This window comes from Lycium barbarum, chromosome 11 (genome assembly GCF_019175385.1).
Source record: "Lycium barbarum isolate Lr01 chromosome 11, ASM1917538v2, whole genome shotgun sequence".
Lineage (NCBI taxonomy): Eukaryota > Viridiplantae > Streptophyta > Magnoliopsida > Solanales > Solanaceae > Lycium > Lycium barbarum.
The window spans coordinates 117,672,424-117,816,602 of record NC_083347.1 but is presented as its reverse complement, the minus strand read 5'-3'; the positions used below and the strand labels follow the sequence as shown (position 1 = coordinate 117,816,602).

The following is a 144,179-nucleotide window of genomic DNA, read 5'->3' as shown; positions in this document are numbered from 1 at the left end:
GTGGAACCCATTAAAGAGAAAAAAAACAAAAATCAAATGTGGGAAGATGTGTGGAGCATGTGAAAAAAAAAGGTGAAAAAGATAGGAAAGGGTGCAAAATAAAATAAAATGTAGAAAAAAGAGGAAGAGAGAGTGCGGCTCAAGATGATGAAAGAGGAGTGCAAAGTTTTCTTTCTTTCTTTTTTTTTTTTCTTTTTTTTTTCTTTTGGGGGTAGATAGCTATTATCAAGAATTTACCCCTTGTAAAATAATATTTTGATGAAATAAAAATTATAATACGTTGTTTTAAAATACGAGCTTCAAAATGAGTCCAACATTGATATACTTCCGAGCAATTGCTTATGAGGTGAAAATTGTTGATTCTTCCTCCTCTATTTAATTATTCTTGGGTTTCTAATTTAGTAACTAGTACAATACATACTATGTGAAGACAATTAATAATTAATATGTAGAAAATAAGGATTTAACAAAGTGTTGTCTTGTAATTAATTTAACGAGTTTCAAACCCAAAAAATGAAACGATGACTAACTGTTTAAAATCTGTAATAAAGTAATGCTCATACTGTTGAAAATAAAAGTAGTGATATTAATAGTAGTGGCAATAAAATATTGTGAAAAATAAAGTATTTAGCTCGTTAAAAAATTTAGAAACCCGAGTAAATTAAATAAAAGAGGGACAAAATTGGGTGTCAACAGATGCCCCTCTTCGACCGGAGATGATGTAAGAATCTTCGGGCGAAGAAGTTGACGTAGTAGCCAATTTTCTTTGGACCAACGAATATGAATTTGTAAGAAAGTACGGTTTAGGAAAATTGATGGAAAATATTACGAGGACCGAAGGAATTATGGAAAATTATGGCCGAATCTCAGTTGTGAGTTGCCTACATATCTCGGGCTGCACGAGAATCAGGCCATGTGTAGTTCGAAAGTTTTGTGGATTCATACTCTTGCGGGGTTGTGGACAAGTGACGAGAGCGTTCAAGAATGGAACGCATGCTTATAGCCTCCTAATTATAAATGTGGCGCGCAACACACCTTTAAGTAGGACTCTACAAGGCACGATGTGAATTCTTCAAAGATGCCCCAGTGTTGAGTTATGGAGACACTAGGGTGTAGAAAGGAATATGAGATTGTGAAAAGAGTAGATTTAGTAGAGTTTTAGCGGAGGATGTGAAAGAGAATTTTAACCTAGGTATCACGTGCTTGTGGACATAGGCGGAATTGAGTTCGAGAGTAGATTCGTGACCTTTGCTTGTGAGTTTGGTATTCCTCTTTAGCAAATTTGCCCCAGTTCACTGCGTAAGATAAAGTTCCACGTTGTGTTGTGTCCCTGCAGGTTGTATTTTCTGCCAAAACTGAAATTCATGTCAAAATTAGTAATAAAGTTAAAAAAATGTAAAACTATAAAGAGTGTAAATGATAGTAAATATGATTGGGGGAATGAAAAATGAAGCCGTGTGGCCAATGTTCTCTCTGGTTGTCTTCAGGGACTTGAATGAATGCGTGATGCGTATGCTGAGGATGTGATAATATCTCTAGTTGCATTTGAAGATGATAGTGATAAGGTCTCCGGCTGTCTTCCGGGACTCGATGATAACTGATATCTGCGAATTTTAAGGTAAATTCATTAAAGTGGTAAAGTAGATGATGAAATAAAGGAATGAAGTAAGGAGTAAAATAAGTGTATAGCCGTTCGGCTTATGCAGGTGAGGCCGTGTAGCCATGCGATGTCTCCGGTTGTTTTCGGGGACTTGATGCTATGTCTCCGGTTGTTTTCGTAGGCTTAATGATACGTCTCCGGTTGTCTTCGGGGACTTGATGTTGTGTCTCCGGTTGTCTTCGGGGACTTGATGCTACGTCTCCGGTTGTTTTCGGGGACTTGATGCTACGTCTCCGGTTGTTTTCGGGGACTTGATGCTACGTCTCCGGTTGTTTTCGGGGACTTGATGCTACGTCTCCGGTTGTTTTCGGGGACTTGATGCTACGTCTCCGGTTGTTTTCGGGGACTTGATGCTACGTCTCCGGTTGTTTTCGGGGACTTGATGATAATTCCTGTAAAGTTCAGGATAAAGTTGTCAAAAATGGGTAAAATAAATAATAAAGTAGAGGGTAATGTCATAGTGTAGCCGTCTGGCTTATGCATATGAGACTGTATAGCCGAATGATGCCCCAGGTTGTCTTCAGAGACTCGACGCCAATCCTGTAAAATTCAAGATAAATATGTGAATTCTTATTTTAGGGTAGAATGACCCAATATGTCCTATTTTAGGGTGGACGAACCCAAGTATCCTATTTTAGGGTGGAAGAACCCGATATCCTATTTTAGGGTGGAAGAACCCAATATGTCCTATTTTAGGGTGGACGAACCCAATGCATCCTATTTTAGGGTGGACGAACCCAAGTATCCTATTTTAGGGTGGAAGAACCCGATATGTCCTATTTTAGGGTGGAAGAACCCAATACGTCCTATTTTAGGGTGGAAGAACCCAATATGTCCTATTTTAGGGTGGACGAACCCAATGTATCCTATTTTAGGGTGGAAGAACCCGATATCCTATTTTAGGGTGGAAGAACCCAATATGTCCTATTTTAGGGCGGACGAACCCAATGTATCCTATTTTAGGGTGGACGAACCCAAGTATCCTTTTTTAGGGTGGAAGAACCCGATATGTCCTATTTTAGGGTGGACGAACCCAAGTATCCTATTTTAGGGTGGAAGAACCCGATATGTCCTATTTTAGGGTGGACGAACCCAAGTATGTCTCCGGTTGTTTTCGAGGACATGATGCATATGCCGTGTGAGGCATTTAAAGAAATGATATCCTATTAAAGGCGGACGAGCCTAAAATGTCCTATTTTAGGGTGGACGAACCCAAGCATGTCTCCGGTTGTTTTCGAGGACATGATGCATATGCCGTGTGAGGCATTTAAATAAATGATATCCTATTAAAGGCGGACGAGCCTAAAATGTCCTATTTTAGGGTGGACGAACCCAAGCATGTCTCCGGTTGTTTTCGAGGACATGATGTATATGCCGTGTGAGGCATTTAAAGAAATGATATCCTATTAAAGGCGGACGAGCCTAAAATGTCTAATTTTAGGGTGGACGAACCCAAGCATGTCTCCGGTTGTTTTCGAGGATGCCTCCAGCTGTCTTCGGAGATGCCTCCAGCTGTCTTAGAGACTTAACAATGACTCAGCCGTCTGGCTTATGATGTTGATGGTATCGTGACAGGCCAAATTCAGGACACGTAATCCTGATTTAATTCGCCTTCAATCTCGTCAACCTACAAAACAGGTATATAAAGTCATAAAATTATTGTGATAAAAATAAAATAAATTAAAAGATAAAGTTGGAAGTAAAGCCGTATGGATTTTGAGGCGAGGCCATAATGAGCCAAATGATGCTTTTTGGCCCTGATTGATAGACTTGACTGTTGATCTCGCGATTTTAAGTTCCTGCACTCAAAGAAAAATTCTTAGTTTGGGAGGGGGAAGTTGATTTGTGTCGACTCGAAGCTTGACGTTGTTGGTTGCTCCATTCGTCTTATTTGTTTGGATCTTGTGACCTCCGTTCAAACCTCGGTAGATGAACAGTAGTGAAAATGATTGAAAGAAAGTGTTTCATTTAAAAAGTGTATATGTAAGTGTATATATAAGGAAAGATATATATGTAAGTATATGTATATAAGGAAATATATATGTGTAAATATATGTATGTAAGTTGTAAAATATTTCTGCCAACTTCAGATTGTGACACTTCTAAAGTAATTGGTCTATAATACTTCCTATCTGATAGCCTCAATCTTGTCGATGTCCAACCGTTCTTTTTTCTATATATATTTTCAAAATATGCCCCAGTTTTGGGTTCAGAAGGGTATGTTAAATTTATGCTGTGGTGTGACCGAACCTTGTATAGGTTGCCTACGCATCCCTCCAAGGGAATCAGGTCGGAACGTAGTTCGTAAGGTTCATAAAATATGGTTTGAGAATTTAATAAAGGGACCGAATCCGATGTGGATTGCCTACGTATCTCACCAAGGGAATCAGGTCAGCGTAGTTCTGTTGTGTAAATGGTAAAAGGTTTGTTGGTTTTCTATCTAAATATGACTAACCCGTATGTTGAAAGTCTACGAATCCCGCCAAAGGAATCAAGTCATGTGTAATTCTCCTTACATAAGGATTTATGTTATAATGCAACCGAACCCTATGTGGGCTGCCTACGTATCCCGCCACGGGAATCAGGTCAGCGTAGTTCGTACCGATTGTTAAAGGAAAGGTTGCAAATTAGGCTGTCTAACCTAATGTCGTCCTTTGATTTCTTCTTGAATTGCTAGCTTTCAGGCTTATGTCATCACCTATCAGCTATTTCAATTTCTTCCGAGTGTAATCTTGTCTTGTCCTCAAATGTCTTTATTACTCTTTCGGGATGTATGTTTCATCTTATGTCACAATCATAGAGTTGGCAGATTTGATAAATAAAGTAGAAAATAATAATAGATGATTAAGGAAAATCAGAAATGCATAGATTTTGCGATTAAGTTTTCAAAAGATGAGGCAAAGCAACAAAAGTCTTGAGCATGATTCAAACCTCAATTTTAAAATTGTGCTATTTCAAAAGTTTTCTACATGTTCAAACTACCAAGACTCGTGGAGTAAGAATCCAATTCTTCAAAGTCTATCCTGGTTCGGCATCCTGGATGGTCGGTGTCTCGGTGTCGACCCGAATCAACTTTTTTTAGGGATATAAGAACATAAAAATGCAAAATGATGTCAATCTCACAACATAGAGTCATGTAGCAAATAATTCGTCAAATAAAGTCAAACAAATTGTCAAACAAATGTAAACGATTATATCAAAAAAAAAAAAAAAAAACGCATCCTAATATGCATGTGACCTCTTTATGCCAGAGGTAGGCCTAACGTTTGTTTGAAGGGTAAAGTGTGCCATAATACGTCATCCCGTTGCTTTGATTAATTAAACAAATTCTATTTTCCCAAAATAAAGTACAAAAGTAGTGTAATAATTATTACATGTCAAATGGATACAACATAAAGTGTTTCCTAATCTAAGTAAAAAAAAAAAAGAATACAATTTCCTATGTCTAAATTCCAACTCCGTTTTGTGATGTCATTGATCTTCGTCATTCATTGTACTCCAATGCAAATCCATACCTGTCATGGAAACGTTAGTCATTCCCTCCCTCCTAAAGTTTAATTAATTAGAGCAAATAGTCAATATTTAGGCACAATTATCCTTCAAACATGCATATAAAGTATGATTATGGTCGCTTGGGGTCGTGAACCCGCTTGGACGTTTGGCAAAGTCATCTAACGGGCTTAATACACCAAGGGTATTAAACCTCCTAGGTCATGAAATGTATGTTCTTAATAAAGGGTGTTGGTTTAGCTCTATCCTAGGTTGACTAGGAGTGGGTTTACTAGACTCAAGGTTCCCGAGCGGACAACTCGAGTGAGAAGGCTACGCGGTCCCCGTTATTCGAGCACCCCGCGCATACGCCAACTCTCCTAAAATTTGGATTCTACGAAAGAAATTTGCGGGTGCGCAAAACACACCTCGCGTGTACGTGTGATAGTGTGAATTTTCCAGAAGTGGAATAAATATGAACGGAATGACAATTTATCAAAGCAGTAACACATAAACAGTTTATATCGAACAAACAGTTTATATCAAACAAACAATTAATAGCATGTAAAAACAGTTAACAAATAAAGTAATTTCCAATAAGCACACAAAGCCTATTTAAACTAAGTCCGTTATGGTTAGAACCTACGTAAACTCCCCAGCAGAGTCGCCAAGCTGTCATACCCCTTTTTAACCCGGGTTAAATTAGAAGTACGGCATATTGGGGATTCCTATTTTTTGTTTGTGTTTGTTTTAAGGAGTCGCCACCTAATTATTTATGGTGAATTAGGACACCTAAATTTATTAAAGTTATTTTAAAGTTAACTCTGTTTAAGGTCTGCGAAACTTAAGATTCTAGGTAAGGGTTCAATTAGTCTAAAGGGAAGGTATTAGGCATCCTTTAAGACCCATTAACAATGGTTAACCGACCGGACTTGCAATTGATTAGGCTAAGTGTAAATATAGTATTATAAAAAGAAAATAGTTTTATAAATATGACTAAAGTTATAGATAGATATATAGGATTATTGTTTGAAAAACAGGATTTGTAGAAGGTAATAAATTTATATAAAAAAAGTATTTCCGATGCCATTTAAAAATATGACTTATACATGTTATTAAAGCTTTAAATGAAAGTATAATAGTATTGTTTAAAATAATACTTGTAGAGGAGATTCAACAAACGCGAATTTTAAGTAAACATGATATTGCATGAGTAGTGTGATATAAAAATCTAGACTTGTTTTTTTTTTTTTTGTAAAATGGGATGTAAAATAAAAGGAGTGAATTTCTTTCTCTTTTTATTAATTCTTACTTAACCATATTCAACTAAAAAAATGTGTAATTGAATAAATCTTGCAAATGTTTATAAAGTCTAATCGGATTCTTATTTTGTATGTTAGTGACGTTTTGGAATTATGAGATAGTAAGAATGAAAAATGATTCCTTTAACCCAAAATATGTAGTCATATTATTTGAAAATCAATTACTCGAATAAATGTTATAGATACTATAAATAGTTTAAAAAATAGAAGTGAATGCAATTTGTGGAATTAACTACCCATTACTAAACTAAAACCCTTAATGTCACTAAGGTTTATCTAAATTAACAAACAAAAATGTTAGTCATACATTAAATGCACACAAAAATAAAAATAGAGGAGTAGATATAATGTAAATGGGCTCAGCCCATTTTCTTGGACTGCTGTGGTCTGTTGACTGTTGGGCTTCGGCCCAACAAATTTCTTCATATATTGCTGCAGATTAGCCGCTACTGTATGAGGGCTGACTCGAGAGAAGTTGTGTTGGGCCTTTAGTCCAACACTGAATGTGGAAGATGATGAATCCGAGGGACTCATATGCGATAGTCATGCATAAAAACGAAAGAAAAAGGATTAGTATGTGACCAATAGATAAGGTTTAAAGATATGAAATGTAGATTTAAAACAGACCAGTGGATTATGTATGCTAGGTATATTTGAGTATATTCAATGTATATTTTAAATGTACCTTATGCATACACAATTCAGCCACCACACACTACACATAAATAAGGCATCAACCAAAATACCATAACGTTGAGCAAAGATAAGTAGCAACAGATATCAAACATGGCTTTTTGTTAAAAGGATGAAGAACTAAAAGAAGCCGATCCCATTAATTTTTGAGCAGATTGAAACTTATACGAAATAGAATTAAACTCCTAATTCGTACTAAATTCAAACAAATGGAAAACCGAAGAGGAAAAAGGATTAAAATGCTAGGTGTATACAACACTTGAGAACAAATGTCATTTTGATCCTAAACACCTATCTTTGTAAAAAAAATGAAATCATAAAGGAAGATAACATACCCGACATATGGAACACAATCTTAACAGCATAAGGATTTAAACAAAATTCAATATAAATGTACAAGGACATGTTGAGAGAAACCATAAACAAAGCATGCTTTGTGACAGCCAATAGTACGGCTGATGAACATACCAAAGCCTGGATTCATCCAGATTTCAAAAGGTAAGAAGGAAGTGAACAAAAGAAAGAAAGAAAAAAAAAATAGAAGTATGCAACATATATATTTTGTGACATGCTATTCAAAATTTACACCAGAAAACAACTAGTAAACATAAAAATATTCCATAATACAAACATCCTAAAACATGATTTCTAAAACGCGGTATTTTAACAAAAAATAAAAAAACAATGAACGGAGCCGGGTCTGATTTACCTTTTGTGGGTGCAGTGAACAAGGGATTTGAGTCTCGATCTACTCTTTTACACCCGAACAAATTCGAAGCTAGAGTTGTGAATCGACTACACTCGTTGCGGCTAAAGTTCACCGGAAAAAGGAAAAATCAAGCTTGGAATATAGTTGGATCTCTGAAAATGTTGAGTAATTTCCGGCTAAAGTTCACCGAAAAAAGGAAAAATCAAGCTTGGAATATAGTTGGATCTCTGAAAATGTTGAGTAATTTCCGGCTAAAGTTCTCCGGAAAGGAGAAATCGATTTTTTTTTATTCTGTTCACTGAAAATCCCTTTAAAAAAAAACCTGAAAAGTCCCCCTTATTTGAGTCAAAATCCACCTCTTATAGAAAAATATGAGAGAGAGGAGCGTATGAGAGAGGGACGAAGGAGCGGGGGGAAGGGAGGAGTAGAATGGAGCGTGAGAGATGATGATGAAAAGAAAGAGATGTAGTCAAAAAGAGAGCAAACATGTGGAACCCATTAAAGAGAAAAAAAAATCAAATGTGGGAAGATGTGTGGAGCATGTGAAAAAAAAAAGGTGAAAAAGATAGGAAAGGGTGCAAAATAAAATAAAATGTAGAAAAAAGAGGAAGAGAGAGTGCGGCTCAAGATGATGAAAGAGGAGTGCAAAGTTTTCTTTCTTTCTTTTTTTTTTTTCTTTTTTTTTTCTTTTGGGGGTAGATAGCTATTATCAAGAATTTACCCCTTGTAAAATAATATTTTGATGAAATAAAAATTATAATACGTTGTTTTAAAATACGAGCTTCAAAATGAGTCCAACATTGATATACTTCCGAGCAATTGCTTATGAGGTGAAAATTGTTGATTCTTCCTCCTCTATTTAATTATTCTTGGGTTTCTAATTTAGTAACTAGTACAATACATACTATGTGAAGACAATTAATAATTAATATGTAGAAAATAAGGATTTAACAAAGTGTTGTCTTGTAATTAATTTAACGAGTTTCAAACCCAAAAAATGAAACGATGACTAACTGTTTAAAATCTGTAATAAAGTAATGCTCATACTGTTGAAAATAAAAGTAGCGATATTAATAGTAGTGGCAATAAAATATTGTGAAAAATAAAGTATTTAGCTCGTCAGAAAATTTAGAAACCCGAGTAAATTAAATAAAAGAGGGGCAAAATTGGGTGTCAACAGTTAGAATAGCACGAGAAGTAATAAAAGAAACATTAGAATGAGATGTAAATAAATCAGGATAAGTAACTCTAAACAAAAGATTCAAAGAATCCTTTTTAGTCGTAAAAGGAATAATCAAAGAATGGGGAATTTCAATTTTTCCTTGGCTATTTCTCCTTTCTTTTCCATTACCAATACTCATTTAATAATCACAAAAGGCCGGGTCTGTTTTCGCTCGCATATTCTTTGATAATTGCAATCTTTCAAGTTAATTCCAAATTTCAGAGCACAATAAGCTTTCACGGATAAAATCTTCTCTTTTTCCACTGCGGACGACATGTAGAGTTTGTCTAAAATCACCACTGAATACAAATACTTTTCCACCAAAGAGCATATTTGTCTCCATTAAATCTTTTAGAAGCAAATCTAAAGCGTCAACCATTTTCTTTTTTGCCATTGAGATTTCATCCCACACTATTAGTTTTGCATCACGAATCAAAGATGCCATTGAACTTTGTTTACTTATATTGCACCTGAAATTTCCATCAATATCTATAGGTAATTTAAAGCGGGAGTGGGTAGTTCGACCTCCAGGAAGAAGTGATGCTGCAACGCTAGAACTTGCAGTTGCCAAAGCAATAAACCCTCTATGTCTCACAACAGCTACTAATATGCGGTATAAAAAAACTTTATCCAGTTCCACCAGGACCATCTATGAAGAAGGCTCCTGATTTATCTGAAAATACTCTATCGAGGATCATATTGTAGGCTCTTCGTTGTTCCTTGTTTAATTTGTTGTGTAACCATAAATATTCCTCACTAATAGTGATATTTCTTTCAAAATGAACATCTTTAGCTTCTTTTGCTGTTGTAGATGCTTTGATTATTTCCATAATTAGTTCATATTCGTTGATATCACGGCCCATTGAGCGAAGAATATCAGTAATATGATTTAATACTCTGTAACAGAGTTCTCTTGAAGATAGATTTAGATATTTTTTGAAATCTTCGGACATTGGGCTTTCAAATTTTTCCCACAACTCTCTGGGGTTATTTGGATTACAGTAGACCAATAATACGGCAAATTAAGTGTCTGAAACTGGATGGCATTTGGAAACTCACTGCCTCAGACATGCATTCTACTAAATTATTATCACAAAGTAATAATCCTCTTTTTTCTACGGATTCTCTAAATGTATTACAAGGCTCTCCATTTACAGTTAGCAAATCCTGATATGATTTTGGTCCTATTACATTCATTAGGAGAAATCTAAGGTAAGATCTTTCTCCTTCAGTTGTATGACACATCATAACGCGATCAATCGCATTTCCTTGTTGACGACGTGCCCACATTTTTTATGATCTTGACCATACAAAATATTCTGGAAACTATCGATATAATAAATTTAAATTGATAGCATCTTTGTTTAGCTTATTCATCTCAAAAAATTCAGTTAACATGGTCTTATTAATCATAGGATTGTTCACAATTCTAGTGATATTGTTAGTACTTTTGAAGGAAACAAGTTGTTCTCCATCGAGGTGTAGCTGAAGATGGTATACAAAGGGATTCATTTCACTGATCGAAAATATACGCCATGCGGATTCAGGGCCGATACCCATCTAGTGGATTGATATTCCTTTATTTCAACTATTTCTACATTTTTTGTTATTATCATGTAGATGAAACGCAATTTTATCATGTCCCTTGCATATATACTTATAGATATATTTGACTATCTTGATATCAGAACAAATCTCCACATTCACATGAAAATTGAATTTACAAAGTAAAAAAGGAGTGTAAGGAACAACCCATGAATTATCAAGAAGATGTCCTCCAAGTTTTATATATTTTCCTGTATTTCGTCTTCTATAAATTGGGTAAGAATTTTTGCCTTTAGTTGTTTGTTCAGAGTATTCTTTCAGATAGTTGAACTTACAATAACCTTTTTTTTTATACAAGGACAAGTCAGATCTAATTGACCACAAGGGCCATGTAACGACCCTCTCGGTCATTATGGAAAATATAGGATCACCCCACCAAATAGAACCTTCCCAAGGGTAGAACGAGCTAATAGAAACTCGATTGTGTAAGTCTAAGAACTGAAAGCCTGACTTGTTTGTGATTACTGTTGATTGTGTTGAGTCCATCGGGCGAGGGGGGGGGGGGGTGATGTAGGAAATTAGAACTCCGTTGGGAATTCCGAGGCCATGGGTGGATTCGTATCGTGTTTTTTGTCTATGTGCACATTTGTTTGTGTTTGTGAGGCCTTGGATGAAATAATAGATGGTGGAGTTGAAAAACTGTGAAATTAGCGAGCTTACTGGTCCAGCGGTACCGCTGCGGCTAAATTAGTATCGCTATGGCGGGACCACTGTAGCGGCCAGCTTCCAGCCGCAAGCCGTCGGTCGGTGTCCTAGTGTCCGCTATGGCGGGCAAAGAACCACTATAGCGATGCCGCTATAGCGATGCCGCTATAGCGATATCAAGCCCGCCATAGCGGAGGTCAATTCTCTTTTGGTCCACTATAGCGGGCATTTGGCTGCTATAGCAAGACCATTGCAGAGGTGAGTTGACTGCCACAGCGGTCGACGAGAGCAGAATTCCGGGTTTTAAACGCTTAGTTCCGAGTTCTTTATTCATAAAACTCCAAAATAGTTCCCCACAAGCACCTAGGGCGAATTTCCAAGCTAGGGCAAGAATATTCTTGAGAGGTAAGTCTCAACCATCCCCTTCACCATTACGTTACCATCTTCATGATTATCACCCCTTTTTTGGGTCTCCAACGGTGAATTTGTAATAGTAACCCTAGAACCTAATAGACCTTGTATAATTGATGGGTTATGATTGTTATCATTTGTTTATCATCTAATGGCTTGGGTTAACTCCTATTAATCAAGAATTGAACCATTAGAGTCATGAACTAAGTGAATTGAGACTTAGGTCATAAAAATGGTAGATTGACCATGGAAACTGCTTGTAATTGATGTTTTGATTAAATAGCCTTATAAATTGATGGTTGGTGGTTACTAAGGCCATGGTTAGGTTATTTTACACCTAGAAATCGTTCACCTATGAGAATGGGGCTAAAGGGAAGGGTATTCTTGAATTGATTTGCACATTCTAATTTCTAGACTTTGAGCATTCCGAGGCTTTACGGAAGGGAAAAGTTGTAGCGGAGTGATTGGCATTATTCCAGCTCTATGTTTGAGGTAGGTTACGGTCTACTTGAGTTAGACTTTGATTAGTTGATTGTATGTGTTTTGAAATCGATTAGAGAAAGCATGTCTAGTATTCAAACATATGTGTGTGTAGTTGAACTCCTATATGTAATTGATTGAGTGATTGTGTAGGTTTCGTGCCACAATTCATTGTGTTGAACCTACAGTTTGATGTTGTTGTGGCGAGAAGTTAATATGATCTTCTCGGTGAAATTGTGATACAAATGATGATTCAAGTGTTGAAAACAAGAGGACAGGAAATACTAATGTATATATACATGAAAAGGCACATTTGATCGGGATTGAGGATGTTACCTACATTATAGGCTTGTGGTTCGAGATTCATTCCGGAAACGAGTGGTACACGATGTGGATCAGCGTCCAAGGTTCTTTTCGGAGCGGAGGATTTATGGCTCAGGTCCGATGAGTATCTGGAACGAATGGTACATGAACACCATGGGTCCCCTGCAGGTCATGACTACTGAGTAATGACATCAGTTAGCATGTGTGTACAACGAGTATATGGTTATGGTTGGTAAACTTGTTTCCGTTTGATGTTTCTGTTGATTTGATTCTTGATATCTTTGGGTGACTTGATTTGTAACATCCCTGGTTGACTTATTGTTGGATTATTGATTTCGTTTTGTTGGCTGACTTGTCTATTTTATTGATTTTATGATATATGCATGATGCTAATCTTAGTCGGCCTATGATATGTACCGGTACATATTGTTTGTACTGATACTACCTTGCTGCATTCTTTTGAGTGCAAATTGTGATCCAGAGACTACTATCCGACCTCATATCTAGCGTTGAGGCCGTTGCTGACAGATTTAGGGTGAGCTTCTATCCATGCCAGGCCGCCCGAAGATCTTCTTTTATGATGTCTATTTCTATTCCGGACATTGCTGGTAATTTATTTAGACAGATTACATCCCTTAGACATGTTTTAGATTAGAGTCCTTGTATGGTGACTTTCGGATTTTGGGATTTGTAATAGTTGGGACTTCTGCATTTAATTCATTATTTTATGGCATGACTTATTTTGATCATCTTATGCTTAAATGGATAATAACTGATTGAATTGGTTAATATAAAAATGGAGTTGAAGTTAGGAGTTAGTATGGGTGTCAGTCATGGGAGGTTAGGTCGTGACAGGCCATGTATCATATGTAGATTCACAAGCTCGAACAAATGGGGGTTTGTCGTAGGATCTGGCAACTCAGCACAAACAAATTAATCATATGCTTCAGGAGATAACAGTTTGTATTTCTCTTCAAGTATAATTAGAAAATGAGCATGAGGAAGACCTCGTTTTTGAAATTCTATTTTATACATATATGAAACTGCTTTACCAAATATATCTGTTCTTAGTATATCTTTCTTTAATTCCTCTAATTTTGCTCGGAAACTCGACAAACCAAATCTGGTCTGTTTTGCACTTCATCGGTTGATAGTAGATTTTCTTTAATTTCAGGCCAAGAAGGTTTACAAGTCATAATAAAAAATATATCACGCTTCCCAAAACGTTGCACCTAGGCCATAGCATCCATGTATCGCCGACGCATATCTCTTGGACCTCATGTGAAACTAAGGGGAATTATTCTATGCCACGTCGCAAAATATCTAAAAGTCCTCCTAACATCTGTTCTGAATAGGTCTTGATTCAAAAAAGCGAAATCTAGTCTTTGGGTTTCAATTTTTTTCCACTCATCTGTGTGATGCTGGAGTAATCTCCCTGAATGCAAAATTATATCTTCATCATCTCTCATTTGAAGCTTGTAGTAGTAATATTCATGACAAGAGCAGTAATAGTCATGACAAGAAACAGTTTCTCTTTTTCGTTTACCTTTTTGCATCACTTCATCTTCTATACTAAGTAATCCATCAATTGAGGTCATCCTTGCTACACTCGGTATTTGCTCGTGTTCACAATATATTTGTGTTGTAGAAGAACCAATCGTAGATTTAATTTTTTTAATACTACAGTGCCATCCATTTTGACCGTAAGGGAATAACAATGGATATTGGAATGGGTCATAACAACCGTAATAGTATTTTACTAATTCATTCCTATCATTTTTAGTATATATTCGGATATGGGGGGTAGAAATACAGTTGTTTGTATCTTGTTCAACCCATATTCCTGCAACTTCTGATGTAGTTGCAAATTATATACTCGCTGATTTAGACTAGCATCACACTTAGGTGCAATGTAGAAATCAGACAGTTGCGGAATATTTATTAAAGATTTTAAAAATATTTTATATGGATTAATTTTTAATATTTCCATCAAGCTCCTCACAATATATTCATTCAATTTGTTTGAACATGCCATCCGATTCCTCAACTCATTTTCCCTGTCAAAGTAATATAACTGAAGTTTTCTCCTCCTTTCACCACTTGGTATCAAATCATTTATGAAATGATACACTTTCCCTTGAACTCGAAATGTATAGATACCATTTTTCCTTTTCGCTAATTCTTTATCATAAGTTACTCCAAGAGAGGTGAATGGGAACATGTTATTGTATGTTCTTATGTAAGTTCAAAAATGTTTTGATTCTTCAGTATTCCCTAGATAAAGATTTCTCAATTCTGTTGGCACCTGGTGAGAAATTAGCTTAACTGTGCCTTTGCCACGACAAAAAGCAGGCGTCTCGTATTCAAATCTTTTTGCTCCATAGAAGCCACATTTCGGTACAGATTTTAACATAGCATAGTTTGTAGGAGCTTGTGCCATTATTAATTCTTCATTATAATGCTCATTACTACGTGATGTTGATCCTGTCATGTAAATACAATTAGTATAAGTGCATTATACTAATGCTAATCAAGGCATATATATATATGTATAGCTGCAACTGTCCAGAAAGTGTCAGTGTAACTTTCTGACTTGTTTCGAACAGAGGCGATGAATTTCCTGAGAAAATAGGGCGCTGCTCAATTGAACTGAGCTGCTCAGTTGAAACATCAGTGACCCCAGATGATGATGCATTGGCTGATTCAATAATAACTGAGTTGGTAGCAAGATACCGCCTACTCGATTCATCTTTGTTTGTTCGTGCTCGCGCTAAGAAAACCTCTTTCTTATCAGCTTGCATCATTTTATATAGTTCACGACGTCTAGCTTTTTATCAGCTTGTGTTTTTTCAAAGCTTAGCTTTTTTATCAGCTTGTGTTTTTTCAAAGCTTTGATCGATTTCTTGTTTTTTATTTGACATTACAGTATCACTTTTCTTCCACTCTTCTACCATTGAGGAATATGCACACACATACTAAACATTTCAGTAAAATACTGAAAGAATATTTTCCGTAGTTTCCTTTCATTCCTTGAATTGGTTAATATACAAAAATATCCTACTCAAAATAGGAGAGTCCAAAATATTACAAAATATTCTAACCTAAATAAGAGATTACAAAATATTTACATAATCTATCACACCCCCGCAGTCGAAACGGGAGGTTTACGAACGCTGAGACTGTCACGAAAATCTTCAAAAAGGACCTGAGGAAGACCTTTAGTGAAAATATCTGCAATCTGATATCGGGACGGGACATGAAGGGCTCGAACTTGTCCCCGCGCAACCTTCTCATAAACAAAATGAATGTCCATCTCAATATGTTTGGTGCGTTGATGTTGCGCCGGATTACCAAACAGATATATGGCACTCACATTGTCATAATATACCAACGTAGCTTTGCGAACTGGACAATGTAGTTCCAATAAAAGATTGTGAATCCAGCAAGACTCAGAGACAACATTAGCAACACCCCGATACTCTGCTTCAGCGCTAGACCGAGAAAGAGTTGGTTGTCGCTTTGACGACCAAGAAATCAAGTTGTCACCCAAAAATACACAATACCCCGACGTAGAACGACGAGTGTCTGGACATCCACCCCAATCTGCATCGGTGTAGGAGACAAGGTCGGTGATCGATGATGGGTAGAGATGCAACCCGTGATCAAGAGTGCCCTGAACATACCGCACAATCCGCTTAAGAGCAACCACATGATCGAACCGCGGGTCATGCATATGTAAGCACACCTGTTGGACAGCATATGAAATATCTGGCCTCGTGAAAGTGAGATACTGAAGAGCACCTGCGAGACTACGATAATGAGTGGGATCTTCATAAGGAGCACCCGAAGTAGCACTGACCTTCGGTTTTGTGTCAACCGGAGTGAGAGAGGGCTTGCAAGATGACATACCCGCGTGATCAATGATTTCCTCAGCATACTTACGTTGAGAGAGGAATATCCCCCCTTGTGACGGGTCACAGCAATGCCAAGAAAATAATTCAAAGGACCTAAATCCTTCATAGCAAATTCGGAACCAAGCCTATCCATGATGGAATGACGGAGAGCGTCTGAGAATGCAGTGAGTATAATATCATCAACATAGAGTAATATGTATGCCATTTCAGTCCCCGCATGGTAGATGAACAACGAATTATCAGACCTGCTATTAGAGAAGCCAAGGGAAAACACAAAATCTGTAAAACGTCTATACCAAGCACGTGGACCCTGCTTAAGCCCATAGAGAGACTTACACAATAGGCAAACATAATCAGGATGTGTGCGATCCCGAAAACCCATAGGCTGATGCATATACACAGTTTCCTTGAGCTCACCGTGAAGAAAAGCATTATTCACATCCAGTTGATGTATAGGCCAATGCTTTGACAACGAAAGACTAAGAATAGTGCAGATTGTTGCCGATTTCACCACCGGACTGAACGTCTCACCACAGTCAATGCCAACTTACTGAGTTTTGCCATCACCTACAAGTCGGGCTTTATGCCTCTCAAAATCACCATTAGACTTTTCTTTATGAGTAAAAATCCACATAGAACGAATAACATTAACATTAGGTGGACGGGGGACCAAATCCCACGTCTTATTCCTAACAAGAGCATCAAATTCATCATTCATAGCCATTTTCCAATTCGGGTCACGAAGAACGGCCAATGGGTTACGAGGTAGAGGAGATTTCGTAACCGTGGTATGTAAATTAAACAGACGTTTAGGCTTGAAAATACCCCGTTGGCTGCGGGTGACCATGGTGGGACGGGGAGTGGGGATGGGCGGCTCGACAGGAGCAAGTGTACGGGGGTTGGCAGGCGGGCTAGCTGGGGCTGGCAGTCGGTCCAGCTGGGGCTGCCTCACCGTGGGACCAGCAGCGGTGACGGGAGGCAGCGGAAGAGTAGTGGGCAGCGGGCGGGGAGGCAGTGGGGGGGGGGGGGGGGGGGGAGGTCGCGATTTTTGGAGGTGATGAAAAATATAAGAGGAGATCCGTTCATCCAAAAACGCGTATGTATGGGGTGGAGGAGTAGACAAGTTAGCAAAGGGAAACCGAGTCTTATCGAAAACAACATGACGACTAAGGATGATCTTATGTGGCGATAAGTCATAGCATTTGTAGCCTCTATGGTTCGATGGGTACCCCAAAAATACACAAGGTGTAGACCAGGCCTGCAACTTATGAATCGTAGTTGACGGGAAAAGAGGGTAGCACAAACACCCAAAGACCCAAAGGTGTGAGTACGTCGGTTCCTTATGATATAGAGCATGGAGGGGAGATTTATGGTTCAATAACTTGCTTGGTAAAATATTAAGTAGGTAAGTTTCCATTTGCAATGCATGATGCCAAAAGGAAGGCGGGAGAGAAGCGTGGGCAAGAAGAGTGCGCACGACATTATTGATAGACCGAATTTTCCTTTCAGGCTTCCCATTTTGTGAGGACGTATGAGGACAAGAAAGACGGAAAGACATCCCATTCGACTCATAAAGACGCCAAAAATCATTATTTTCATATTCTTTCCCATTATCACATTGGACATTTTTTATTTCTCGTTCAAAATGCATTCGGACATGGGCCCGAAATTCTAAGTGTACCATGAGGCAGACATAGGGAGAAAGTATGGAAGATAACTCAAGAGAGCACTTTACGCCAAGATGAACTACGATATTTTTAGACAATGATTTGAATCCCTCGTATCGGGCAAAAATTGGGTCGTACCTAAGTATGCAGTGACATGCCCTAAAGGGTAATGAAAAGAGCAAGAAAGGTCTCCAAGATAAATTTACAAAGGTTGTTAGAGAGGATGACGAACCCAAAGAACACTTGGGATGACAATGACAATTGTAATAAAAGGAACAACGATTGGTAGCTTGAAAATTTTTGAAGGAAAGAAAGAACGCTGCTCCTATGAATGGAAATAAAAGAGTTCATCGGATATTAGAAAATAGTTCATGGACCACTAATTATACTGAATATGAGAGCATATGCTATGGAATTATATGAGCCGTCAACGTGAAGCTATGCCCAACCATAATTGTAAGAAGGCCACACCGGAAAGCCAACAAGGAAATCGAAGATAAGTATACTTGCGTTGCAAGAGAGTCATAATAGAAGAATTGTTGTAGCCCTATGCTTTGGGGTTGTATTGCGAGATTTGAGGGAAGAAGATTAAAGGAACAGTTGTGGCAGGAGCTCAAAGAGGTTGTGAGCTATGAAAATTAATTGAACTCGGATTATGAATTGCCATAAGTGTAACTGTACGGTAAAGGATAATAAATGGCGAAGAAACATTACGTAGATATCCAAGATCAACGGGTACAAAAAAAATATCCCGAGTTGGCACTGAAGGAGTAAACGCAAAGAGGGCGCCGTAGAGAGAGAAATGTAGCTTCCCACTAACAAGGAAACAAGGAGTGAGGAAAAAAATGAAAGAGTACTTACAGGACGATGAATAGTTATGGCACGGCAAGTCAAGACTACCATAATGGAGAAAAGACAAGAGCGGGATGCTAGTTAATTTCCGATCATGTACATAAGGACAAAAAAGTGAAAGGAGATGACTCAAGGCAATAAAAGAGTTAAGAAGGAATAAGAAGAGACTGACCCAAGTCATAGTTTAACCAAATGTTAATCGGACCCTAAAGGAAATATAATTGTTCTAACGAATCAAAGATGGTGTCGTGGGTTGGCGATACTGCAACATTCGAGGACGAATGTTTCTAAAGGGGGAAGGATGTTACACCCCGTATCTTCGAAGAACACTTATAAAATTTGAAACATAAGTACGTTGAGTTAGGGTTAAGTAAAACCACTTCGGAATATAAGGAGCAAACATTATTAAGTATATTTAATAAGTGGAGGATGTACATAAGGTATACCGGAAGGTTTTATAAGGAAATGAGTGGAAGAAATGGAGTAGTACGACTTTGGAGAAAGGATGGGTAATGTTTTGTGTGAAAATTTTGGTCCAACTTGGGGGCCGAATATCTCTTAGCATATGAAGTGGTTTAAGGTGAAACAAAATCCTAAAATAAAGTTCGTCGAGTCTAGTTTCCAATGCAACAAACCGCTCATCGATAGGACATCAGAGTAGATAATTATGGATGTTACAGGTTCAGCTGACAGAGCAGAAATGCGTGCTACAGTACTGATACAGTAACCCGACCCGAATTTGACCCAAATCTGACCCTTATAAAAAGGGTAATAACCCTCTTTTTTCACCAGATTTAGCCCAGAAATTTCCAGATTTTGAAGAGAGAGAGAGAGAGAGAGGGAAACAAAAAGTAAGCAATTTTCAAGCAACAGAGTATTAATCGAAGCTCGGATAAATGCATATATGTGATTCTAGTATTGTTATGCGGTGGATTCAAGGTGGATATTGAAGATATCGCTGTTTTAACAAGAATAAGGTATGAATCTCCTATTATTAATGTTAATTTTAGTTTATTTACGGAGATAAAGTCGTTAAATAATTGTATAGCGAGTTGGTTGGTTGTGGAAATTGGAAAACATCATGTGGGATGTTTTATGGTACATATTGGTGTTGGAAATGATGTTATTGTCATCGTTGTTGTTGTTGGTTGCTGAATTATAATTTCGGGCTAGGCATATAAACAGGGGAGATGCTGCCGAAATTTCGGCAGATTATAAAAGGATTTATTTAAACGACTAAGACAGGCGTATAACGATGAGTCTAACGATTGTGTAAATCCTCTTAAATGTAGACTTGCGAGCTTGGACAAATAAGCGTAGCTAATAGGAGGTGGAACAGGTATGTTAAGGCCCTTCCCTTTCTTTCAAAGGCATGATTCCTATGATTATAATTCCATATATGTTTCCATAACTTCTTTGTTTTCAAAAGTTAGACGTTTATGATTCTAAGGCACGATTCCTTTCCCGATAACCCGCAAATATTTTCCAAAATGTCCGTATTTTTCCAACCTAGAGGTTTGTGATTTTGTAAGCTCTTATGACAACAATGATGGACATATTTTTATCATGATGACAATGATGCCAAAGATGAGAATATTTTTCTATGATGACTGTGATGAGAACGATTTCATGTTTAAAGGTTCCAAGTTATGATTTCAATGACGATATAAGAATGTTGAGCTATTTCTTGATTTCTCAATTTTATTCATGGATGATGACTATTTTTAAAGATTCCAAAGTATATTAATTGATGCCCTATGAGATTTATGATCCTACTCTATGTTTTCCCTTGATGTTATTCTTCATTGATAGTCTCTCCTTATAATGCTAGTCCCTTCAAGGTGAGACACGACGATCATGATTATTCCATAATACAATCGGAGGTTACCGATTTTACGTCACTCCGATGGAGTCATAGCTTTTGATTGGGCTCCTATGCATGCTTATGTTGTGATGATTACACCGCGCCTATACGGTCGGGCAGCACCACTACACTTGGCATAGTGGGTGGCTTATGGATGATTACACCGTGCCTATACGGCCGGGCAGTACCACTACGTTGGGCGTAGTGGGCGGCTTATGGATGATGATAATAACACCGTGTCTATATAGCACGGGCAGCACCACTAGTGGGCGGCATGAGATGATTACCCCGGATGCGGGAGGCCCAGACGCGGGCTAATGATGTCATTTGATTCAGACAGCTTATGTATGTATGAAGGTAAAAGTGAGCATGCATGATTCCGCCTTAAGAGGCAAGCAGTTACATTCATACCTTTTTCTTATATCTTCCATATTGCCTTATTGTGTTGTTGTTCATGTTCTGTATATATTATCATGTTATCATTCATGCCTTACATACTCAGTACATTATTCGTACTGACGTCCCTTCTTGTGGACGCTGTGTTCATGCCCGCAGGACCAGGTAGCCAGTTAGATGATTCGCAACAGTAGGACCTCCCCTCAGCAGCAGTCAGTACGCTCCATTGATCCGGAGCTACACCCCTTTTGGTATGCTATTCCGTTGCGTACATATATGGGTACGGCAGGGCCGTCCTGTCATTTCTACAATTTGTATTCTATAAAGGTCTGTAGACAGTGATATGTAGCCATGGTATTATGCAGCCTCGTCGGCGTGTATTTTGTTGTACAGTATATATATGCGGCGGCCAAATCGGCTCACGCTGTTATTCTCAGTGTTTATGTTTATATGTATGCGTTGGCCGTGAGTTCCGGGTACGGTGTCTTTTATGTTGAATGTTCGGGAGACAGTATAGCACAGTTATAGATTGTATATGGGCCCAGGACAGTCAGTGAGCAGTAAATGCAAGCATAGGAGTGCTTGGCCAGTAGTGGTCGGGCACTTGTTACGGCCCATCAGTTTGGGTCGTGACAATAGCCCAGCGTCACTTGCTTCCCAGCTTGTTCCCGAGCACCTTGCGGAGGTATCTCAGCCAGGTCAGTAGTTTTTGCTTGCCATTCAAGTCAGACCTGCTTCCTTTTCCTCTTAGCCTTTTTTTTTTCTTAGGCATCTGCTCAGTCTCATCACCCTGTGCTTTGCATTCCTCTGCTAGATGCCCCAATTCATGACACTCGTGGCACAACTTAGGATGCCACTCATATTCAATCTCTTGCTCCCTCAGTTCCCCATCCTATTGCTCAATAACCAACACATCTGGTAAGACCTGGGTGATATCCATCTCTATCAACATTCTAGTGTCACGCCCCAAACCATGGCCTGGGCGTAACACGACACTTGGACCTTGCTTACATGTGTCCGAGCGAACCTCATGGCTTGCTTGTCAACATGGGCATCAAAACGATATAATCTATATGATGCAATTTAAATGAATCATGAAAATGTAATTGCGGAATAAAGTCTTGAAATTATCTCATAGCATGAAAAATCATGTGTCATACCCCATTTTAACCGGGTTAAAGCGGAGTACAACATATTGGAGATTCCTAAATTGCTTTATTTTAAGGAGTCGCCACCTAATTGATTTAAGGTGAATTAGGACACCTAATTATTAACTAAGGTAAAACTATCTAAACCTCCGTTAATAGTCTGCTTAATCAGTGTGATTCTAGGTAAGGGTTCTATATTATCCTAAAGGGAAGGGGTTAGGCATCCTTTAGAATCCGTTAACTACGGTTATCCGGTCAAACTTAGGTTAATTAATTAAGGCTAAAGATGCAAATATAATATCTAAAATTCAAAAATAGCTTGTAAATATTGCTAAAGGAAAAAAAATGTAATAATGCTGTTTAAAATGATACTTATGAATATTGCTAAGGTTTAAAGAAATTAAAAAAAAATGCTAATAAGACTTATAGGAAAGTATGATGATTTGCGTAAAAATAAAAATGTGATTTGCAGAAAATGTGATAATTTGCATGAAAAGGAAATTTCAAATGTCATTTAAAAAATAAATTTATAAATGTTGCTAAGGTTATAAATAATAATGCTATTTTAAAATAAAAAACTTACGAAAGATGATTTGCATATGAGTAAACGCAAACGCGGGTTTGTGCAATGCTTTAATAAATATTTGAAACAACTAAACGATGAGGTATTGATTGACTTTGCATTTTAGAAGTATAAACAAGATTATGTTTTATTAACTACATTTAGCTAAAAATATGCATAATTTGGATAAACCTTAAAAGATGTTTACAAAATATTCTTAGTTCCTATTTGCGTGTCAGTAGCGTTTTAAAATGCCTAATATAATAAGAATAAAGTATGATTCTGTTAACTCAAAATATATAGTCATGCTATTTTGAAAATTTATTATTTTAAAAGGAAGAATATATCACAGATGCTATAAATAATTTTAACATAAACATGAAACTTATAATACTAACTGTTGGTTATCCTTAAATTAACTACCCATTACTAAAACTAAACCCCACTAATTTCATTAAGGTTCATCTAATTCAAAAAAAAAATAATAATAAAGAGTTAGTCATGCAATACAAATTAAATGCAAAAATATGAAATAGAAGAGCTAATAAACTAAAGGGGCTCAGCCTATTTTTGAAGGACTGCTACTGCTGATGTTGCTGCCTATTGGGCTTTGGCCCAAAACCATTCTGTTTTTTTTATATAGGTCGCGGATGATTGTTGTTGTTGACTTGAGATAATTGCGTTGGGCTTTTAGCCCAATACCAAATGCGGAAGAAGATGAGTCTCTCGGACTCGTATGCGAGGTTCATGCAAAAAAAAAATAAAAAAATGACAGAAAAAGGATTAGTAAGTACGAATTTATAAAAAGGATAATTTGAATTTCTAATAAAGAAAGCAGTAGCTAAAAAAAGATATCACATAATCAATAAACGAAAACATCTTAACACATGTGTTTAGAGATTTAGCGAAATGCCACAGGAATTAAGGCGCAACACTTATACTGCATAAATAATAGGCAACACTTGTGTCACAAAAAAAGATTTGCAGCAGAACGAGGTAACAAAGCATGGCATATTTTATGAGAGCATACCAACTACTCATGACTATAGGAAAGCAAAACCAGCAGCAACTGGTGCTATCGAGCAGTGACGATGACAACCAGCTATTCTAAGAGGCATATGGAGACCAGCCCTTTAAAAAAAAAACAATAACCAATTCCTATCGAAAAGCAACAAACTTTCAATCGCGAAGTCTGCCCAAACAACAGCTATTCTACGGCCGAATGTATGCTCCATCCTTTTAAAATCCGGCAACCAAAACAGCCAGCCATGATAGTGAATTCGTCAAGACAGCAATAATTAAGACAGAAGTTTAAAGAAATTTAATATTTAGAGCTATTTTGTCTTCTGTTTTAAATCCTACAAGCAGCAGCTGGGTTCTTGAAGAAGGTATTGCCATATGACACTCTTGGAATCCTTTATCAGCCTATTTGAGGGTGTAAAAAAAAAAACCAGAGATTTCTGCATTCTAATTCTCAGACCATGTTTTTCAACCAATAAGATAGCTATCAAAAGCAGTGAAGATACAAGTAAGGAAATCACTCAAAGGGGCAGTTTTGTTATGCACATTTATCATACATGCTCGAAATGGGAACTTCACACAACTCAAACAGCGGCAAACACTTCCTAAGCTTCAAGATGAATACATATCTAATGATCACATTTAACTTGCCAGAAATAAGAGGAAACAGTTTATGATTAAGACCATGACTCAACTGATTTTTTGAAAGGAAATGATACCAAAGATGAGCACCACTGGCTACTGTCATTAACACTTAGAATTATGCATGATGTCTTTTGACCTCATACAAATCACAAAAAACTAAAATTATTTCATAATAGAAAGAAAGTACTGGTCACATATTCCTCACAAAGATATCCATTCTTTATCTTGTATGGCCATAGGAACACCCCTTTGCCTTCTTTTTAAGACAGACCAACATGCATATGAAATATCCTCTAGCTAACTAAAATAGTTTCTTGTAAAAAAAACATCACAGAGAATTAACATGGTCACCTGCTTATGAGGCAGTTTGGGAATGACACTAAGCCAAACAGAGAGAACTACATGATTTCTTCCATACCAATCATTCGACAAACTTTTCACACATAAATGTAATCAGCAGTTAAACTTGACAATTACTAACCCGTAATAAATAAAACAGTTAGGTAAGACATAGAGAACTAAATTAAGGTAGTCTATAGGGTTATTAAAACTAGACCAAACCAATGTATATAGACAGATTTCTTTACCAAACTAAAATCAAGGCAGCGACGAAGAGAAACTATTCATCGAATCTGTAACTGGCACGTAAACAGACCCACACACGTTAGATCAACACATGTAAGACCATTTGATACAAGCTTGAACTAAGTCAGGAAAACATAACTCACACATTTGGATTAACGAAAGCCAAGATATCACACCTAATATATGTAATTAGGTAAACAGAGCCAAACTCGATAATTAAACCATCATACAAGACTGATTAGGTCCGAACTAATATCAACATACAAACAGACTTATCCATTAAACTAAGCTAATCAACTCTAACTGAGCAGTATATAGATCATAACTAACCAGAATGAAAATTTATCTACAATACATGGTTAACATAAGAATATTAGGCCAAATAACACCCAAGGCATTTTCAGCTAAAACATGCTATATTAACGCCTAAACCATGCTTAACTGAGGACAGACATTGCTATAACAGCACATAAGACAGATTAAAACTAAACTCAGATAAACTAATGTAGCAAACAAAGTAAATCTAGCCAAAACTAATATATAAATAGGTTTAACTATTAAACTGGACTAACACAGAAAGAACATTATTTAGCGAACTAACTCATTATATAAATATTCTTAATCACAAAAATGATAAAACTAAGCTAACACATAGCAACTAAAGAAACAAAAAAAAATGCAAAAAAAATAAAAGAGAACAGGGGAATTGCTGACCTTCTTCAGGTGCAGCGAAATGGGTGCGGGGGTCTCCGATTCACACTCGAACACTATCAAATCTAAGCTTGCGATGCTCAGATTCGAACCAATACCCAAGGACGCAAGAGGGACAAAATATGATCTGGTATTTAAAGCACAATCGACGCAAACGAAAACAAAAATGACTGGATTTTGACTCGATATTCAGAAATAAAGCTGATGCACTAATATTGCTTAGGGGATTTTGGCCATTGGAAAAAACCTGTTTAGACGAACCCAGCCACGATTATTTATAGCATTCCTTTCGGTTTGAGCTAGGGTTTTCGTTTTTTGAAGAAGAGAGAGAAGAGCGGGAAGAGGAAAGGGATTGGGGGGACAAAGGGAAGTGGGGGTGGCAGAGGCGTGGGGAACAGGGGCAGAACGAACGTGGGAGAGAGGAAGGGCGTGGAAGAGAAGGAGAGAAGAGAGAGGAAGAGGGGAGGGAGCGGCGGTGATGATTGAAGAGTAGAAACCCTACTCTTCATTTGTTTTGAACGAGAATTGGGTCGGGTCGGTGTAAATTAAGCGGGTATGGGCTGTTGATTGTTCAGATAATGGGCTGGGTTTAACATTAAAATGTGGGCTAGGGTGAATAATGGGCTAATGAATTAAAACAGGGTTGAGTGAAAGAAACAGTTTGGCTTCTAAATTTGAATAAAAGACCCATTTTAATTAACTATATACTAAGTGTGCTATATAAAATATGTAATTATTAGTGCTCAGGTAATAAAATCATATGACGTTGTAATAGCCGTGCAATAATATTTTGAAAACAAATAAACGCTATCATTTAATTGTGCGAAATAAATGCAATGCGTATGCATAAGGTGGTAAAAATGTTGAAACGCAAATTATGATAATACTGGTAATAATAATAATAACAAACAATAATAATAATAATAATAATAATAATAATAATAATAATAATAATAGTAATAATAATAATGGTAGTAGTGATGGTAGTAAAAGATAATGACAAGATAATGAAATGCCGGTATTAATAAAAGCTAATAATTATAGTAAAATATGCAAATAATTATTTTTTAAAGTTGCCAAAATATTGGAAGCTAAAAATAGGTATTTCGGAGGAAAGGTGGGACAAAATTGGGTGTCAACATCATGAAAACGTAATAGTCTGCAAACATGAAAGCATAAATGACTCTGTGAACTAACATCTGTCTATGAAACCTCTAAAACATGTCTGAATACTAACTACTAGGACATGGCCCTGGACCACCACAAACTGAATACTAATGCAGACTCCATGTTGAACCCCGAGAGGAGTGGGGCTCACCAATAAGCTGATAACTGAGGTGATCCTACTGCGCAGGTGTATGCTCCTAAAAACCGATATCTGCACCGTGAAGTGTAGGCCCCGGGCAAAAGGGACGTTAGCCTTAGCCGCCGGTACACAACAACAAACCTAGCTTATCGTGTGCCTAGAGCTTTCAGCTTTTTTGGAAACTGTGTATTTCATAACATATTTTAAAACTTCTTCAAAAATTATGTTATGAACTCTTCCATTCAACTCTAGTATCATTTTATCAATCTCGACATCTTGCATTATTTTTGGGTTGGTTGGTTGGCAATTCACCATTGGCTCTTGAAAATCAATTTTGATCTCTTCTTCATTGGAAACAACCTCAAAACTACTATCCATAACTCTTTGATATTGAGCATCACATGCCTCAATTTTTACATTCAATTCGGCCTCCAATTCCCGAATAGCAATTTCAAGTCGCTCCACTTCTTGACTTTGCTCAACATGAGTTTTTAAAATTTCTTTCATCATCCATGAAATGCCTTCACAGTGATCACCATAGACTCCAAGTTGTTGAGCTTGATTCATAAGTCAATCTTAGCTCACAATTTTCACTTTGTCACGTTCTTCATCATGGTGGAAGTCGTTCAAAGCTTGTAAAAATCCACCCATTGAGAAATTCATGTTCTCGACACTTTCTTGACTACTTTCAACATCTTCAAGTTGGTGAGCATTATGAGCCTCAACCAAAATTTCATTTGATCCCCCAAGGCATGAATAGCTTTGTCGTTACAACTAATTGCTTGACGCAAGTCATTAAGTGGTTGCATCAACTCCTCGAGTGCTGAGTTCTGTTTTTCCACATTTTCAAGAATGGTCTCCAACATGAGCATTATCTTCTCATTTTGAGCATTTGAAACTTCTTCTACTTCCATATCCCTACCATTATCAAAATCAAAAGTAGAATCGTCATAGTAGGGGTTCGGGAAAGGGAAGAACAAATAAGCACAATTATCCCAATGACCATTTTGACCGCTACACCTATCACAAATACTCTACTCATAGGTTTGAGATTGTGCGTACAATCCGCCCCCGAGAGAATTCAAACAATTTTGTCATGAGTATGGTCCTCCATAATAAGGACAAGGATCATCAAAGTATGAACAAGTACCATCCGACCAATTTTCATTATATGATGCCATTTACAAAAACTAAGAAAATAACAAAGTCAAAGAAAATAACTACACAAATATTCTTAAGTTTGGACCAAAGCAAGTAAGCTTAAATCCCAAACTAACTCAAATACACCAAATTGTTCCCCGGCAACGGCCCCAAAATTGATAACGTCCAAATCCACTCCTCAAAGAGAAAGTGTACACGGTCGTCGCAATATAATTTACCTAACTATGAGTCGGGATCGAATCCACAAAGAACAATATAAAGGCGATTAATAAAGTAAAGCATTTATCACCGACTACACTAAGCCAAACACTTTTTTCATATTTGATTTTTTTATTTAAAAACTAACAAAAATAAGACTAACTAAGAAAGCATGTAAAATGATCAATGGCCACAAGCACGGATACAAGGAAAATTACTCTCAAGTAACGATCCAATGTATTTTATGATTTTACAACTAAGAGCGAGTTCTAGATGTAATTAAATATGGGCTACGTAGATTTATCAAAAGTATCTCGAACAAATTGATAAATGTCATTGCTAAGCTTTTGTCAAGCCTTAGAATGTAAAAAATGTGAACACCCATTTTATTTCAAGTTAGTTTTCCTAACTCTAGCTCAAGCTATTAGATGGGTTTAATAGAAGTAAACGACGTTAAATGCACTACTTTATCAATCAAACATAGCAAAAATCTAAAATTAAAGAAGAGATAAATTGGTAAAATACCAACTTATCAACGGTGGCTGAGGTCATCGTCATCTAAGTGTTTTTGACAATTCCTATGCAATTGGTAAAGAAAAAGAGAAATATACACAATTAAGAAATTTTTTACATTATCAAATCTTTTTTATATATATATATAAAATAGCTGGGAATGAAAACGGTGAGGTGGCACTCTCTAAGGCCAATAAATATATTTATTTTTTTCCCTCTGTTTTTTTGGCATTTTCTTCATTGTTTTCAAATTTGTTTAGTTTATGATTTTGAAGAAATAGGAGTATTTTGAAAGGCCACACTATTAATGTTATCCAATTAAACGGACAGTTAATACGTGTTAATGCCTATTCCATATTCAGCCGTTTTTTGCTCATTTCCTATTCATGTTCTATAATAATTAGTACATATTACACTATCATATTATTTGTATAAGTATCTAAAATGTGAGATTTCTAAGCATCAATCATCAATCATCGATCAATCAATCTATAATAAAGCTAGGAATGAGAAAGTGATGTGTCACCTCTTTTTTTTGGTAACTAAACTGATTGTATTAATCACCAAAGTGAACATTACAAAACTATAGCCCAATCATCACAAGTGACTATTTTCTAAATAAGTAACTACAACTATGAACAAAGCTAGTTGGTACTAATTACAGTTTAGAATAAAAGTTGATCTACATATCGTCTAATACCTAGCGGGGCTCTAACAGTACTAAAATAAACAATATCTCTCGCAATCTGCAGCCATTCTCTTCTCCTCTTCTCAAATGCCCGCTAGTTTCTTTCAATCCAAAAAGCATACACAGTTTCTGTATAGGCCAGTTTGAAAGTTGTGTTGCTTGTGTTCTTCCTTTAGCTGAAGTTATAACCCACTGATATTTTGTTGCCAATTAGTATCTTTAAAGTGAGACTGCCTTATCCACGTTATGATCTTGTGCCATACTTGCAAGGAAAAAGGTACGCTGGATATATAAATGATCTGTGCTTTCCTGCTGAGTTCCACACAGAACATAAGTCAAATCCACATCTATTCCCCAGCTATTCAGTCTATCTGCAGTGAGTAACCGACCCTGGATCTGTAACCACATGGTGAATTGAGCTTTTGGTCTTGTTGAGTTATGGAAAACCAGACACTTCCAAGGAATTTTTGGCCTGTCACCAAGGAGCTGCAAGTAGATTTGTTTGATAATACTGTGGGAGGTTACTGGTTGTATTTGGATCTGCTGCAATGTATCTCTCATTTCAAACAACTTTCTCACCATCCATAAAGCATGTTTTTGTACTAAAGCATGGAAGAATTCTTTCCCCTTAACATAAAAGGCATGTATCCATCTAATCCACAATTTATCTTGTTTATTTGCCAAATCCCAACAAGTTTTTATTAAAACAACTTTGTTCTGTAAGTAAATATCGATAAGTTTCAAACCACCTCCTGTTTTAGGAAGGGAAACTCTGTCCCAAACAACTAAGGCCTTCTTAGTTATAGCATTAGCACCAGACCACACATATGATCTACAATAAGCATCAATATGCTTAAGCACCTTGGAGGAAATCACAAAAAATTGAGCTCAGGAAGCCTGTACACCAAATAATACTGATTGTACTAGTTGAACCCTTCCTGCATATGATAGCTTTTTTACAATCCAAGAGGTAATTCTAGCAACAATTTTCTCTATTAAAGGAATCCATTGTACTAATGATAGCTTCCCAGTAGTTAATGGAATACCTAAATATTTAAAAGGCAGCTCTCCTTCACTGAAACCCAACTGTTGTAATTTATTTTGCCTATCCACAGAAGCAACTCCACCAAAATAAACACAGCTTTTGCTCATATTTTCCTGTAGACCAAAGGTACCAGAGAAGACCATAAAACATTGATAAAGGGCTTTAATATAAGACAGATCCCCTCTTGCAAATAAGAGCAAGTCATCAGCAAAGCACATATAAGTGACTCCCAATTTACTACATTTAGGATGATATTTAAACCCCTTATTACTCCTAAGACCACCCAACAATCTACTTAGATATTCCATGGCAATAGCAAACAAATAAGGAGATTTAGGATCTCCCTGTCTCAGCCCTTTCTTTGCATCAAAAGGAGGTGCTGGTTCTCCATGGACAAGTATAGAATAATTAACAGCGTGTACACACTCTATGAGCCAAGCAATAAACTATTGAGGAAAACCAAGACATACCATTACTTGTTCTAAGTAGGACCATTCCACAGAATCATAAGCTTTTTGGATATCTATTTTAAGCATACATCTTGGGGAAATATGATTTCTAGTATAACCTTTGACTAATTCTTTGGCAAGAAAGGTGTTATCAGCTATTTTCCTGCTTGGTATAAAACCTGATTGAGCTTGGCTTATGACAGAAGCCATAACATCCTGCATCCTAGCACCTAACACCTTAGTTGTCAACTTATACACCACAGTGCAACAGGCAATAGGCATATACTCCTTAACAATTATTTGATTGGTAACCTTAGGAATCAGAGTTACAGTAGTACAGTTAAAGGATTTAAGCAATTTACCAGATTGAAAAAACTGTTGCACAGCTTGGATAATATCTTCTTTGATCGCCCCCCAAGCTTTCTTGTAAAAACAGGCATTGTACCCATCTACTCCAGGTGCTTTGTCCTCCCCAATATCACACAGTCCTTTATATATTTCTTCCCCAGTTACTGCTTTACAGAGCTCAATCTTTTGTTCCTGAGTAAGAACTGGCCCTTGTCTCATAACATGCACATCAACAGCAGGTAGGTTGGACTTATAATCCCTAATCAACCCCTTATATAAGTCTATAATCTTCTCTTTAATGTCCTCTAGCTCAGTGATAGTGATACCTACACTTGTTTGCAATTCCAAAATCTGTTTCCTATGCATCCTTTCCTTGATAACGCTGAGAAATACTTGGAATTAGTATCCCCAAGCTTAACCCATTGTGCTCTTGATTTCTGCTTCAAAGCATTTTCTTCTAGAAATGACCATTTCTCCAGCTTAACCAAAGTATTTTTCTGTAGTTCTTGTAAAGCATTAATATACTGCACCCTCATCTGTTCTTGAATGGTCACTAGCTCTTGTCTAGTACTCTCAATTCTGTGTGATATCCCTTTAAATTCCCTGATTTTCAGTTCCTTAAGATCAGCCTTAATATGATGCAGCTTGTCTGATACTCTCAAATTACACCTATAAGTGACGTAAAGTGGACGTTGTCAAATATAATAACCCAAACAAGATTGGGTCGAATCCCACAGGGAATATGGAGAGAAAAGGGTACTAATTGTATGTGATACTAGTCTTTAAAGGCTTTAATCCTATTCTGAATAGTTTGAAATATTTGTTGTGTAATGTAAACGAATACTTTGACTTGAATTGTAATTAATACGAGAGAGAGACTAAGATTGTGTTCCCAGCTTTGATTAGATATTATGCTTCAGGTTTCAATGTGATATACTTCTAATTGTTGTTCTAAAGGTATGCACTCGATCTCTTAAGGACTTCCTAATGTTTCCTAACAGTTAGGTCGTATTTCCTCTTTATGATTTTTCCAAATGCGAAAGAGTTGAAATCGAAGAGCGACCAATAATGTCAATTAGACTTATTCTTATTCCTAAATTAGTCTATTAAACGAGGGTTAACGCCCCGAGTCATTGTTATTCAATCTTATCAATGCTAACTCTCTTTCCCAAGAAAAGTTAGTATAATGGCTTAGGCTAATGCTTGCAATCATTACCCAACGCTAAAACACAAAGATTGAATAAATACCAACAACCATTATGCATATATCAATAGTAGAAACCTATTCACATAATACCCATCATGGGGTCCACAACCTTAGAACTAAAATTAGCTACTCATCATTTTGTTTAACAAAGAAAGCTTAAAATATAACATAATGTACTTACAATAGTAATACAATGTTGAATGAGGGTGAAGTTGATGCCTTAACTGCCCTAACAACTTCACAAATATCAAAGGCTTAAAGTTAATGCTCTCAAGGAACTGAATAAATGCTAAAAAACCTAACTTTAAGTATTTATAGGGCCAAAAATCGCACCAAAGTTCTGGACAAAAACACCCTTCGCGGCATCGTTACGGACGGTAACACGGGTTACGGTTCGTCCTTCGTTCCGTCCTTTGTCAGCTTGATATTAGGTCAACCGTTACGACTTCTTTCGATGGACCGTAACACAGGTTACGGTCCGTATCTTTCAGCGGATCGTGGCGTCAGTCTTCAGTGGCCAATGCATTACGCCATGACGTTACACCCCGTAACCTGCGTTACAGACCGTCCTTCTGGGCGTAACATTTGACAATACTTGGGCTTCTTACTGGAAATTCCCTTCAAATTACGGTACACGTTACGGCCCGTAACACGAGTTATGGACCGTCCTTTTGAGCCGGCATGTATCTGGATCTTCCTCTCATGTTACGGATCACGTTACGGTCCGTAACTCGAGTTACGGACCGTCCTTTTGCTCCAAGTTGTCCGTTTTCCAGCAATTCTCATCATTTTCATTCCTTAGTCAACCAACCCTACAAAACATCAAAATAACATAAGAAACAATGTCAAAACACTTAAAAACAAGCAACACTTTTAGTGAAAAGACATAAAATATGCCGAAATTCACAGCACATCATTGTCCCAAACAACCTTTATGGCATTACCCTTATAACTTCTTTTCCAATTTTTAGATACCAATTCCTGAAACTGTGGATGCTCTCCAGATATTGAAGAATCTAAAAGGAATTTTAAGTTTCCACTGAACCCCTTCCACATCTAGTATCATAGGGGAGTGATCATAAATGTGTGAAAGTGTATAATCAGTATAAATGTGCCCCCACGTCATCATCCATTCATGATTTCCTTATGCCCTATCAATCCTACTACACACCTTATCCACCCCTAGTTGTCTATTGGTCCAGGTATAGTAGTCACCTTTCCACTTTAATTCTGAGAGATGGAGAGCATTAACATATTCCGCAAAATCTTTAAGTTCATTATAAGTGACTGGAGTACCAAATAATCTATCATGAAATGCAGCACAGCATTGAAATCACCACACAATAACCAAGGTGTAGTGATGCCTTGAGCTAGTATGTGAAGTGACTTCCATAATACTTTCCTTTGTTCCAGATTAGTATACCCATATATAACAGTCAATATACAAATGAATGATCCCTTTATGCTAGCCACAGAACAGCATACACAGTAGCATCCTATGTGACCCATATCCTCCCATTTGAAGCTTCCTGGTAGTTTGTGAGCAATTCTCATCTATTGGCAATATTTGTGTGAATCTTTTTGCAGCAATGTTCCTTAATTCTAGTCTCTAAGATACCAGCCAGCTTTATTTTATTTGTAACTATATAATTTCTCAACTCCTTTTGTTTCTACCTCTTATTTACACTTCTAATATTTCAAAATAACCAATGCATTATCTTTGTGAAGCCCCCCCCCCCCCCCCCCCCCCCTTTGTCTAGGGGCACAGACACATTAGTTTTATCCCTCTCCTGACTCTTTTGATGAGCACCCTTCTTATTCTTCCCGGATGTCACTGATAAAGCTGGAAAATTCTTTGCATTCAACACTGGGATCTACTGAACTGGAGTAGTAACTTGCTGATCAGTTCTTGATACCATAACCACCCCATCATGTTGTGCCTAACTCTGTTGAGAAACTTGAGGTGCTTGTACTTGTGGTACTGTCTATTTTTCTCCAGAAGGGCCCACTAATGTCATTTGTAACAGCTACTTGCCCTCCCAGACCTACAACCTCTTGCACCACACCTTTAGAGTGTCATTCCTGCACCTATTTTTTAGGTGGCTCTCTTGCCCTTCTTACAGGTAGAGTAGTAGGAACATGACACTTATGTCCCACTTGTTGACACTTCTCACAATACTTAGGCCTCCAATCATAGTCTACCACTTGTAAGAATTGTTCCCCTGTAGATCCTGCACCATAATCTCTTCTAGCAAGGGTTGTGTGATATTGATCTCTATTAGCATCCTTGCATAGGAAATTCTGGTCTGTTTTATGGTACATTCATCAGCATATACAGGCAGAGGCGGATCCAGGATTTGAAGGTTCCGGGTGCCACACCATCCAAATAGGATAAACGGGTCGGTTTGTTGGATTTTGGGTTACGGTTCAGGTTATTTATCTTTTTCGATTTATTTAATAGTGTTCTCTTCTAGATATTTTGAGATTAAAGAAATCTAAGCAGTCTAAAAAAATTGTAGGAACAGGATGCCTTATTCTCTAAAACTTAGAGAGAAACAGATTTTCCACGTTAAAATCCTTACCTGTATAAACCATCTAATATCGTTACTTCAATATCTTCATCCTCCAATGTCTTTGTGTGTTGTTGCAGATACAAAGTTGAGAAAGAATCAAGAATTGTAGCTTTAACTCAATCATCTTCACTTAGCGCAAACATCGGTGAAAGATCACAATATCCTTTAAATTTTATCATAATATTATTTATCCTTATTACTTAATATTTATGTGATATTTTAAAATTTAGTACTCATTGATATGGGATATGCACGCAACGTGTATATCAAGAGATTAATAATTGAGAAAGAGGGAGGAAAAAAAGGTCAAGAATTAATTAAAGCAAGTAAAGAAGAATTGAAGAAAAAAATAAAAAATGAAAAATGAAAAAGGATACAGCTGATGCGTGTAATTAGCAGCAAGCAAAAGAGCAAGCCAAAAAATATGTGCTAGATGAGATTCGAACTCAGGTCAATTGTGTGGTATGGTATGCCCTTCACCAGTGGCACCATTCCCTCCTTTGTTAGTATGGGTGGCAAGATCAATATATATTGAATTTTGTATACATATGCACATACATATACGAATTTCTACCGAAGTGTCCGGGTGGCGTGGCACCCCCAGCCCTCCACATAGATCCGCCCCTGTATACAGGTACACCAATTGTACTAGCTACCCTACTCAAGGAATCAATATCCCAACATGTCATAGGAAGTTTAGGGAAAGTGACCCACAGTGGTATCTCAATAGGGTATTCCTTAGAAAAATCAAAGTCACTAGTCCATGGTTTGAGGATGACAAGTCTATTGTTGATAGAATAGGGCCCTGAGTAGAAAACCTCATTCATATCATCTAGAGAATGGAATTTTATCACATAATAACCTTTATAATGCAAATATAAATCAGGAGCTGCAACCTTAGACCAGTTCTGAGCTATAAACTTCTTCATCACATTATATCCAGGAGTTTCCCCTATAAAATATGTTATCATTGCAATAAACTTCTTCATCACATTATATCCAGGAGTTTCCCCCATAAAATATGTTATCATTTCACTACTCCATTTTTTAACTTCTTTATCATAAGCCATTTTATCAATCCGAACCGGTTTACCATCAAATATCTGAAGAGGAATATAATTCAATTTCACACCGTTAGAAGCAGCTCTGTTCTTGGTGAATAAATTGATCCATGGTCTGTTTTCAACTTGCTCCTCCACAATAGCTTTTAGTTGAGTCACAACTGAAGGGATTATAGGCAACTCCACCGGAATCGGCTCCATCGATCGTTTCCCCAAATCCCTAGTTATTGTTCCGGTAGTGGATTGACTTTCCATCGATGACTGAGTCATGGTACGATTAGCTCCCATGTCCACCAGCATAGTCATACCTTGACCCACCGCATGCCCTTGTGCCACTGTTGAAGACATCTACAAACCATTACTCGATTTCCCTACTTGCACCGGAGTTTGAACCCCAGTCTCCACAACTGGGCATAACCTAGCTCCAACTGAGCTACCAAATGCAGCAATCCGTTCCTTACGAGGCCTTCCAAGACCTCGCCCTTGTCCGCGACCTTGTCCTTGTCCCTTCACCATGGCTATACACTTCCGGCGCAGTTTAACCTAACGTGCGTCGAGAGCTCATGAGGATGTGTCACCTCTCTTCGGCAAGGATTACAATTTATTTATTTTCTCAACTTTATGACATCTTTTCCTTTTTTTGTCTAAAAATCTGCAAAAAAAAAATTAATAATTAAGATACCTTAATTATTTCTCTCCTCACTATTACTACAATTTATTACTTTTCCTAAAGTCCCTCTCTCTTCTTTTAAAGAAAGACAATAAAAAATTATAAAGTAAAATGAATAGCCGCGTTTATTGCATTTATTTGTCTTAAGGAGCATTCATTATAGCCTATAACTAGATATTTTGAAGAAAATAAAACTGATACACTGGTAATTATTTGTCTTAAAGTCACATTAAAAGTGATAATTAATTGTCTTAAAGAAAAACTTCCTCATCGATGATCCCCAATCCCCTATATATATATATAATAAAGCTAGGTATGAGAAAGGTGATGTGGCACTTCTCTTTGACAAGGATTACAATTTATCATTTTTTTCTTAAATTTTTGACCCCCCCCCCCCCCCCTTTTTGGGTCTAAAAATCTGTAAAAAAAAAAAAACAATAATTAAAGATACCTTGATTATTTCTCTCCTCACTATTACTGCAATTTATTACTTTTCCTAAATTCCCTCTCTCTTCTTTTAAAGAAAACAATAAAAAAAATGAGAGTTGCTAAATTGCCACACCAATTTGACCCAAATTTGGCCACACTTATGTAAAAACTATCATAATCTCTATTGTACAATTTTAAATTAAGATAAACTTTGAGAAGAAAAGATAGAAATAACATTAAGTAAGCATAAATTATTAAATTTGACCTCAATAGTCATATGAATTTATCTCATTTGGGTCATTATAGCCAAAATAGTGTGGCAAAAAGACCTTATTGTAAAAAAATTATAAAGGAAATGAACAGTCACGTGAAAAGGAGTTTTATTGCATTTATTTGTCGTAGGGAGTATTGATTGTAGCCTATAACTATATAATTAGATATTTAAAAGAAAATAAAACTAATAGACTGATAATTATTTAGCTTAAAGTCCCATTAAAAGTGATAATTGGTTGTCTTAAAGAAAAACTTCCTCATCGATGGTCCCCAGTCCCCTGTAATTTATAAAGACCAAATACTGCATATGTTCAAATGCTAGCTAGAAGAAAATGAGTTCCCATTTCTTGCAAGTTCTTTCTTTCTTGTGGCTACCACAACTATTCATTGCAAGGTAAATTTCGACCGCAAGCATAATTTGGTCATTTACTTGCAAGTTCATAATTATTATTTCAATATTATCTTATACTACTTGCTATTATATATTTTTCCAGTTCCTCAAGATTGCTATATGAAGGCATGAGATTCATATCATGGCATCCAATCTTAAGGGGACAATATATAAGCTAAACTTAATCCAATCCCTTAGTGTTTTCTGGATTTGAATTACTATAAATTTGTCTTCTATTTTCTTTTTCCTTTTAATTTGCCGCCTCCTTTTGCAAACATAACCTCTTTGAAACAAGGATTCTTGCAGAGGGGATTAAGTGTCAAGGACCTTCTTGTATTATCAGGTATTATTGATTACTTGTTTATTAAGTTTAAGTTATACACACCATCCATCAATATGAGAATTTTTTTACACTATCAGGTCATTCCTTCCTTTATATGTGATATTTCTAATTTTGTAAATAACATAGCTTACGTACGTACAACAACAAACAAAGATGATCAAATGGTGTAATTAACGGTGTATATAACGTAGAAGTAACACCCATCGGCCACTTTTTGATCCTGGAATTGAAACATATATAGTCATTATATGGAGTTTCAAATTCCCCAGATAAAACTCCATGATAATGTCGTGGAGTTCTACAATGAATTTTAAAACTGCATAATAGTGGTTATTTTTTAATTACATAGACATAGAAGTAACTATTTTTAAACATATTTATGGGTAAGCCTCTTTAAACGTGAGATTTTGTAATCTTGAAAATAAGATAGGTTACCTGTTATAATAGGTAAGGAAGACCTAATGGTGCAAAAAGAAGACAAGTTACTTGCCAACATCATTCTCCAGGAAATATTAACCCTCTTCTTCACGGCTTCCAAATTTTCTACTCCCTCCGTCCCATAATAATTGTCACCTTAGCCAAAAACACGTATATTAAGAAATCAATAATGTAATGTGAAGTTTACCAAATACCCTTATAAAATAAAAATAAATTACTTTTACCTTTTGATTAGAGCATGCACAAGAAGTAAACCTTTTGACATTGAGAATCCAACAATACCAAGTTACTATGTGGTTTTTTCCAATCATCATTTAGATATTGCTTTATTGTCTAAGGATAGAATTGGAAAAAACTAGTCAATTTATGTCTTGGTTTCCTAAGGTGACACTTATTATGGAACAAAAAAATTTGGCTAAGGTGACACTTATTATGGGACGGAGGGAGTACTTACATTGAAATTCCCTTTCAAGGAGCAGGACATTGCTTCAGAGCGGCCAGGTATGCTGTTTTCCCCTTCAAAACCACAACTACTTACTTCAAACGCATCAATCTCTACCGTCTCGCTTTCCTTCTGCTTCTTCTGTTTAGTTATGATTCCGAAAAAAAAAAAAACAACTTCAAATAGTACAGGACAATAGATTGTATTTGATAGAATGCTACGTGTATTGTCGCACCTTTTTCATGAATCTTTTTGGGTTGGTTTTCACAATTTTCATGGGTTTATTTTTATAAACGAATTTAAGCCCAAATATTTACTTTAGCAATACCCACTTCTTGCTTAAGTTTATATGGAAGGCAAACATTTTTATTTTGTTATCATTTTATATGAAGAGCAACACTAGATATATAGAATGAACACGGTTATTAAGTTTAATTTCACATATGATCATCCAACTAAAGGTCATTATCGTCATAAAATTAAATTTTGTAACAGAAACGGAGAATACAATGATTACCCCCTTTAACTTGTCTCATTTTTTCAATTATACATCTTAAGTTTGCAGGGTTCTATGACCCCCCTCCCCCGACCCCACCCCCAACACACACACACACCAAGACTTGTTCAAATGGATAGATCTTGCTGATTTGGGTCTTTCAGGCAAAGATGTTGTTTGGCTAGAAAATATGGCGTTTTCCAGCAATAACATGTAACTTTTTGTCTTGCTTTTACTTCTCAAGCGCCTCATTTTGATTAGATGCACTCTTTGTGCCACATCAGCAAATAAGTTGGTGATAATTCAACTTAGAGCAACCGATACCACTGCCTTTGGTCTACCAGGAAATGCATAGTCTAGAAGGATCATAGGACTCTCGCAAACTTACTACAAGGTCATCCAATTTTTCCTATATCACATCTTAAGTCACTCAACTAATATTTGGGCAACAAAAAATGACATGACATTTAGTTTATTCCATATGGCATTAACTTATTCCAGATGACATTTAACTTTCTCCACATAACATTTTTTAAGTCCAAAGTATAGATAACAAAGTATACTTGCCCAGTTGCCCTTAACTTCAAGAATCCAATAACACTACCTCTCAAAAAAGTATATTAATTTTATACCAAGATCACATAACCAGTTCTTAACATTACTTTATACTCCAGCCACAATTTTTTTCCTAGGTGGTGGTAAAATGAAGAAAGGACAAGGCTTACAAATATCACCATTGCCAAAACAGAGATATTGAGAATGCGGATATGCACCACAAGGACAATTACTTTGTCCACATGGACCTGGAAGAATTATTGGTAAAGGAAGAGCAGCCCCTTGAGGATACATATTACTAGTCCAACCTGCTCCCCAACAGACCACTGAAAAATTTGTTGTTGTCAATCCACACGTAAAATCTGATCCAGCTACGACTGATTCAAAAACAATACTTCCCATAACATTACTTGAAAATGCACCATTTCCACCCCAACAAACAACTGTATGATCCATTCTATGAATTCCACAAGTATGATTCATTCCCATAGCTATTCCAATATACTCGTCAAACAAATTAGAAGGAACATTCAATTGACCGTTGTTGTTATCACCTTTGCAAATTAAGAACCCATCAGTGTTCACCCCACAAGCGTGCCTTCCGCCTGCAAATAAGTTCACCATCGTTTCATCACCGAATTTGTTTACCCCGAATTTGGATAATCAATTAAATTTGTGGGTGAGGTATAGGATATGTGGTTATGCCTTGAATCCCTTTAATAGAGAGAAGAAATATATGAATGTATTATGAAGAAGCAACTAATAATTGGTGGTTTGCTATGGACTTGAATGTTTACTGATAAATGTATGTTACTTGATTGAAGAAATGTAATAGAGATGAAGACAATGAATTCGGATTGCACACGATAATGAGAGAGATTTGTATATTTTTTTATTACAAAAGAGTGTTCTTAATGTTAAAGAGCCAACCCCCCAAGAGAAGGACAATGCCCCTTATTTATAGTAGTGCCCCATGGGCTTCATACAACATGAACAATAAAATAATAATGAAAAAACTCTGAGTTGGATTAGGTTGGGTTAGGTTGGTCGTACGGTCTGATACCCGTACGATTGGCAGTTGAGCATGGCAGGACGTTATCGACGCGTGGCCATCGCCAACGGATCTCCCGGACCAACGGCCACGAACTAACGGACTAACGGCAACGACCAACTCGGCCATGAAGGAAACTGGACCAAATGATGCCCGACCTTGCCCCGGCTCGGGCGTTCCTCCGGTTCAGAACGAAAATCTTTATGCACGTTCTTGTCCCCTTCTTCCCTCGGTTCCGGGTCTCCCCGGTTCAACGCATATCCGGTTTTTACCGTATACAGAATTCTGATTAGATAGTTGAAGCGATATTACTGTTTCCCCAACAGACAACCTTGTATGAACTTTCCAAAACTCCGCAAGAAAATTTAGAACCAGATGAGATTGATATGAATTGTGATGACCCATTCGGTTGTTGACCTCTCCAGCAGGTAACATTATGGGTACCGTTCGTTATGGCGCAAATTTGAGCTTCACCCATAGTAGCGGTTGTTAACAAGGTTGAGTAACTGAAATACAGCCGTCTGGGGACGAAACTGCTGTCCTAGAAGAGGAGTGAAGATCCACCGGAGAGGACAGCAGTGAAGCCGTCGAGGCCACCAGCGATGAATTCGAAGGAAACGTTTGGTGAAAGAGGTGTGGCCATCGATTGGCCGTCTCTCCAACATTGGATACTTTGGATTTTTTTGGTTAGCGACTATGCCGCAGATGGTGGGATCATCGTCGTAGACGATGGCAAGAGTGGTGGACGAGCCACCCAGGGCTTGCACATAAATGAAGATGTTTACAAGGGTGACGACGATGGTGGCGACGGTGGCTGAGGACGTCGTCATCTAAGTGTTTTTGACAATTTATAGAGGCACTGGACTCTGTACTTGATAAAGCAAAAGAGAAGAATACTTTGTACTTGGTATAAGTTAGTCTCTCTCTTTTATTTCTTTGTTCTAACAAACAATACCAAAAAGGATACACAATAAAAGAGTCTCAGAATGTGGAAAGGAGTCCATTGGACTCGTTTGATTTACATACAAAAGAAAAGAAGGAAGAAAGATTAGCATGTGAAACGAGACAGAAATGATTACTAACAAATCAGTACTTAACAGACATTTGTGAAACTTAAACATATCAATTTAACCAAAACACATACGTCTCGTGTAATTAAGACACCCAGCTAAGTTGAAAATTAAACACTTAAAAATATGTTTCCACAACAGAGATCTAGTGGGGCTAAATAGAGGCTAAAATGCATTATCAGTTCTTTCAGTTACAAAACCAAAAGTTTAAGTCGACTTCTGGGAATTTAATGACTTAAAGCCACTGCCAAACGAACTAAAACTTGACTCATACTCATCACGTTGAGTTGTTCATCATTTTTTAAACTCGACAACTAAGAGGACAATTTCAACACACACTTTGCACCATACTTGAAGTCCTTGACAGGAAGAAAAGCTTCGTCTTATCAGCTAATGATACCCCGAGAAATAGTCACACTATGTCACAAATCACACACAAATAGTGACCTCTTACTCTTGCTAAATAAACTTATACAACCAGAGGGTCGTCTAATAGTTAAATACTCGACATTTTTAGCCTAACAAACAACATTGAGTTATCCTATACCATTCTTAACGCAAAGAGAAAACTTCCAAAATATTAAACATGGACTGTTTTTACTCTTAAGAAATAGGCAAACAGAGTTTCGTATAGGCATGATCACTTAGATTGAAATTGCATCTGAGCTTTTTGAAAGTTTAACCCCCTGTTTGGATGGTGGTTTCCCGTGGTTCATCAATGTATGATTTTCTATGAAATCATGTTTGTTTTCATTATTTTTAAAATTATGTGATATGGTGTTGTAAACCGTGGTTCATTCCATGGTTATATAACCATGAACAGATCCAATTTTTAAAACCACGAATTTGGTGGTTTTTCCGTATTTACGTATTTCATTTCTCCATTATACCTCACCCTCCACCATCCACCCCACCCTACCACCCCTAACCCCACCCCACCCCTTCCCCCGCCACTCACCTTACCCCACCCTGCCCTACCACCCACCCCAATCCCCAACTACCCCACTCCTCTGCCACCCCAACCACCAACCACTACCCCTCACCACCTCCCAACCCCACCCCACAACAACTTACCCCTACCCTCATCCCACACCACCCCCACCCACTACCCCTCACCACTACCCAACCCCACCCCCACAATCACTCACCCCACCCTACCACCCACTACCCCCACTCTCATACCACCACCACCCACCTCACACCACCCACCCCTCCACCACCCCCATCCACTACCTACTTATTTTTTAAAGTTTCTATTTTATTCTTTACCTGAGTTTTATTAATATATATAAATTAATTTCTAATTAAGATTTAAAATTATTTTAGTAAACTTATAAGTTATTATACAGTACCATACAGTCAAACCAAACAATACAAATGTTGTTAAACCACAACAAATGATACAGTCTATCCAAACATTGTGTTCATTAATACAGTACAATACAATACAACACTATATTGTACCATACCATACTGTACATTAATGAACCACGGGAAGCAACCATCCAAACAGAGGGTAAGGGATAAGGCATCATTACCCCCCTGAACTATAGCCGAAGTTGCTACGACACACCTTACCTTTTCTTGGGTCCCATTATCCCCCTAAACTTTTTTAAAACGAAATAACTCCCCCCCCCCCCCCCCCCCCAACCAAACGCTGATGTCCACTCTCATATGAGAGAGTGACATACACTTTCCTTGCCCCACGTATATATATATATATATATTTTTTTTTTTTCTTTCACTTACGTGTCAATTGTTTTTTTTAAAAAAAAAAACATGAAAAACTGAATTTTCTTCCCAAAAAAAAAAATGAAAAATGGATATTTAAAAGATCTGAAAAATTGATTTTTTTTAAAACCTGTTTTTTTTTTAAAACAAAACAAAACTGAAAACATGGATTTTTTTTTAAAATATGGAAAACTTGAATATTTTTTTAAAATGTCTTAAAAAATCTTGATTTTGATGATTTCATTTTCTTAGGACGCCTTTTATTTTTCAAATAAATCTGGATTATTAAAAAAAAAACAGAAAAAGTGTTTTTCTTGTCAAAATGTGAAAAAATTGAATTTTATAAAAAATTGGAAAAATTAATTATTTTTTAAAATGTGGAAAACCCATTTTTTAAACTAAATTTGGAAAAATAGATTTCTAAAAAAAGGATTTTTCATATTTTTTAAAAACAATTCAGTTTTCAATATTTTAAGAAAATACAATTTTTTAAGAAAAAAAATAAGTTTTCCACATTTTTATGCTTCTCACTCTCCCAAAGAGAGTGAAACACACTCTCCTTGTCACCTCATCGCTCTTTCAATAAGACCCAGAGAAAGGAAAGATGTGTCGTAGCAACTTCGGTCGTAGTTGAGGGGTACTAGTGCCTTATCCCAAAGTTTAACGAGTTTAACAGTGAACTTGAAACAAAACAGTGCCTTAATCCCTTTAAGGTACATGAATCATATGGGAGGTGTTTAGGCGGCTGCTATAAGCTTCTATTCTTTTAAATTATCAGCAAGTTACCGGGATGCATCTAGCCATATTTAATGTAACTCCGCACTAATTCTCATTAAAAAACTTGGTGTTAACTCAAATCATATCTTGACAAACAAAATTGTACAGAAGTTAATTTTTAAGTTGAGGGAAAAGGAATTGGCTCATATATCTTCGAAAATCAATTTAGTTTAAAGAAAATTCAGATTTTAAAGTCATGAGTTGAAAACAACATTCGACTATTCAATCATCCTCTCGGACAAGAGGAAGTTAAAGGATTCCAACACCAAACAGATCACGAACTCAAACCAAACTTAGTTCTTTCAAGTTGAGTAAGTTTTACTAAAACTACAAGTCGCAACTACTTGGAACATCAATTTTCATTTAAGTTGAATCTAAACACCCATTTAATAAAGGAAGACACCATAATGCTGTGTTGGGAATAAAATAGACCCGCAAAAATAATATTCACAGTATTAGTGATAAACGCGGAACACTAACTTATGGTTAAATCAGCAAGAATAAAATGCAGCAATAATGACACCAAGAATTTACGTGGAAATCCTTCTGAATAAGGGAAAAACCACAGCCAAGAGGAGCAGCTGATATCACTATAGTAAGGAATTTTACACTGTGTAGTCACGAGTATAAATACTCCAAAGACCACTACACACTCAACAAGAAAAAACACTCTTTTGATTTTTCCCACCTCACTACAATATCCCTCACACTCTAGTTTTCTTCAGAAACTATTTTCTTACAGTCTATGGAATACCTTGCTCTCTATAATTTTTTTCTCTCTTTTCTGGTGTATTACAAATGATAGAAAGCTTCCCTATTTATAAGGATGAAATGGACCTATTGATGTCATCAGTGACATTACTTGAATGTAGCAAGTCAAGGTGTTCACTATGAACACATTCAATAGCCGATTATCCCATTTCAAAAATAGCTACCAATGTGATTTCATCTATATTTTGTTAAAGGAAGAAAATCATCCTTCCTTAAAATATGCGATAGGGGACTGGACCCCACAAATCTCCCCCTCCAATCCCATTCACTTGATGGAGGGTACACTAGCTTCTAGTTTAAGTGCATGACGATAAGTTCTTTGCACAGTTCGAACTTGTCTCTCGATACCACCTTGGTCAGCATATCTGCAGGATTTTCATTCGTGTGAATCTTCTTGACTTGGACCAATTCGCTCTCTAATTGCTCACGAATCCAATGATATCTGACATCGATGTGTTTTGTTCTCACATGGTACATGGAATTCTTACTCAGGTCTATTGCACTCTGACTGTCGCAATAGAAAACATACTTCATTTGCTGCAATCCAAGTTCTTGAAGAAATCTCTTGAGCCATATCATCTCTTTGCCAGCTTCAGTAGCCGCAATATACTCCGCTTCAGTTGTAGACAGTGCGACACACTTCTGCAACTTCGACTGCCATGATACAGCTCCCCCTGAAAAAGTAAACAAATATCCAGTAGTGGATTTTCTGTTATCGAGGTCACCTGCCATATCAGAATCTGTATAGCCCTTCAAGATTGGATTTGATCCTCCAAAACACAAGCATTCATCTGAGCTTCCTCTTAGATACCTGAGTATCCACTTCACAGCTTCCCAATGCTCTTTCCCTGGATTTTCGAGAAATCTGCTAACAATACCGACTGCATGAGCAATATCTGGTCGAGTGCATACCATTGCATACATCAAACTTTTGACGGCAGAGGAATGAGGAATCTTGGCCATTCTATTTTTTTCCTCCGTTGTTGTAGGTTACATCTCTTTTCTCAATTTCAGATGACCGTGTGCTAACCCACTTAGCACTCTTCATATTGAAACGCTCTAGTACACGTTCTATGTACTTTTTCTGTGACAAATAAAGCTTCCTTTCATCTCTTGAATGAGTGATTCTCATGCCTAAAATCTGCTTAGCATGACCCAAGTCTTTCATTGCAAAAAACTTACTCAACTGTTTCTTCAACTCATCAATCTTGGAAGCATTCTTGCCTACGATCAACATATCATCCACATATAGCAGGAGTATGATAAAGTCATCATCACAAAATTTTTGTGCAAACACACAGTGATCTGAAGAAGTCTTCTTATAGCCTTGCTCTCCCATAACAGATTCAAACTTCTTGTACCACTGTCTGGGAGCTTTCTTCAATCCATATAGACTCTTCTTAAGTTTGCATATAAGATTTTCTTTACCTTTTGCCTTGAAGCCCTCAGGTTGTTCCATATAAATCTTCTCTTCTAAGTCACCGTGAAGAAAAGAAGTCTTCACATCCATCTGCTCAATCTCCAAATCAAGACTAGCAGTCAAACCAAGAACTGTCCGAATGGAGGACATTTTCATGATAGGAGAACATATTTCGTCAAAGTCAATACCTTTCCTTTGACCAAATCCCTTAACAACCAATCTAGCTTTGTATCTGGGCTTCAAGCTGTGTTCTTCGGCTTTAACTTTGAACACCCACTTATTCTTCAAAGCTCTCATGCCCTTAAGCAATTTCACCAACTCATAAGTATGGTTCTCATGCAGAGATTTCATCTCATCTTGCATGGCTTCAATCCATTGATCCTTGTGCTCATCTTCCATGGCCTCCTCATAACATTCAGGTTCTCCCCCATCAATGAGTAATACATACTCATTAGGTGAATAACGGGAAGAAGGAACATGCTGTCTAGTAGACCTTCTAAGTGGAATATCTGACTCATCCACGACTTCATGAGTAGGAGCATCTACCTCATCAATAGCAGCATCGTTATCATCATCAGCATGCTGATCTGGAACATAATTCTGGGCATCACCATCGTCATCAAGCCCACCAACTTCATCAACATTTGTATGAGGGACTTGATCAAGATTAACTAAACCTTCAGAACTTGAAGATTTTATCTTCTCCGCTTTGTTAATATCTTCAATGGTTTGATCCTCCTTGAAGATAACATCACGGCTTCTCACGACCTTCTTCTCAATTCGATCATATAGCCTGTAACCAAACTCATCAAGGTCATAACCAATGAAGATGCACTGCCTTGTCTTGGCAGTTAATTTTGACCTATCAGCTTTAGACAAATGTACAAAAAGCTTTGCAACCAAACACTTTCAAGTGGTCATAGGAAACATCCTTGCCATACCAAATTCTGTTTGGAACATCACTTTGAAAAGCAACTGCAGGGGATAGATTAATAACATGTGCGGCGGTCAACAAAGCCTCACCCCAAAAGGAATTCGACAACTTTGCTTCAGAAAGCAAACATCTGACTCTTTCCATCAAGGTCCTGTTCATCCTCTCTGCTAAACTGTCACGACCCGAACCATGACCTGGGCGTAACACGGCACTCGATGCCTTGCTGCATGTGACCGAGCGAACCACATGACTTGCTGAGTCTACATGGGACATGAATTGATGCGGAATATAAAGTAAACATGCATGAATTGTGAAAACATGGAGTTCAATAATCATAAGTCTAAAAATATTATTATTATTATTATATCATGAATGCGGAATTATGGTAATGTAGCCATTAAGGCCAACTCAACTGAACATGACAACTGACTAGTCTATGAAACCTCTGACACGAATCTGTCTGCTAAACTGTTCACCGGGACAAGGCCCTCGGCATACCTTAAATGCATAACTGACATAAATAGAAGTAAAGACACAACCCCGAATGAGATGGGGCTCACCAAAAGCTGATACGAGCAATGTCCTAACGAGCAAATCTGTTGTCCTGTCAATCAATACCTGCATCGTGAAATGCAGGCCCCCGGGCAATAGAAAGGGGACGTCAGCACAATAAATGTACTGGTATGTAAAGCAACTAAAAGAAATAACATGGGATATGGAATAACATGATAAGAACTGAAACTGAAAACCTGGACATGAACATGAGCATGAGCATGGGCATGGGTACATATATATATATATATATATATATATAACATGATAAGTAGGGAGAGCATTTCATAAACAGACATGTGATATCACCACGTGGGTACGTGGAGTCTGGTACCTCGCCGGACCAGCAGAGCCCTCATACCTTGCCAGGGTATAAGGTGGTAACGTGCCTGATGGATCCATTCAGTGTAAAATTAAGGTATCGTCCTAACTGGGCGGAGCGATCCTTGTCCTACGGTGGCTACGTAGTTTCAGGCTATCTGAGCCTTCTCAGTAATTCGTGCAACTCCCAAAAACATGAACATGATATAATTGGCTAAGAAGCCCATGATTTTCGTGAATTAACGTGTACTTGACTTGTAATCATGATTTCACGAAGTAACTTGTAAACATGGTTTCATGAAATAACTTGTATTTAGCATGTATGTATCTTGTATCATAGCATGAAAATAATTATATAATATAGTTGCATGAAAACTTGTAGACATGTAGGATATTCATGAAATAATCATTCTTAGTTAAAAACATGCATGCAAGAACCCATGGAATATAAGATATGAGTTTTCATGGATTACGGACTGATTCTCAATAATCATATGGAGTTATTAAGAACACAATTGTCACGCCCCGAACCTGGGCCTGGACGTAACACGGCACCCGGTGCCTGACTGCATGTGACCGAGCGAACCAACTGGCTGGCTGAATCAACATGTGATATCAAAAACATAACTGAATGTGGAAACAACTAAACACATGCTGATATACTAAAGGTCTGACTGAAATCATAATGCGAAAATACTTAGACAATCTGAAATATCTGAACGTAGCCAACATGGCTTAAACCAAAACAACTGAACAACTGCCAACAAGGCAAATATAATAAATATCTGACTTTCTGAACTGTGTCTATGAAGCCTCTAAGAGTACTGAATAATAGAGTTGTCTATAAACTGAAATAACTGGATAGCTGACAATGCCCCGAAGGAATTTGGGGCTCACTAGTAGCTGATACGTGCACTCCTAAATAGCGGAGTCATCAACCTGTATATTGTTGCCTGCATCGCGAGATGCAGGCCCCCAAGCAATAAAAAGGGACATCAGCACATTTGAATTGTACTGGTATGTAAAGCAACTGAAGCAATAAAATACTGGAACTGGAACTAAAACTGAAACTGAACTAAACAGGAAAGCAAGAAGCTGAAGTACTCCCTGTTCTGGATGAAGAATCACCTGTAAACTGTAAATATAACTGTGGCCTAGGGCCCAAATAATGTGCACAAACACTTTGGCCTCAGGCCCAAGCAATACGTATGCATAAACTGTGGCCTAGGGCCCAAAAATACAGATACAGGTGTTCAGCATTAACAATTTACAAAACTGAGACTGGCTATAGCTGATAGCATGATAACTGTTTCTGATTATGGGACTCTTGCAAATAACTGGCTATACACTGACTGAGACTCATGTGATAATAATGCATAAGTCCATAAAGATTACGTGCTCAGTTCATGATGTTCAAAGTGACAACCATGAACGAATTCTGTAACTGCAACCCTAGAAGATAACAGTTCTATATCATATCATGAAACTAGGGCTAACTATATTCTGAGTCAAATTGCTGACAAGTATGAAGAATGAGGCGTAGGGAGAATCATGAACATTCCCTAACGTAGATAGTTAGCCTCACATACCTTAATTCCAGCCTTTGAGCGTAATACAATGTTCGTCACCCCTTTCAACTTTGATCTATATCAATACAAGCCAAAGGGATTCTATATTAGCAATAATATTCATGCTTTGGTCATCTAAGCATTTTATCAAACTCTTAGTGGGCATAAAGCTCCACAATCTCCATTAATGGTGTTTCTTCACCCAACTCCCAGTATATTACTTCTAGGTGATTCTACAATCTTAATTAGATGTAATTAACATCATTCTCCATCACCCATATCATTATAACAATCTCAAGTCAACAATTCAAAACCCTACTATAGGTCGTATAATTCTCTTTACTAAACCCATTTAATATTCTCCCAAGAACTCATCAATTCACTATTATGAATGATTAGAGTCTAGAAACATTACCTTTTTGACGTTCAATCCTCTTGAATTCAAGTTCTAGGGTTTCCACGCCCAACAATAATGTTCCACTCACAAATCTATTGATTAGAAGGGTTTACTCAAGTTAGAAAGATATTAGGGACTTGAATTCAACCTAGAATAATGATAACACTTACCTTGTATGGTTCTTGAGGCTTGGGACTTGTTCTTATTGACTTTAGGGTAATTTTTCGGGAATGGGGTGCTGGGGAAATAAACCCCAAACCTTAGATATAACTAAAAACGCGTAACCCGACTTTTTGACCCGAATCTGACCCGATTCGCGATTGGTCCGCGATGCCGGACCATCGCTCAATGGTCTGCAGCTAAATACTCAGACTTGCGCGACCGGCCCGCGATGCGGGGACATCGCACGCGGCCCCACGCGCCTGAAAGAGCTACGGGTGTCGGTTCTGCACAGCATTCAGTAAAATGGACATAACCTCTTGTACAGAGCTCTGTTTGGGCTCCATAATATACCGTTGGAAATCTATTTCAAAGGGATACAACTTTCATGCTTTAATTTTCCACAAATTCCCAACGGATTTTCACCAAATTGGACTGGAAGACAGACGTATCGAAAATTTAGCCGATTCTATCGAATTTTAAGTGCCTTACTATTAGCCATATTGAGACGATCATATCTCCTTGATCCGATCTCTGATTGTCTTGGTCCTTATATCGTTAGTAAGGTATTTCTACATACTACAACTTTCATTAAGGGTACTTTCCCGAATTCCCAACTAATCAAGGAGTTAGCTCTGCCCGAAGTAGGCCTATCAACCATTTTCGCAAAACGTTCAAATCTTCAGTTTTTCCACTAAAACTCTAATGATATGAGTCTAAACTTAGTTCCAAGATACGGGGTGTTACATTATATCCCCCTTGGGATCATTCATCCTCGAATGGTGGATTCTGATAAAGAGTGACTGTCGAGACATGTGCACACTAACTGTCATGAGCACATGAAAACTGAACTGAAAAGGGTCTGAACTGAATTATTTATTGAACTAAACAACTACTAAGCTGACTGTCTAACAGGCTGAATACTGATAATGTAGAAACTGTAGAAGGAAAGATCTGAGAGGGGAAGGTATAATACCTTCACCGGTTTCTGCTGATTCTTCAAAGAGATTGGGATAGATGGACTTCATGTCTTCTTCTGTTTCCCATGTAGCCTCTTCAACTTTCTGACTTCGCCACAAAACCTTCACTGAGGCTACCTCCTCAATCCTCAACTTGCAAACATGGTGATTAAGGATTTTCACTGGGACTCTTTCATAAGTCAAATTATCATTGACTGTTATGCTATCAATCGGGACAATCAATGACGGGTCTCCCACACACTTTCTCAACATGGACACTTGAAACACTAGATGCATAATAATCAAGTCATGTGGAAACTCAAGCTCATAAGCCAATTGACCAACCTTTCATTGGATTCTGTATGGTCCAATATGGCGGGACTATGCTTCCCCTTCTTACCAAATCTCATGCCACTCTTCCTAGGTGAGAGCTTAAGAAATACCCAGTCATTAACTTCAAACTCTAAATCTCTCTGTCTCACATTTGTGTAAAACTTTTGGCAATTCTGAGCCGTTTACAAACGCTTCTAAATCAACTTGACCTTCTCTATAGCCTGATAGACCAAATCTGGTCCTAACAACTCTGCTTCCCCAATTTTAAGCTAACCAATCGGTGATCTGCACCTTCGCTCAAAAGGGTTTCAAACGGTGTCATCCCAATACTAGTATGGTAATTATTTTTGTAAGTAAACTCAATAAGAGGCAGGTGGTCACCCCAATTACCATTGAAATCAAGGACACATGGTTACTGAACTGAATGAATACATGATTATTGAATTGCTCAGATACTGAACTAAATGTCTACTAAACTAACTGAATACTAAGCTGACTGAATACTGGATTGACTGAATACGGAACTAGCACACTAACTGAATACTGGACCGACATGAATACATGAGTACTGGACTGATATCTGAGTACTAAGCTGACATGAATATTATAACATGATATCTGAATAGTGTATCTGTCTGATCATCGGTCTGCGATTGAAAAGTTGTGCTGAGGTTAACCCTCGCACCCAATCCTTTCTGAAATGATCTCTAGAAGTTTGCTGTTAACTGGGCACCAAAATCTGAAATGATGGACGCTAAGGTCCCATACAATCTGGCAATTTCATTAATATATGACTTGGCATAATCTTCTGTTCAATCTGTGGTCTTAACTGGCAAGAAGTGCGCTGACTTCGTAAGTCTGTCCATAATCACCCAAATCGGGTCGTGCCTTCTAACTGAAAGAGGTAGACCTGCTATAAAGTCCATAATTATCATCTCCCATTCTCAAAACAGGAATATTTATATTCTGAGACAAGTCGCAGGGCCTCTAGTGTTCGGCTTTCACTTGCAAAAAAAATCGGGCCACTTAGCTACAAACCCTGCCACATTCTGGAATTGTGATCCTGTGACACAATCCGCTCTCTGAGCCCATCTACATCTGGAATGTATAATTTGCCTCGGTATCTCATGGTACCATTATCTCCCCCTTGTTCAAAAGCTAAGGCTTTCTGTTCGTGAATCCCCTCTTTCATCTGTAGCAAGTAGGAATCACCAAACTGTTTCTCTCTAACTTCGATGACTAAGGAGGAATAAGCCATGTTCTGGGCAACAACTCCACCCGCTTCGGAGTTCGAAAGTCGAATTCCTAGCTTGGATAGGCGGTGAACTTCTTTCACCTTAGTTCTCTTGTCTGCCTAAATCATGAGTTGTACTTCCTATACTTGTTTTTGTTTTTCCTGAGATACTTCCTAAAATACTCATAGTACTGTTGTGCGCTAAGTCTATGACTAGCACCCTAAAGATTAGAGTCTCATGCAATGGCACTACCATTGTGACACATAACTAGGCATGATTTTATAGCTTTTCTGTGATCGCCTAATCGATGGTAATTGAACTTGACACGATTCGTTCGATGATCATTCTACTCATTTCGGGTTTCCTCTAAGTTGAGGCATATTCCCTTTGGATACTATCTCATTATGCCAACCTAACCGAACTAAGGTTCTTCATATCTCATACTAACCCTTCGGGTCTTCAATTATCGCACTGGACTTACTGGCGATTTATGCATCTCCCCCTTAGATCAAGGCTAACATCTTATACTTACCAATTCTTCTCTTTTGATGGGATCCAATTAACATTCCTTATCTTCTGTAATTCCTTTGTACTCTACAACACTGATGACTTTTTTTTTTTTTTTTACTCACATCTGAGCAATTTCTCATGGGGAAAAACTAAATTTACTTACATGAACGGGTTGCTACTGTATTCATAACTGGCATACTCCATCTTAATGACTTAACTCTACTCACACTGTAAATCTTAGGACAACCCCCTTTGACAACTCTTAAAGGCTATTCTTCTGTAGTTTGCTCTCTTACGGCTTAGCTGATTTCTTCTTCCACTAATCACTCTACTCTGAACTTAACTTAAGCCCTTGGTTTCTAACACACATTCGGATGTATCCGAACTGTCACCCACTTAAGATGTTCATCTAACTAAGGAAATCAAATCATACTTCTACTAGTTCTGCTAAAATATCTAATGCATTGTATCTACTCAAAACTTACTTACTATTTTTCTGTTAATCACCTGCTAGCTTCATATTTTCTTATTTTGCTCTGAATAACCTAAGTTATTTCTAACTCTCCCTCATCATCTAATGCTATTCTATGGTTATATACTATCTTTTCTGAACTATGGATCACACTTAACAAACTGTCATCTATCTTATACGAAAGATTGGAACAACTAAACCCAAACTTTCTATACACTTCAAAATCGTATCAGACTATACACATCAGGGATAAACACTTACTCATATAACTTAATCGAGAACTATCACATCTTCTTATCTCATAATAATAATTACTTCTTATGGTAACTTACAACCATCGTACTCTCTAACTCTGATCTGACTAACTTAAACAAACTAAAATCATTCCCGAAAATTTAATATCATCTGGTCATGGTTCTTATTTCATACATACCTCTTTTATTAACAGACATAGTTTGTACGAAAATCTCATCTGTGGTGATAACTGAGGATGCCTGTTTGTTCTGACTACCTGTTGAAACATCCAAGCAGTCTTCACTGAGAACTAAAATACCAGGCTTAGCTGTATTACAACCTGACTGGGCTTGAGAATTAAGGGGGGCCACCGAAACACATATCAAGGCACAAACGGTACACCCCTTTGGTGTCTCATATAACACCTGTTACACATGAGATTCTGAAAACTTTTGTGGCTCACACGGGTATGTCACTGAGAGGCTGGTGCTCTTAAAATCTATTTCTAGCTAAACTGACCTTTTTGATCGTATCTAGACCTCAAGACTAGTGCACTAGCTGCAGATGGAGTGGGTCCTGATGACCTCCGGTAGAAAACTGTCTGCCACCACCTCCTTGAGATCCTTCATGATTTATGTTTCCTGTAGACTTAGCTCCTTTTCTAATTTCTCTGATATCCTCTCCCTATTGTATCTCATTCTCCTTTCTCAAGAACATCATTATCATTCAACCTACCATTCATTCTACTACACCCCTTCTCGGGCAACTTATATTATATTCCACTTTCAATAGCACTTGAAGTCTCATTCGTTAATAGTAAGTACTGCACAATTGTACCCCCTATGGGTAAAGATCCTTACTTGGACCTTGAATTATCTGTTCGTCGCCTGCGAATTCGAAACGTATGTAATTTGATTGGAAGAGAAGGTTACTTATTACTCTAAGACATGGCACGATCTAGAGTAGAAAGAAATGAGACAATCCTGAATGTCTTGGTGGTAAACTGTTTATATGTGTGGGGCCCTCACACATACAAAAGAGACTCCGCTGGACACGGCTTCATAGACTCCCTAATACACTTGAACCTAATGCTCTGATACCAAGCTTTGTCACGCCCCGAACCTGGGCCTGGACGTAACACGGCACCCGGTGCCTGACTGCATGTGACCGAGCGAACCAACTGGCTGGCTGAATCAACATGTGATATCAAAAACATAACTGAATGTGGAAACAACTAAACACATGCTGATATACTAAAGGTCTGACTGAAATCATAATGCGAAAATACTTAGACAATCTGAAATATCTGAACGTAGCCAACATGGCTTAAACCAAAACAACTGAACAACTGCCAACAAGGCAAACATAATAAATATCTGACTTTCTGAACTGTGTCTATGAAGCCTCTAAGAGTACTGAATAATAGAGCTGTCTATAAACTGAAATAACTGGATAGCTGACAATGCCCCGAAGGAATTTGGGGCTCACTAGTAGCTGATACGTGCACTCCTAAATAGCTGAGTCATCAACCTGTATATTGTTGCCTGCATCGCGAGATGCAGGCCCCCAAGCAATAAAAAGGGACATCAGCACATTTGAATTGTACTGGAAGGTAAAGCAACTGAAGCAATAAAATACTGGAACTAAAACTGAAACTGAACTAAACAGGAAAGTAAGAAGCTGAAGTACTTCCTGTTCTGGATGAAGAATCACCTGTAAAACTGTAAATATAACTGTGGCCTAGGGCCCAAATAATGTGCACAAAACCTGTGGCCTCAGGCCCAAGCAATACGTATGCATAAACTGTGGCCTAGGGCCCAAAAATACAGATACAGGTGTTCAGCATTAACAATTTACAAAACTGAGACTGGCTATAGCTGATAGCATGATAACTGTTTCTGATTATGGGACTCTTGCAAATAACTGGTTATACACTGACTGAGACTCATGTGATAATAATGCATAAGTCCATAAAGATTACGTGCTCAGTTCATGATGTTCAAAGTGACAACCAAGAACGAATTTTGTAACTGCAACCCTAGAAGATAACAGTTCTATATCATATCATGAAACTAGGGCTAACTATATTCTGAGTCAAATTGCTGACAAGTATGAAGAATGAGGCGTAGGGAGAATCATGAACATTCCCTAACGTAGATAGTTAGCCTCACATACCTTAATTCCAGCCTTTGAGCGTAATACAATGTTCGTCACCCCATTCAACTTTGATCTATATCAATACAAGCCAAAGGGATTCTATATTAGCAATAATATTCATGCTTTGGTCATCTAAGCATTTTATCAAACTCTTAGTGGGCATAAAGCTCCACAATCTCCATTAATGGTGTTTCTTCACCCAATTCCCAGTCTACTACTATTAGGTGATTCTACAATCTCAATTAGATGTAATTAACATCATTCTCCATCACCCATATCATTATAACAATCTCAAGTCAACAATTCAAAACCCTACTATAGGTCGTATAATTCTCTTTACTAAACCCATTTAATATTCTCCCAAGAACTCATCAATTCACTATTATGAATGATTAGAGTCTAGAAACATTACTTTTTTTACGTTCAATCCTCTTGAATTCAAGTTCTAGGGTTTCCACGCCCAACAATAATGTTCCACTCACAAATCTATTGATTAGAAGGGTTTACTCAAGTTAGAAAGATATTAGGGACTTGAATTCAACCTAGAATCATGATAACACTTACCTTGTATGGTTCTTGAGGCTTGGGACTTGTTCTTATTGACTTTAGGGTAATTTTTCGGGAATGGGGTGCTGGGGAAATAAACCCCAAACCTTAGATATAACTAAAATCGCGTAACCCGACTTTTTGACCCGAATCTAACCCGATTCGCGATTGGTCCGCGATGCCGGACCATCGCGCAATGGTCTGCAGCTAAATACTCAGACTTGCGCGACCGGCCCGCGATGCGGGGACATAGCCCGCGCCCCCACGCGCTTGAAAGAGCTACGGGTGTCGGTTCTGCACAACGTTCGGTAAAATGGACATAACTTCTTGTACAGAGCTCTGTTTGGGTTCCATAATATACCGTTGGAAATCTATTTCAAAGGGCTACAACTTTCATGTTTTAAGTTTCCACAAATTCCCAACGGCGTTTCACCAAATTGGACTGGAAGACAGACGTATCGAAAATTTAGCCGATTCTATCGAATTTTAAGTGCCTTACTATTAGCCATATTGAGACGATCATATCTCCTTGCTCCGATCTCTGATTGTCTTGGTCCTTAAATCGTTAGAAAGGTATTTCTACATACTACAACTTTCATTAAGGGTACTTTCCCGAATTCCCAACTAATCAAGGAGTTATCTCTGCCCGAAGTAGGCCAATCAACCATTTTCGCAAAACATTCAAATCTTCAGTTTTTCCACTAAAACTCTAATGATATGAGTCTAAAATTAGTTCCAAGATACGGGGTGTTACAACAATGATAGAATAATAGCAATTCATACATAATATAATCATGGACATGGACCTAGGGTTGTCATGTGCATGGTATAGAAACCCCTAGTTTTCGTAGAGAATCATAATTTATTGATTATGAGGCGTGGGGAAGAACAATGATGTTCCCACACGTAGATAGTAACTCCACATACCTTAATTTCTCCAAAACGTGAAGAAAAGTCTGAATCTTTGAAGAAGAATTCCAAAAGCTTTGAATTTGGAAACCTTGAGAGGATTTTCACTGATTTTCGTAGCTACTATTCGTGGCTCAAAGGGTATTTATCCGGCCCTCCAAATCCAATCTCCACCGTTCATAGTTTATACTTATGTGCTATGAACGCTCAGTTTAACTATGGACTTGATCCAACGGTTATTTTATCGGGAAACACCAAATTAATATGGCTGGTCGGAATGAAACTCAACAGAAAAATACTAGGGTTTTCTCCAACTTTTTACAACTCTTGATTTTTATAGGGTAACGGGATGGATGGATTTATTCTAGTCTTTATAAATGATAAATATTGTAGAATACAAAGGTTCTTGATTAAAATAGTTACCTTGGAGGAAACCTTAGGAAACTAGATTGCCAAACCAAATTCTTGAAGGTTTCTTGATTTTTCTTGATTGCAAGAATGAGTTTCTTGCAAGATTGAAGTGTCTAGGTTCTTTAGGGATGGCGGTAGATAGAAAAAGAATAGTCTCTTAGGGTTTAGAATAGTGTTAGGGACGTTTTTACTTCATACAATAATAAAATAAGAAGTCCCAATTCGAGTAGGAAAAGGCTAAAAACGTAACCCAAAATCTGAAAATTCTGCTCCAACCAGTGATACTAAAACAAGCAAAACTCTTAGCACAGGGCTCCGTTTGAGCTCCATAAGATACCGTTGGAAAGATATTCCAAAGGTCTACAACTTTAATGTTTTACGTTTTCTCAAATTATCAACCAATCAAGGAGTTACGGGTGTCCGAAGTAGGCTGGTCAACCACTTTCGTAATACGTACAAACTTTCAAATTTTTCTCTAAAACTCTAACGTTACGAGTCTAACATGAGTTTTAAGATACGAGGTGTTACAATATCTCCCCCTTGAGATTATTCGTCCTCGAATGATGGGTCTTGGTTAGGTATGGGACTAGACATGGCATGAATACATGAACGTGATGAAAATGACATGAAACATAAGAGCTTGACATAATTACATGAAAACATGGTCATGGATCATGAGAACTGAATACGTGATTACATATAAACATGTACATAGGAACATGAAACTGAGTAGCACCTACATGAACTTGAATCATGAAACCATTGTCCTTGATTCATAATAATGATTAAGAGTTACTACTAACTCTAGAATTTACGAAAATTATGGCAGGACTTCCTTCGTAATTCGGACTCTCATGACATTTCTCAAATGCTTGTCAGCTAACTAAAGTATCAACATAAACCTCACAGGGTATCTTAATACGTATGATGTGGCATAATCTTAATTACTGAATCTTGAATGTGGCTAACATGAATACTGAGCTGGTCTGACACACGGATATTGGTTGAATGATTACATGATTACTATACATGGAGTTTGGAATAGAATCCGTAGGCACGAATGACATGAGTACTGGAAAATAGGCACGAACATTACATGATTATCTGGGCATGAAAAGCATGACATGGGACATAAATACATGAAGACTGGCTGACATGTAAACATAAGTGCTAAACTTTTATAATATACAAACACGTGTAAACATGGACATCAACATGAGATCTGAATGTCGAAAACATGATTATTACAACATGAGGGTTGAATACTGAGCGCAGATAGGATCTGAACACTTAGAGACTTGATCATAGATGTTCATGTGTTACCACGATAGACATATGAGATAAGAGTACGACTTAGGCTCTGAATGTAAGTGCAACTCCGTGCGAATAAGATAGAGTTGAGTCATATAATAGGAATATGATTCTAACATAGGTATTCATAAAGCTCTAGCATAGGTATGACATGATACATCAAATCCGAGTAGAATACTTTTGAGATAAGTACCATAGAATACCTGAAGGGATCTCACTATGAACTTGGAACATACCTTACTTCGAACCTTACCTTGTTCGCTCTAAAATATAGATATGAATATCTTGGCTTACCTTGCTTATTATTGTAAGCAGATCATTAAGGAGTGAGAGAAAGGGATCATTCATACGAATCAGACACTTCATCTTCGAAGATAGAAGTGGCATGGGTACATCAGACTGAAGAACATAACATGGAACATGTATACATGGAAATATGACTAATATGGCATAAGACATGAATACATGAGTAGCATGGCATGGGGCATGAGAGACACGGCGTTTACATAAGTACTTCGAAGCTACATACCCTGACAATTGGACATTAAGTCATGAATATTGAAGTGTGAATAAGACATAAGTGTGGCTTAAAGGGAGTATAAGTTGTAGGCTTCACTCTTGAGTACTTAGAGACATAAGGATGGATAAGATATCACTTTTGGAACTTAGCTATACTTACAGAATGGGACATGGTTAAACATAGTTTACTCTTATTACTGTAAGTCGACACCCTCATTATAAAATAAGACTCATGAAGGAAAGTATCATAGGCATGAATGCTTCGTTCGTCAAGCACCTAAGTCATAAGTAGAAAGTCACCTTGAACTTAAACAGGGCATAGGTACTTCGGAAAAGAAAATGGCATCCTTGGTGCCAAGCTACGAGCTGCTTTAAAACAGTAGCCAGAGGAACATAAGCATGAGTTACGTAGAATCGTGGGCAGGACATCCATCTTGACTTACTCTTATCATTACCTACCAACCTCACTGTTATGCTATTTCTATATGTGGATCCTCAAAGAAGTCGGTCATGGGCACGAGTACGTGAGAACGTAGGTAGCATATCTTTGGAGTTGAAATAAATCATTTACCTAAGGCATTTTTCCCTTGTTCAAGGACCAGGTGGGCATTCCATAGGATTCTTAGTCTTTAAACTATTATGTTACCTTCTCCTCAATCATTATCAAAATCAACATCATAATCGGAAAGCACTTAGAAGCTAGAACGTGGTCATGGGTATAAAAGCATGATAGATACGTGAGACATGAATGCAGTCTTTAACCTTGGACATGAGTACAACCTGAAGTACTAGGCATGAAAGGACATTCCCTTGCATAACTTACTATCGTATAAAGTCTTAATTCTTGTATCTTAAACGCGGAGTATCAATCTCTAACATGGGCATAATATGGGTACGAAAGGCACGAGTAGAGTACGTCTGGGTATTAGTACCACATAGTACACGAATTACTCTGGAATTGGAACCGTTATACCCTTAAAACCCGTTATTCGCTCTAGAACTTTATCTTATAACATAATTACCTAGTACTTGATCTCAACAGCATGACAAAGATTACATTCTACGCACCTTATCTTGGCTACATGAAACTGTGACCCTCTGACATAATCTCCTTAACACCTATCAACTTACAAAACACATAGTTTATATCGGCACCTTATCGCACGATCTCCCCCTTAGTTCAAAAGCTGACGTTTAAAGCCTGTGATCCCTTGAGTTAGTGATAAGTGGTCATCTAGTGGTTCTGCTAATGTCATCTAACATACTGACGACTCAATTCTTCGGCTTACTTCAAGCAAGTCTTACTTACTGGGAAAACTGGATTGCTTAAATGAACGGGTTTCTAATATACATAACTGGCATACTAGCTTTGTCAGTCTTGAGGAAAACTCTTTTCTGATAACCCTTAAAGGCTCTTCTTCTGTAGCTTGCTCTCTTATTGCTTAGATGGTTTTCTTCTTTCACCGATGTCAACCTCGAATTTAACTTAAACTCTTTGGGTTCTAACACGCCTTCGGTGTATTTAGACAGTTTACCCACTTAGTAGTGCTAACTTGACTAAGTACTCAAATCGTACTTCTACTAACTCTGCTGAAAATTTCTGATTCATTGTATCTATTCAAACTTACTTACTATGCTTCTGTTAACCACTTTCTAGCATCACATTATCTAATTCTTCTTTGAGTACTAAAGTGAAGCATAAGGTTATTTCTAACTTTTCCTCCTTATCTGACTCTATTCTGGGTTGTATACTATCTTTCTGAACTATAGGCACGGATCACACCTAGGGAAATTTTATCTGTCTCAAATTCTCAAATGAGAAATTGGAACAACTAATCCTAAACTCCCTATACAAGTTCAAAATTATATTACACTATCCATATCGGGGATAAATATTTAATCACATAACCTAAGAGAGAATTGTCATATCTTTTATCTCATAGCAATATCTGCTTCTTGTAGTAACTCACTAACATCATACTCTCTAGGTATGATCTGGATAAGCTTAAATAATTTAAAACTATCCCTAAAAATTTAATATCGTCTGCTTGTGGTTTTTCTTATCGCACTCAGTCCCTTCTTAGTCATATACATAGTTCATATGGCAAATATATATATATATATACCCTTGAAAAAGTCGAGACTTTCTAGTATTACAGGTGGTTGGCTCTTAGGCTATTTCCTGCTTAAAACTACCGTGGACAATTTATGATTGCTGCAGCTAATTTCATAACATGTTACTCTGTAGGGTCTTAAATCTGAACTATCATCCTTATACTGTAGCTCTATGGTTAGATAATCCAAATAAACTTATTCTGTAAGGTATACAACCTATGTGTACTGCCATGCCGAAACTTATTTTTAAAAGGGTATTATCACCTGATAAACACACCATGCACTATTTGGTAAGTCTCGGGTCTCGAATTTTCCTTCTCGCTGCTTATGCATTCGATACGTTTAGAATTCGATGGAAAGAGAATGTTACTTACTGCTCTAAGCTTCATGGCACGAGTTAGAATAATTCCTGATGACCCCATCTAAAAGCAACATATCGATAATGATTAGAATTTACATCTCCCTCATCCGTTGAGATAAGGCGTATTCGGTAGAATGGGAAACAATGCACGAGTTCAATTAATTTCTGATAACATAGCTCTATTGCACGTTATAGAGTTGAAAGAAGTGAGACAATCCTAGATGTCTTGGTGGTCAACTATTTATATGTGTGGCGCGCACACACATATAAAAGTGACCCCACTGGACACGGTTTCATAGACTCCCTAAGACACTTGAACCTAGGCTCTGATACCAAGCTTTGTCACGCCCCGAACCATGGCCTGGGCGTAACACGGCACACGGTGCCATGCTGCATGTGACCGAGCGAACCACATGACTTGCTGAGTCTACATGGGACATGAATTGATGCGGAATATAAAGTAAACATGCATGAATTGTGAAAACATGGAGTTCAATAATCATAAGTCTAAAAATATTATTATTATTATTATTATTATTATTATTATTATTATTATTATTATTATTATTATTATTATTATTATATCATGAATGCAGAATTATGGTAATGTAGCCATTAAGGCCAACTCAACTGAACATGACAACTGCCTAGTCTATGAAACCTCTGACACGAATATGTCTGCTAAACTGTTCACCGGGACAAGGCCCTCGGCATACCTTAAATGCATAACTGACATAAATAGAAGTAAAGACACAACCCCAAATGAGATGGGGCTCACCAAAAGCTGATACGAGCAATGTCCTAACGAGCAAATCTGTTGTCCTGTCAATCAATACCTGCATCGTGAAATGCAGGCCCCCGGGCAATAGAAAGGGGACGTCAGCACATTGAATGTACTGGTATGTAAAGCAACTGAAAGAAATAACATGGGATATGGAATAACATGATAAGAACTGAAACTGAAAACCTGGACATGAACATGAGCATGAGCATGGGCATGGGTACATATATATATATATATATGATATAAGCAAAACATGATAAGTAGGGAGAGCATTTCATAAACCGACATGTGATATCACCACGTGGGTACGTGGAGTCTGGTACCTCGCCGGACCAGCAGAGCCCTCATACCTTGCCAGGGTATAAGGTGGTAACGTGCCTGATGGATCCATTCAGTGTAAAATTAAGGTATCGTCCTAACTGGGCGGAGCGATCCTTGTCCTACGGTGGCTACGTAGTTTCAGGCTATCTGAGCCTTCTCGGTAATTCGTGCAACTCCCAAAAACATGAACATGATATAATTGGCTAAGAAGCCCATGATTTTCGTGAATTAACTTGTACTTGACTTGTAATCATGATTTCACGAAATAACTTGTAAACATGGTTTCATGAAATAACTTGTATTTAGCATGTATGTATCTTGTATCATAGCATGAAAATAATTATATAATATAGTTGCATGAAAACTTGTTAACATGTAGGATATTCATGAAATAATCATTCTTAATTAAAAACATGCATGCAAGAACCCATGGAATATAAGATATGGGTTTTCATGGATTACGGACTGATTCTCAATAATCATATGAAGTTATTAAGAACACAATGATAGAATAATAGCAATTCATACATAATATAATCATGGACATGGACCTAGGGTTGTCATGAGCATGGTATAGAAACCCCTAGTTTTCGTAGACAGGGGCGGACCCATGTGTAAAGTTTGGGTGCTCCGGCACCCATTAAACTTAATCACGGAGTGTATAATTGTATAGAAAATATAAAGGAAACAGATATAAATAGTTAATAGAGCACCCCCGAACTCAAAATTACTGAGTCCAGCACCCCCGAACTCAAAATTCTGGGTCCGCCTCTGTTCGTAGAGAATCATAATTTATGGATTATGAGGCGTAGGGAAGAACAATGATGTTCCCACACGTAGATAGTAACTCTACATACCTTAATTGCTCCAAAACTTGAAGAAAAGTCTGAATCTTTGAAGAAGAATTCCAAAAGCTTTGAATTTGGAAACCTTGAGAGGATTTTCACTGATTTTGGTAGCTACTGTTCGTGGCTCAAAGGGTATTGTTCCGGACCTCCAAATCCAATCTTCACCGTTCATAGTTTAGAATTATGTGCTATGAACACGCAGTTTAAATATGGGCTTGATCCAACGGTTAGTTTATCGGGCAACACCAAATTAATATGGCTGGTCGGAATGAAACTCAACAGAAAAATACTAGAGTTTTCTCCAACTTTTTACAACTCTTGATTTTTATAGGGTAACGGGATGGATGGATTTATTCTAGTATTTATAAATGATAAATATTGTAGAATACAAAGGTTCTTGATTAAAATAGTTACCTTGGAGGAAACCTTAGGAAACTAGATTGTCAAACCAAATTCTTGAAGTTTTCTTGATTTTTCTTGATTGCAAGAATGAGTATCTTGCAAGATTGAAGTGTCTAGGTTCTTTAGGGATGGAGGTAGAGAGAAAAATAATAGTCTCTTAGGGTTTAGAATAGTGTTAGGGATGTTTTTACTTCATACAATAATAAAATAAGAAGTCCCAATTCGAGTAGGAAAAGGCTAAAAACGTAACCCAAAATCTGAAAATTTTGCTCTAACCAGTGATAGTAAAACAAGCATAACTCTTAGCACAGGGCTCCGTTTGAGCTCCATAAGATACCGTTGGAAATCTATTCCAAAGGGCTACAACTGTCATGTTTTACGTTTTCTCAAATTATCAACCAATCAAGGATTTACGGGTGCCCGAAGTAGGCTGGTCAACCACTTTCGTAATACGTACAAACTTTCAAATTTTTCTCTATAACTCTAACGTTACGAGTCTAACATGAGTTCTAAGATACGAGGCGTTACGTAAAACATTAAGCTGAGGAGTCTTAGGAGGAGTCTTTTGGTGTCTAATACCCTGTTGCTTGCAGTATTCGTCAAACGGTCCACAATATTCCCCACCGTTATCAGTACGAATAGACTTCAGCTTCTTTCCTGTTTCTCTTTCAACTGAAGCCTGAAACTGCTTAAAGACACCCAACACTTGGTCTTTGGTCTTTAGGACGTAGACCCAAAGTTTCCTTGAGCAATCATCAATAAAAGTAACAAAATAAAGTGCACCACCCAAGGTCCTTGTTTTCATTGGACCACATAAATCTGAATGCACCAATTCAAGCAACTCTATCTTTCTTGAAGAAGGATGAGATTTGAAAGAAACTCTATTTTGTTTTCCAGCCAAGCAGTGCTCACACTTTTCTAATTTAGCACTTTCGAAATTTGACAATAATTTCTTTTTGGCCAGAACATTTAGTCCTTTCTCGTTAATGTGGCTAAGCCTCTTATGCCATAATGTTGTAGAGCTATTGCTATCAACTGCATTCACCGTATCAACACATGTAGAGGCCGTAGTCCAGTATAGACCACGACGCTTTTCGCCACGAGCCACAATCATGGAACCTTTAGCAAGCTTCCACTTTCCAGCACCATTGGTACTGACATATCCCTCATCATCCAAAACACCAACAGATATCAAGTGCAAATGAATATCGGGTGCATGCTTTACATTGTTTAAAACTAGTTTAGTTCCAATACTAGTTTCCAGACAAATCGTTCCAACACCAGCCGCCCTAGATACAGTCTCATTACCCATACTCAAAGTTCCAAAGTCACCCGGAGTATAGGATGAGAAAAATTCCTTCCTTGACGTCGCATGAGATGCGACACCACTGTCCACAATCCAGCATGACTCATCGCAGGCAATATTTATCAAATCCGCATCAAGGACAGTAACAAGATCTTCTGTAGTGACGGTGGCCACACGATTTCCATCTTCTTTCTTATCTCTATTCTCCTTTTTCAAAATTCGGCAGAACTTCTTTGTGTGCCCTTTTTTCCCGTAATGATAGCACTCAATATCTTTAAGTCTGCTTCTGGATTTGCTTCTATGATGTTCTCTATTTTGAGAACCACGATTCCTGCCTCTCCCCCTAGTGTCAGTCACCAAGACATCTCATGAGGAGGAACCTTGAGATTTTCTTCTCATCTCTTCATTTAAAAGACTGCTCTTGGCAAGATCCATAGAGATCACACCATCCGAAGCAGAATTTGATAATGAAGTTCTAATAATTTCTCAAGAATCTGGTAGGGAAACAAGCCTTGAATTTCTTCATCAAAGTTAATGCCCATAGCAGATAACTGGTTCATGATCCCCTGAAAAATATTCAGATGATCTGTCATTACAGAACCATCGTGGTATTTTAAACCCAGCATTTGCTTTATCAAAAAGATGTTGTTGTTACCAGTTTTCCGAGCATATAAACTTTCAAGATGCTCTCATAGGGTCCGAGCATGTGTCTCCCCAAAAATATGGTTCAACACATTATCGTCAACCCACTGTCTAATAAAGCCGCAAAACCTGCCGATGCAACAAATTCCACTCTTCATCTGATTTATTATCAGGACTTTTAGTGGCAAAAACAGGTTGATGAAAATTCTTGACATAGAGCAAATCTTCCATTTTGCCTTTCCAAATGGCATAATTTACGCCACTCAAAGTAACTATTCTACTAGTGTTGGCTTCCATCGTTTATCACAAATACAAATACTATTTATTAGGAGACCAAAGTAATTCTTTTCTGATGTGGAAGTTTAGACTGTGCTGCAACCACAGAGCATACTCGGACAGAACCTTGGCTCTGATACCACTTGTTGGGAATAAAATAGACCCGCAAAAATAATATTTACGGTATTAGTGATAAACGCGGAACACTAACTTATGGTTAAATCAGCAAGAATAAAATACAGCAATAATGACACCAAGATTTTACGTGGAAACCTTTCTGAATAAGGGAAAAACCACAGCCAAGAGGAGCAGTTGATATCACTATAGTAAGGAATTTTACACTGTGTAGTCACGAGTATAAATACTCCAAAGACCACTACACACTCAAAAATAAAAAACACTCTTTTGATTTTTTCCCACCTCACTACAATATCGCTCACACTCTATTTTTCTTCACAGACTATTTTCTTACAGTCTATGGAATATCTTGCTCTCTATAATTTTTTTTCTCTCTTTTCTGGTGTATTACAAATGATAGAAAGCTTTTCTATTTATAAGGATGAAATGGACCTATTGATGTCATCAGTGACATTACTTGAATGTAGCAAGTCAAGGTGTTCACTATGAACACATTCAATAGCCGATTATCCCATTTCAAAAATAGCTGTCAATGTGATTTCATCTATATTTTGTCAAAGGAAGAAAATCTTCCTTCCTTAAAATATGAGATAGGGGACTGGACCCCACATGCTAGACATGAGCGTTATATATAATCTTAGCAGCCCAAAAAACACTAGAAACACATTCATCCATTTAAATTAAACTCGTTTTAACATACAAAGGACACTGAGAGAAGATATAAACAAATTGTGCTTTACGAACCAAAGGGCAGTTAGAATAAAATGAACTCATGCTGAAATCAAGCAATTAAACATTAACTAAATATTTCGAGATTTAAACGAAAGAAGAGAAAACAACACTACATATATTAAACGCAGGGAACAAAACTAAGAGAGTAAATGAAAAAAGAAACATGGGCCGTGTATTGGTGTAGTTGGGCTGGGAATTTTTTGAGTTATTTGGGCCTAATTGGCGAATATGGCTTGTCTGGGAATCCTTTTACTTGTCTTTAATACATGACCATTTTCATGTAAATTGTAGATAAATTATATATTCAATTAATTAATTAAGCTTCTTGACTTGAATATATATATATATATATATATCTTTGCAAATGTGGACTAAATAATATTTGGACAATTTGAAATAAATATCAATTAAACACTAATTTTTTTAACATAATTAATACTTAAAATTTATGTAACATATATATGATATCTATTAAGATATTTCGCCAAACAAAATGGCAAAATAATATCAAATCTAGTTAAGAAGAATATATTTTTTGACTTTTATGAATATGTATTTCACTTTGTTTGAATTCAAGAAGCTTAACTAGTTAATTTAAAATGTGGAGGATCAAAATTAGGTGTCAACAGCAGGTATTTGAACATATGTATACATGTATTTGAATGTATGTGGAGTTGATTCTTAGTTTTTTGTTTGAGTTATATGTATTTTTATTCTGGGTGTTCAATTTTTGTTAAATATATGGGAGTTTGAACCAATGATGAATCATGTATTTGAACATATGTATAAATGTATTTGAATAAATTTGTGTATTTGAACCAGTGTTGAACTGGAAAACCAGATCATGAAACAAATGTCGGGAAACACGTGAATCATTCAGTTTTAGAGACGCCACAAAAAGTCGTTGAGGACGTGCAACCTATATCTCTGTTTTACTTGGCTGATGAGCTGCTTCCAAGCCAAATTGAGGAAACACGAATCATTTTGCATTTATTAGTTGCTTGAAACAAGCGTGCTAGTAAATAATAGATTTCCCCTTACACGACGAATTTCGACTCAGCTTCAGGTGTGTATTTATCTACATTTTAATGTATTTTGACTGTATTGTGTAATAAACCGTTAATTTTTTAATATGTATTATACATGAAGTAGTTCAGGTATTATCCGGGTGCATATTTTTGACAAAAAAAATATCCATTTGAGTAAGATCCCATCACCGGTCGGTCCCCTAGATACAGAGCTTTTTGATAAATATCGTGTGTGGCTTCGTAAGAGACTACTTGTCAGGGTGAAAAACATACTATAACAAATAATCCTATGTATTTTTTTTTTAATTTCATTCTATAGACAGAACAAGGAAGACTCTTACAAAAAGAAGATGGCCGTTTTTTAGCATGGAAGTAAGTACAATTTTGGCATCACAATTGTCGATGATAAAAATTGGTTCTACCTTTTATCACTGAATGGGCAACTGTGGAATGATAAGGTGCAATCCCTGACTTACGTTTACATTTGTTGAAGTACATTATGTATTTTTTTTGTTCTAACTGTATGTATTTAATTATTTCAGCACATTGATGTCATTTTCTACTACTTGCGAAAGAAAGGCAAGTACATGTATACATATCTATATATGTATTTGAATATATTTGTGTATCTGAACCAGTGATGAACTGAGAATCAACTACACATACTTCAAATACATATGCATACATACAAATTCATGAAACAAATATCCAAAATACAAGTATATACATGAACCAAAAATACAATTACAGTCAATAACTCAAGATACAAATGTTTTCAATATGCATACATGGATTTAACAAATACACTCCTTTTTAGGGTGCTGACGGTGAAGCTCCAGTTCATGTACACGACAGTGACATATATCGGATAGCTGACAACTACATACACCATGATGCTGGAATACAAATGAAGACTGATATAGGTCATGTAGATTCAACAGAGGTATATTTGTTCTATTTACTGTTCAAAAATCGGACGTTTGATCACTTTACTCGGACAACTAACGACTTTAAGTCTACAACTCATATCAAGCCGCATGCCACAACGCAGTTGTTAAGGGTGAAATACACAAGCTTGCTACATGTCTGTCAGACTAACAAGACATCAATTTGACAAAACACCCGACTTACAAGGACAAGAGACAGATTGATAGCCTTGATGTATTGTATGTTGAGAATATGCCGCAGCAATATCCTGGGATCAGAGCATGTATATTTCTTGATTACATTTCCTTTTCTTTTTTTCATACCTTTTGAATTATTCATATATTTCTTCTATTTTTTTCAGGGTTTGTGGTGTTTACGTGGCAGCATTTGCTGAGTATTTGAGCTCGGGTCAAGGGTTCCAGCAGAAATTGATGCAACGATGCTCCGTATGAGATATGGTGCACTCCTATGGGACTACACGGCACGGAAGGTAGATGACAATGCGTATAGCGATAACGAGGTGCCACCAGAACCAGTTAGGCCAGCCATAGATTGTGACACAGTTGAAGCAATTGATGTATAATTAGTACTGATTGTAATTTTGAATTGACCTCCAAATTATCACTGTTTTTATATCAAATTTTTAGATGCATTTTGGTAAAGAAAAAACAGATGTAATTTTTATTATCTACAAGCCGGTGTTTAAAAGTTCAATCGAAACAGTTGGAATTACTTTTGAGATTTGTGAATACACTATCATTTGAATGTATCTGACTGCAGTTTACCATGTATTTCATACTATTAAAAGTGTATTTAGTAGGAATTTGGATATGCGGTTCGAAACCATGGTTTGAAACCATGAGATGAAACCAGCGTTTGGACATGCATTTCATCTCATGGTTTCAAACCCCAAATCATCCAAAAAGGCGTGATTTGGGGTTTCAAACCATGGTTTCAAAAATTTTAAATATAAAATTTGACCCATAAGTTGGTGGATATTTTTAATAATTACTCCCACCCAACCATTTACCAACCTTATTAACTTCCACCAATCTTTATTTATGTCTACCAACCTTTATTTATATCTACCAACCTCATTACTATTCATGTTAATTTTTTTTTTATTGAACTATAATTTGATCAATTGATGTTGTATATTTTAGAAAGGCCTTCTAGTAGCGTATTAATTTTGTTATGAACTATGACTTGCTCATTTGGTAAGATTGTATAAGAGTTGGGAATGTTTTGATAGTTTTCACAACTTATAGGGTTTTTATGTCTATAAGAGAAGATACAACTTAAGATGTCCAAATTGCATGTTCAAACATGGTTTGAAACCATGGTTTCAACTATGATTTCAAACCATGTCCAAACGGCTCCTTAACACAAGTATATATGCAGCGTATACTTCTGCCATGTTTGATAAATTAGATGGTCGAAGAGTATATTTTACGTAAATTTCTCTATATATTGACTATAAGATGTTGGGGGTGTTGGGGGGGGGGGGGGGCATGCAAATTTGAGTCCGGAACCAAAATGCCCCTAAAAAAATCACTTTGAAACAAAATACCCCAACAAAAAAAAAGGTTACAAAACTACCTTTAGCGCAGTATTTTAATGTGTTATAGAAGCTGTTAAAAAAATCTATAATGCAGTAAAATACTGCGTTATAGAAACAGTACAAAACAAAAAATGGCCAACTTTATTTTTTGCAACACTTAGTGTTTTTTTCCATACTTTGACTAATGATTAGTCGTGTGTCAAGAATCCGAAACGTCAATATTTTATATAGAACCTGATTTTTTTTCTGCGAACAATAATGTAGGCTCAATACATCAAGGATACGTAAACGTTCGGATCATCATTTTAGGACTTGAAAAGGTGCCCGAAATAAGTTTTGTTTGTAAACTTTAGGTTTAAGTGGTCAATATACATAGATGTCCATTTTTGTTTGAAGACTTGTTGTCATTAGCTTAAAGGTTTTTATTTTAGGGTTTAGATTTAAGTGTGTTATTTTTTAAAGCGTAACTTTATTTTGAATATACGTGATTTTTTGCCCTCGGTCGTCCGATTTACGCGATTTTTTTTTTTTTGCAATATATTCGAAAGAAAGTTACGCATTAAAAAATAACACACTTAAGGAACTTAGTGTTTTTTTCCATAAAAAGATCACAACATCTTATTTTAATAAATCTTTTCTTTGCAGCGCTTAATGTTTTTTTCCATACTTTGACCAACGATTAGTCGTGTGTCAAGACTCCGAAACGTCAATATTTTATATAGAACCTGATATTTTTTTTCTGCGTACTATAATGTAGGCTCAATACATCAAGGATACGTAAACGTTCGGATCGTCGTTTTAGGGGTTGAAAAGGTACCCGAAGTAAGTTTTGTTTAAGGTTTAAGTGTTTTATTTTTTAAGGTTTTGATTTAAGCGTGTTATTTTTTAATCAAGACATAAATTTATTTTGAATATAAATATAATTCTAAAAAATATAGGGAGAAAAGCTAGTTGTAAAGTGGTCAAACTTTAGATGGTCATAACTTTGCGCTCGGACGTTCGATTTACGCGTTTTTTTTTAACTTGCGTAGTTTTCCGAGATCTATGCGGACAAACGCCGCAAGGCGGTTTGGCCGAGCCGATTTTAAAAAAAAAAAACACCTTTTATCCCATTCAATTTCAATTTTCCCCCAAATTGACGTGAAATTTTTAATTTTATTTACTTATAAGATGATGATACGCAATAGATTTCAACGTAAAAATCCCGGGGTAATGTAGCTGTGAATGTCAATTTCACTCCTGCGGTTTCAATTTTTGAAAATAAAGCTGACTAATTTTCTCGACATATAAAGTTGACTAAAATGACCTTACAGTCAAACACTATGTTTTTTCAAACAAAACTTACTTCGAGCACCTTTTCAACCCCTAAAATGACGATCCGAACGTATACGTATCCTTGATGTATTGAGCTTACATTATTGTACGCAGAAAAAAATATCAGGTTCTATATAAAATATTGACGTTTCAGAGTCTTGACACACGACTAATCGTTGGTCAAAGTATGAAAAAACACACTAAGTATTACAAAAAAAAAAAATTGCCAAAATTTTTTTTAGTGCTCGCTATTTTACTGCGCTATATAAACAAAATTCTTTAGCGCAGTTAAAAACCTTTTGGCAACGGCTTTATTTTCAATAAATCTAAACCCTAAAAATAAAAAAACCTTAAGCTAATGACAACAAGTCTTCAAACAAAAATGAACGTCTATGTATATAGAACACTTAAACCTAAAATTTACAAATAAAACTTACTTCGGGCACCTTTTCAACCTCTAAAATGACGATTCGAACATTTACGTATCCTTGATGTATTGAGCCTACATTATTGTACGCAAAAAAAAATATCAGGTTTTATATAAAATATTGACGTTTCGGAGTCTTGACACACGACTAATCATTGGTCAATGAAAAAAAACACTAAGTGTTGCAAAAAATAAAGTCGGCCAATTTTTTTTTTTTTTGGTACTATTTCTATAACGCAGTATTTTACTGCGTTATAGATTATTTTTTTTAATAGCTTCTATAACGCAGTAAAATACTGCGCTAAAGCAGTTAACAGCTCCGTCTCCGTGAACTGCTTTAGCGCAGTAAATTACTGCGCTAAAAGTATTTTTATAACATTTTTTTTGTTAGGATATTTTTGTTCAAAGTAATTTTTTTAGGGGCATTTTGGTTCCGATTCGTTTGTTCAGATCAATAGTAAGAAAAACTGAAGTATAATACAATAAAATTGATAATGACAGTTGGAAGACACCATAAAGTCTATACTTCATATTTTAGAAAGGAGGCTAATATTTGATCAAAGAGGAAATACGCGTTGTCAGAGTATTTTTCTTGTTTGATTATTAAATGTAAAACAATAATTTGATGTCCTTTACTATAGTTAAGTGATTTAATGAGGTGGAGAATACATATTAACTAATGGTTAGGTGTGAAAAGTATTAACTAACCGTTAGGTGTGAAAAGTCTATGTGCAAACATGTGTCATACATCTATTAGCTTGATATAAACACCAAATACGGATAAGTTATCTCATGCAATCGCTAATACTGCATTCTAGTGGTCCTATCTGTAAGTATTTTTGAAGAGATATTAAACACAAAAAGAAACGGGAACAAGTTTACTAGAACTTGAGTAGGCAATGATACAAGTTATTTTGAAAATTTTATTAAAGCTTCGATTTTAGTTAGTTACGAGTATAAATTTTGTGCTAGTAATTTGCATATTTTGATTTCTATGAACAAATTGAAATATTAATGTTTTTACCTTGACGATTTTCAACAAACCCCCCCCCCCCCCCACACACACACACACTCACCCCCTAGTTTCACCTATACTTACCTGGTTTAAGTCACATAAACTATTTTTTTCTGAGTGTAGTTTACCAGTGATAGATTAATTACCATTTTCATAAAAATTATTTATAATTATTAGTATATGAGTGTTTAATTAGATCTACACCGTCAATATGAGAAATTGAACTGTACTTATTTTCTTTTTGGTTAAATAAGTATTTTATTACCAAGGATGATATGTACATACAAACCAGAAACATCTCTACTTAATTTACTTCAGCAGTTACGTAAATAAAAACAAAAAGACCACAAAAGAATGTGGAGCTTGCATGAGATTCCTCCATTCTCAATCAGAAATTTAAGATTCAAATTAGAGATTAAAATAATCCTTGATAAGAAATGCTTCCCTCTTAATAAAACATACACATCACGAATCAAAATTATTCTGATGATTAAATTTTGAATATGAGATGATTAACCGAAAAAGGTATTTTGTTTTTAATTTTCTTTCATTCCCTTTCTTCTATAGGGTAAAAGTCAGCAAGGTGAAGGTGGGCAATTGCGTAAGAAAATTAAAGCCGAAAATGGACTAGATAGAGAAAAGTAAAAGATGTTATGAATAGATGTGGATAGCATATGTGAATGCCATGTGGCCATCACTGTAGCATGCTCTTTTGCCCAAGTTTTACTTTTGCGTATAAATAGTCATATGTGGTGTAGATGAAAACCATCCCGAAAGAGAAAATAGAAAATTACTGCTCATTGCTTTCTTGCTTTCTCTTTCTCTCAATGTGCCTTTGTTGCTTTTTAATTTTAGTACACAATTTTATTTTATATCACGTTATCAGCACGAGACTCTATAAATTGTATTTTTCCTTTGGAACAAGTTGAACGCCATTTCTCACGAGAATATGAAAATTCCCCAGTCATCAGCTGGACCCAAGATCAACTACGATGGTATATGTCTTATATATAGTGCTACAACACACACTATTTTAAGAGATAAGAAATACTTCTCTTATTTGGTGATGAAAGAAGTCAATGTTAATACAATATCTAAAAGTATAAGATTAATTGAAGGCTCCGGAAAAGCTAATTTATTATTATCTGGAGGAACAAATTTGACAGTTAACGAAGCATTCTATTGTAGTAAGTCTCAAAGAAACCTACTGAGTTTCAAAGGCATTCGCCAAAATGACTATCATATTGAGACTACAAATGATGAAAAGATTGAATATCTTTATATTACTACAATGATGTTGGGTAAGAAATATGTGCTCGAAAAATTACCCGCTCTTTCTTCCGGCTTATATTACACAAGTATTAGCATGGTTGAAACACATGCCATAGTAAACCAGAAGTTTACTAACTCAAATGATTTTATTATTTGACATGACTGGTTGGGCCATCCCGGTTCTAATATGATGCGCAAAATAATTAAGAATTCATACGGGCACTCTTTGAAGAACCAAAAGATTCTTCAATTCAAGGAATTCTCTTGTGTTGCATGTTCTCAAGGCAAATTAATTACTAGACCATCAACAATTAAAGTTGAGGTTGAATCCCCTGCATTTCTAAAACGTATACAAGGTGATATATGCGGGCCCATTAACCCACCATGTGGACCATTTAAATATTATATGATTTTAATAGATGCATCTACAAGATGGTCACATGTGTGTTTGTTATCAACTCGCAATTTGTCATTTGCGAGATTACTTGCTCAAATAATAAAATTATTCAATAAAGCTTCAAAAATCTTTATACGGATTAAAACAATCAGAGCGCATGTGGTATAATCGCCTTAGCGAATACCTATTCAAAGAAGGGCATAAAATGACCCAATTTGTCCTTGTGTCTTTATGAAAAGGTCTGGATCAGAATTTGTCATAATAACTATATATGTTGATGACTTGAATATTATTAGAACTCCTGAAGAGCTTCCAAAGGCATTAGAATGTTTGAAAAAGGAATTTGAAACGAAAGACCTGGAAAAACGAAATTTTGTCTTGGTCTACAAATTGAGCATTTTACAAATGGAATATTTGTCCATCAATCAACATATACTGAAAATATTTTAAAGAGATTTTACATGGATAAAGCATCCATTGAGTGCCCCAATGGTTGTGAGATCACTTGATATTAATAAAGATCTATTTCGACCTTATGAAAATGATGAAGAACTTGTTGGTGTTGAAATACCAAATCTGAGTGCAATTGGGGCATTAATGTATCTTGCCAATAATTCTCGACCAGATATAGCTTTATCTGTAAGCTTATTAGCAAGATTTAGTTCTTCCCCAACAAAAAGACACTGGAATTGTATTAAGCATATATTTAAATACCTCCGAGGGACCATTGATATGGGACTGTTTTATTCAAATGAATCCAAGTCACAACTAATAAGTTATGCATATGCAGCATATTTGTCCGATCCACATAAAGGTCGATTCCAGACAGGTTATTTACTCACATGTGGAAGTACAACTATATCATGGCGTTCAACAAAACAAACTATAGTTGCTACTTCTTCAAATCATGCAAAAATAATAGCCATTCATGAAGCAAGTCGATAATGCGTTTGGTTGAGATCAATAACTCAACATATTCAGGAAACATGTGGCCTTCCTTTTGAGAGGAATATTCCAACAACATTATACGAAGATAATGCTGCATGCATAGCTCAACTAAGAGGAGGTTACATTAAAGGAGACAGAACAAAACATATTTCACCAAAATTCTTTTTTACTCATGATCTTCAAAAGAAGGGTGAAATAGATGTTCAATAAGTTCGCTCAAGTGATAACTTAGCATATCTATTCACTAAGGCATTACCAACCTCAACATTTGAGAAGCTACTATAAAAATTTGAATGCATCGTCTTCGAGACATTAAGTGATGTTTCCAACAAGGGGAGTAAATACGCGTTGCACTCTTTTTTCCTTAACTAAGATTTTGTTCCATTGGGTTTTCCTGGTATGATTTTTAATGAGGCAGCAAGCAATGCGTATTACAAATAACTATGTGTAGTACTTTTCTTTCACTAGAATGTTTAGTTTACATGGACATACAAGGGAGAGTGTTATGAATAAATGTGGATGCCATGTGGCCATCACTGTAGCATACTCTTTTGCCCAAGTTTTACTTTTGCTTATAAATAGACATATGTGGTGTAGATGAAAATCATCGAGAAAGAGAAAATAGAAAATAGAAAAGTACTACTCATTGCTTTCTCTTTCTTTCTATGTGCCTTTTGTTGCTTTTTAATTTTAATACACAATTTTATTTTATAACACGAGAATTTAATGCTTTTAAGATATGGATTCAATAGAATTAATCCTGGTCTAAATTCTATATATGTGCAGCCTAGTCTCTGTCCGTGTGGACTCCATGCAAGTCGTTACGAAGCGCCATCAGCCCAGGTTTGACCAAACTTTTATGAAAAAAGTAAGTGAGTTTCTATCGCAGCAAAAAATAGTTTTTCCCATAAGCACTTTCAGAACCTTGGCCGAGAATAAGTTACTGCTCTAATGTTGTAAAAAATATTTTTTAAATTGATTAAACAAATACAAACTGCTACCTTATAAAGTTGTTTTTCGACAAATGCAAATTTTGGAAGCTTTACCATATGGGGCTATCCGCTATTACTTCTCATATTAAAGACTATCTTTTGACTTGTAACAAAGTCTTCTTTACACTATCAACTTTGTCAGTACTATATTATCACATGACTAAGTTAAATTATAAAAATAATATGAGGATGTCACTTTATTCGAAATCTAAACAAAGATTAGAACGCACCATGATGTTGAAGTACTTCAATATTTTGTTATGTTGTAGAATTTTCTTATCAGCCTGATTAATGGCCAAGATCATTATTCTCATCCTGCATTTTCTTTTTTCTTTTTTGCTCAAACACAACTTCTTACACTCCCAACAGCACTTATAGCTCTAATCTCAAAGCCCTTTTATCATCTTTGTCCTCTAATGCAGTGCTGGCTTTAGAGTGAAGTTAATAAAGCAAAGGCCTTAGGCCTCCAAATTTTTGGGGCCTCATTTTTCACTATTATAGGTTTATAGATTAATTTTTGAAAAAATTAAATATTTTAAAGTAAAAAGTATAACTTTTTTTTTATAATGTGGAGTATATGATTATGATTATAACTTTTTATATATTTGTTTTGCATAGTTGCACAGGACAAAAAGTTTGACACAGATCTGAAAGTTATATGGCTTAACTTGAAAGCTAACAAAGATGACCGAGAGTTCTGGAATTATGAGTGCAGGAAATATGGACTTTTTTCAAGTGCGGCTCTCCCACATAGTGCTTACTTTGACACAGTGGTACGGATAAATGACAAGATGATTGCAACAAACAAAAACAATAATCTACATGACTACTTGTTTGGACACTGCGCTGAAGAAGCTTATTTCATGCACAGCAAGTACTGATCCAAGAAGATATGGGCAAGCCAGGTCCAGCATTATAATTCCAAGTGAGTAAATTCTAGTCTTAATTAAGGTCCTGAATTAGTGGCTGGCATACGTGCATCGGGATGCACGTGAGGCGCATGGGATGCACATGCGACGCACGAAATGCACGTGTGACGGACGCAAAAGCTAGTTTTATTCAATATACTTTAGACCTCGTATTAAAATTTGACTTTAGGCCACAAATTCCATTGAGCCGCCCCTGCTCTAATGCTTCGAGGCCTAACAGATTATACAACTCCACAGCTGGTCACACGGGGTACGACATAGCTTATGGCATGTTTTTATGTAGGGGAGACATTTCCCTTAACGACTGTCAAAATTGTGTGTCAACAGTTGTTAAAGAAATAATCTCAGAAGATTACTGTCCAAACGGAAAAATTATTGTCTTTTGGGTTGACGAATGCCTAGTACATTACTCAAATGGACCTATCTTTGGTACGCCGACAAGATATTCTTGGTGTACTACACAGAGTTTTAATAAACCAAACAAGCTCTTGTCACTGCTTGGAAATGTGATGTTTGGATTAGAAACTGTGGTTGCAAATCAAAACAATCGTTCGGGGAAAAAATTTGCTACTAAAGAAGCCAATTTTTCGTCGTTCCATTTCCAGAGAGCTTATACATTCGCACAATGCATACCTGATCTCTCTAATTCTTCTTGTGAAAATTGCCTGATAGCTGCTATCAGAAACTTAAGTGATGGCACGAGAGGTGGTAGAGTTCTGCTTCTAAGTTGTACACTTAGGTACGAGTTGTACCCTTTTTACAACGTTACTGCATTCGTGACACCACCTGCACTACCAATTTGCGGTTCTCCTCCACCTTCTTCGCCCGGTTCTACAAACAACAATAGTGGTAATTTCTTTACACGTGTTGTTCTCTAATTTAGTGGTTAAATCACTTGATTGAACTCAATTTGCACTTTATTAAGGGATTTTTACATTGCATAGCTGCTCACCAAAATAATAGTCGGTAAATGTATATTTATTGTATATATACATATAGTGTGCATATGTTATACATAACTAGTGTATAGCTTTTTTATATATGGCTAGTAGGTGTAATTAATTTTGGTGAGCACCCAAATGTGTAACTTTCTCTTTTTCAAGTATGCACGATCTTAAGTTTGTGAGACTCCTATAATCCTTCTAGACTTGCTCAAAGTGAAACTGTTACCCACTTATTTGTTGATGTGACACAGAGAGTGAATTTGATCAACACGAGGAGCATCAGAAGTAAAAGCAAGACAAAAATTTGCATGTTATTGCCTGAAAACGTCATATTCTGGCCAAACACGAACTTCGCAGGAAAGGACCCAAATCAACAAGATCCATACATTTGAACAAGTTTGGGTGGGGTGTCATAGGATCGCGCAAACTTAAGATGTGTAGCCGAAAAATGAGACAAGTTAAAGGGTAATCATGTGTTCTACCTTTCTGTTACCAAATTCAGTATTATGACCTTTAGTTGGATGACCACGTGTGAAATTGAACTTGATAATCGTGTTCATTCTATATATTGTTGCTCTTCATATAAAATGGCAACAAAATAAAATGTTTGACAACATCCATCATTTCTAGTTGTTTATTTGTTTGATTGTGTTTGGAACCGTATATTTCTTCCACTCTATTCAGTATAAACAAACAGATTCGCGATTTCAGTTTAATGTTTTGAATAAAATTTTGTTTAACTGATGCAGGAAAAGGGGTACTTGCATCTGGCGTAATCGCTGCCATAGTTGTTTCAATTCTGCTCTTCTTTTCAATTTCTATTGGCTAAGAAGTAGAGCTTCGCGAGAACTCAATGTTATAGAAGAGATAACAGGTAAAGTGTCATAACTAGAACAACAGGAGGAAGCATTTTTCATTTAATTATTTCCAAGTTATTGTCACCAAAAGTATTAACGTAGCATCTGCTGAAACTTTCGGAGTTTCTTTATTGTCTAAATGCAGATGAAATTTCAACTGTTGAGTCTTGTAATATCAATTGAACACTATTCGAGCTTCCACGACTAACTTCTCAACTGACAACAGAATTGATGAAGGCGAATTTGGTGTTGTCTACAAGGTGAAGTCAGTTTTTTAGACACAAGGGGTGTGTTTGATATGCTAAAGTTGTTTTTCAAGAAAGCGTTTTTTACGAGAAAGTCATTTTTTAGTATTTGGTTATCAGGTGAAAATGGGGAAAATGAGTTCCCTCACTTAATTGGCAGGTGTTATTTTTCTTACAACTACTATATTCAACTTATAGTTTCATCTTCTTTTCCTACTAACACTTAGACGTTATTATTAGTCTTTAGGACTCAAAAAATTAATTAAAACACTCTCAAAAATATTTCTCACTCATCAGGGATCGGAAACATTTTCAAGGAAAATATTTTATGTTTTTTCAGGAAACATTTTCCATGGAAAACGACTTCGGTCGTACCAAGCACATCCAAGAACTCAGTCCATCTTCCAGTGTGTTCTTGACTTATATTGATATTTTATTACACTCTCAGGGTAAACTTCCTAATGGACAAGAGATAGCCGTGAAGAGGCCATCAAGAAGCTCAGGGCAAGGAATAGAAGAATTTAAGAATGAGATCGATCGTATCGATCGTATCGATCGCGAAGCTTCAACACAGAAATTTAGTGAGACTACTGGGATACTGCTTTGGAGGAGAGGAAAAGATACTTGTCTATGAATTTGTCCCCAACAAAAGCCTCAACTATTTCTTATTTGGTTTGTTCCAATCTGATAACATTCATTTTTATATATTCTTCTTGTTTCTATAATTGCCTATGTGGAAATAGCAATTGCAGAATGCAAGGTAAGGCTGCCTACAATAGACCCAATGTGGTCCAGCCCTTCCTTAGACTAATGGCCGAGCCACAATTTTCCCTAAAGGGGGGTTATACTATAAACAAGTATATATACACAATGTCAAGGGGATTCAACATATAGTATTAAACATTAAAGAATTGTTTCTGACCTATCTTCTTGGATGAGGATAGCTTTGTCCCTGCTTGGACCACGCACATAGCGGGAGCTTAGTTACATGACTGCTTCTGTTTCTTGGTCCTATACAAAGATGCATGCATTTTCTTAATCTACTGAAAAACTAGCTTCAGCAACTTACATATTACAGTTTGCATAGAGGGATTTTTATTAAGAGGCGGTTCATGTTATCATTGCATATTTTCTTAATTCCCATATTTACAAAGTTGGATTTCACATCCTTTTTGCCTAAATAAAACCATGTTTTATACAAACTTCTAGATCCTGAAAAGCAGCAGTTACGAGATTGGTCGAGACATTACAAGATTATTGGAGGGATTGCACGTGGACTACTTTACCTTCACGAGGACTCTCGCCTCAGAATTATACACCGTGATCTCAAAGCAAGCAATATACTCTTAGATGTAGAAATGAACCCCAAAATATCAGATTTTGAAATGGCAAGAATATCTGGGATTGATCAAAGTGAAGTAATAACAAACAGGATTGTTGGGACATAGTAAGTTTTAAAACTATGTTGATATATACTATTATCTCGTGTTTGCCAACGAATCATTCAATATATGCACACTTCCTACATAGAATATGAAAGCTGTAAAGACCTTTTTCTCTTAAGAATACGTTTTTTCTCACTAACCTTCCTGCTTGTTTGGTTGTTTATAGCAGTTATATGTCACCAGAGTATGCTATGCACGGACAATACTCTGTTAAATCTAATGTTTTCAATCAAACGGTGCTGAAGACCTTCTTAGCTATGTAAGATTACATTCATAAATATTATATCTACCATTCCACCCGTGAAGACCTTCTTAGCTATGTAAGGTATTCAGTTTGTCGTACATTATAAAGGGAAAAGATTCAAATTTATTCCTGAAGTATTAAATTTTTCGTGCATTTGTCCTCTATCTACCTTTCCACCCAAGAAAGCCCCACATTGTTAATTTAGTCCTAGATTAGCCCTTCACTCTAGTGGCTATCCAGCTTGGCTCTGACATTTTGCCACGGTGGACCACGTCGACAAACAAATGATTCAAGTTTACTCCTAAGAACGTCTGCAATAATTTGGAGCGTACTTTTGAACAGTTGACAAGGTTCAAATATACACCTGAACAATTGAAAAAGATCCAAATATACATCTAGATGGCCTTCACCGTATCAGGTCAATTTTCACAATAGCATATCGTTAGTGAAAGGGGCATATTTGAGACAAAAATGTTAAGGTGTGGCCTCCTATGAATCGAAAGGTAACATGAGGGAATATATAAGACAAATCGGAAATGTCAGGGGTATATTTGGGCATTTTCCTTTTTATAAGTGCAACTATATAAGTTCTTTTTTATGCTAACTTTTGAATGATTCATGGATAAATCTTGTAGGCTTGGAAGCAATGGAGAGATGCCACACCATTGAACATAATGGATCCAATATTTGGAGAGTCATACTCGAGAAATGAAGTGATACAATGTATACATATTGGATTGTTATGTGTTCAAGAAGATGTGAATGAAAGACTTACAACGACATCTGGGGTGCTCATGCTTAGTAGTTACTCTGTTACTATGCCGACGCCTCAACAACCTGCATTCTTTTTTCGTAGTCGAACAAAGATGCTACCAAAAGGGCTCGAGTCGGATTAATCTACGAGCAAGTCAATGCCATTGTCTATGAATGAAGTATCCATTACAAAACTGCAACCAAGATAGATGGATACAACAATGTAGTTTAAGTTCATCGTTTTCTATGAACGAACACGTGCTGTTTCAGGTCATTTAACCTGATGGTGTAAAAAAAAATATGTACTGTCCTAAAATTCTATGTGTAATATGGAGATATTAGGCGATTGAATGAGATTACAATGAATTATATTCCTATAATCCTATTTAGATGTGTGTATTTCATTATTTCAGGTGCACCATATTAATATAGGATCAACTTAAATTTTGGTCCCTGTTCTTATAGGATTTTGTGAATAATTCATAGTAGTATGTCTAAAAGACTAAAACTTGGTACCAATTCCCCCCCGACTTTATAGGAACATGCAAATTTTAGTTTTCAGTTCAATTCAATTAAATCTGAATGAAAAGTTAGTGGCTGCTTGGATCTTAGTAAAATAAAATTGAATCTTTGCAAGGTATGATATCTGGATATTTGTTCTTTCAACTTAACGACCTACCATTATGGAAATGCAAAAACTTAAATTAATGTTAATTGTTCAAAGACATAGTGATTTTGTCTCAAATTTAAATATTTGAGTAATATTCTGATTATTATGAAAAGAATGTAAAAGAAAAAAATTAATAACCTCGGAAGAGAAAAACAAAAAAAGTAGTGTGGCTGCTGGGATTCGAGCCCAGGTCTCCACGGCCACAACGTGGAATTCTCACCACTAAACTACAGCCACTTTGTTTTTCCGTTTAGCCTAGTTAAATATAAGTACTAGTATCCCAATTTAAATGAGGGTTGACCTATTTAGGGAGTTAAACAACTCTTTCTTTGACTATGATTTTCTCCAACTCTTTCCATATATTGTAAATTATTAATTATACAACTTATAATATTTTTTATGTAGTTTTCAAATATGTAAATTTTATTATACTCGAATAATTTATGTTTGAAATTGAGTTAAAAAAAAAAAAAGAATTGTTCAACTTTCAAAATAGGTCAATCCTCATATAAATTGGGACGGAGAAAATACTTAGTAGTCATGAAAGTAAAGTACAGGTTGTTTTTTTTTTTTTTTGAATAATCCTTTATCTATTACTACAGGGCATTGGGACAAGGTGTAGGCCCAGAGCCAACAATTCTAATAAGGAACCTTTAAAAATATTATATTAAAAGTTTTCTTTATATTAAGGGAATTCAACAAATTATATACTCCTTCACAATCGAAAGCTTCACCACCGGTAGGGAGAAGGCTAGAAATGCAAGGAGAAAATTAAATCCATAAATGAAGTATGACAAAAGTAACTAAATATCAAACTTTCCACCGTTTCTCACGCTTGTTACAAAGACTTTCGAATTGGACAACTTACCAATCTCTCCATAAAAAATAAAAATAAAACACCACAAACTTGCATCAATTCTTAATGACAAACACATTATTTAAAAACTCAAAAGAAAAACAAATTATATGGTTGACCACTAGACGTGCCATAATCACTTCAAAAATAAATATAAACTATACTTTTCTAGCTAGTTGACCCTTGTGCAAACTTTTCTAATTTCACCTTGATTTCCAGTGAGCACTTGAATCCTTCCCATTTTCACCATAGACTCACCAAAGTCCTTAAAAAATGTAGAACCATATGGATTAATTGCTTGTTTTTTGAGATAATCTTTAGTTTCATCATCATTAAGTAAAGCAGAATCAGAAGTAAATAGTCCCCTTCTTTTAGCCACAAGTGAGTAATAAGAATTATCAAATGTCCTAACACTTCCAGGGTCCATTTCCACTATGGTATTTTGATCATTTGGTGAACATTTGAGTTTCAATCTTTTTATGTAGTTTGGGTCCAAAGAGGGATCTGCATCTCCTTTTCCAGTGAAGTTGTATAGACGGTTGTTGAATGATGAGCAATGTGATATTCCAATTGTGTGAGAACCTATAAGAAAAAAGAAAATGCAAAGAAAGAAGCACAAAATTCGAATATTAGCTAGTAGTTTACATGCATGCCATAGTACTAATTAAGCTAGAAGAATGGAGTAAAATTCAAAAATAGTAATTTTTGGACATGTAATTGGAAAATAGTTAGAGATTCAAACGTCATTGAAAAATAGTCAATTTTTGGAATCCATGACGGTGTGTTTTAGCATCACAATGGCTATTTCTCAAACATAATTGGTTATCTTTTCAAAATCTCGTCTAAAAGTGGCTAGCCTAACAATTTTTAAATAAGTGTGAGTTTAAGTTTCACAAATAGCCATCTTTCAGCCTCTGCGATTGAAAAATAACCACTTTAATCTCAATGAGTTTCATTTGTGGAATTTGAAACTCCACAACAGTGATATTCTGAATTACAGGGCCAAAAAGTGGCCAGTGGGCATACTACTGTTAGTGTAAGAATTTTTTTTTCTGAAGTCATCTTTACATGTTATAGTAGGTAATGTATCTTATTTATTTTCAAGATTACCATTCCACGTTTCAAGAAGGCTCAATTGTAGAAATTCTTTTGTCTGACCCGGTAATGTAAAAATTCCTTGATAATAATTTCTAGAAGAATAAATCAATTACCTGATAATACAACTAGGTCTTTGACACTTAATCCCCTCTGCAAGAAATCTTGTTTCAAAACTGTTATGTTTGCAAAAGGAGGAGGCAAATTAAATAAGGCTTCTGTTATGTTTGACACCCTTCCATCTCTTCTCCCTGTTTCAACTTCCCAGAGTGGTCCCTTCATCTGAGATTTAAAAATTACAAAAATAGTTCAGTAATAAGAGACTGATCATGTGCTATATAGTAATGAGAATAGGGAATTAAAGGCTAATTTTATCCTCTCCAGACATTGTCATATCACATTAATTGCACATGTAAGCTCATGCGTGATATAGATTTAATTGATAATCACTGATAGTATAAAAGAAGTTTAACACCATCAGTACATTAATGAGAATGTTACTTTCTTATTTTTCAGATTACTAATGCCTTTTGTTATTAACAGTTACGTAAAATTATATACTATGTATTTTTTTTTAGATTACTAACGCCATTTGTAATGAATAGCTATGTATACCCATTACTTTTTAAATGACCTGATATTATAAAATATTTTTATTTTGTCAAATGTATAAAATTAAAGTTAAACTCAAGTGACAAGACATATAAAGTGGCAAAATGTAATTTCTTGTTACCCAGCCACAATAGGCGGTAAATTTAAGGATTTTAAGTACTTCAATACATACCTTAGTAGAATGAATTTTTACAGCACGAAATCACTTTTAAATGTTGTAGCAGTAACTTGTCGTATATTTTAAGATTATCAATTTCATATTTCGAAGAAATACACCTATAAATATCTTTTAAATGACGTGATAATGTAAACATTATTTTATACTAATCGTGCTTGTATACATTAATAAGGTGAGGATGCATGTTAACTAACCATAGTTAGATGCTAAAAGACTATATACAAAAACATGTCATCTATCTATTAGCTTGGTATAAACACCGGGTGTGGATAAGTTTTTACCTATGTAACGTTCATATTAATAATCAATTTTTACACCATCCAAGTTATCTTTAGCTGGTATAGCAAATAACATATTTTCTTTTTAAGATTTCAAATCCCACATTTCAAAGACGCTTAAATATAATATATTTTGAATGACTTGATAACGTAAAAAATATTTACACCGGCGGTATATAAAATTTAACATGTAGATTGTAATATTTACCGCAGCAGTGACATCTCTAGCTACTAGAGCAACAATATCAGCACAAGAAACTATTCCAGGGCAAGATTTTTCAAGAGCAGTCTTCACTCTATCAATAATTTGAAATCCTCTAAGGCTTAAATTTGGGATTGAATCCTTCTCAGCTTGTTTTGTTGGGGAATCCAACAGAAGTGATGCATCACAACCCTGCCAAAATATAGAGGAATACATAAGTAAAGATCTATAGTTAGACTGATGTGTATTTGGTCCGACGAAAGTCAATTTTTCACTAAAAATTCTATACGTGGAAAAATATTAATTAACCGCGATATGAAATATTTTAACACTTTCAGTTTTCCTAAAGTTAGTTTTCCATGTTTAGTTAATGAGTGAAAAATACTTTTTGAAACGACTATATAGTAAAGAATGATAATAAAAAAACATATCTAAGCGTGTTTCAATAGAATTACTGAGTAAAACAACAATAACAACAACAACATACCTAGTGTAATCTCACAAGTGAGGTCTGGAGAAGTATTGAGTACTGAAGATCAATAATAATGTCTAAAGTGCTAGTTAAAACAAGAAATATAAAATTCAGAAGACAATATACTATATAAGGAAAATGACTTCCATGCACCAGTGTGCATGGCTATGTGGGAAGTCATTTTTCTTATATTGGTGGAGAAAGGAAAACATTTTTTGATAACCGAAACACCAAAAAAAATGACTTCTGCGTGGAAAATATTTTTATAAAAAAAATTATTTTCTTTTCTTAATTTTTTCACTCAATACCCGTTTTGGACCCGTCTAGTCAGGATTTTAGTCGGATCCCATTTTAGAGGTAAAACGCTTCCATCAAAAGCGATTATATTTCTAGAGTTCGAAAGTGAGAATTCTCCTTAAGGATTAAAACCCACTTGCCACACCACCACAACCTTTTTGCGCAATATTTAAAAAGAGTTCATACAAAACTCAAAACACACTAATAAAATGGTAGTAATAAAATAATTTATTTTGCATACATACCCTAACAAAACAATCATGATAGTGCATTCTCAACAAAGGAGCAGCAAGACTAGGAACTCTTGATATAACATCATCAACAACTTCCTTCACTATCCACTCAACATTAGGGCATGTTTTGTGATAAAACCCTACTTTGAGTTCTTGTCCATTTGCATGGTTTGAAGCAAATGCAATAAGAAAAATAAGTGAAATCAAGAAACAATTTGCAAATTGTGAATTAGTAATTGCCATATCGTGGCTAATTAAGCTCAACAGTGTGTGGTTAATTTGAAGCAAATGCGAAGAGGATCCTCTCCTTTTATACTTAGCAGAACTAAGAAGACTTTTAATAAAAAAACATTTTCATTACATAATTGAGATGATTTGAAACAGTCGTGAAGAGATGTAAGAACGTGGCTTCTCTCATTTTCTTATGCTTCAAGTGGAATTATAGTCCTAATTGAATTCTAAAAAATATTTTTCTATTGCCTCAATGAACCAACTCATCAAATTGTGTGTTTATTAATGTTTAAGAGGAGGTGTTGAGGACGTTCCTTGAGGGGTCTTTTGCTATTAAATACAATTTTTCCGTTATCAAATATGAGATTATTTATTGTGTGTGGCACAAGTAATCTCACGATTACTTATATCACAATTTCCGTATAAATTTTATAACATATTCAATCTGAGATAACATTTCTGAGACAAAAAGTTATGGTGCAATAGATAGGATCTCTCTATCCTTAATGAGAAGTTGCAGTTTGAGCCTATCTCAAGGGTGTCAAGTGGGCCGGGCCGGGCCATTTAAATGTGGGCCACAAGGGGCCGGGCCGGGCCGTAAGTTAAGTGTGCCGGGCTGGGGGCCGGGCTTGGAGAGGGAAAGGGTGTCCGGCCCAGCCCACCTCGGATAGGGGCTACACGTCGGGCTAACCGGGCCCGTTAGTGGGCCGGGCTGGGTTTTAGTTAGTGGGCCGGGCCAAGTTTTAGTTAGTGGGCCGGGCCGGGTTTTAGTTAGTGGGCCGAGCCGGATTTTAATTATTTTAAAAAAAAATTCTAATGCTAAAATTTATTAAGTTTAATACTTTAAAATCTAGTTGTTGTCAACTTTATTTTAACCTTCAAGTTCCTTAAATTATACTTTGGCCCTATTTTCAAACTATAAATACCATTCATTCTTCTCCATATTATCTCACTATTCCCTACTCTCCTCTTTCTCTAAATTTCCTACTCATCTAAATGGGAACAATGCACATGAGTTTTGATACTAAACCAAAGTTCTTAATTTAATTATCCCATCTGATCCTAAGTCCTAATGTCATGTGCAGATTGTCACGTCTCCATCATCGGTGGAGACATTTCAATATGCTAAAAAATATTTAATTATTATTATATATAAAATATTTGAAACTAATAAGATTATATTAATATATTATTATATATATAACTAATAGTTTATATTATTATATAGTATACTGTATAACCTATTGAAATATTTTTGAACTTGTGTAAGCCAACAGCAAGATAGTAACTTAAAAGGGGTATTTGATTTATTTCACGCATCAGCAATTTCAGAGGCTTGTCATTTCACTGATTTTGTCAGCCTATTATAATGTTTTGTTGCTTTTGGGCACTGATCAATGTTTGTACCTCCTTGCAGAAATTTATCTTGGAGTTGCTACTTGTGTAGGATTAGTTTTACACAATTACATTTATAGTTCTATTTTGACTGCGTACAGATTATTATTCTTGTAAATAAAATTATAAATAAAATTATAACACAAATTTGAAAAGAAATTCAAAGGCTCAGTGAACCTTTAGTTTTATTAATCGATAATTGCAAAGTCGAATTTAAACTTTAAAGCTTACAAACTTACAACTACTTTTCTTTGATTTCGTAAACTTAAACTAGAAAAAGAAAATTCAATTTGACAACTCTTCAAATTTAAATCTACATATTTTCCACCATTTTATTCAATTCTTCCATATTAACATTAGGAGGAATTGGCTCAAAATTTTCATAATCGACATCTCCATACATTGGAGATGTTTGTACCGATGGATCTCCAAGCGACATTATATCTTAAAATTAATGGTTAAGTTTTAATTAACTAAAATAAGATTCTAACTATGGTTTGAATAATTAATAAATATTTCATATATTTGATTCCAAAATTTTAAGAATCCCACAATTATAGCTACAACTATTTTATTGGGATACAATGTTTTTAAAATACTTATTATTAGTAATAAATGTAATACTTATCTTTTTTTTTTTTAATTTGAAGTGGGCCGGGCCGGTGCCCCGGTGAGCCATCACCCGGGCTGATGGTGGGCCGGGCTGGTGGGCTGTCCACCTTGTCTGGCCCAGCCCCCTAATAAAACCCACCTAGCCCAGCCCCTTACACCTATTAGTGGGCTTGGGCCGGGCCGGTGGTGGGCAGGGTTTACCGGGCCGGGTTCGGGCTGGCCCGGCCCACTTGACACCCTTAGCCTATCTTGATAGAAATTAAGTGTATTTTTCTTTAAATCTTATATTGTGTTAATCTGAATTAATGCCTCAAAGCGGGTATCAAACATCGAGTAGAAAATAAAATAAAAAATAACAATCTTGGGATAAAATAATTAATCAAATGACAACAATACACTTCTCAAAATCCTTTAAGAAGACCAAACTAAAAATTGGGAACAAAAATTTATCTAAATTTATTTCGCCTAAAACACCCCTGTAAAGTCTAAACATCTTAGTATATATACACTAAATAATCTTGTTATAATTTATTTACCATATTATAATTTCAGTATTATAACTTGCTCATAAACCACGCGATCCCTCAACGATATAATTGGTGATACGGGTATTAAAATATGATCCTATAGCCGTCGTTAAGAACAGCTCATTGAGGACTGTCATTTCCAGTACTTTTAGTGTTAATTAAAAGATTATTTTTGTAGTTGACTTTGCTGGTAACATGCCTCTATCAGTTAATAATCATATAAACTAACAGATAAATATAAAAAAGAATGGAACTAGCAGAATTACTACTTGATGTGCTTTTTCCAGACAAGATTAACATGACATCACTTACGACCTAACCGCAATAGAACTATATATGGTTGCTATAAATTACTCACTCCGTCGGGTGTTTGACTGAGCACGAAGTTTAAGAAATAAAAAAAGACTGAAACTTGTGGTCTAAAACGAGTAAAAGAAATTTGTGTGGCTAAAAATCATTTCATTACGGGTAAAAAGGTAAATTTAAAGTTGAATTGTTACTAATAGAGAAAATTATCATTCTTTTTTCGATTGATTAAACAAGATAGAGTGTCACATAAATTGAGACCGGGAGAGAAAGAAGCAATTTGGGGACTTACAAAAATACATTTTGATCGTTTAAACAATTATTATATAGAGTTCGTGATTAGGTGAAGGCTTACAAAGAATGATATGTTTGCAAGTTAATAAGGCGGCTTATATTAAGCAACCCATTATTGGAGAGGTACGACAGTAATTTGGTAACAAGCATTTACGTAAAGATAAAATAGCAAAGGTCAGCAATTGCCAATATCAATTTGATACAGAAAAGGGCCATCATAAAATTTTGACTTGAGGTTTTTTTGGGGTTACTTGGTTTCATGGTCCAATATACATTTTTTTTAGTTTTATTTCAAATTTCGAGAAAAATCATTTTTACAGGTAAAAAATTTAAAAATATAATATACAAGATCCCTTTAAGTTTATTTGATCAAAGCCACAAGTCAGATGAGAGGCAACAATCAACATTTTCGTAGGAGGTTATGCACTGAAGGTATATAAATTTTTTATGTCATCAGGTGAACTTGATCTATAACAATAAGTTACTCTTAAGTATACATTGTGTATGAAGCATAACTGATGTGAAAAACGATCATAGTTAACAAGATTTCTGATGCTAATGTTTCTAGACATTGTTTGCAGATTTTTTCTTTTAGCTTCAAACTCTCAGGAGTATATTCTTTTAGCTTCAGACATTGTTTACGTTACAAAAACTCAATGGCAGGTCCAAAAGAAGCAAAAAAGACTGAAAAAAAAAACTACAGTTTTTCTGGATCGATGATATTTTTATTTAAATATTATTTTCACATGAAATAATTTTTAAAATTTGATTAATTTTAAATTTGTGATTATTTTCAAATAATAATCGTAAAGTTGACTATTTTTGAACTTTTTCTACGGACCTCACCGAATAGAGTCCCAATAACTTTTGCAGGCTGACGCTAAAAGCCCACTATTCTACCTAAATGAACTTTTTTTGGGCTTCTGTATTTGCATCTTTAGTGTAATTTACATAAATATAACCATTTTTTATTGAAAGATCGTTGAGAGATTAGAGGTTTTCTTTTAGGATTTAAGTTATTTATGTATACACACGACGATGAGACCTGTTTTGTTGTAGGCTACTTACCATATGTTATAGCTAGCTACTTACCATCAATGAATGTTCATTGGTGAATTTACCTGAAATTACCTTTCAAATATAACATGATTGTGTAAACATTTTTTTTTAGCAACTCTTTCGGCTAATATGCTTCGTATTTGGGTTTATAAATTATTACTAAATTGGAAATCAAGTAGCATGTGTGCTGATAGACTCAAATATATGCATCTATACCCAAAGTCAAATTGAGGATTTAAAATTTATAATTCTGGATTTGAAGTTTATTAGTTTTCAATTTATTATATGTACATATTCGATAAATTTCTCAATAAATATACAAATTTGGACCAAAATTACTGGATTATGTCGAACTTGCACTTCTCATGCTAGCTCTAACTCTGTCTGCATATAACTTGCATATCGCATTATATTGAGTTTTTTTTTAAAGATATGACTATATATTAAGAGGATTATTGCGGCAGATACATAAATAACAAACTAATATGGTGCTACTCAATACCATTGGAAGATAATTTGTATTTAATCAAAGTAAAACATGGAATAAGTTCAAGAAAAAGAGCAGTCAATCCCATAACACCCACAAGTACAGCATAAGACCATTTCCATCTATTGCTTGGTGCTTCCTTCTCAATTCCTTGGAATATATTTACAATGGTTAGGATTATCAATGCATAACCAAAACAATTATGGTATATCACCCAATATTTCCTGTATACATTTTCTTCATCCGGCAGCAAACATATCGCCAAAACCTAAAAATGATTGATCATCAATTAGTTGTGTTAATCAACAACTAAATCAATTGTGAAAGCAGACGGGGATCAATTATAGGAGCAATGGATGCATGTGCATCCACATTTATCACAAAGTTTTTAGTACATTTTTAAGTAAAAAGACCTGAATTTGAGACAACGACATAGGCTAGAGTTGCTTAAGGACCATGATGATCGTGTATCATTCGGGAAAAGCGAATGTCATGCCATATTATCTTAAACTCAAAACTTATGCTATCTTTATCAGTCTATGCCAAATAATGACACATTTCTTTATTTCCTTAATGAGAAGCTTTTAGAGCCACGCAAATATTATGACATGTTTGAACTATGAAACTACAAGCTTCAAAAGTCTTATAACCACATAAATATTATGACATATTTAAGAACATAAATTTTAAAAGTCTTTCTTTATTTTTTAAACAATAGAGTACGTTCATTTCTTAGGTCACTGAACTATTAAGAATAGGTGAATAGAATCACTTTTCGTTCTTTTGCATTAGAAAAGTCACTGACCTTTGACTATTTCGCTCAAATGGTCACTCAAGTCGGAAAATGATATATCCGACTACTTTTCATAACATGACACCTAATATTTTAAGCAAAAAAAATATATATTAAACCAAATCCATGCATGAACTAGTTTTATGTCTTGGATCCGCCTCCACCTTTTTGGAACGAATTTGTTGAGAATATAATTAACTAAATAAAGTGTGTTCTTTCTAACAGCTTAAAGCTTTTAGATGAGACGTCCACACACTTCAACATGGTATTAGAACAGGCAGAAGTTCTGGGATTGAAGCCACCCGGCCACTATCAAAAGAAATTTTCACGTGCTTAGCCCATGAAAAACGAATCAGGCCCGCACGTGAGGGGCCGTGTTGAGACTATAATTAACTAAATAAAGTGTGTTCTCTCTAACAGTTTAAACTTTTAGATGAGATAGTCACACATATAATTCAAGAAAATTTAGGTCTTACTTGGATTGTAGTGAAAGTGAAGATTATAGTGCCAAGAATTCCATGGGTGCTCATCATGGTGTGTTCTTTGGCTGAATTTCTGATTGAAATGCCAATACCCCATCCAACTGAGCCCAAAATGAACCCTGCTACTTTAGAACGAACATGAAGAGGGTACCATTCATCACATTTCAAAGGGGGTCTTTTGTAATATCTTGCAATTATTACCCCTATAGGCAAGAGGATTCCCCATCCAAAAATGTTTACAACCCCATGAACCTGCGGTGAAATATAAGAAATGAGATTTATGGTGACATAAAAGACGTTTTAGCTAATTAAACTACAAGAAATGGAACTTTCCGAAAGAAAATGAAAGGTTGTCTAAAAAAAAATCACCAAAATTTTACTATCAGTATTATATTTTGAATTCGTAATGTATTTTTTGTTTTATACCTGTGATCGCATGTTTTAGAGAGGAGTCCTCCCCATCACATGATTGAAGCACAATTGTACTTCACACAACGCAATTATAAGCATTCACTTCAATTTTGTATTGGCTTGGGAATGCCCAATTCTCTCTGAGATTTTGTGGAGGTAGCCTTAGAACAACGGTGAAGTTGTTTCCATGTGATCCATAGGCCAGGGATTCGACCGGTAAAGCAGTCACTAATGCTTGCAGTAGGGTAGACTGTCTGCACCACACCTCCTGGGATGCGGTCCTTCCCTAGATCTTGCTAACGCAGGATGTTTTGTGCACAAGACTATCATTTTAAGGTTCTATATATCTCCCAGCCACCCAAAGGCAGCATAACTAAGGAAAAGAATTGTATAATTTTAGAATGGCAATTGGTTTAGTGCTAAAATTATACCAATTGAATCCACCCACTTAAAATCTTGAATTCATTTGTGAAGAAGTATTTTGATGGGAATAAAATAGACCCGCAAAAATAATATTCACGGTATTAGTGATAAACGCGGAACACTAACTTATGGTTAAATCAGCAAGAATAAAATGCAGCAATAATGACACCAAGATTTTATGTGGAAACCCTTCTGAATAAGGGAAAAACCACGGCCAAGAGGAGCAGCTGATATCACTATAGAGGAATTTTACACTGTGTAGTAACGAGTACAAATACTCCTAAGACCACTACACCCTCAAAAGAAATAACACTCTTTTGATTTTCTCACCTCACTACAATATCACTCACACTCTATTTTTCTTCACAGACTATTTTCTTACAGTCTATGGAATACCTCACTTTTGCTCTCACTCAGATGTATTGTCTGAGATTTTGGTGTGTTACAAATGAACCATAAGCTGCCTATTTATAGGAATGAATTTCCTATGGTGAGGTAAGCGCTTACATCACGATTATGATGAGGTAAGCGCTTACATCATGAAAATGTGAACAAAGAAATTGGCTTGTTAGCCAAGTCCACAATTGTTGCCAATGTATAATTTGTCAAAGGAAGAAAAATCTTCCTTTCTTAAAATATGGGATAGGGGACTGGACCCCACAAATCTCCCCCTCCAGTCCCATTCACCTGAAGGAGGGTACACTGGCTTCTAATTTGAGTGCATGCCGACAAGTTCTTTGCACGATTCAAACTTGTCTCTCGGTACCGCCTTGGTCAGCATATCTGCAGGATTTTCATTCGTGTGAATCTTCTTGACTTGGAACAATTCGCTTTCCAATTGCTCACGAATCCAATGATATCTGACATCGATGTGTTTTGTTCTCGCATGGTACATGGAGTTCTTGCTCAAGTCTATTGCACTCTGACTGTCACAATAGACAACATACTCCATTTGCTGCAATCCAAGTTCTTGAAGGAATCTCTTGAGCCATATCATCTCTTTGCCAGCTTCAGTAGCCGCAATATACTCCGCTTCCGTTGTAGATAGTGCAACACACTTCTGCAACTTTGACTGCCATGATATAGCTCCCCCTGAAAAAGTAAACAAATATCCAGTAGTGGATTTTCTGTTATCAAGGTCACCTGCCATATCAGAATCTGTATAGCCCTTCAAAATTGGATTTGATCCTCCAAAACACAAGCATTCATCTGATCTTCCTCTTAGATACCTGAGTATCCACTTCACAGCTTCCCAATGCTCTTTCCCTGGATTTTCGAGAAATCTGCTAACAACACCGACTGCATGAGCAATATCTGGTCGAGTGCATACCATTGCATACATTAAACTTCCGACGGCAGAGGAATAAGGAATCTTGGCCATTCTCTGTTTTTCCTCTGTTGTTGTAGGACACATCTTTTTGCTCAATTTCAGATGACCAGGAAGAGGTGTGCTAACCCACTTAGCACTCTTCATATTGAAGCGCTCTAGTACACGTTCTATGTACTTTTTCTGCGACAAATAAAGCTTCTTTTCATATCTCGAACGAGTAATTCTCATGCCCAAAATCTGCTTAGCATGACCCAAGTCTTTCATTGCAAAAGACTTACTCAACTGTTTCTTCAACTCGTCAATCCTGGAAGCATTTTTGCCTACAATCAACATATCATCCACATATAGCAGAAGGATGATAAAGTCACCATCAGAAAATCTTTGTACAAACACACAGTGATCTGAAGAAGTCTTCTTGTAGCCTTGCTCCCCCATAACAGACTCAAACTTCTTGTACCACTGTCTGGGAGCTTGCTTCAATCCATAGAGACTCTTCTTGAGTTTGCATACAAGATTTTCTTTACCTTTTTCCTTGAAGCCTTCAGGTTGTTCCATATAAATCTCCTCTTCTAAGTCACCGTGAAGAAAAGCAGTCTTCACATCCATCTGCTCAATCTCCAAATCAAGACTAGCAGTCAAACCAAGAACTGTCCGAATGGAGGACATTTTCACGACAGGAGAAAATATTTCGTCAAAGTCAATACCTTTCCTTTGACCAAATCCCTTAACAACCAATCTAGCTTTGTATTTGGGCTTCAAGCTGTGTTCTTCGGCTTTAACTTTGAACACCCACTTGTTCTTCAAAGCTCTCATGCCCTTAGGCAAGTTCACCAACTCATAAGTATGGTTCTCACGCAGAGATTTCATCTCATCTTGCATGGCTTCAATCCATTGATCCTTGTGCTCATCTTCCATGGCCTCCTCATAACATTCAGGTTCTCCCCCATCAGTGAGTAATACATACTCATTAGGTGAATAACGGGAAGAAGGAACATGCTGTCTAGTAGACCTTCTAAGTGGAATATCTGACTCATCCACGACTTCATGAGTAGGAGCATCTACTTCATCAATAGCAGCATCGTTATCATCATCAACATGCTGATCTGGAACATGATTCTGGGCATCACCATCGTCATCGAGCCCACCAACTTCATCAGCATTTGTATGAGGAACTTGATCAAGATTAACTAAACCTTCAGAACTTGAAGATTTTATCTTCTCCGCTTTGTTAATATCTTCAATGGTTTGATCCTCCATGAAGATAACATCACGGCTTCTCACAACCTTCTTCTCAATTGGATCATATAGCCTGTAACCAAACTCATCAAGGCCATAACCAATGAAGATGCACTGCCTTGTCTTGGCAGTTAATTTCGACCTTTCATCTTTAGGCACATGTACAAAAGCTTTACAACCAAACACTTTCAAGTGGTCATAGGAAACATCCTTGCCATACCAGACTCTGTTTGGAACATCACTTTGCAAAGCAACCGCAGGGGATAGATTAATAACATGTGCGGCGGTCAACAATGCCTCACCCCAAAAGGAATTCGACAACTTTGCTTCAGAAAGCAAACATCTGACTCTTTCCATCAAGGTCCTGTTCATCCTCTCTGCTAAACCATTAAGCTGAGGAGTCTTAGGAGGAGTCTTCTGGTGTCTGATACCCTGTTGCTTGCAGTATTCGTCAAACGGTCCACAATATTCACCACCGTTATCAGTACGAATACACTTCAGCTTCTTTCCAGTTTCTCTTTCAACTGAGGCCTGAAACTGCTTAAAGACACCCAACACTTGGTCTTTAGTCTTTAAGACGTAGACCCAAAGTTTCCTTGAGCAATCATCAATAAAGGTAGCAAAATAAAGTGCACCACCCAAAGTCCTTGTCTTCATTGGACCACATAAATCTGAATGCACCAACTCAAGCAACTCTGTCTTTCTTGAAGGAGGATGAGACTTGAAAGAAACTCTATTTTGTTTTCCAGCCAAGCAGTGCTCACACTTTTCTAATTTAGCACTTTCGAAATTTGACAATAATTTCTTTTTGGCCAGAACATTTAGTCCTTTCTCGCTAATGTGGCTAAGCCTCTTATGCCATAACGTTGAAGAGCTATTGCTCTCAACTGCATTCACCATATCAACACAGGTAGAGGCCGTAGTCCAGTATAGACCACGACGCTTTTCGCCACGAGCCACAATTATGGAACCTTTAGTAAGCTTCCACTTTCCAGCACCATTGGTACTGACATATCCCTCATCATCCAAAACACCAACAGAGATCAAGTGCAAACGAACATCAGGTGCATGCTTTACATTGTTTAAAACTAGTTTAGTTCCAATACTAGTTTTCAAACAAATCGTTCCAACACCAGCCACCCTGGATACAGTCTCATTACCCATACTCAAAGTTCCAAAGTCACCCGGAGTATAGGATGAGAAAAATTCCTTCCTTGATGTCACATGAGATGCGGCACCACTGTCCACAACCCAGCTTGACTCATCACAAGCAATATTTATCAGATCCGTATCAAGGACAGTAACAAGATCTTCTGTAGTGACAGCGGCAACACGATTGCCATCTTCTTTCTTTTCCTCCTTTTCTCTATTCTCTTTTTTCAAAATCCGGCAGAACTTCTTTGTGTGCCCTTTTTTCCCGCAATGATAGCAGTCAATATCTTTAAGTCTGCTTCTGGATTTGCTTCTATGATGTTCTCTATTTTGAGAACCACGATTCTTGCCTCTCCCCCTAGTGTCAGTCACCAAGACATCTGATGAGGAGGAACCTTGAGATTTTCTTCTCATCTCTTCATTTAAAAGACTGCTCTTGGCAAGATCCATAGAGATCACACCATCCGGAGCAGAATTTGATAATGAAGTTCTAATAATTTCCCAAGAATCTGGTAGGGAACCAAGTAGAAATAAGCCTTGAATTTCTTCATCAAAATTAATACCCATAGCAGATAACTGGTTCATGATCCCCTGAAAAATATTCAGATGATCTGTCATTGCGGAACCATCGTGGTATTTTAAACCCAACATTTGCTTTATCAGAAACATCTTGTTATTACCAGTTTTTCGAGCATACAAACTTTCAAGATGCTCCCATAGGGTCCGAGCATGTGTCTCTCCAGAAATATGGTTCAACACATTATCGTCAACCCACTGTCTAATAAAGCCGCAAACCTGCCGATGCAACAAATTCCACTCTTCATCTGATTTATTATCAGGCTTTTTATTTCCAAAGATAGGTTGATGAAAATTCTTGACATAGAGCAAATCTTCCATTTTGCCCTTCCAAATGGCATAATTTACGCCACTCAAAGTAACCATTCTACTAGTGTTGGCTTCCATCGTTTATCACAAATACAAATCTTATTTTATTCGAAGACCAAAGTAATTCTTTTCTGATGTGGAAGTTCAGACTGTGCTGCAACCACAGAGCATACTCAGACAGAACCTTGGCTCTGATACCACTTGATGGGAATAAAATAGACCCGCAAAAATAATATTCACGGTATTAGTGATAAACGCGGAACACTAACTTATGGTTAAATCAGCAAGAATAAAATGCAGCAATAATGACACCAAGATTTTATGTGGAAACCCTTCTGAATAAGGGAAAAACCACGGCCAAGAGGAGCAGCTGATATCACTATAGAGGAATTTTACACTGTGTAGTAACGAGTACAAATACTCCTAAGACCACTACACCCTCAAAAGAAATAACACTCTTTTGATTTTCTCACCTCACTACAATATCACTCACACTCTATTTTTCTTCACAGACTATTTTCTTACAGTCTATGGAATACCTCACTTTTGCTCTCACTCAGATGTATTGTCTGAGATTTTGGTGTGTTACAAATGAACCATAAGCTGCCTATTTATAGGAATGAATTTCCTATGGTGAGGTAAGCGCTTACATCACGATTATGATGAGGTAAGCGCTTACATCATGAAAATGTGAACAAAGAAATTGGCTTGTTAGCCAAGTCCACAATTGTTGCCAATGTATAATTTGTCAAAGGAAGAAAAATCTTCCTTTCTTAAAATATGGGATAGGGGACTGGACCCCACATATTTCTTTATAATGGAAAAATGGGGTAAAAGAAAAAAGAAAAAAATGGTTCTTACAACTCGAAGGCGGCGATGATGGCGCTCATGTGCACGTCTAAAATTCCATGACTTGAAATCTGTAGTCACTCCTGTATTATGAGATTTGTGATGCCTATGGTGTGACTGGAGTTCTTCTTGAACAATAATAGCCTTTCTTCTCATATTGGCAACATACAAATCCTCTTTGCGTGAAGAAGAATTAGAATTGGCATTTGTTAAGTCTAACAAAAAAATCATACAAAGAATTGTGGCACCAATTATGGAAGTCATGCTAATTATTATTGCAGATGGAATTGTACAAAAAGTAGGGTCCAGGACATGAAAACAACAACTTCTATTTATACCTTAGACACATCTAATTTTTGGTATCTTCATACTTTATGATTTTCGTTTAAATATATAATAATGCACGTTAAAATTGTGGAAATTGGTACTTTCTTCGTCGTATTTTATTTGACACTGTTTGATCAGCACAAAATTTAGGAAAGAAAGAAAGACTTCTGAAAGTTGTGATTAAAACAATTCATAAACATTTGTGTGACTATAAATCTTCTTATTAATTAGGATAAAATGAGAAGTTTTAAAATTAAATTTTTTCTAAATATCAACATATATCTTTCTTTCTTGAATTAATTATGATGTAGCAATAACCTGTCATTTTTCGATGCCAATGATTTGATTTTTCGATGATTTGTATTTTTTAAGCAACTAACACATAATTTAGTGACTTTAGTATTATTGTATCGATGGAATTGTAAAAAAAAAAAAAAAAAAAAAAAAAAAAAAGTGAAGTCGAGGACATGACAACAAGAATTTCTGTTTATAACTTCCACAAATCTAATTAACTTAGTAGGCGTTTGGACATGCGATTTCATCTCATGAGATGAAATCAGCGTTGAACATGCGATTTCATCTCTGATTTCATCTCATGATATGAAATCCCAAACAATCCAAAAATGCATGATTTGGGATTTGAAATCATGATTTCAAAAAATATAAATGTAAATTTGACCCATACGTTTATATTTTGTAAAAAAAAAAACCCATAAATTTGGTAGATATATTTACCAATTATGTTTACCAACCATTTGTATTAAATATTAATCTGCAAGTTGGTAAAATATATTTATCAATCATGTTTACCATGTGGGAGGATTATATTAATGAGTAGTTACATTACTAATCATGTTAAATTTTCCTTTTTATTGAACTAAAGTTTGATCAATTGATGTTTTATTTTTTAGAAAGGTCTTCTAGTAGTGTATTAATTTTATTATGAACTATGATTTGCTCATTTAGTAAGGTTGTATAAGAATTGGGAAAATTTTGATGGTTTTCACAACTTGTGAGAATTTTATGTTTATGAAAAAAAATTGTAACTTAAGAAATTCAAACTGAATGTCCAAACATGATTTCATCTCATCACGAGATGAAATCATGTCCAAATGGCTCCTTAGTATCTTCATATTTTCGTGATTTTAGTTTAATAATGCGCATTAAAATTATGGTCTTTGGAATTTGTTTCACAACTGGATGACTTTTTTTTTTTTTTTTTTTGTCAGAATATATGCTTTACTTGTGACAGTAGAGTTAAATCTGTCAAAAAACTTTTGACCAGATTTTATTCTAATCTTCAGCATCTTTTCTGTCCTTTTCTACCCCACTTTTAAGAGCTGTCTACCCCACATTTGTACTTGTAATTTCAAAATAACTAAGCTACTTTATCCTTCATTAGCCTGGTTTTATTATCCCTGACCCTTAATGAAACTCCCAAGGGCGTCAATGATTTTGGGAAAACCGATTTAACCAGTCGAATCGAATCGTACCAAATCAATTAGGTTTATTTTTATAAATTAATGATTTTTATATAAATTTCTAATCGTATCAAATAATTGGATAGGTTTTTTATTTTATAAAAATAAATCGAAAATATACTAAACTATACCGAATAAATTTATATGTGTAAAATATATAATTTAAATTTAAAAATAATGAAACATTAAAGTTTTGCCTTGGGCCTAAGGTAATGGAAATGACTCGGTAACAGGTTATTAACACCCACAGTCCCAATTCCGTAATCTATTGTGCTATTTCTATTAAAATTAAATTAGTTCTAGCACCTCGAATAGTGACCACTAAGTTATTACAAGATATTCCAATGATCTTGAGTAGCAAGCTACAAGATATTAAATATCTTTCTTCTTGTATGATTTGAATTTCTTTTATTAGATACCTAATTTTAGAAGTCTCAGTTCTTGCGCCTCATCTTAATTGATTACTTCTCGCTCATGTGATCTAAATTTTTTGTCTTTATTTAATAGTGTTTTACACTACTATAAAATAGTGGGATGGATCTCTAATATTCTTGTCGAATTTCATGGTTTCCTGATTCATCAACTTTTAAACAATAAAATGTCTAGAGAGGTTTTTGTTTTTTTGGTCAAAGTCCTATAGAAGTATGCATGGTATCGCATTCTAATTTCTATTTGTGACTTTTACATAACGTGTTTTTAATACCAAAAATTAACCGAACCGTACCGATATCGAAACAAAACCGAAATGATGGGACGGTTTCAAAAAGTCTAGTTTTTATTATACAAAACAACATAACGGAAAATCGGTAAGGTATAAATTTTTTGAAATAACCGCCCGAACTATAACATTGACACTCCTAAAAACTCATGCCAGAAGATAATTTTAAACCATAGTAAGAAATTGAGGGGTAAACTTGAACATTTTTTTAGAAAAATTTGAACACGTGAAGTTCACTCAATTCATGTTGGAACTATATTAATGACAAGTTAAATACAAGACGATTTGATAAGATAATCATATTTTTTTGGTCAAAAGGAAATTTTTTATATTTAACCAAAACTGAAAGATAATCATATTAATGTACCAAAATGGAAACTACGGAAAAAATCAAACAATTTTGAGTGGCAGTACATGAACAAATTTAAACATTGTAATTCAAATGGAGGCAGTCAAATGATTGGCGGATAGATTTGCTTTTTCTTGATGAAAATTTTTTATCAAGTCCAAAACAAAACATATAGGCAATGGTGTTACAGCTTATCAGTGTCCACTCGATTGAATAGAGATTTGCTATGCAAACTCTAAAGAATCTATGGTAGAAAGACTCTTAAAGTTTGCAAGTATGAATTTGTAGAGAGAGAATATAGACTGGAAATGTAGTTATTATTTCAATCAATGAATCTCAACAATGATATAATAAAGTATTAATACTCAAACTATGGAATATCCTCTCAACTAATTTTCCCTCCACTTCTAACTAACTAACATACCCTTGTAACTGCTAACTAATCTACCCCTCCAACTAATTTGGCATATAACAACTACCCCCCTCTCAAGCAAATCCTTGTCCTCAAGGATTGAAAGAAGGAAACTACTGTTGAAGGGAAAACAAATCCATCCAAGTGCTATCTTCAGGAGCACAATTTAACCACTTCACCAAAACTTGTGTCACTGGTATATTGTGCTGGGTCACCACTCTCCTGTCCTCAATGGATTCAGGTTCTAGCATAACATGGCCATGAGAGGAAAAAGAAACCGGTAAATGAGGAACAACAGGATTAGAACCAAGCTTCAGTTTCAGCTGAGAGACATGAAAAGTATGATGAATTCTGGCCTGAGGGGGCAACTTCAAGAGATATGCAACTTGACCAGCCCTCCTGAGCACAGGAAAGGGGCTAAAGTATTTAGGACCAAGCTTCTGATAAGCATGACCTCTGAGAGACACCTGTCTATATGGCTGAAGCTTGACATACACCAAATCACCCATTGCAAACACTCTTTTAGATCTCTTCTTATCAGCTTGTTCCTTCATCCTATGTTGAGCTAGTACCAGATTTTGTTTTAAAAGTCTGATTGCTCCCCCTCTAGCTTGTAAACTCCTGTCTACAGTTTCAATCATCGAGTTCTGAGGGAAATAAGGGATGTGAAGAGAGGGACGGGGAGGGGGCTGACCATACACCACCTCATAAGGAGTCAACTTAATAGAAAAGTGAAAATTGGTGTTGCACCACCATTCGGCTAGAGGCAACCAGTAAAAACATTCCTTAGGCCTGTCTCCACACATGCACCTAAGATACCCTTCCACACAATTATTTACAACTTCAGTTTGACCATCACTTTGTGGGTGGTAAGCTGAGGAATGGTGTAGTGCAACCCCTTGAATACTGAACAATTCTTGCCAAAATTTGCTCAGGAAAATAGTGTCCTTATCACTTACAATGGTTTGAGGCAACCCATGCAACTTATACACATGATCCATAACCAACTTAGAAACATCTATAGCTGAATAAGGATGGGACAAACCAATAAAGTGAGCATACTTACTCAGTCAATCCACCACAACTAAGATCACTGATTTAGACTGAGATTTGGGCAATCCTTCTATGAAGTCAAGGCTGACGTCTTGCCAGATTCTATCAGGGATTGGAAGAGGTTGCAACAACCCAGGAGAAGCTACATGTTCAGATTTGTTCTGCTAGCAAGTAACACATTCTCTTACATGGTTGAACATCTCCTATTTCATGCCCTTCTAATGAAAAACCAGTTTCAATCTCTGAAGTGTTGCTTCCATGCCTGAATGTCCTCCTAATGCACTGTTATGATAAGTATGCAAGAGTTCCTGCTTCAAAGTAGGCTGATTTCCCACTATCAGCTTCCCCTTCTAATAGATCAAGCCATCTTTCAATGTGTAATGAGGTCTGTAAGAAGCATTTGCAGCCAGTTTCTGCAACAATTGTAAGACACCAGCATCATTTTGATAAGAGTCTTTCACCTGCTGCAATAATTGATCAGTGACCACAGAAATAGCCAACAAATATTGGTGATAATCACTCCTTCTAGATAAAGCATCTGCAGCTATATATTTTCACTGCCCTTCTTATAAGCTATGGTGTAATCATACCCCATAAGCTTAGTGAGCCATTTCTGCTAGGCAGGAGTAGTAATTCTTTGCTCCAACAAGTATTTCAAACTTTGATGATCAGTTCTAATAGTGAAGTGCCTGCCTATGAGATAAGGCCTCCATTTCTGAACAGCTAATACAATGGCAAGCATCTCTTTCTCATAAACAGATAGAGATGAGTGCTTAGGACCTAAAGCCTTGCTCATGAAAGCCAGAGGGTGGCCATTTTGCATAAGAACAGCACCCATACCTACAAAACATGCATCAGCCTCAATAAGAAACTTTATAGTGAAATCAGGAAGTACCAGCACAGGAGGAGAGATTAGAATGGTCTTCATTTGCTGAAAACTCTGCTCAGCTTCTAGTGACCATTTGAATGCATCTTTTTTTAGCAAATCAGTAATAAGTCTAGCAACAATACCATGCCCCTTTATGAACTTTCTGTAATACCCTGAGAGACCCAAGAAACCCCTAAGTGCTTTAATTGTTCTTGGTAAGGGCCACTCTTGCATAGCTTACACTTTTTTGGGATCAGCAACTACTCCTCCTCTAGATATTATGTGTCCCAAATATTCCACCTCCTTCTAAGCAAAAGTGCATTTGCTGAGCTTGACAAATAAACTGTGATGCTATAGTATCTTGAAAGTCACTTCTAAATGTTCTAAGTGACTGCTCAATGATGGGTTGTAACCAGTATGTCATAAAAAAAAACCAATATAAATTTCCTAAGGTGAGGTTGGAAAACACAATTCATCATACTTTGAAAGGTTGAGGGTGCATTTGTTAGGCCAAATGGCATGACAACAAATTCATAATGGCCATGGTGAGATCTGAAAGCTGTCTTCTCTATATCACTATCCAACATCCTGATCTGGTGGTAACCAGATCTTAAATGCAATTTGGTAAAAAACTGAGCTCCTCCCAATTCATCTAGTAGTTCCTCAATCACTGGTATGGGGAATTTGTCCTTTACAGTATGTTTGTTCAATTCTCTATAATCAATACACATCCTTCAAGAGCCATCCTTCTTTTTTACCATCACTAATAAGGACTGCACTTGGTCTTATAACACTAGAATCTAACATTTCATGCACTTGCTTCTCAATTTCATCCTTCTGTATAGTTGGATATCTGTAAGGTCTCACATTAACAGGGGACACCCCTTCTTTCAATATTATCTTGTGATCATGCACTCTATGGGGTGGCAAGGATGTGAGAGTTTCAAATATAAAGGAATATCTGTCCATGACATGCTGTACGAGTCTAGGAATACTCACCTCTTGTGAATTAAACTCATGTGCCTCACCATGCTTGATTGTGACCATTGTAATGGCCATCATAGCCAATTGAGCAGGTTTCCGCATTAACTTATGAATTTGCTTGTTGTCAACTAGTTGAGTCTCCGTTAGTTGACTTCCTCTAAAAGAAACCTTCTGTTTTCCCACCATGAATTCCATTTTAAGTTGCTGGAAGTTCCACTTGATGTCTCCTAGAGTAATTAACCACTGTATTCCTAGTACTACATCATATCCTTATAATGCTAATATTAACATATCATGAGGAAAATTATACTTATTGCATCTTCCAGCTGAATCCACCAGATATGTGTGAACTCATAACCTTACTACCATTAGCTACAGCTACAGGAATAGCAGGAACAGTTTTCAAGGGGCAACCTAACCTCTTAGCTGCTTCATAATCAAGAAAATTATGAGTGCTTCATGTGTCAATTAGGATGTATATCATTTTTCCCTTAAAATATCCCCTTACCCTCATTGTTCTGTAATCATGCACTCCTGACAAAGCATGAACTGAAACTTGTGCTATACTTCCTTCTTCCTCAGTTCTTATTTTCTCCTCCACCTTATGATATAATTCCTCATTATGATCATCTCCCTCTTCTACTTCAAACATGTATAATTCTTTCCCTTTTCTACAGTTATGGCCTGGCACATATTTTTACTCACACCAATAGCATAAGCCCTTAGATCTCTTCTCATCCATCTCAGTACTACTCAAAATTCTAGTTGGTTTAGAGAATGGTTTGGCAGGCAAATTTTTGGTTGTGTTAGATTTATAAGGTTGACTTGCAGCAGAATTTGGATTGGGTAATATATGAAGATAATTGTTTTTGTGATGGTAGTTGTTTCTGGGGTAGTTGGATTTGGTACTAAGAAAATTGGCTATCAGGTTGGTGTTGGTAGTCTCTAGTAAGTGTAGCTCTTTTTCAATGAGCTTGGCTTGACCATATGCTTTCATCAAGGTCCTAGCACCTAATAATTTCACTCGAACAACTATGTATGGTTTCAATCCAGCTAACAAACAACTCATGGATTGTTCCTCAGTGAGGTCTACCTCATTCAACAGTGCATCAAATTGATCAAGAAAGCTTTGCACAGTACCTGTTTGTCGTAATAACATCAATTCAGACATAGGATCAAAGTAAGTTGACGTTCCAAATCTTTGCCGCAGGGCTCTCACATAATCTTCCCAATCTGGAAAATCCTTTGAAAACCTAGTCTTCATATACATTTGATGCCATTGTAGAGCCTTTCCCTCCAAATGCACTGCAGCTACCTTGACTTTTGATTCATCTGTTGCTTCTTCATACTCGAAGAACTACTCACATCTGTACACCCATCCTCTTAAGTCATCACCATTGAATTTAGGAAATTCAATGCGTGAATATCTAGTATGGCCCCTATAACGCCATTCCCCAGATCCTCCTGAATCAGACGAGCTTGATTCCTCTCGATTATTATTCTTGCGAGTCTGTTTCATAGTTGCAAACATCTGTCTGAATTCCTCCATGGTTTGTTCATGTTTATCATTCATAATCCTCAATTGTTCACCAAATACTTGCTGAAATTCCCCCATCGATTGCTCGATTTCTCGTCTGATTTCACTTTGTCTACCAACGTCGCCCATTATCACAGAATTCCAAGGATTCGATCGCTCTGATACCAACTTGTTACAGCTTATCAGTGTCCACTGGATTGGAAAGAGATTTGCTATATAAACTCTAAAGAATCTATGGTAGAAAGACTGTTGAACAAGATTGCAAGTATGAATTCGTAGAGAGAGAGAGAGTATAGACTTGAAATGTAGTTATTATTTCAATCAGTGAATCTCAACAATGATACAATCAAGTATTAATACTCAAACTATGGAATATCCTCTCAACTAATTTTTCCTCCACTTCTAACTAACTAACAGACCCTTGTAACTGCTAACTACTTTTAACCGCCAAAAGAAATGACTAATCTACCCCTCCAACTAATTTTGCATATAACAAATGGAGAATCTTAGGACCCGTTTGGCCATGAGAATTTTTCACTTTTTTTCAGAATTTTTTTCACTTTATTTGAAAATCAGCGTTTGGTCATAAAAATTCCAAATACAATTTGAAATCGTATCTGGAATTTTGAAAACACCTAAAATCCTATTTTCACTTTCAGTACATTCAAACAACCAAATATGTTTTGCAAAAACTATAACCAAACACAACTCCATCTTCAGCTCCAACTTCAAAATTCCAAATAAGGTGAAAATACTCGGTTTTCATCGCCAAACGCCTACTCAGTAATTCAATTGGTTAATTATTTGAACTTTCACTATATTGATCGGAGTTCGATTTCTCAGCTTATAATTCTCTATTTACCGTTTCTTTACCCCTATAATAAAAATTTAAAAAAGCAAAACATGTAGGCAGCTGGTCAACTACTGTGCTAATTATATTGCAAGTCAAAGGCGTAGAAGTACGATAGACCTTCAGTGCTTCTGCACCTATTTTTATAAAGTCCAAACTAAACACGTCATACCTAAAATGAAAAGTCTTAAGTAATTAACACTGTTTTGGACAGTACATATGTTAACTTAGAAATTTATATATTGGTTGTAAATCCATTTCTAAAATGTTTTATTTTGTTATTATGTTTTAAACCCACATTCATGTTCTTTGAAAATTTCACATAATGTAAAACACAGAGTTGAATAGGATCCACAGTTATATTTCACAGTATTAATTTTTGCCTCTATTCTATCATCCTGCTTAAACCTTTAAAGTGTTTCCCCCTGTATTCACTTTGTCATAATTTGGAGGAGACACAATTTTAATTATATGAGATGGTTATATACTTCAACATGATATTAGAGCAGATAAAAGTCATGGATTCGAGCCTCGCCACCATCCAATTAAAAATAATAATGCACGTGCTTGATCCATGAAAAACAATCATCACACTACACTACGGACAATGCAAAATCGTCTGCTCTCGAAAAACTGAATGCAGGCTTTCATTTATAATAGGGATTATTGTCATGTAAATAAAATCACGTTAATAGCTTATTTACATAGTATACGTGTGACACTACTTAAAAATGGAAAAGAAAATCTCATTTTAATTTTCAATAACCACAAAAAAAAAAAAAAAAAAAAGGTGATATGCTATATGGTACTACCGTAAAGAAAAAAGGGGGTATTAGGTTGAGTTTGAAAATAAGATTTTTTAAACATTCTAAAAAGATGCAAGCATAGGTTATTTCTCCATTAATGAGTTAGTTTCCAATGCATTTTCTCTCCCTAATGACTTGTTTCTTCATCCTTCGACTCAATTAAGAATAGCATTTTATTGTTTTGAAAAATCCTTAAACTTCTCGTTTTACCTTAAATGACATGCTTTTATAGTCATAATAACTCATATATAGCAACATCATGTCATACTTAAGACCGCAAGTTCAACGGATAGTTTTAGTATATAAAAAATGGAGGGAATAATTGATACTTCCTCCATTAAAAAAAAAGATGATACTATTTTCTTCTTAGTCCGTTTCAATAAAATGACACTTTTTTAATTAGAAATGATTTAACTTGAATTTTTAATTATTAATAACGAGTTCTTGTAATCACATACAAATAATATGTCATGTTTAAAAGCATAAAATTTAATAGTTTTGTTTTTTTAAGCTTCGTGTTTGATCAAATTATATCATATAAATTAAAACGGAGGGAATATAAGGCTGGAGGAAGTTTCTCTAAAATAACACGTAATTAACCTTATGTATTGAAGCACCTAATTTTAGGTGCTGTGAATAAGGACCAATCCACTAACAAAACGAAAAAGCCACCTCCAAATGCAACTTAATTTCTCTCTATATATACTCTTTGCTTCTTTCTACATTATTCATCCCTTTATCACTTTCATTTCATTTTCTTGTCCTTTCACAAATAGCCATGAAGAGCATGAAAATCCTTTTAATTTTAGCCATAATAATGGCATTATCCATAACTCTTACAACATCATTTTCATTCAACGACCCTCATTACAATAATCCAACATTATCTTTTCCAAGAATTGGCAATTTTCAACCACAAATACCATCTTATGATGATCACAAGTTGAAGTTCAAAGAAATATTTACACGCATGACATGCAACAAGAACCCTATGATATGTTGGGCCAAGAGTAGCCCAGGCCCATTTTGTTGCAAGAAGAAGTGTGTAAATGTGTTTATGGACAAACAAAATTGTGGATTTTGTGGGAATAAATGCAGGTATAATGAAAATTGTTGTAAAGGGCAATGTGTCAATACTTTGTTTAATAAGAGGCACTGTGGGGGTTGCAACAACAAGTGCCAAAAAGGAAGTTCATGTGCTTATGGAATGTGTAGCTATGCTAATTAATTAATATTCCATTCCAAAGATTAATTTAATTTGTTTATCGTGACATTAATAAGTTACATTAGTTGTTTGTTCGTTCTAGTAATAATCATTGCTCTATGCAGTGATTAGATTACGAGCTAGCTTAAAAGTCTTTTGGATATTTCCCCATTATATTGTAATCTTTTTAAATTTGGGCATTCACTTCATGTGATATTCCCATGTATAACAATAAAAATCTCCGATTCATTTAGATTAATGTTTTGCATATTGCATATCTTTATAGAGAACATTTTTAATTAAAAAATAACTCATATTTTTCGGCATACCAAATCACATCCCAAATCAGATAAAGAAAAAATAATCAGAAGTGTACACGAAATGATATGCTAACTAGGCTGTGCAAATTAACAGTTAAACCAATAACCCGAATCGATTATTGGGTTAATGGATTACTATTTCGGGTATCGGGTGGTGCCTTGTGGTTATTGGCTTAATTATTGGGTCGGGTCACGGTTTGACCATTTTTGTTAACGGGTGAATCGATAGCCTGATAACTATTTATTTAATTACACTTCTACCCTTCCATATATTAAGTCACTTGACTAGATTTAGGGTTCACTTGATTTCCATTTCATAACCATTTTTATTATTTCCTCATATCATCATGACATGTCAATGGTATTGATGTGAGATTATTTTTTGTTTTCCCATGAAAGTGCTACTTTTTTTTTTTTTCAATGGATTGTAAATTTTGATTCTATTCTTTTTGTACTATAGTCTTCTGGAAATTGTCCTTTTTTTAATACTACAGTTCCATGTACACTAGATAATTCCAGTGATGGTGTACATGGTTGATGATTAATGAGCTTATCTTTTTTCGACTAGTTGATTTAGAAATTTATCTTTATTTTCCTCTTTTGATACCAGGCCAAACTTTATGCTGTTGACTACAATAGTAGCCGAAGTTTTTGAAATTTTTTTGTGTGAAATCTTAACCGATAACCCATTAACCCATTAGCTGATAAGAAACAACAACTGATTAACCGATAACCCATTAATCGATATCTTAACGGTTCTTTAACGGTTTAACAATTCTACAAACCGATAACTGATAAGTTGAACCGATAACTTTCAAACCCGAACTGAACCGACCGATATGCAGCTCTAATGCTAACTATAGACATGTAAGTCTAAAAATTTTGACCGAATTTGAGATTGATTTTAAAACGGTTAAATGTTTTTTAAAAAAATACAAACTTTCATTATTCTTTAAGTACGGGTCCTCAAAGAGGCTATTGTGCGCTGCAGTCCATCGAACGATGCCCAAAGTTATTGATTACAAAATATTTAATTGTCAAAAACACACCTCAACTTTCACTTTTTGCAATTAGATGTTCCCTTTTCCTACCTGAACTATCACTATCTATGTATTAAAACACACCTCAACTATCAGATGTTCGTTTTTCCTACCTGACAGGGTTAGTTTTCAAGTAGGAAAAGAGAACAACTGATAGTTGAGGTGTGTTTCAATATATAAATGGTGATAGTTAATGTAGAAAAATGAAGCAACTGATAGCTGGAGTTTGAAACTCACGAAAAAGTGATGATTCATGTGTATTTTTGACCATTATCTCCTTTCAAAATGAAGTTCTAGTTCTAGTAACTAAAGTGAATCAACCAAGATAAAGATTGCTCAGACTGTATGATATAGTGTATACAGAAGTTTGTTCGCAGGTCCTGGTAAAGTGAAAAAGAAGGTTATTTTTGAGCCCATGGCGGATCATACATTATGAAAAAATAAAAAATAAAACTTTTTTTTTTTACACTTGACATGGTGGAGTCCATGGTGGATTAGTGTCTTTTCATGCTCAAAAGTTGGGGGATTTAGCCCATAAAAAAAAGGAATTTTACATTAATATAGCCGATATATATATATATATATTTATATATTGTTGTATATTAATCTATATATCATATTTTTAAACATAAATAATGTAGAAAATTTATATGAGACTTGCAATTCAAATTATTTTTGGCGAGCAATCAAAATATGTAATTTTCCCAAAACAATATGCTCGCTTAATCCGTCTAAGTTTGGACATTTTTGATACACCTAATTAAGTTAATCTAAAAATTAAGTTGATTTGACTAAATGTATAGTCCAAATTAATTAATCGAAAACCTTGTCAAAAAGTTTCTAATATTTTTTTATTTGATATGTTGTATCCAGTCATACAAAATAAAAAAGTAAATTATAAAAAGGCAAATAAAAAAATTAAAATTTGGTAAGAATTGAGGGTAAGACTATGACAGAAGAGTCACTTAGACGGCGGGATCGACGTGGGTGCTTAATGAGAATTTGGACATTTTCGTTTAGATGCTATTACGTGTTAAATCTACGCTCATCCACTCCAAGTGGGTTTACAGTAGGCACACACATCATCAGTCTACAAACATCCATTCCTTCATCCCTTTTCAAGTTTTTAAAAAATTATCCATTTTCTATCAAATTCTTTGAGACAAAATCCGTTGTGTACCATCTTCTACATGGGTGCTACAGTTTCAGGTATGTTCCTCCTTTAACTTTTGTGTGTACCTTCATATTTGCTACTCTCTCTTCTTTTCTTTTCTTTTCTTTATCTTCGACATACTCTAAGACTCCAGCTTTGCAAGGTAATTGCATAGTTTAATTTTTTGGTTTTTCCTGAGTTCTTTGTTTTTGTCGCGGAATTGGGGTTAGTTTTGTATCTGGAGGTCTAAATAATTGCAGTTGATGCATTTCATTTCTTTTCAAACACGAAATTCTACCAAAGTAATTAATCAAAAGTGTTATATGAGTTTGCAGAAGATACATTTAATTCAAGCTTATCAAACGTTTGCAGCACTGTACTCAATGGGGATAATGTACTTAAAAAAGAGGTTGAAATTTTACCAGGGTAATACTTGTGATTCTTTCTGTTTCTCCTTTTGATAGATCATCCCTTTCCTACAAGAACGTTAACATAGGCTGAGCTGGAGAGTTAGTGAGAATTACTTAGGTGCATAAGATGAACTTTTTTGGTTAATATATATGAACTTCCTTTTGTAAATTCTTCTTTTCAATGTTGTAGTTTGCATATTCCTCCTTTTAGTAGTTTATTTCTTGGAACTCATTTAGCTTAACTCATAACTCGAATTTTATGGTGTGTAAATTTTTGTAGGGAGAATTTTCTGCAAGAAGGCAATGTGATGCTGATGGCGGTACATGGTAGGAATGTAAGTTCCAGGATTCTATTTTCATGAACTCCGCCTGTTTCTAAAACAGCTCGGTGAATATTTCAGTTGAATGTGTTCGTAATTTTTACCTTGCTTACGCTCAATCGTTATGAGAAACTCTCTTGCACGCATGTCGAAAAATGAACTCTTTGATAGAAAATTTTGCACCAGTTAATATAAATTTTTGAAATGACAGTAATGTTATCCTCTAAAATAGGACAATTAGTTGGTGAACAAGCGCTAATTCAAGTCATACATATTTCCAGCATGTCCATAAAGTTGCATTCCTTTGTAATTGAACGAAAAGCATATCGTTGAGACGTTTTGTCTTTTGTTGAACTTGAAACCTTGATGCTTCTCTATTCAATTAAGTTAGAATAGAAATGAAAACATATGTGCAGGTTTGGAACAATGCGATGAGATGTGCTATAAGAGTCCGGTTTTCAAGGATCAACAATGCAGTGCTTATATTGATCGTGCCCCCGATTATATTTCAAATACTTGTGCTCGACACTGTGACTGGGGCACTTTAAATGTTCTTATATGTATGCTTCCAAAGTCTCAACTATAGCTGGAAAAGACATTGTGTGTATTATGTCTACCTACACTTCTCTTTTCCTGGTTAGCTTATGTGATTCCTTTTTTGATTTTTCGTAATATCCTGCAATAGAGTTTATTTATCCTTTTTCGGTAACTAAGAGATGGATGTGCATATATGACACGCACAAAGCAAACACATAATTAATTTCATAGTCAAAGCAGTTCCTAACAAAGGCAAACTTGCTATAGCTTGACACCGTATTATCTACAACAGAATGTGCACGCAATGCATTTTCACAAAATATTTAGATGCTTCAGTTTAACATGAGCAACGCGCTCCTCTTATAAGACTATTTTGATGGTACGGGACAGAAATCTAGAGCTACTACGATGAAGCAACAACTTCTTTGCGAATTCCCTGTTACATCTCATTTAGTTCTTGGTAAGTTCAACAGTTTATGCATACGAAATAGATTGGATATATTACATTTAGAAATTAAGTTCAGGTAGGGATAATGGCCACATCAATAGGAAGTTGGTACCGGTGATGACTGTAATGCAGTTGTTGCTCATACCACTATTAATTTGAGAAACATAAAAAGTGCTCGATGATTAATTAGCTGAGAAGGACTCAATTGATTAAAGTCTAAGATTATGTACATCTTTTGTAGGTTTAATTCCTTAGGTACTGGAGCTCCTGTTCAACTGAACATCTTTTATGCTGTGACAATCATTGTTACGACGATGTTTCCCAGAACTCAGTCTGAAAATCTGCCTGTTTGTCACTGGTGGCCTGGGCGGCTCAGTTCGGCCAAGCCTATGGGTGTGGTGTACCACTGGCAGCTACGGTGGTAAGAACGACAACATATGCTTGGATTTGAACTAAAATTTTCATTTCAAATCCTTATGTTGGGCCCGTGCTTGCACGGCATATCATATCTAGTTTTATCTAGAAGAAGGGGAAGAACTAGAAGCTACTGATTGCCACATAATACTTGCACTATATTAGGAAGCATACTTTACGGACGTTGTACGACTTTTTCCTTTTTTAAGAAGTGTTGTCCAATTGAGAGTTAACATTTGTGGACAAGTGGAAGTATATAGAAATAGTAGTGTTAGCGAGATCCGAATTAAAGACCTCTGATTGCTTTGATATTCTACTAATATGTGTGATTCATTTTATTTAAAAATTTAAATTGTTATAAAAAAAAAATATTTTTATTTACTTAATTATGTCTCATAATTTCCTTTCTGATTGCGCATTTCATATTTTGACTGGGTAGAAAATTTGACCAATTAGCTTACTATTTTTTACTCACTCTGTTATAGGTCATGTCTTACTATTACTTTGTTCCGAAATAATTGACACGCTTCTATGCTTGGAAGTACCTAATGTTACACTTTTTGTTTTACACTTAATGATAGATTTTTACAACCACACAATATTATGGCGTCATAAATTTTAAAAATTTTATTGCAACACAAATACTAAAAGTCTTTATTTTCATCTTAAACTTCTTGCCGATTCAAATTATATCACATAAATTGCAACGGATTGAATAGTTCGTTTTGGTTGTAAAACTTGTCCAAATTAGCCTAACAATATCAAGCAAAGACCCTAGAACACCAGTCTCATGCAATTCAATGTTTTCAAAGTCCACCAACTCTAGAACAAAATAGTACATGTTTTAATTTATGTGTCTTACTTTTTTTTTAGTGTGTTTAAAAAAGAATATCACTTTCTATATTTTGTAACTTTTCAATTCCATACATAGCATATTTAAGACCATGAGATTAAAAGGATATTTTAATACTTATACGAATTTAGTTTAAATTACAAGATTCAAAAGTCTTCTTTATTTTCTTAAATTCTGTATCTAGTCAAACTAAGATATATAAAAATAAAACAGAGAGGGAGTAACAAAAGAAAAATATATAAACCAAATGAGGAATCATAGTAATATTAGCACTAGGCTTTCTCATAATCATTTCTTGAAATAGAGTAGTAATCTACTGCTCGAACTCTCTAAAAATGTCGTCGCATCCGTCTCAAATCCTTCAAAAACACACTACTTTGGAGGATCCAACACGTGCCCATCAACATTTTTGAAGAATCTGAGCAACACATACACTAGTTAGTGCTCCTAGTGAAGTTTAAATATCTATCATGATCATGCAACAGCATGTCAAGATTGAGGGCTGTGGACACAGTCAAACCAACAAAAACAAGAACAGAGAGGGCAGAGAGAAGAAGCATTAGCCCAGAAGCAACATGGCCTTTCACTTGATGTGCATATTGTGCAGAGGCTAAGGCTAGGAATGTGAGGGGAAATGAATAAGCCCACCATGCAACATTGAATTTCCTCATTGATTTCTTGAATATTGCTGGTCTACAAACCTATATCACAACAACTTATTAGATAGACAAGCGTGACCAGTGGAGTACGCAACATTTTTTTTTTAAAAAGTGAACAAATGACTAAATCACAATTCTCCATCACAAGAAGGCTTTTGAAATTAATAGTAAAAAGAATAAATCACTATAATAAACTATCTGTTTTACACTTACTGAAAAGCTTGTTTAGTCACATAAATGTTAAGGCATGTTTAGCATCGGGAGTTTTAAAAACTTTATAGTCACACAAATTTATGATACTTTTAAGACCACGAGGTTCAAAAGTCTTTATTTTTTTCTTAGACTCCGTGCCTAATCAAATCGATTCAAATAAACTGGAATGTAGTATTACTCCATCTGTTTCTTTTTACTAGTCTCTTATACTATTATTTTACTTTTCTATTTTAACAAATCAAGAGAGATTTATTATTTACCTTCAATATTATCCTTATTATTAAATATCTTCAAAAGGTATTGGTAGTCAAATTTATATTTCCAGGCTCCTGTGCATAAATAATATGGTAGTCAAACAAACAATTAATAAATAATTTTTTAAGGGGAGTGACAAGTCAATATATATATATAACACAAGTAAAAAGAAATGAAGGGAGTAATTATTACTTCCCACGGCTCAATTTATACGATGCACTTTGATTGAACACGAAGTTTAAGAAAGAAAGACTTTTGAAACTAATCGTCTAAAACAAGCCATAAATATTTGTATAGCTATAAATTATCTCAATATAAGTAAAACTATTTGTAACTATAAAATAATATCATTTTCCCTGAGGCATACTAAAAAGGAAAGTGATTGCTACATTGAGACAGAGGAAGGTAGTATGTACAAGACTATATATAATGGGATTAAGACTACTAGATATGTCCCTAATTATAATATAAAATGCATGCATGCATATATATATATATATTGAAGCTAATTAAAAAGAAAAAAAGAAGAAGAAGCAAGAAGATAAATAGACTTACCAAAGAGATGAAGAGAAATAGTGAAAGAAAAAAGAGCATTCTGCATGGCATATCAAAATCCCCAGAAATAGAAGCCCATGCTAAGCTAGCCATGCTAGGTGCAGCCACAAACAAGAAAAATGAAGGTCTAAGCATGGCAGGAAGGTGATTACTACCCGATAATCGCTGATAAAGCGTGATAAACACAACTAAATAGTGTGCTAATCCAAGTGTAAATATGCAAATTGCACTTTCCTTCCACTCCATTTGGCTAGCTATCCAAGCACCAACCAAATTTCCCAAAACAGAAAGTTGACTTGTTGGATTTGCAACCATTGACAAGAACTTCCTCTCAGTAGTGAACCATTGTCCATAAATTTTCACATCGAGAATCACCACGGGGACTACGAATATCCACCATAAAACTTGGCAAGAATAAAGATTTGGGATTGTGAATGGCACTGATTGGAGCAATAGAAGCCAAGAAATCCATGGTGCAAAGAGATAATTGACACCAACAGGGTGCAAGAACTCTGATTTCACTAATTGGAAGTGAAAAATGCACCTTAAAATGTAGAGAAAAGAGAGGATCATAAGGGTACAAAGTGAAATCCACCATAGTAGAAGGAAAGTAGTTGAAGGGAGTGAGTGATATTTGTGTTTAAAGGTTTGTGATTTGACCAAATGTTCAGTTAGAATTTTCCATAACAACGCTTGACCACCTAGAGAGAGGGTAATTCTGAAATAGCCTGCATGAAGTTTAGACAATAGGGAAGTAGAAGACATTGATTTCTTGGCAACATCTTTAGAGTGAATTTTCTCATCACTTATTGTGACCTTGATTGTCGACTCAAAAGCTTCTTCCCCCATTGAAATGGTTTTGTAAAAATACAAATTGAATGTAGGAGAATATGGTCTACATTTGTGGTATTTAGGGGTATATATAGGTGACTTGAAGATTAAAAGTTCACACTCATATAATACAAGATTAGTAAAATTAGTAAAGCAAGATGTACTGTGGGACCCGTCATGATCATTCGTGGGATATGAAGTAAACATCCTTTGTTAGGTCACTTAGCTGTACCATGCATTTTATTATAATCAATTAATTATATATACTAACAATGTAAAAATATTTTTACATTATTAGTGTACTTTGACTTATCATAGAAGATTGCTTCCCCTTTATCAAGGCTATCAATTAGATATTTTATGGAGTATACCTATTGCTATCTTTTAAATGACAAAATTATGTAATTTGTTTTTACATTGTTAATGCATAGAACGTATGCTTTTATTATAATCGTGAAAAACTTACTTAGATATTCCATCAGTTCAAGCTTCATTGCTCTTAAATAGAGGTATGAATCTCAATCATTATTATTTTTGTCCATTAAGTGCATTTATTGTTTTCCTTAAAATCACTTATTTGCTCTTAATAGGTCAGCATCATTTACAACTCATACGGAGTTTTAAAACATCAAGACATTACTCATTTAAAGATTCATGTGAAGACGACTTTATACTATTACTTTGTTTGTTATAGACACACAACTAGCATCATCAACTTCCAATACATAATCACTATTGCCGACCATCATCGTATATATCGACCACCACAACTAATCATCTCCACGATCAATTTTTATCACGCAACCACCAGTACGGACCACCAATTATAATCACTAATCACCACCATCAATCACAACATATCATCACTAATCACCTCCACGATGGATTAACTAATTCTGCCTTCACCTACATCGCAAACTATCACCACCACCAACCACCAGTCCACCTCCACTGCCATATTTTAACCACACATTAGCTACACCACCGGCCTTCACCTTCAACAACCAATAAAAACCACTATCATGTCAACCACCACTATCTACCACCACTATACAATCAACACTCCTTCAACCACAACCACCTCTACCAATAATAACTATCACTAGCCGCAACTTCATAGCCACAACTTCATAGCCACAATTCTCGATAACCATTATCGTCAGCTGATATAACCGTTAACTTTTAGAGCGTGTGCTTCGTCAAACAAATAAATTTTATATCACTACACTTCATGCTTCATCAAATAAACAATTTTAGACGTGATTAAATGTGTTTTTGTGTGTGTTCATGTTACCCATAGTAAATAATAATTAAAATGCATATAAGAGAGTTGAGAGACATATGTTACGCATTTATTAGCTTTATTCAGTGTGTATAAGTTTTTAGAGCAACAACGTAATCCTAACTAGGCTTGGAGTAATTAATGTTTCATTCTTAGAGATAATAAATATTTGATCCTATTTATTGCACGAATAACTAGGTAGTTATAAAGGCTGAATTGGGTGGTGTGCCTCATGTTAGCACTATGCTCATATAGTTGGTATATTGAAATAAATTGTTGCTTTACCTTCCAATCGGTGCTTCGCCATAACTTTATTCCCAAAGTTTTTATTTTGTTTTATTTTATATTCTGTGCTTCTTCTCCTTTCTTTCTTTCTTTCTTTTTTTCTTTCTTTCTTTGTCATTTCATCCGTTAAAATTTATGTGATTTATTATTTTTCAAAATATATTTTGAAAAGATATTAAATTTTAATATTTAGTAAGTTTTTAATTTCAATTCTTATATTTTGTCTCAGTGACACTTCCTTATAGAATCTGTAAAATGCTTAAGATTACATGATTTAAAGGATATTTTTCATTTGTCATACACATTTTTAATTTACTATTATAAGATTCAAAATTCTTCTTTATATTCTTAAATTTTGTGTATCGAACTAAAACACATAAAATGTAATGAAGGAAATAATAATCCTAACAAAATATCACTTTAGGTTCTTGTATGTCGTCAATATAATACTCCCTATTAAATTCAATGCAACACAATAACAATTACACCGCATTCTCAAACAAATTTGCTATATAGATTCCCACTTTTTCATTTAAACTCATTTTCTATCCACCAATATCATCATACTAAATTAAATTTAGTGACTCAAATAAAACAATTATAACCCCACACCTAGCTCCGCCCACCCACCCCTACCCAAACACAAGGAAAAAAAGATAAAAGAAAAGCAAAACGAACCACAAAAGAAGGTTTTTTGAAAAAAAAAAAAAATTAACGTATGTACTTCACACTTCCTCAGGAGTAAATTTCTCAAGTGGTCACACAGGTTAATAAAATTATTGAGCAAAGTCATTTTATTTTATCTCGTATCAATAAAATCACTCAACTTGTGTGTTATATCTTAGAAAATCACTATTATCGCATAATGAATTAAATTTATCCTTATTGACATTTTAAATTCTAATTTATAATTCATGTAGGACCAGCTAGTAGTCTAATAATAAAATTTACTAAAACATTTACTTATGATTATTTTCGGTCTCTCATCAAAACTAGAAAGTGCTTATCCACTGGGGAAGCTACTTATCAGAAAATTACAACTCTAAACACAATATTGTATTTGAAAACGTAATTAAGTTTTTTCTCTTTCTCTATTTATAATGATGTAAGAAGATTGAACACTTAATTACTTTTTCAATGAGTACATGTCCACCCTAAGTACAACTTCTATCTTTTTACATCATTGTTAAATAGAGAAAGAGGAATAACTTATAAATTATGTTTTCAAATACAACAATACTCTATTTTGAGTTGTGATGTTTTGATTAACTTAGTTACATTTTAAAATAGAATGTTCTGTTTTGAGTTGTGATTCTTTGATTAGTAGTTTTCCCGGTGGACAAACACAGTGGCGAAACTAGGAGTTATACTAAGGGTGTCAAAACATAAAAAAAAAAAAATATACGACGAAATTAAGGGGTTCAACACATAGTATATATACATAAACAATTTCTTTTTACGTATTTACAAAGTGCAATTTTTCGGCGAATACATGTGTCTCTGCCACTGGACAAACACTTTCTAGTTTTGATGAGATAGAAAATGATCCTAAATTAATGTTTTCAGTAAATTTTATTACTACGCTACTAGTTGAGTTCCACATAGAATATGAATTAGAATCTAAAATGTCAGTAAAGATTTTCGGCGTAATCTAATTCATAATCCGCCAATAGTAATTTTCTAAAATATAAAACAGAAGTTGCATCAAGTGAATACAAAACAAAACAAAATGAATTTTTTTCATAATTCCTTTAGCTTGAGTGAATATTTAAGAAATTTATTCACTTCCTCATACAAAAAGGTGTCTAACCTCATACTTACCCTAATTTTTAGCATTGATAGAAGAATTAAAACGTAAATACTATAAACTCGGAAAGAGTGTTGACATGATGTTATTAGTAATTACATAGTTTAGTGCCTCAGCTTTAGCCCCCACTTGTGTGGTCTTCTTTAAATATGTCAAAATATTGCTTATGCTTCTCAGCCACAACGATATCCTTTTTAACAATATCAACCCAACTTGAATTAGGTAGCAAATATTTTTAAATTGATACTCAAATTTAAAAGGTGTACTGCAAGAAAGATATGACATAGACGTCATGGCAAAACAAAATTAAACAAGTATATATATTTATACATGCATGAATTCAACCAAAGCAAAATTGTTTGATTTTGAAGACTCCTAAGACGTTGCATGTTCCTGCTAGCTTTGCATTACATGGTTATAGTTTATATACATACCTAAAAAGGTTATTAAGAACTTAAAAAATAGAAGAAAAAAATAATAAGAATCGGTTATAATAGTTTTCCAGTTGAATGTACTAATAAAAAATAACAATCAATAGCCAAGCTAAGTTGGTCACATTCGACATGAATTACAATCAAAGGGCGGTAAAAATGTAAATAAATTAATATCAAAATATACGTAAATATGTGCAACATCATCGTACCCATTCGTACTCAAAACAACATCAAGTCTCCAAGGAGAAGAGTCTTTTGTCGGTGGAACAATATAATGAAGAGAAGTATGAAACAATATAGAACAATATAGCACAAACCCAAAATACATATGTCAAGGAGCATCTAAGATAGATCAAATACATATGAAACATTACTAGAAACAGAGGTTTTTCACACCGATATTTAGTGAGAAATTTGTGCTATAAAACATGATTTTTTTCACCTCATTCCTATCGAATCAGCCACAATGATATCCTTTTTAACAATATCAACCCAACTTCCTAATTTTTCCGTATGAAAACCCTATTGTTTAGATTTTTCCCACTAACATTCAGTGGAAAATAGGCACTAAACATTTTTCAATGGGAAAATAGAAATTTTTCAGTAGTGAAACACATAATGTGAAAATAAAAGAAACTGAACATGATGAAATAGAAGCTGCACCGCGAACCAACTGCGGATGGCTCCTCTACTGAAAGCTTCACACGCCTTGAACAAGATCAACAAGACCCAACAACAATAGTAGCAAGATGAATTTGCACATATTAGTGATTGAATTTGGTGAGTTTATACTTAGTGAGTTCATCGATCCGCTCCCTGTTATACCCTTCAGAGAAAGTCTTTCAAAATAATGCATAAAAAAAAAAACAATAACAAAGTATATACAGATCTGCTACAAAATAATAAAGCAGGTAAGATAAATAGCAAATAGGTACAAATCAAACCACATCAGATAACCAACCATGGGTCCTCATGGGTTATGACCACTAGACCGATTACCCTTGTGGATACCAAGTAATCCACTAGATCAAAACCATATGGGCCCTTGTGGATACTAGGAATCTACTAGACCTAATTTATGCACCCTCAACAAATACTAGATTTGATAGATATACTGGCAACAACTCTTTTGGCAATAAAAATAATATAGTTGACAAAATTCAATATTTGGCAACAACTTAGTCTTATTGGCATATATGATGAATCTTTAAAAAATAATTTTTTTTATTGCCAAACAATTTAATTTGGTTGTCATAGTATTGACTGTTGTTGCAAAAAGTATATTTGGCAACAACAAAAATGTCGTTGCACATCGTCGCAATAACAGTCGTTGGGAAAAGTTTATACAACAAAAAAAAATGTTGTTGTCAAAAATGCTTTTTGCAATAGTAGTCTATCTATGGCAACAAAAATATTTTTGTTGGCAAATGTCATCTTTCTTGTTGAACCAGTTAGATATTAATATCAACTCAATTAACTGACATATATAATGAATAGTGCAAGAGATCACATTATTAGATAGTGTCATGTCAATCAAAGCATGTAGCATTGCCAAAAATTTCTAACATGATTTAACAATGCAGTTCTTGAATGTCATGCTCAGCATGTAGAAAAATAGTTTCAAACCATACATTAAGTCTCAATAGAGTTATTACATAGTCATAGAAGAGTATATATGACACCTGGTAAGTAGCTCAAAGTAGCATGAATGACCTAGCACGAGCTCGCCTCATAAAATAGTAGGTATTTGAAGGCGATAATGCAAGTTTTGGTCATATTTTTGAAAAAGAAAGCAAGAAGTCAAAGTCTCACTCATAGTTTGATCTTCAACCTAGCACTGTCCAACTCTCTAACTATACGGCCTCCAATAGCCTCAATTTATACAAAATATCGAATAATGCATCAAGTTAGGCTAAGCTGCCCATTTTCATAATTTTCGAAAAGTCAAATTATCATTCCTCAGTCAACGCGATCAAGTTTCAATCTTGGCTGCATTTACTAGGTCAAATTTCGAGTTTTCTATTTTAGGACCAAGGTAAAAAATCCCCAAAACATCACATGATTTTATGGCTAAAATTCTCCAAACTGAAGTATAATTGTCATAGGATGTTAGAGCATCGTTACTTAATTTAATGATTTAAGGTGAAATCACTACATTTGATAACACTCTTAAGCTTTTCTTTTTTCCAAAATGGCAAAAATTACGATCTAATTTCATACTGTTTGAACATATATATACCAATTCCATCACTTATTTGCTAGGTAGAACATCTCCTCACAATTGTGCCGTACAATCTAAGTTGACCCTCGTGGTCGCGACATCTCCCTCACAATAGAGGTGTTTGATCAGAAATCAACTCTCTATTTCCTTCTTTGCGGTAGCTCGTCAAGTTAACTCACACGTTCACAGTCACATAGAATAATTTCTCCGTAACCAATCAACCTGCCAGTTTCATCACTTCACAATCACGGTGTTTGGTCTAGCGATTACGATACCAAACACTAGCAAAAAATCTATAACATCCATATGGTTCGGCAAGTGTCGAGACACCCTTGAAACCTCGATTTTCAACCCCGACTATTTTGGAAATCCAAATGATTATATAAACCTATTCAAAGTCCGAAATCATCATTCTAACCATAAATACTCAAAATCAAGGGTTGGTTGTTACCTTTTCAGGGCGTTGAACAACCAACTCAGAACTAGTATTGGTAAGGTAATTAAAACAATGCATTTTTATGGTCCCAATGAGTTTTCACGCAATGTGATTTCTGTCAAGTACCACATGATACCATATTAAAGTGTGACCATCTTATTTAAAAGTCTAAACTTTCAGATGAAATAGTAAAAAAAACTTGTTAGAGATTATACTTGTCGCTCGACGGTTGTGCAAGAGTCTCAAATTGAAGGGTTGATTATGTCTAGGACAACTTCACCCATTGTCTTTAGATTTTGAATTGGATGTTCAGATTCTTGCCCACAACTATCAACAACAACAACAACAACAACCCAGTGAAATCCCACATCGTAGGGTCTGGGGAGGGTAGAGTGTACGCAGACCTTACTCCTACCAAGGTAGGACGGCTGTTTCCGAAAGACCTTCGGCTCAATAAAAGCATAAAAAGGAGTCAGATAAGGTTAAGAGAATCAAAGCGATATGAAATGAAATAATGCAAGCGACACAGATAACACAGGATAATCAAAGCACAGGAAATAACAGATAATAGCAGAAATCTGAGCAGAAGAAATTCTATTACGATAATGCGACTACTAATAAGAATGGAAAACGGGACTATCTACTAGCCTTCTACCCTAATTTGGGTCCTCCAAACCCTCCTATCTAAGGTCATGTCCTCGGTAAGCTGTAGTTGCGCCATGTCGTGTCTAATTACCTCTCCCCAATACTTCTTCGGTCTACCCCTACCTCGTCTGAAACCATCCATGGCCAACCTCTCATACCTCCGCACTGGGACATCTGTGTCTCTCCTCTTCACATGCCCAAACCATCTTAATCTCGCTTCTCGCATCTTATCTTCCACCGAGGCCACCCCCACCTTATCCCGAATATGCTCATTCCTAATCCTGTCACTCCTGGTGTGGCCACACATCCATCTTAACATTCTCATCTCGGAAACTTTCATCTTTTGAACGTGAGAGATCTTAACCGGCCAACACTCCGCTCCATACAACATAGTCGGTCTAACCACCACTTTGTAGAACTTGCCCTTAAGTTTTGGTGGCACCTTCTTGTCACATAGCACTCCGGAAGCAAGCCTCTATTTCATCCATCCTGCCCCAATACGATGTGTGACATCATCGTCAATCTCCCCGCAGCTTTGCAGAATATACCCAAGGTACTTGAAATTACTTTTCTTCTGGACGGTCTGGGTACCAAGTCTCACTTCCAAGCCAGCCTCCTGAGGTGCTTCACTGAACTTACACTCCAAGTACTCTGTCTTGGTCCTACTCAGCTTAAACCCTTTAGACTCCAGAGTATGTCTCCAACTCTCCAGCTTAGCGTTAACTCCGCTACGAGTCTCGTCGATCAGGACTATGTCGTCCGTGAACAACATACACCATGGCACCTCACCTTGAATTTGCCGTGTCAATTCATCCATCACCAAGGCAAATAAAAACGGACTAAGAGCTGATCCTTGATGCAACCCCATCACAACTGGAAAATGCTCTGAGTCTCCTCCTACTGTCCTTACCCTGGTTTTGGCTCCATCATACATGTCCTTGATCACCCCAATGTACGCCACAGATACACTTTTAGCCTCCAAGCATTTCCATAGGATCTGTCTTGGAACTTTGTCATAAGCCTTTTCTAGGTCGATGAATACCATGTGTAAGTCCTTCTTTCTCTCCCTATACTACTGCTCCACCAACCTTCTCACAAGATGAATGGCTTCTGTAGTTGAGCGTCCCGACATGAATCCGAACTGGTTCTCTGAAATAGACACACCTCTCCTCACCCTCATCTCCACCACCCTTTCCCACACTTTCAAACAACTATCAATGGAAGGAAAATAATATTAATAAATTCACAACTGCATGTCTTGCTGCGTTAAGCAGCTTAGGACATGAGAATGAGGTGCAAAAGACTAATTTCATTATACTATTAGTATATGATTAGGTACTTAATTATTTTATCAATAGCCGCACATAACTTAATTATCAGACCTTATTATTAATCAATCTTCACGTAGTACTGCCCTAGCTAATCTACACTTGTAGCACATTGGGAATCTGCTAGACACCCATGTTAAAGACCAAACAAGATCACACTTTAATTTGTGATGGTAAAAGGCAAAGAAAAGATATTAATCTATATGCGAATTGTTAATCTTACTTTAGGTTAAACTATTTACATAATTGCATAATTTACTCTCCAATTGAGCAACCACTAATTATGCATCTTGAGTCACTTTTGAGAGATGAATTGATTTTTTTTTTTTAATTTAAGCCATCACCATGGTTATGATCCCAATGGTGTGAAGGGTTAGGCTAGACCCCTACCATGTCAATTGATCACAAAAAAATTACACGTTAGAGGGGAACATGGACCAAAACCTCTAACCAAAGTCAAGTACATGTTATGTTCCAAAAAGAAAGGAAGGATTAAGCCTATACACTATCCTTCTCTAGCAAAAATACTCTCAACTTACAAAGAAATTACATTTATTCATATCTCCTTCTCATTGAGGGGAACCTCCATTTGTCTAGTTGAATTAAACCTTTAACTTCCTTTGGGAGTTGTTGAAAGGAGGTATACAAGGTTTCATTTCCACTAGTTGATGCGAGTTTTGCCAAGTAATCAGCATTGGTATTAGCTTCTCTATAACAGTGAATGAATTCCACTGCTTCATTTTCTCTTGTAACTCTTTGAATGATGTTTTTCAATCTCTTGTTAGCAGTGGTCTTTTTTATGAGCATATCACTGATGATTTTAGAATCCATTTCTATGATAATGTTGTTGAAGTCGTTAACTTTACACCAGTTAACTGCAAATTCAACAGCTTTTACTTCCGAGTAGTTGCTGCTGTAGCAGTCCACTGGTTTGGAAAAGGCTATACAAAATCACCATTGCTATCCCTTATAATACCACCTATACCAGCTTTGTTTTTGCTTTTGAAATAACTGCCATCAACATTCACCTTCAAAATTCCTTGGGCAGGGGAGTGCCAGCTGACCTGAGTGATTATCATAGCAGGCTGGAATTTTTCAATGTTCTCACAGATCTTTCGGCCAGCTTCCTGTTAGGATGCAGTTGGGAAACCGCTGATTCACTGCTGATTTCTCCAATCAAACAATGTAATTTTTTATGTATGGATCAAATGCAAGTGATTTTTGACGTATTCCACAAAAAAGCTTTTTCGCTTTGTGGACTTTTTTAAAGTCCACTCATTAAAAGCATAGGAAATTACGCAGCTTTGTTCATTTTGTTTATTCATTTTCTTAACAAAAAAAAAAAGATTCAAATTTCTTTCATCAAGTTATGGTGAAAGTATAAATTAATCTATGACCCTAGGTGATACCAAAGGGTCAAATAATAGATTTAGCGATTCTGTTAGCCCAGAATTGTGGGATGATAAACAACTTTAGTAAAAATAATAATTAAGTGTACATTAACTAAATGATGGAGAATAATGAACTAGGAATAAGGCTATGTATGAACTGGATTTAGAAGAAACAGAGATTGTTACACTTTAATTTTGTGTAACATTTACATGAATGTATGCAGTCATGATAATGAAATTCTTTCAAGAACTTAACGTAAATTTTAAGATAATTAGTCAAGGAGATGTAATAGGCATAGCAACCATGGGTAGGTAAGCGTCTTCTAAGCCATTCTATTCATCCAAAAGAGAAGGGAAGAAGCCTATGAATTTGCATGACCGGCAAATTTAACTCTATTTATATCCAGAGCCAGTGACGGCTTCAGAATTTTGAGTTCGTGGGTGCTTAACTTTTCTTTGACATGAAGTTATTACCAGTCTCATACTATAAGTGGTACAACTATTTAAACACGATGGTGAAAAAAGTTTATGTGAAAACTCATAGTAATGTTATCAATACCTTGAATGTATGATGACATTTTTTTTTTTTGGTGAGTTTTGCGATTCTAAAAGAACTGTCCGTCTTCAGAAGTGGTCAAACTTCAAAATCTTTTACTTTTAAGTAGATTTTTTATTTCTTTCTTTGCTACAGAGAACTAGATAAAGTAAAAAAGGACTAGAGAAAACAACACAAAATGTCTCCAAAATGCAAAATATTTACCCGAGTATCCCCGCCCAAAACTCTTCCTCCATGATATACCATCACCGTATATTTATATATTATGATGGTATCATGGAGGACGAAGAGAAGGACTGAAGCAATCCTCAATGATACCATCTCAGTATATTTACGTACCAAGACGATATCACGGAGGACTGAGGAGTGTCTCACTGAAGGACTGAAGCAGCCCTCCACCATACCATCACATAATATGTATATAAGATGATGGTATCATAGAGGTTTCTTTAAGAAAAATGTCTTTTGAATAAATGAACATGATACCATCTCAGTATATTTATATATTATGTTGGTATTATAATTTTGAAGGCATTTCGGGTAAATAGTTTTAGGGGCATGAAAGTAAGAAGGGTATGGGCGTGTAATTATTTTATTTTTAGGGGGCAGCGACGTTCTTTTCTCAAATGACTATTTATGAACTTTTCCTATGGACCTCAACGAATGGAGGCCCAATTTCTTTTGCAGACTGACGCATAAAGCCCACTATCCTACCTAAATGAACTTGTTTTGGCTTCTGTATTTGCATTTTTAGTGTAATTTACATGAATTTTTAACCATTTTTGTTTGAAAGATTGTTGAGAGATTAGAGGCTTTCTTTTAGGATTTAAGTTATATTGTTACTGCTATATAGAAGACTCTAGAAGCACACAGCTCCTGGTCGACGTGTGCTTCCAAATAAGGCTAATTTGATCTTTTCGTATTCTGTCCTAAAAGGTTGGCTCCACCTGAATTTTCTGTCCACGCGCTCAGTTAATTTGGTTGTTTCACTTTCCTTGGTAAAACGTTGGGTCCCACTTGAATTTTACAATTCACGCTCTGCACTTACAAACATAAAACCATTTCAGTTCCATAAAATAGGGCCCCACTAGACTTTTCAATTACAATACATCTTTATTTTCAGCTGATAAAGATGTGGTGCTGGAATGCATGAATTTGCATTAATCATTAATATTATTGTTGTTCTTAATAATATTTTTACCAATGTTAATAATATTTATGTGTTAGTCAGTGTATGCTTAATTAGATGATTTACTACCACATAAATATATATATTTTCAAAGCATTTCATATAATAATCTGAAACAAAGAAAATATACTGTAACACAATTTATTGAACCCGTGCTCCCAAAACTTCTAAGTTTTCGCACGTGACTTTCAAGAAATGCCGTAAAATATATTGAAAATTTCTTAGAATTGCATAGAGAATATATTGGGCCCGTGTTGGCACGGGGTTCAATATCTAGAGTGTGTATGTATATACATACATATATATATATATATATGTATGTATGTATATATACAGACAGAGAGCGATGATAGCTGTTTTGTTTTTGGTTACTTACCATTTGTTATAGCTAACTACTTACCATCAATTAATGTTCATTAGTGAATTACCTAAAATTACCTTTCAAATAACATGATTATGCAAATATTTTTTTTTACCAACTCTTTCAGCTAATGTGCTTCGTATTTGGGTTTATAAATTATTACTAAATTGGAAATCAAGTAGCCAGTGTGTTGATAGATTCAAATGTATGCATCTATACCCAAAATCAAATTCAGGATTTAAAATTTATCGTAATGGATTTAAAGTTTATTAATTTTGAATTTATTATATGTACATATTCGCTAAGTTTCTCAACAAATATACAAGATTTGGACAAAAATTACTGGATTTATGTATATATATATATATATATACCGACCATCAATTAATGTTCATTAGTGAATTACCTAAAATTACCTTTCAAATAACATGATTATGTAAATATTTTTTTTACCAACTCTTTCAGCTAATGTGCTTCGTATTTGGGTTTATAAATTATTACTAAATTGGAAATCAAGTAGCCAGTGTGTTGATAGATTCAAATATATGCATCTATACCCAAAATCAAATTCAGGATTTAAAATTTATCGTAATAGATTTAAAGTTTATTAGTTTTGAATTTATTATATGTACATATTCGCTAAGTTTCTCAATAAATATACAAGATTTGGACCAAAACTATTGGATTATGTCGAACTCGTACTCCTCATGCAAGCTTTGACTCTGTCTGCATATCACATTATATTTTCTTTTGAAGGATATAAATATATTAAGAGGATTCTTGCAGCAGATACATAAATAACAAACTAATTTTGTGCTACTCAATACCATTCGAAGATAATATGTACTTAATCAAATTAAAACATGGAATAAGTTCCAGAAAAAAAGCAGTCAATCCCATAACACCCACAAGTACAGCATAAGACCATTTCCATCTATTGCTTGCTTCTTCCTTCTCAATTCCTTGGAATATATTTACAATGGTTAGGATTATCAATGCATAACCAAAACAATTATGGTATATCACCCAATATTTCCTGTATACATTTTCTTCAGCCGGTTGCAAACACATTGCCAAAACCTAAAAATGATTGATCGTTAATTTGTTGTGTTAATAACAAAATGAATCTTAGGAAAAGCAAAGGCAGATCAACATATGAGCAAGAGGAGCATTTGTACAAGGGCAAAGTTAGAATTTTTACTAAGGAGAGTTAAAATATAAAAAGGTAAATGTACGAAAAGCTAAGGGGAGTCAACAAATAGTATGTATACAATATATTAAAGATTTTTTTTTAATCTACACAATGTAATTTTTTAGCAAAGAGGGTGTCAATTGTCACACCGACCACAACTTACAGTACATCTTTAAGTAAAAAAAACCTGAATTTGAGATGACATGGATAGCTGGAGCAGCTTAAGGATCACCTATGATGTCACAATATTATATCATCCGGGAAAGGCGAATGTCATTCCACTATCTTAAACTCAAACTATATATATGTATATAGATTCTTGAAATTGTTCTTAAGATTATATGTATATACAAAGATTAATAGAAGTAGAAGCTGTTCAACATATATATAAACAATATAAGCAATGGGTGTGTCTGCCTCCACTATATCTTAAACTCAACCTGTATATGCGTATTTGTTGAAAACTGGAATTCTTTTCTAAGAATTATATGTATGCAAATATGAAGAGGTGCATCAACTAGCTAGCTTTATATTCTGGATTCGCCTCTGTAAGAAAGAAAATCAAAGAGCTTTTATGTCTTACTTGGACAGTGGTTAAACTGAAGATTATGGTGCCAATAATGCCATGGGTGCTCATGTTATGCTCTTTGGTTAAATTTATGATTGACATGCCAATACACCATCCAATTGTGCCCAAAATGAACCCTGCTACTTTTGAACGAACATGAAGAGAGTACCATTCGTCACATTTTGATGGGAGTCTTTTGTAATATCTTGCAATTATTACCCCTATAGGTAAGAGGACTCCCCATCCAAAAATATTTATAACTCCATCATGAACCTGCCATAAGATATAAGAAATGACGTGGCAGTATTTGATTGAGCACGGAGTTTAAGAAAGAAAAAAACTTCTGATATTTCTTATCTAAGAGAAGCCTTGGACATTTATGTGGCTATAAATCGTCTCATTAGAGCTAAAATGAGAAATTTAAAATTAAATTATCTCTAAATAATAAAATATGATATATTTTATGGGCAGACTAAAAATAATCTCATTAGAGATAAAATGAGAAATTTAAAGTTAAATTATCTCTAAATAATAAAATATGATATATTTTTTGGGCAGACTAAATATGTTCGGGTTTCATGGTTTCCTGATTCATCACCTTTTAAACGATAAAATATCTAGAGAGTTTTTGTCACAATCCTATAGATGTGTGCATGGTCATGTTCTAACTTCTATTTGTGACTTTTACATAACGTTTTTTTAATACAAAAAATTAACCAAACCATACCGATATTGAAGGGAAACCAAAATGATGGGATACAAAACAACATAACGAAACAGTACCGATATCGAAGGGAAACTGTATCGATACAAAACAACATAACGAAAAAATCGGTATGGTATAAATTTTTTGAAATAACCGCCTGAACCGTAACATTGACACCCCTAAAAACTCCTACTAGAGGATAATTTTAAACCATAGTAAGAAATTGAGGGGTAAACTTGAACATCTTTTTAGAAGAATTTGGACACGTGAAGTTCACTCAATTTATGTTGGAACTATATTAATGACAAGTAAAATACAAGACGATTTGCTAAAGGTAATCATATTTTTTTGGTCAAAAGGAAATTTTTTATATTTAACCAAAACTGAAAGGTAATTAAATTAAAGTACCAAAATGGCAACTACGGAAAAAATCAAACAATTTTGAGTAGTAGTACATGAACGAATTTAAAAATTGTAATACCAATGGAGGCAGTCAAATGGTTGGTGGGTAGATTTGCTTTTTTCTTGATGAAAATTTTCTATCGACTCGAAAACAAAACATATAGGCAATGGAGAATCTTAGGACCCGTTTGGGCAAGAGAATTTTTCACTTTTTTTCAGATTTTTTTTTCACTTTATTTGAAAATCAGCGTTTGGTCATAAAAAATTCAAATACGATTTGGAGTCGTATTTGGAATTTTAAATCGTATTTGGAATTTTGAAAACACCCAAAACCTTGTTTTCACTTTCGGAAAAGGCTCAAATATGTCATCCAACTATAAAAAATGGCTCATATATGTCACTCGTCAATAGTTTGGCTCATTTATGCCATCGAACTATAGGAAATGACTCATTTATGCCATCAAACTAGAGGAATATGCTACTCTTCAATAGTTTGACTCATTTATGTCATCGCCCTTTACCAAAATGACTCATTCATGCCATATTTCATTGAAGCTGGTTTTACAATACCATATATGACACGTGGCCTTTAACTAGATTATGGTTGTGGGTGGGTAAGGTGTACGGATCGGATTTTTTATTAATTTGGTATTTAAAATTAGGCTGGTTTAATTAAACGACATAGACCTCTAATTGGAGGTCACGTGTCATATTTGGTATTATAAAACCGGCGTTAATGAAAAATGCATGGATGAGTCATTTTGGTAACGGACGACGGCATAAATGAGTCAAACTATTGATGAGTGACATAAATGAGTCATTTCCTATAGGTCGATGGCAAAAATGAGTCATTTCCTATAGTTTGATGGCATAAATGAACCAAACTATTGACGAGTGGCATAAATGAGTCATTTTCGATAGTTGGATGGCATATTTGAGCTTTTTCCGTTTCACTTTTTTTCACTTTCAGTACATTCAAACAACCAAATATTTTTTGCAAAAACTATAACCAAACACAACTCTATCTTCAACTCCAATTTCAAAATTCCAAATAAAGTGAAAATACTTGATTTTCATGACCAAGCGCCTACTTAGTAATTCAATTGGTCAGTTATTTAAACTTTACTGGTGGGAGTTTGATTCCTGAGCTTATAATTCTCCATTACTGTTTCTCTTCCCGTATAATAAAAATTTTAAAAAGCAAAACATATAGGCAACTGGTCAACTACTGCACTAATTAATTACATTGCAAGTCAAAGGCGTAGGAGTACGATAGACCTTCAGTGCTTCTGCACCTATTTTTCTATGTCCAAATTAAACACGTCATACCTAAAATGAAAAGTCTTAAGTAATTAACACTGTTTTGGAAAGTACAATGGTACATATGTTAACTTAGAAATTTATATATTGGTTGTAAATCGATTTCTCAATGTTTTATTTTGTTATTATGTTTTAAACCCATATTCATGTTCTTTGAAAATTTCACATAATGTAAAACACAGAGTTGAATAGGATCAACAGTTATATTTCACAGTATTAATTTTTTCCTCTATTCTATTATGCTGCTTAAACCTTTAAAGTGTTTCCCCTTGTATTCACTTTGTCATAATTTGGAGGAGACACAATTTTAGTTATATCGCAACAATCATGGAAAACTAAAAGTCCCTAATACGGCTAAATAAGAAAGAGCGAACTATTGAACACATATTTAAGAAAAATAAAAATGTGCACTCTTGAACAACTTAAGTTTTTATAAGATGGTTATATATAAGTTTTTATATGAGATGATTATATACTTCAATATGATATCAGAGCAGACAAAAGTCATGGATTCTAGTCTCACCACCACTCAATTAAAAATAACAATGCACGTGCTTGGTCGATGAAAAAAAATAAATCATCACACACTATACTACGGACAATGTAAAATCGTCTGCTCTCGGAAAAATGTAAGCAGGCTTCCATTTATGATAGGGATTTGGAAAAGTTAATTACCCGGTATAGCCCATGTTTCAATAATTACCCACGTTAGCCGCTTTCTACTTCATCCATTCACGCCCCATCAACCTTGCTAGGAGCTTTGATGATGCTGTCATTTGTGGGAAATGTTGCAGCGAATCTTCTGCGATCAGAGGATCGATTCGTCTTTCCGTTTCACTCTGAGTCCGCATTGTCTTCAGCAAATATCAAGTCTGATTTGTCTCGTGAAGGTTAGGATTTTTTATCCTTCCTTATGCAATTTTTTTTTTTTTTAAAAAGGATTTAAACTTTGTTTCTCAACTGTAACACTACACTTTTATATAGTGTAGAAGTGTGTATAAACACCTCTATGCATTATGTAGAAACCCCTCTTATGTATTATGTATAAACACTTCTTGTATAAGTTTGTATAATATTGTATACTAGTGTAGTAAAAGTGTTTTACACCTCTTGTATAAATTTGTATAATCTTGTATACCAGTGTAAAAGTGTGTATAAATACCTCTTATACATTATTTTACACTTTTATACAAGGTTGTTACATTGTTTGCTCCATGCATATAAAGTTGTATATTGTTGTATAATATTATATAAAGAGAAAAAGTGGCTACGCAGGTGTAATTTAAAAATATGACTACGCAAATGTAATTTTGTATGCTAGATTGTACATTATTGAAATTTCTCCGTAATAGATGTTGTCATGTAAATATAATCATGTTAATAGCTTATTTACATAATATACGTGTGACACTACTTAATGGAAAAAGAAAAATCTCATTTTAATTTTCAATAATAACCACAAAAAAAAAAAAAAAAAGATATGCTATATGGTACTACCGCAAAGAAAAAAGTAGGTATTAGGTTGAGTTTGAAAATGAGATTTTTAAAACATTCTAAAAAGATGCAAGTATAGGTTATATCTCCATTAACGAGTTAGTTTCGAATGCAATTTCTCTCCCTGATGACTTGTTTCTTCATCCTTCAACTCAATTAAGAATGGCATTTTTTTGTTTTGAAAATTCCTTAAACTTCTTGCTTTACCTTAAATGACATGCTTTTATAGTCATAATAGCTCATATATAGCAACATCATGTCCTACTTAAGACCGTAAGTTCACGGATAGTTTTAGTATATAAATAAAATGGAGGGAATAATTGATACTTCGTCCATTAAAAAAAAGATGGTACTATTTTCTTCTTAGTCCTTTTCAATAAAATGACACCTTTTTAATTGGAAATGATTTAACTTGAATTTTCCATTATTAATAACAAGTTATTGTACTCACATACAAATAATATGTCATGTTTAAAAGCATAAAATTTAATAGTTTTGTTTTTTTAAGCTCCGTGTTTGACCAAATATATATATCTATATAATTGCAGGACTTGAGCCAGGTGACGTGACACTCTCCTAGGCCAGAATCTCTATTTATCTTTATTCTCAAATTTTTGCCTTATTTCTGTATTTTAATTGTATTAATTAATTAGCAAAAAATGAATTGCATACACCTGTTCGGAATAATTGCGCCCAAGTTTTCAAACGTTGTGTCTTCTTAATATAGTACTGCTAAAATTTTACTTCTCTCTCTAGAGTAGTTACCGAATTAATTCCCTTCAATTCCTATTCCCACGTCCCTCTCTCCATTCAATGACATTACTTGGTAACTTCATATTCATCATTTAAATTGTCCATTACTTCTGATATTCTCATTTGCCTTTACGCTGCTATTTCCTTTGGCAATTTATGCTTTGCTATTTAACAGTATTCTTCCTTCCGTTCATGACCATGGCTTTGCGTTATTTTAAATATCCTATGGTGTGCTTTCCAGTATTTTGTTTCCCCTCTTCAATTTTTCAATATTTATGGGATTCAGAATCAAGGAAAAGAAAGTGCTTTTATACTTTCTTGAATTTGCGGAAGCCTGAGAATTTTGCAACATTGATTAGCGCAGGAAAATTGAGATTTGACTAGTGGAAAGACGAGAGACTAATTACAGACTTCCATCTATTTGCTTCTCCATCGTTTCTCATGCATTAATTTTTATAGTTTCCAGTATTTCAATTTTGTTTGTGATTAAATCATCCTCCCATTTTGTCTATTTTTCCCTTTTCTGAAATTACTTATTACAAAAGACAGAAGTTGAAGAGCGTCAAACGTCGATGCCTAGTAGATTATTTGACAACTACAAACCATAGGGTGTTGAAGGACTATATAATATTTGCATGCAGTTAATTCAAAAGGTTGAATTTGTTTCTCCCACTCGGGTCACATATGATGTCAACTGATCAAATAATTTAGTTTTTCATGAAAAAATTGGATATATATTATTAAGATGTCCCAAAAACCTAAGTTTAGCAGGAATTTTTCAGTTCTAAACTTACATCAAACTTTGGAATCAAATATCCTTTTATACATTCATATTTTATTTTTCATCTTTGAGTGGTGAGATTACTACTTGGTCATTTCTTTTGTTATTAATTTGCCGAACTTTTCAAGTCCTCTCGATGATCTTTTAAAATTTCCAAAATAGAACTGTATACGATGAGTCTAATCGTCTAGCACAAGACAAGCTCCGGCAGAAGACAGTAAACTGATCCTATAATCAGTTGCATTTACTGTGCAACATTTTAGCGCAATAGAAGATATGCTTTCTTTTTGTTTTTGTTTATTATAGCATACTTCTATAGTTCTATGCGTTATTTTTTCTCTTCCCCTTCACGTATAATTATTTAGTATGTACGACATCTCATGTTGGTAATATTAATATTTAATACATTTTACATCTCAGTTTTACACCCCCATGCCCCAATTTGCTGTTAATTAGTTTTAACATTAAATTTCCTTCTTTTTCAAGTTCGCATATGCTTATTTAAATGAGTTAATTCCATATGTAATGGAATGTTTCTCAATAATTCGTTATGTCAAAGGATCTGATATAGAGTGCTAAAAGAATGTATTATGAAGAGTTGGTGAAATCATGAATAAATGTTTATTAATTAGCATATTTTTTTATCGGAAAAGTATTTTCTTTTTTCCTCATTGTTTGGCCTCTTTCCCTTCCCTATAATTTTTGTTGTTGAAATAGAGGAAGACAATGAAGAGTTGTATTAATGTGTAGCTCAGGAAAATAAAGGAGAGTTTAGGATTTAAATGTCTATTTCCTTTTAAAATAGAAATTAGTAGAAAACATATTTCCGTAATTTTACTTTTTACAGCAGAATAAGAGGTTGATAGTAAATTGACAACTAAAGGTCTAAAAATCAACTTCCTTGAAGGAATATTTGGTATATTTTTTAATTCTATTAATACTTCTATATTTGAATTCAATAAGAATATCAAATTGTACTTTTTGATTATGTTTATACAGTGTTTTAAAAGGCGGGGACGTAATGCGGGGGGTTTTACATACGCCTCGACGAAGCGTAAGCCTCGAGGCACGGGGCATAAGCCCCATGGGTATTTAATTTTTAGTATTTCTTAAAATAATATAATTACAATAAATATTTTTAAATAGGTAAAATTACATAAAAAAATAAAAGAAAATTGTAAATAAATGAAATATATATATATATATATATATATATATATATATATATATATATATATATATATATATATATATATATATATATATATATATGTGTGTGTGTGTGTGTGTGTGTGTGTGAGAGAGAGAGAGAGAGAGAGAGAGAGAGAGCGCCCGCCTCCTCACAAAAAAATGATCAAAGCCCATTATACACCACTTATAACTTATAATTATATATAACATAATTTTACAAGTATAAACAATACAATGAAATAAAAGTTATTATGAAATGCAAAACAATTATAACATTTTAACTTTCAAACACGGAAAAAAACACAGTTTCTTAAAACACTATTATTATCATACTATTCATTTTATCTCCCTATAAACAAATAATCAATAAAATTTATCAATATTACAATTAAAACATAACTTCTTCATGAACGAAAAATAAAATTATATGATAATTTTGATACATAGGACTTATGACCAATGACAAGTGAAAATGTACAATTCCGCTATGTGTTTTTTTTTTTTTACAAAAAGTGATATTCACCCTCACGACGTTCTCAAATAGTAAATATCCAATACTACGACTTGTTATATGAGTTACACCCAATATTTTATTTCTATAGATGAAAAACTATTAAGTATCATTATTTTGTTAAACAATTTTGAGGGTGAATAATTTTAATTAAGGAATTTAAAATATAATTTGTGTAAGAACTGTTAGGCGAGCCCTGGGCGTTGGGCGTTAGGCGTGTTTATGGCGTACGGTTGGGCGCTTAGGGCATAAGCCTCATAGGAACTAAGCCCCGCACGTTAGCCCCAGGGCGTTTTGCCACTGCCCTGCCCCGAGGCGAGCCCCAGGGCGAGTCCTGACACTGCCTTTTAAAACAATGGTTTAATATTGAATAACGTATAGAAAATAAATTATTTCATAAATTTAATGGAATTTTTACTAGTTATGTCATATAATTTTACTAGTTATGTCATATAAATTAAAATGGAGGGAATATAAGGCTGAAGAGGAAGCTTCTCTAAAATAACTCGTAATTAACCTTATGTATTGAAGCACCTAATTTTAGGTTAACTATTTGAATTTAAGTCTAAGCTGTGAATAAGGACCAATCCACTAGCAAAACGAAAAAGTCACCTCCAAATGCAACTTAATTTCTCTCTATATATACTCTTTGCTTCTTTCTACATTTTTCATCCCTTTATCACTTTCATTTCATTTTCTTGTCCTTTCACAAAAAGCCATGAAGAGCATGAAAATCCTTTTAATTTTAGCCATAATAATGGCATTAGACATAACTCTTACAACATCATTTTCATTCAACGACCCTCATTACAATAATCCAACATTATCTTTTCCCAGAATTGGCAATTTTCAACCACAAATACCATCTTATGATGATCACAAGTTGAAGTTCAAAGAAATATTTACACGCATGACATGCAACAAGAACCCCATGATATGTTGGGCCAAGAGTAGCCCAGGCCCATTTTGTTGCAAGAAGAAGTGTGTAAATGTGTTTATGGACAAACAAAATTGTGGATTTTGTGGGAATAAATGCAGGTATAATGAAAATTGTTGTAAAGGGCAATGTGTCAATACTTTGTTTAATAAGAGGCACTGTGGGGGTTGCAACAACAAGTGCCAAAAAGGAAGTTCATGTGCTTATGGAATGTGTAGCTATGCTAATTAATATTCCATTCCAAAGATTAATTTAATTTGTTTATCGTGACATTAGTAAGTTACATTAGTTGTTTGTTCGTTCTAGTAATAATCATTGCTCTATGCAGTGATTAGATTACGAGCTAGCTTAAAAGTCTTTTGGATATTTCCCCATTATATTGTAATCTTTTTTAATTTGGGAATTCACTTCATGTGATATTCCCATGTATAACAATAAAAAATCTCCGATTCATTTAGATTAATGTTTTGCATATTGCATATCTTTATAGAGAACATTTTTAATTAAAAAATAACTCATACTGAACATTTTTAATAAAAAATAACTCATATTTTTCGGCATACCAAATCACATCCCAAATCAGATAAAGAAAAAATAATCAGAAGTGTACACGAAATGATATGCTAACTGTCACACCCCTTTTTTGGGTTTTTCCAATTGAAGTGACGGTTTTGAATAGGGATTATTTTATTAATAGAGTCGTCACTTGGAATTGAGTTTTGGTGTTCCAAGTCACCTTATGAATCCCTAATCAAAAGGATATGACTCTTTTATTATGGTCCGCGAAAACAGAAGACCGGATAAGGAATTCTATTGACCGGGGAGAAGGTGTCAGGCATTCCCCGAGTCCCGTGGTTCTAGCACGGTCACTTTATCGACTTATACTTAGCTTAAATCAATTTTGGATATATTATGTATCTGAGCCTTGATTTGCTCGTACTTTTATTGTTGAACTTTTTTTTTTGTCTTAACTCGGATGCATAATCGCATTCAGAATCTTTTAAGCGTCTCAAAATAAGATGCATAACTGCATTCTTACTCGAAACAAAATTAATTATTAAAATGAGTTTGGCCAGGTGCGTAACCGCATCCTTGAGTTATTAAAAAAAAATCTCGAAATAAGATGTGTAACCGCATTCTTAATCGAAACAAATGTCTTGAAACGTGCCTAAAGCTCGTCTAGCGTTAAAGGCAATTATTTGTCTCTAAAATCCGAGACTTCAAAAATTATTTGGTTATTATTTTTTTAGTCATTGTTTACTCTTTGACAACGGGTTTTGAATAAATTCGCAACCCATCTCGCTCCCTCACAATTGATTTTACCACTCTTTTCTTTTGTACTTGACAACGAGATTTGAAATAACTTGCGTCTCGTCTTGCTCATCTCACACTAGTATTTGATTAATTAAGCCTTGATCATGGCCCAACATTTGTTTTCAAACCCCAATTCCATATTGAAAAGAAGCGATTAGATCACGATAACCCCCCTAATTGACTAATTAATCATTCAAAAACTTAACTTAAAACCAATCTGTCCAATAACAAACTGCAAGCATAATATAAAGTATTATAATCTACCAAAACCAACATGAGTATATAAGCTATTCTAGAATGTGTACAAGTTAAAATTTAAAACAAATAAACTTCCTATACAAAATAAGCATGCTAAAGTTAACCACATTTTTAACAATGAAAGCAGTGACCTCCTAAATACCATTTTTAGACAAAAATTCGTTTCCGCTACATAGCATCGATGCACTTGTCATTACTAATTTAAAGGAAATAAGTCCCTATTATATTAAAGCATATAAACAACCATATCATCACTTTCACTTAATCTCTAAATAAGACCACATAAGCACAAAAAATACATTGACACGTAACAGAGAAAATCAAAATCATATCCTTAAGGTATAAAACTCCCCCAATGTTAATAAAAGGATGATTGCTGGATATGAAAGCTCAGAATTCCTACATAATAAAATCTTAAACACAAATACAATTTTAGACATACTTAAACCCTGTTTAATGATTTCCAAAATTAAACAAAACACAACAGGCTTACGGATTTGAAACAAAGGCATCGATTAACGTAAAATAACTAAAAAGGGATGGACCTTCAAAGACGTGGTCAAAACAAGTGAACTGAAAATCCTTCCAAACTTTTGAGTTACACAGCTTTAAGGAGTAGAAACTTCTTCAATATTAATAACGAATCTCCAATACGTCCTCTCAACTCCAATACGTCTCAACAACAGTGGTTTACATGGCTGTTTTGGGGTGAAGGTTGAATCTTTTTCAGTGTTTACATGGGTAAAAACAAGGGAGAAGGCTCGTCACTGGTATG

General features: G+C 35.4%; 7 protein-coding genes, 1 long non-coding RNA gene, 1 other non-coding gene and 1 pseudogene across 10 annotated transcripts; 3 read left to right on the top strand and 7 right to left on the bottom strand.

Annotated features, from left to right (window-relative positions):
- Positions 1-9,300: 9,300 nt before the first annotated feature.
- Positions 9,301-9,744, bottom strand: LOC132620189 (uncharacterized). The gene has a single exon (XM_060334882.1). It carries the CDS (start codon positions 9,742-9,744, stop codon positions 9,301-9,303), a length of 444 nt encoding a protein of 147 aa, XP_060190865.1.
- A 5,665-nt stretch (positions 9,745-15,409) lies between these two features.
- Positions 15,410-16,467, bottom strand: LOC132620188 (uncharacterized mitochondrial protein AtMg00810-like). Its single transcript, XM_060334881.1, has 3 exons — positions 16,306-16,467; positions 15,934-16,233; positions 15,410-15,535 (listed from the first exon to the last, which is right to left on the bottom strand). Exons 1-3 carry the CDS (start codon positions 16,465-16,467, stop codon positions 15,410-15,412), a joined length of 588 nt encoding a protein of 195 aa, XP_060190864.1.
- Positions 16,468-30,009: 13,542 nt separating this feature from the next.
- On the bottom strand, positions 30,010-31,998 carry LOC132620187 (uncharacterized). The gene is made up of 3 exons (XM_060334880.1): positions 31,404-31,998; positions 30,751-31,262; positions 30,010-30,651 (listed from the first exon to the last, which is right to left on the bottom strand). The coding sequence occupies exons 1-3, from the start codon at positions 31,996-31,998 to the stop codon at positions 30,010-30,012; spliced, it is 1,749 nt and encodes a 582-aa protein (XP_060190863.1).
- A 46,287-nt stretch (positions 31,999-78,285) lies between these two features.
- LOC132619052 (uncharacterized) lies at positions 78,286-79,805 on the top strand. The gene is made up of 3 exons (XR_009574486.1): positions 78,286-78,307; positions 78,458-78,539; positions 79,379-79,805. It is a non-coding gene; the product is annotated as an uncharacterized LOC132619052 (long non-coding RNA).
- A 56-nt stretch (positions 79,806-79,861) lies between these two features.
- LOC132620186 (cysteine-rich receptor-like protein kinase 10) lies at positions 79,862-84,476 on the top strand (annotated as a pseudogene).
- A 439-nt stretch (positions 84,477-84,915) lies between these two features.
- On the bottom strand, positions 84,916-84,987 carry TRNAH-GUG (transfer RNA histidin (anticodon GUG)). Its single transcript has one exon. It is a non-coding gene; the product is annotated as a tRNA-His (tRNA).
- A 415-nt stretch (positions 84,988-85,402) lies between these two features.
- Positions 85,403-89,229, bottom strand: LOC132618497 (peroxidase 27-like). The gene is made up of 4 exons (XM_060333533.1): positions 88,986-89,229; positions 87,978-88,163; positions 86,818-86,983; positions 85,403-86,188 (listed from the first exon to the last, which is right to left on the bottom strand). The coding sequence occupies exons 1-4, from the start codon at positions 89,214-89,216 to the stop codon at positions 85,779-85,781; spliced, it is 993 nt and encodes a 330-aa protein (XP_060189516.1). The 5' UTR covers positions 89,217-89,229; the 3' UTR covers positions 85,403-85,778.
- A 4,538-nt stretch (positions 89,230-93,767) lies between these two features.
- Positions 93,768-101,730, bottom strand: LOC132618956 (cytochrome b561 and DOMON domain-containing protein At5g35735-like). Of its 2 annotated transcripts, none has more exons than XM_060333939.1 (3): positions 95,586-96,046; positions 95,154-95,411; positions 93,768-94,152 (listed from the first exon to the last, which is right to left on the bottom strand). In XM_060333939.1, the coding sequence occupies exons 1-3, from the start codon at positions 95,595-95,597 to the stop codon at positions 93,889-93,891; spliced, it is 534 nt and encodes a 177-aa protein (XP_060189922.1). In that variant the 5' UTR covers positions 95,598-96,046; the 3' UTR covers positions 93,768-93,888. The 2 variants fall into 2 exon arrangements, with proteins under 2 accessions (XP_060189922.1, XP_060189921.1); XM_060333938.1 differs by lacking the exon at positions 95,586-96,046 and adding an exon at positions 101,458-101,730 and having other exon boundaries at positions 93,770-94,152.
- Positions 101,731-111,566: 9,836 nt separating this feature from the next.
- On the top strand, positions 111,567-112,287 carry LOC132618104 (stigma-specific STIG1-like protein 1). Its single transcript, XM_060333160.1, has one exon. It carries the CDS (start codon positions 111,609-111,611, stop codon positions 112,056-112,058), a length of 450 nt encoding a protein of 149 aa, XP_060189143.1. The 5' UTR covers positions 111,567-111,608; the 3' UTR covers positions 112,059-112,287.
- A 5,379-nt stretch (positions 112,288-117,666) lies between these two features.
- Positions 117,667-120,107, bottom strand: LOC132619202 (S-type anion channel SLAH1-like). The gene is made up of 2 exons (XM_060334156.1): positions 119,212-120,107; positions 117,667-118,230 (listed from the first exon to the last, which is right to left on the bottom strand). The coding sequence occupies exons 1-2, from the start codon at positions 120,058-120,060 to the stop codon at positions 117,964-117,966; spliced, it is 1,116 nt and encodes a 371-aa protein (XP_060190139.1). The 5' UTR covers positions 120,061-120,107; the 3' UTR covers positions 117,667-117,963.
- Positions 120,108-144,179: the final 24,072 nt, after the last annotated feature.

What these genes read in the sequence shown, in the direction of transcription:
- LOC132620189 (XM_060334882.1), bottom strand. Translation starts at nt 9,744, where the DNA reads ATGGTCCTGGTGGAACTGGATAAAGTTTTTTTATACCGCATATTAGTA.
- LOC132618104 (XM_060333160.1), top strand. Translation starts at nt 111,609, where the DNA reads ATGAAGAGCATGAAAATCCTTTTAATTTTAGCCATAATAATGGCATTA.
- LOC132619202 (XM_060334156.1), bottom strand. Translation starts at nt 120,060, where the DNA reads ATGGGGGAAGAAGCTTTTGAGTCGACAATCAAGGTCACAATAAGTGAT. An exon ending in TATTTCTCTTCATCTCTTTG is followed by an intron (nt 118,231 to 119,211) that starts GTAAGTCTATTT and finishes GTTGTGATATAG; the next exon opens with GTTTGTAGACCAGCAATATT.
- LOC132618497 (XM_060333533.1), bottom strand. Translation starts at nt 89,216, where the DNA reads ATGGCAATTACTAATTCACAATTTGCAAATTGTTTCTTGATTTCACTT. An exon ending in ATCATGATTGTTTTGTTAGG is followed by an intron (nt 88,164 to 88,985) that starts GTATGTATGCAA and finishes ATATTTTGGCAG; the next exon opens with GGTTGTGATGCATCACTTCT. An exon ending in CTAGAGATGTCACTGCTGCG is followed by an intron (nt 86,984 to 87,977) that starts GTAAATATTACA and finishes TTTAAATCTCAG; the next exon opens with ATGAAGGGACCACTCTGGGA.
- LOC132620187 (XM_060334880.1), bottom strand. Translation starts at nt 31,998, where the DNA reads ATGCATAGGAAACAGATTTTGGAATTGCAAACAAGTGTAGGTATCACT. An exon ending in TGCCAAAGAATTAGTCAAAG is followed by an intron (nt 31,263 to 31,403) that starts GTTATACTAGAA and finishes CTTGGCTCATAG; the next exon opens with AGTGTGTACACGCTGTTAAT. An exon ending in CTAGAATTACCTCTTGGATT is followed by an intron (nt 30,652 to 30,750) that starts GTAAAAAAGCTA and finishes ATTTCCTCCAAG; the next exon opens with GTGCTTAAGCATATTGATGC.
- LOC132620188 (XM_060334881.1), bottom strand. Translation starts at nt 16,467, where the DNA reads ATGTCATCTTGCAAGCCCTCTCTCACTCCGGTTGACACAAAACCGAAG. An exon ending in TTTCATATGCTGTCCAACAG is followed by an intron (nt 16,234 to 16,305) that starts GTGTGCTTACAT and finishes CGGTATGTTCAG; the next exon opens with GGCACTCTTGATCACGGGTT. An exon ending in CGTTGGTATATTATGACAAT is followed by an intron (nt 15,536 to 15,933) that starts GTGAGTGCCATA and finishes TGAAATGTTTAG; the next exon opens with TATGTGTGTGCATATTCCTC.
- LOC132618956 (XM_060333938.1), bottom strand. Translation starts at nt 101,709, where the DNA reads ATGACTTCCATAATTGGTGCCACAATTCTTTGTATGATTTTTTTGTTA. An exon ending in ATCATCGCCGCCTTCGAGTT is followed by an intron (nt 95,412 to 101,457) that starts GTAAGAACCATT and finishes ATTTCACCGCAG; the next exon opens with GTTCATGGGGTTGTAAACAT. An exon ending in TCACTTTCACTACAATCCAA is followed by an intron (nt 94,153 to 95,153) that starts GTAAGACCTAAA and finishes AATCATTTTTAG; the next exon opens with GTTTTGGCGATATGTTTGCT.